The 144,179-nt window shown below is 36.3% G+C and overlaps 1 protein-coding gene and 1 non-coding gene across 2 annotated transcripts; one reads left to right on the top strand and one right to left on the bottom strand.

The window, feature by feature from the left end:
• Positions 1–24,728: 24,728 nt before the first annotated feature.
• On the top strand, positions 24,729–136,122 carry CD2AP (CD2 associated protein). Its single transcript, XM_059938542.1, has 18 exons — positions 24,729–25,031; positions 60,049–60,209; positions 73,364–73,517; positions 80,583–80,683; positions 83,769–83,889; positions 101,680–101,867; positions 104,028–104,106; positions 104,500–104,594; positions 106,037–106,141; positions 107,572–107,608; positions 108,757–108,819; positions 116,482–116,647; positions 117,233–117,375; positions 124,004–124,116; positions 124,853–124,954; positions 126,057–126,226; positions 128,790–128,853; positions 133,155–136,122. The coding sequence occupies exons 1-18, from the start codon at positions 25,028–25,030 to the stop codon at positions 133,194–133,196; spliced, it is 1,908 nt and encodes a 635-aa protein (XP_059794525.1). The 5' UTR covers positions 24,729–25,027; the 3' UTR covers positions 133,197–136,122.
• TRNAG-CCC (transfer RNA glycine (anticodon CCC)) lies at positions 35,860–35,932 on the bottom strand. The gene has a single exon. It is a non-coding gene; the product is annotated as a tRNA-Gly (tRNA).
• Positions 136,123–144,179: the final 8,057 nt, after the last annotated feature.

Below are 144,179 nucleotides of genomic sequence, written 5' to 3'. Positions count from 1 at the left end.
TCTTTTCTGTGAGCTTTTCCTTATCACCTGCCATTTGTATACCTATCTTTCTTCATTGGTGTTTGTTTATATATAACCACAACTTTCACAGCTTCACAAAACCGAATGATGTTTCAGAGAGAGGTGTGTTTTTAGATAGGAGACAGATGGATTGGGGGTAGGCATGAGTCTTTGTTGTTGTTGATGATGGCATTTCATGCTTGCCAGGTAGATACAGAGTCTGGGGACTGAAATGAGACAAGGAGCCAGATAGATTATATTAATATAGTGTGTGGCCTGTGTTTGGGGCTTTACAGTTTTCCCATATATTTTACCTCATTGAACAAAGTTCAATTTCATTGCTATTTAGCATTCTCCTGCCAGCTCTGGAGAGGGTCTTGGAGTCCCTTGTGGCTGGACCAGCAGCAACAGCATCACCTGGAAACTTGTTAGAAATCCAGAATCTCAGCTGCCCCCTCCCCAACTACTGAATCAGAATCTGCATCTTCAATAACACCCCTATGTGATTTGGGTGTACAGTACAGTTTGAGAAGCTCTGACCTAGGGAACACATAAGTCTTTAACTCATCAGTTGCCTAGGATACCTGTCTCTCTCTCGAGATGTCTCAATTTAATTGAGATGTTAGTCAAGACCACAATGTTCAGAATAGGTTTACTACATCTTCTTGGTGGTGTACCATGTTAGTTACCTAGCAGCTGATTTTCAGTTGAAAAGGTAGGGTTGAATCATAGACTGAATTCTACTTGGCAAGGATACCTCAAGGACCAGATAGGCAATTGGGACTCACTGCCTTTTATGCCCTCTTTTAGCAGTAAAACTCTGTGCTTACACTTTTCTATTACAGAATTACAGGGATAGTTAAAATACTAGAAATAGTTAAAATAATCAGAAGTAGAGGGCGACAGCAGAAGCAAGAAGAAGTACAATCCTGCAGCCTGTGGAACAAAAACCACATTCACAGAAAGATAGACAAGATGAAAAGGCAGAGAGCTATGTACCAGATGAAGGAACAAGATAAAACCCCAGAAAAACAACTAAATGAAGTGGAGATAGGCAACCTTCCAGAAAGAGAATTCAGAATAATGACAGTGAAGATGATCCAGTACCTCGGAAAATGAATGGAGGCAAAGATCAAGAAGATGCAAGAAATGTTTCACAAAGACCTAGAAGAATTAAAGAACAAACAAACAGAGATGAACAATACAATAACTGAAATGAAAACTACACTAGAAGGAATCAATAGCAGAATAGCTGAGGCAGAAGAACGGATAAGTGACCTGGAAGACAGAATGGTGGAATTCACTGCTGCAGAACAGAATAAAAAAAAAAGAATGGGAAGAAATGAAGACAGTCTAAGAGACCTCTGGGACAACCTTAAACGCAACAACATTTGCATTATAGGGGTCCCAGAAGGAAGAAGAGAGAGAGAAAGGACCCTAGAAAATATTTGAAGAGATTATAGTTGAAAACTTCCCTAACATGGGAAAGGAAATAGCCACCCAAGCCCAGGAAGTGCAGAGAGTTCCATACAGGATAAACCCAAGGAGAAACACACTGAGACACATAGTAATCAAATTGTGAAAAATTATTGAAAGTAGCAAGGGAAAAATGACAAATAACATACGAGGAAACTCCCATAAGGGTAACAGCTGATTTCTCAACAGAAACTCTACAAGCCAGAAGGGAGTGGCATGATATACTTAAAGAGATGAAAGGGAAGAACCTACAACCAAGATTACCCTACCCAGTAAGGATCTCATTCAGATTCGATGGAGAAATCAAAAGCTTTACAGACAAGCAAAAGCTAAGAGAATTCAGCACCACCAAACCAGCTCTACAACAAATGCTAAAGGAACTTCTCTAAGTGGGAAACACAAGAGAAGAAAAAGACCTACAAAAGCAAACCCAAAACATATTAAGAAAATGGTCATAGGAACATACATATCGATAATTACCTTAAACGTGAATGGATTAAATGCTCCAACCAAAAGACACAGGCTTGCTGAATGGATACAAAAACAAGACCCATATATATGCTGTCTACAAGAGACCCACTTCAGACCTAGGGACACATACAGACTGAAAGTGAGGGGATGGAAAAAGATATTCCATGCAAATGGAAGTCAAAAGAAAGCTGGAGTAGCAATACTCATATCAGATAAGGTAGACTTTAAAATAAAGAATGTTACAAGAGACAAGGAAGGACGCTACATGATGATCAAGGGATCAATCCAAGAAGAAGATATAACAATTATAAATATATATGCACCCAACATAGGAGCACCTCAGTACATAAGGCAACTGCTAACAGCTATAAAAGAGGAAATCGACAGTAACACAATAATAGTGGGGGACTTTAACACCTCACTTACACCAGAGGACAGATCATCCAAAATGAAAACAAATAAGGAAACAGAAGCTTTAAATGACACAATAGACCAGATAGATTTAATTGATATTTATAGGACATTCCATCCAGAAACAGCAGATTACACTTTCTTCTCAAGTGCACATGGAACATTCTCCAGGATGGATCACATCCTGGGTCACAAATCAAGCCTCAGTAAACTTAAGAAAATTGAAATCATATCAAGCATCTTTTCTGACCACAGCGCTATGAGATTAGAAATGAATTACAGTGGAAAAAACGTTAAAAACACAAACACATGGAGGCTAAGCAATACATTACTAAATAGGCAAGAGATCACTGAAGAAATCAAAGAGGAAATCAAAAAATACCTAGAGACAAATGACAATGAAAACACGATGATCCAAAACCTATGGGATGCAGCAAAAGCTGTTCTAAGAGGGAAGTTTGTAGCCATACAAGCCTACCTCAAAAAACAAGAAAAATCTCAAATAAACAATCTAACCTTACACCTAAAGGAACTAGAGAAAGAAGAACAAACAAAACCCAAAGTTAGCAGAAGGAAAGAAATCATAAAGATCAGAGCAGAAATAAATGAAATAGAAACAAAGAAAACAATAGCAAAGATCAATAAAACTAAAAGCTGGTTCTATAAGAAGATAAACAAAATTGATAAACAATTAGCCAGACTCATCAAGAAAAAGAGGGAGAGGACTCAAATCAATAAAATTAGAAATGAAAAAGAAGTTACAACAGACACCACAGAAATACAAAGCATCCTAAGAGACTACTACAAGCAACTCTATGCCAATAAAATGGACAACCTGGAAGAAATGGACAAATTCTTAGAAAGGTATAACCTTCCAAGACTGAACCAGGAAGAAACAGAAAATATGAACAGACCAATCACAAGTAATGAAATTGAAACTGTGATTAAAGATCTTCCAACAAACAAAAGTCCAGGACCAGATGGCTTCACAGGTGAATTCTATCAAAGATTTAGAGAAGAGCTAACACCCATCCTTCTCAAACTCTTCCAAAAAATTGCAGAGGAAGGAACACTCCCAAACTCATTCTATGAGGCCACCATCACCCTGATACCAAAACCAGACAAAGATACTACAAAAAAAGAAAATTACAGACCAACATCACTGATGAATATAGATGCAAAAATCCTCAACAAAATACTAGCAAGCAGAATCCAACAACACATTAAAAGGATCATACACCATGATCAAGTGGGATTTATCCCAGGGATGCAAGGATTCTTCAATATATGCAAATCAATCAATGTGATACACCATATTAACAAATTGAAGAATAAAAACCATATGATCATCTCTATAGATGCAGAAAAAGCTTTTGACAAAATTCAGCACCAATTTATGATAAAAGCTCTCCAGAAAGTGGGCATAGAGGGAACCTATCTCAACATAATAAAGGCCATATACAACAAACCCACAGCAAACATCATTCTCAATGGTGAAAAACTGAAAGCATTTCCTCTAAGATCAGGGACAAGACAAGGATGTCCATTCTCACCACTATTATTCAACATAGTTTTGAAGTCCTAGCCACGGCAATCAGAGAAGAAAAAGAAATAAAAGGAATACAAATTGGAAAAGAACAAGTAAAACTGTCACTGTTTGCAGATGACATGATACTATGCATAGAGAATCCTAAAGATGCCACCAGAAAACTACTAGAGCTAATCAATAAATTTGATAAAGTTGCAGGATACAAAATCAATGCACAGAAATCTCTTGCATTCCTATACACTAATGATGAAAAATCTGAAAGAGGAATTAAGGAAACACTCCCATTTACCATTGCAACAAAAAGAATAAAATACCTAGGAATAAACCTACCTAGGGAGACAAAAGACCTGTATGCAGAAAACTATAAGACACTGATGAAAGAAATTAAGATGATACCAACAGATGGAGAGATATACCATGTTTCTCGATTGGAAGAATCAATATTGTGAAAATGACTATACTACCAAAAGCAATCTACAGATTCAATGCAATCCCTATCAAATTACCAATGGCATATTTTACAGAACTAAAACAAAAAATCTTAAAATTTGTATGGAGACACAAAAGACCCCAAATAGCCAAAGCAGTCTTGAGGGAAAAAAACAGAGCTGGAGGAATCAGACTCCCTGAATTCAGACTATACTACAAAGCTACAGTAATCAAGACAATATGGTACTGGCACAAAAACAGAAACATAGATCAATGGAAAAAGATAGAAAGCCCAGAGATAATCCCACGCACCTATGGTCAACTAATCTATGACAAAGGAGGCCAGGATATACAATGGAGAAAAGACAGTCTCTTCAATAATTGATGCTGGGAAACCTGGACAGCTACATGCAAAAGAATGAAATTGGAACACTCCCTAACACCATATAGAAAAATAAACTCAGAATGGATTAAAGATCTAAATGTAAGACTGGACATGATAAAACTCTTAGAGGAAAAAATAAGCAGAACACTCTTTGATATAAATCACAGCAAGATCTCTTTTGACCCACCTCCTACAGTAATGGAAATAAAAACAAAAATAAGCAAATGGGACCTAATGAAACTTAAAAGTTTTGCACAGCAAAGGAAGCTATAAACAAGACAAAAAAACAACCCTCAGAATGGGAGAAAATATCTGCAAACGAATCAACGGACAAAGGCTTAATCTCCAAAATATATAAACAGCTCATGCAGCTCAATATTAAAAAAACAAACAACTCAATTCAAAAATGGGCAGAAGACCTCAACAGACATTTCTCCAAAGAAGACATACAGATGGCCAAGAAGCACATGAAAAGCTGCTCAACATCACTAATTATTAGAGAAATGCAAATCAAAACTACAATGAGGTATCACCTCACACCAGTTAGAATGGGCATCATCAGAAAATCTACAAACAACAAATGCTGGAGAGGGTGTGGAGAAAAGGGAACCCTCTTGCACTGCTGGTGGGAATGTAAATTGTTACAGCCACTAAGGAGAACAGTATGGAGGTTCCTTAAAAAACTAAAAATAGAATTACCATATGATCCAGCAATCCCACTACTGGGCATATACCCAGAGAAAACCATAATTCAAAAAAACACATGCACCCCAATATTCACTGCAGCACTATTTATAATAGCCAGGTCATAGAAGCAACCTAAATGCCCATCGACAGACAACTGGATAAAGAATTATGTGGTACATATATACAATGGAATATTACTCAGCCATAAAAAGGAACGAAATTGGGTCATTTGTTGAGACATGGATGGATCTAGAGACTGTCATACAAAGTGAAGTAAGTCAGAAAGAGAAAAAGAAATATCGTATATTAAAGCAGATACGTGGAACCTAGAAAAATGGTACAGATGAACCAGTTTGCAGGGCAGAAATTGAGACACAGATGTAGAGAACAAACATATGGACACCAAGGGAGGAAAGCGGCAGGGGGTGGGGATGGTGGTGTGATGAATTGGGCGATTGGGATTGACATGTATACACTGATGTGTATAAAATTGATGACTAATAAGAACCTGCTGTATAAAAAAAATAAATAAAATAAAATTCAAAAAAAAAGAAGAAAAAATAAATAAAGCCCCAGGGGAGGCTGCCCCACTGCCCACCTCCATGGGAGGGCTCTGGGCTGCTGCCCCCATGGCTGGCCTGCAAATAAAATAACCAGAAGTAGTGAGTTTACACAGCATCTCTGAATCTTAGGTCCCTTTCCCGATCACTGGAACAATACTCTGATGTTTATCTGTAAAATCATTTTCTATTTCCAGAACATCTGACAAAGTTTTGCTTCATTTTGGCAACTAGATACACTTGATCATTCTTTGCACTAGGATACTTTTTTTTTTTTTTCAGGCCACGCTGTGTGGCTTGGGGGATCTTAGTTCCCCGACCAGGGATCAAGCCCAGCCCGGCAGTGAAAGCCCTGAGTCCTAATCACTGGACCGCCAGGGCAGTCCCAGGATTATTCTATTTGATACCTGGTCCCAACAGCCACATTTCCCCGTGTCTTGGCTTCAAAGATTGTTGAGAAAGCAAAACTTTTATGCTGGGCATCCCCGGAACAGGAAAGTCACCTGTCACGTCTGTGCCTAATCCCACAGCAGCTTTCCTCCGGTTCCCCTTAGCAAAGGCCTGAGACCTCTGGGGGCCTGGACACCTCTCTCAGCCCCCGGCAAGGTGGCCCTTCATCCTCCCGCAGTTCTTCCTGCTAAACGGCTAAGATTGCATCTGACTGAGTGTCTGCAGCGTTGTCCTTCGATGAAGTCAGATTTCTGGTCACGGGTCAGATCACTGCTTGAAGCAGTTTCTTCCGCCCCACCCAGTGAATTCTCCAGGGAATCGTGCGGGTTTACGCAGATTTCTACAGGCACTTGTAGGTAGTATTGGGAGCAGCCGAGAATGGTCCTCCTGGTCCTAGTTAGTGATTAACTTTTGAAGGCGATTCTTCTACAGCTAGTTTGATTGTGTGCATGTGTGCGTGTGTGTGTGTGACACAGAGGACCTGTTTTGAGTGATTCCACACAAAGTTACACGCTGCTTTTCCTGATCAAGCAACAGCCCAATTCCTAAGGGTTGTGACCTGTACTGAGTCTGTTGTAATTAACATGAGTATGTTCCAGAGGTCTGCTGTATGACACAGTGCCAATAGTTAACAATAAGGTATTATGTACTTAAAAATGTGTTGAGAAGGTAGATCTCATGTGACCACAAGAAAAAAAGGTGGGGAGGGGCCACGCAAGGAAGCTTTTGGAGGTGATGGATATGTTTATTATCTGGACTATAGTGATGGTAACCAGAATATAATCATATGTCCAAAATCCCCAAATAGTGTACATGTGTTAAGTCCAGTTTTTTGCATAGCAATTATACCTCCATAAAGCTGGGGGGAAAAAAGAATAAAGTCTTATTCTCTTAGAAATCTCTCAACTGCCATAGAAGGAAAATCAGCATGCTTTCTCCCAGATGCTGCTCTCTGGTCACCTATGGGCTGACTAAACTCTTTTCCATTTAAGTCCTTTAGTGTCTGGGAGTCCACAGGCCAATTCAGTGGCATGCCCAGAGGAATCAACAACCTGATTACTGTGAGAGCTGTATACACATTTCTCAGAGAGAAAGCCTCAGGTTACCACTTGTACTCAATCCCTACTGATTGATAGGTTTCATTTTATATTACTAAGAGTGAGACTCATTCATTATGTACAGTGGAAGCATCATGGTTTTAGCCTGAGGTAAAGCAGATTTTGTCAAGACCTATATTTATAATCAAGGTTTTATATGTGTTTGATGATTATTAAATGATGATTATTAAATGCATATATCCAGCAGACTTGCCTTCTCTTAAATTTCGGTTCCTCATTTCAACTGACTGCTCAGACTCTGCTATTTGAAAGGACTTGTCCAACTACTCACCAAATGCTGTGTAAATAAACTTATTATCTTCCCCAGCCAAAATACCACTTCCTCTGGATTCCCCATTTCTGTCCCCATTTCTTTAAACAAATCCTTTTTCTAGTCTCTCGAGCCCAGCATTATATTTAATTTACTCATCAAAATATTTTCATGGGTTTGATTTTTGCAAGACTATCTTACAGAACTGTTCCCTTTTTGGAATCATGCCTATAATTTGCAGGTGCCAACAGTGGAATTGTGGCTCCTGGCTATGGAATTCAGTCCAAATGGTTAGCCTGACCCAAGTTATGAATAATTGAAAGTCAGTCTTTTGTGTATCTATTAGTTAACTAGTCACACCAGGAAATGGGGAAGTAGCAAATGAGAGCAAAATGCAAGATTAAGACAATATCTAAGTAATAGTTAATATTATTTTTTACACATAAATGATGTCAAAAATAATAAAAGTAATATGAAACTAAATTCCAACAATTATCAATTAAGTTTCACCTAACTATGCTTTTCCTCACCTAGACCAAATAGAAAACACATTTATTTCAACAAGTATTAACTGACATGGTTACCTTGGTCTGTGGACCAGCTATATCAGAGTCGTTGGAGATCTTTTTATATTGATTTTAGTTTACTTGGTTTTGTTTTGCCCTATCCTATTTAAAAAATTATTTAGTTGTGAATAACCAATACGTGTGCAAAGTACCAATTTAAATAGTTACAAAGGATAGTGCAATGAAAATAAACTGTCCTTCCCATCCCATCCTCCAACCATTCAGGTCCCTTCCGCAGCTGCATCCACTGTACCAGTTTCTTGTATTTCCTTCCAGAACCATACCATGTGTGTTTCTAGCAGACATCTTGCTTAATTTGTTTAATATCCATTCTCAACCTCCTGCTAGTAATCCTTCCTGTGTTGCAGAGGCTAGAAGGCTAAAAATAAAATCTCCCAGCCTCCATTATAACCAGAGTTCTTGATGTGATTTACGTTCCTCTGATCAGATGCACTTGTATGACACTTGATTTTGAAACTGAGCTAAGTGAGGAGAGAGACAGGGCAGGGCATTCATTTTGCTGTGCGGATCCAGGCAGAGGCTGCATGATTCAGCAGTGGAGTACTGGATTCCCAATTTAGCAGAGGCAGCTTTCTGATTGTAGTGGAGGTGAGGTAGCTTTACAGACAACAGCCCTACCCACGGCTTCCAGATTCCATAGGCACATACCTGATTATATCAGAATTGTCAGCTCTCTGGTGGCCTCAGTCTGCACTGTATTCTTTGGAAATGACTCCTAGAAGCTTAACTGAAGTCTAGTTAGTTAATCAGCCAACTTTTCTGAGGCTATTGAAATAGATTCTTTCTGCTTAAACTAGCTGGAGTAGATTATATTTTCTGCAACTGAATCTTGATTTATAAAATGTATGTAACTACACATATGACAGTAGGCAGAATAATGGCCCTCCAAAATTTCCATGTCTTAATCCTTGGAACCTATGAATAGGCTTAATTCCAAAGGAAATTAAGATGGAATTAATGTTGCTAATCAACCGTTTTTAAAATAGGGAGAGTATCTTAGATTATTCAATGTAATTATAAGGCTCTTTAAAAGTGGAAGAGAGAGGAAAAAAAAGAGTCAGTCAGAGGAGGCTGTGACTTCTGATCAGAGAGATGCAAAGTGTCTGGCTTTGAGGGGAGAAAAAAGAGCCAGGAGGCAAGGAATGCGAGTGGCTTCTAGAAGCTGGAAAATGCAATGAACTACATTGAGTGTAAAAGTAAACACTGAGAAAGAGTTTGGGAAGGACATTGTATAATTTTTGTGCAGTAAATGTTTATAAAATTTAAAATAATACAATGAAGAAAATTAGAAATTGTTTCTCTCATTGCAATTTTTGTATCGATAGAACCCTTGGTAATGTTGGCATTCATTGCATTAAAGAAAATGATGTTTATGAAGTTTATTTCATTTTTAGTTATTTCTTTCCAGTTAAACAATTGATCTTCAAGAAAAAACATCTTAGGGACTTCCCTGGTGGCACAGTGGTTAAGAATCCGCCTCCCAATGCAGGAGACATGGGTTTGATCCCTGGTCAGGGAACTAGATCCCACATGCATACCGCAGCTAAGAGTTTGCATGCCACAACTAAGGAGCCTGCTGGCTGCAACTAAGGAGCACACGTGCTGCAACTAAAGGAGCTGGCGAGCTGCAACGAAGACCCGGTACAACGAAAAATAAATTTAAAAAAAAGAAAAAACATCTTTTATGGGAATTCTTTCCATTGTGTGATGAGAAATTAAAGGCAGGATGTCAATTCCATTTCGATATTTCATAGAGAGGAAAAACTTCAAAATCACGCACAATGATATCCATTGAAATCATCTTCATTCAGACAGAGTAAAGACTGAAGAAATGAAAAACAGAAAAGAGAAAAAAAATGAGAAACAACAACCAATTTTCTCACCAATCAAAGAACAAAGCAGGGTTTAAAAAGAATGCTGTGATAATTCCATATAATTGTGACTCCACAGAGACATTTCTCTAGTCAATTACCATTGGAGAAGTAGGGAGGTGTGAAAATTTGGTGGCAATATTACAGCAGCATCCTATGTGGACAAGGCTAGTCTAAAAGTCTATTGCTCACCACTGTCTACTGTTTAAGATTTACAAAATATGCATAACGATGACCATAGGAGCAACTGAACAGACAAGAGTGCTAAGAAATTTTTGTTCCTGCTCTGTAATACCAAACAAAAATTCAACCTCTAAAATTTTAAATAAAATCGGAATAATACTTTTTAATGAAAAGTTCAGATTTATTCTTGTATGCCAGAATTTCAACCTACGATGGCGAGATCTAGCTCTGATCATGAGTTTTTTTTTGTTTGTTTTTAATGAATTTATTTTTTATTTATTTTTGGCTGTGTTGGGTCTTCGTTGCTGTGCGCGGGCTTTCTCTAGCTGTGGCGAGCGGGGGCCACTCTTCCTTGCTGTGTGCAGGCTTCTCATTGCGGTGGCTTCTCTTGCTGTGGAGCACAGGCTCCAGGCACGTGGGCTTCAGTAATTGTGGCTCACGGGCTTAGTTGTCCCTCGGCACATGGGATCTTCCCGGACCAGGGATCGAACCCGTGTCCCCTGCATTGGCAGGCGGATTCTTAACCACTGCACCACCAGGGAAGTGCCTGATCATGAGTTCTGATGGAGATTAATTTTTAATACTCAATCAGTTGGAATTTAGTCAAAATGTGTGCTTGACATACTTTTAATGCTCAGTCAGGAACCACTTATTTACTGAATATTACATGTGCCAGGTCCTGGCTAAACTGGCAGCAGAAAGATAAATATCTACTCATGCTTACACAAGACAATTTATTGACTATGCTTTCTGGTCTAGAGCTTTTTTTATTATTATTATTTTTATTTTTGGCTGCATTGGGTCTTCGTTGTTGTGCGCGGGCTTTCTCTAGTTGCTGCAAGTGGGGGCTACTCTTCGTTGCGGTGCACGTGCTTCTCATTGCGGTGACTTCTCTTGTGGAGCACAGGCTCTAGGCGCGTGGATTTCAGTAGTTGTGGCAGGAGGGCTCAGTAGTTGTGGCTTGCGGGCTCTAGAGTGCAGGCTCAGTAGTTGTGGCACATGGGCTTAGTTGCTCTGCGGCATGTGGGATCTTCCCGGACCAGGGCTCGAACCCGTGTCTCCCGCATTGGCAGGCAGATTCTTAACCACTGCACCACCAGGGAATCCTCTAGAGCTTATTTTTGATACTGAATCACTCTTTCTTGAAGAGGCAGGGTCGTTTTGTAATTCTAAACATTTAGAAGAGTTTATATTCTGAGGATGAGTAATTAGGATAAGGGGGAGTGTTTTGCACAATTTTATATTAAAACATTAAGAAATATCAAAATAAAAACATGGGAATAGCTCAGACTCCAAATACTGATCAGGTACATACAGGATTAAGCATATGATAAAGTTGGCATTTCAAATCTGTAGAAGTACAGATTACTGCTCTCAAACATTATGATAACTACTCACTGAAGGAAAAACAAACCTGAATTCCAATCTTACTTCATCAACCCTAAATCAAATCCAAATATATCACTTTAAATGCAAAAAGTGAAATTATAATATGACCAGAAGTTCTTAGTTTGTGAAAATTTAGCAAGCTGTACACTTATGATACATATACTTTGTGATTATATATTATCAACAAACATTTCAAAACTAGATAAAGTGATAGGTTATTTTTATATATATGTAAATTTATTTTATTTATTTATTTATTTTTGGCTGCGTTGGGTCCTTGTTGCTGCGTGGGCTTTCTCTAGTTGCAGTGAGCGGGGGCTACTCTTCGTTGCAGTGCATGTGCTTCTCATTGCGGTGACTTCTCTTGTTGCGGAGCACAAGCTCTAGGCGCGTGGACTTCAGTAGTTGTGGCAGGAGGGCTCAGTAGTTGTGGCTCGCAGGCTCTAGAGCACAGGCTCAGTAGTTGTGTCGCACGGGCTTAGTTGCTTCATGGCATGTGGGATCTTCCCAGACCAGGGATCGAACCCATGTCCCCTGTATTGGCAGGCGGATTCTTAACCACTGCGCCACCAGGGAAGTCCCAGGTAGGTTATTTATTTTTCTAATTTTGGAGGAGAAAAGGCCTTTCAATGGTAACATAAAACTCAAATGTCATTACAAAAGATTGATGTTTAACTGCATGCAAGTTTAAACACTATTAAAACATTATCAGACATGAAATAAACACTATCAAAAGTATAAAACAAACATCAGATTGGGAAAACATATTTGCAACACTTTGGACAGACTCTATCAGGCAGGGTCCACCCAGGAAAAGATATCCCTAAACATTGTAAACAGAAACTAATACAAGACGACTTGTCTTCATTGGTGATGGAAGGGGTGAGAAACCAAAAAGAGGTTGGCAAGAACAAATGCTGGAGAAGATGTGGAGAAAAAGGAACCCTCCTACACTGTTGGTGGGAATGTAAAGTGGTGCAGCCACTATGGAAAACAGTATGGAAGTTCCTCAGAAAACTAAAAATAGAATTACCATATGATCCAGCAATCCCAGTCCTGGGCACATATCCAGACAAAACTTTAATTCAGAAAGATACATGCACCCCTGTGTTCATAGCAGCACTATTCACAATAGCCAAGGCATGGAAACAATCTAAATGTCCATGAAACAGATGAATGGGTAAAGAAGATGTGATACATATATACAATGGAATACTACTCAGCCATAAAAAAGAATGAAAAATGCCATTTGTAGCAACATGGATGCAATTAGAGATTATCATACTAAGTGAAGTAACTCAGAAAATGAAAGACAAATACCATATGATATCACTTATAGGTGGAATCTAAAATATGACACAAATGAACCTATCTACAAAACAGAAACAGACTCACAGACATAGAGAGCAGACTTGTGGTTGCCAAGGGGGAGGGGGTTGGGGGAGGAATGGAGTGAGAGGTTGGGATTAACAGATGTAAGTTTTTATATATAGAATGTGCATATATATACAATAAGGTCCTACTGTATAGCACAGAGAACTATATTCAATATCCTATAATAAACCATAGTGGAAAAGAATATTAAAAATGTATATAGGGACTTCTCTGGTGGTCCAGTGGTTAAGAATCCGCCTGCCAATGCAGGGGACACGGGCTCGAGCCCTGGTCCAGGAAGATCCCACATACCACAGAGCAACTAAGCCTGTGCGCCACAACGACTGAGCCTGCTCTCTAGAGCCCGCAAGCCACAACTACTGAGCCCTCGTGCCACAACTACTAAAGCCCACACACCTAGAGCCCATGCTCCGCAACAAGAGAAGCCACCGCAATGAGAAGCCCATGCACTGCAACAAAGAGTAGCCCCTGCTCGTCGCAACTAGAGAAAGCCCGCAGGCAGCAACGAAGACCCAACACAGCCAAAAAATATATAAATAAATAAATTTTTTAAAATGTATATATATATGTATAACTGAATCACTTTTCTGTACAGCAGAAATTAACAAAACATTATAAATCAACTATACTTCTATTTTAAAAAGTTAAAGAAAAAAAAGAGGATGGTAAACACCTTGGAAGTTATCAACAGCAGGTAGCCTCCTAGCCCCTAAACTGGAGAGGGAAAGGGAAGATGTGGTGGTCCCAGAGCTCAGGGGCCAAGATCAACTAGCTGAAGCCAAAACCATGCCAGCGGACAGTAGTGGATGCTGGAGATGCTGCTTGAAGCAGGTGGTGGGGGTGGATTATCCCTTTCTCTGGCCCTCTGTATTAGTTTCCCATTGACGCTATAACAAATCACTGCAAATTATGTGGCTTAAAACAGCACAAACTTATAATTTTACAGTTCTGATGTTCAGAAGTCTGAAACGGGTCTCAGTGGGCTAAAAACAACTGTCAGCAGGGCTGTATTTCTTTCTGGAGGCTCTAGAAGAGAATCTGTTTCCTTGGCTTTTCTAGCTTCTAGAGGCTAGAAGCCTTGGGTATGGCCCCTTTCTCATCTTCAAAGCCAGCAATGACTCCTCAAGTCCTTATACTACCGTCTCTCTGGTTCTCCTGCTCTGGCTCCCTCTTCCACTTTTAAGGATCCTTATGACTACATTGAACCCACCTGGATAACGCAGGATGCTCGCCTTATTTTAGGGTCAGCTGATTTTGCAAACATAATGCTGTCTGCAACTCAATTCCCTTTTGCCATGTAACATCACATGTTCATAGGTTCCAGGGATTAGGACCTAGGCATCTTCGAAGGGCCATTATTCTGCCTTCCACACCTTCCAACCACCCATCAGTGCCTCTCATTGTCCAAACTCAGCTGGAAGACAGTTGACTGGGAAAGCCGTATGCAGGGATCAGCACTCCATGCCTTTCCTTACCCCACACACACCTAGGGGAAAAAGACAAGTAGATCTAAGAGCAAATGGATACCCAGAAAAATGACAAACGTCTCTAGAATAAAGAACTTTTATAAAGCACTGAGAAAATAATAAATAAAAATAGGAAGATGAGCCAAGAATATGGGCTGGAGGGCTGGCAATTTTATTTTATTTATTTAGTTTTGGCTGTGCAGCTTGAGGGATCTTAGTTCCCTGACCAGGGATCGAACCCGTGGCCGCTGCAGTGGAAGCCTGGAGTTCTAACCACTGGACCACCGGGGAAGTCCCCGGGCTAGCAATTTTAGACAAAGAAATAAAAGTAGTCAATCTACAGAGATTCTCAGCCTCCCAAATATAAGTTGAAACAACGAGCTATAATATTTCTCCTACCATATGGACTAAATTCAAAAGATCGTTAAATACTCAGTTTTGGTGATAGTGTAAACTGTTGAAAATGAGTCATTGGCACAACATTTTTGGATGACTTTTGATCTAGCAATTGCACGTCTATGAAAAATTTCACACTAGTGTACAAAGATCTATATACACAGATGTTCACTGAGGCAGATTTATGGTACCAAAAAATACAAAAACCTGGAAGTAATTCAAATACTCATTAATATAAAATTGGTCATGAATCAGTAAAACAATGGAATGCACCATTTGAAGCAATGACTTGATATGGAAATAAATGCATTGGCATGGAGATCCGTCCATTGATTAGATAGGAAAAGTACAGTTGCAGAGCAATATGTATAGTGTAATTACAAGCAATTTACATGTAAGAAAATGAATAAAACTACTGGTTAATATAAACCGAACTGTTAATAGAGGTTGTTCTGAGACATGGGCTTCTTTGGGACTTTCCCCTTTCACTTTACACATTTCTGTATTGTTTGAATTTTGTACAGCAGGCATTTTTTACATAATCAGAAGAAAAGCATAAAAATGTGCATGTGATTAATATATGGATTTAAGAATAGGCCAAGTTTTTATTTGTACTGGATAAATTTGATTTCAATTTATCACTTCATAAAAAAAAAAAAAAGCTCATCCTGAGTCATGATTAAAACATTCTCCTCCGAAAATGAATGGATGAATGAATGAAGGAATGAAAAATTAAGAGAGATTTTCTCTCAGGCCTTTCAACGTCTGATATTTCTGTCTCTGTCTCTGTCTCTCAAGAAATTTGTTTAAAGAGTTCCTCTTTCTCAGGCTTCTTCCCCTACAAATGAAACTGTCCTCACTGGCTTTCAATTCCTGTCTCTACAAGGTGTCTGCCATGAAGATCCTTTTCCTTTCACTATGGTTTAAGTAATATTCAAATAGACCCACTAACTAACTCTTTCATTTGGGGAAGAGAGATCCTTAAGTGAACTTAACCAGAAATGGAAATTCCTCTGAGGCTTTTTCTCTCGGCATATCACTTCCCTGGGCCTTGGAAAACTGATGGTCTTTTAACAAAACTCCGCTGTGTGGTGATCGCAACATCCTTCTGTTTTGTCAATGTCTTATTGAATTGTTTAATCGGATTCTGAAACATTGAGCACGTCTCCCAATCCTGGGTTCTCGTTTCCACCTGATGTGAGGTGACATCGCACACCGGTGGTGACTAATTTCTTAATCAGCAGGGCATGACTCTTTAACATGTTTCGAGCACAACCTTGTAGTGTCATAATAGCTCGGATTTCTTCATCCTTTGCATACATTTTAGGGGTGAGAGGTAAGGTTTGAAGAAGAAGGTGATGATTCCATGTGGGAAAGGGAACACCGCATGCGTGTAAACACAAATATGCGTTTGCGCAGAGGCGGGGCTGATGAAACCCAGACTTCACCTGTAAGGAGTGGTTACTCTGATGCAGACCACAGGGTAGATAAGATTTTTCCAGCATTTCCCTCACATTACCAGCATTTATGTCGCTCCTTCCTCCCTCCCCATAATTCTTAGAAAAAACTACGACCTCGTAATAAATAGAACGCATTTATTCTGAATATACATCTTCAGCTTTTTTGAAATAATATTTCTACCAAAATTCTGGTATGTAACAATTAACTGAAAATTATGACAAGTGTTTAACAGGAACTGTCTTCACTACAAAAGATAAGGGACCACTTAGTCAAGCATATACCTAAGTAATCACATCTTGGCTAATCATCTCCAGGAAAAGTTTGCCACAGAATGGCAAATAATCCATTTATAAGACAGCATTCATAAGAAGAATCTGACCAAATCAATGAAGTCATAATTCCTTGATTTGAAATCTTCAGGATGTAGAGACATAATTTTATGGTGTCTTTCTATTGTTGAATTTAGTACACAATTATTGAGAGCCTCCTTTGGGTTAGTGGTTGGCAAGAATGCAAAGATAGGGAGGACAGGGTCCCAGTCTCAAGGCCATCACCATCATAACAGGAAATGCAAGTTGTAGGACAATAGCTGTACTACAAAAGAAAATATACCAAATGTTCCAGGAGAGGTATAAGTACAGGGTTTCTGAGGAAGGAGAGAACACATTTAAGAAAGAAGGGGTCATGTGGGAGGTGGCACGTGAGATATAATATAGATGATTTACATTGTGTACTTGGGAAATGCAACTTCTTCCCTTAGACCACAAGTTCCATGAGGGTAGGGCCCACGTCTCCTTTATCACTTCTCTACACCCATCTACACAAGCACCTTGTATACCTCCTGACACAGAGTAGGTCCTCAATGAATGCGTAAAGATGGGAAAAGAGATTAGCATCAAGTGCCTACTCTGTCCCAGGCCCTTTCCTGATTGATCTTTATAACAAACCATGGAAGAAGAATTCCTTTATATCCTCTTCCTACCCCTTTCTCTCTTTCCTCCTCTTTCTCTTTATTTTATTTTATTTTTTTTCTCCTCTCTTTAAGCAAAAAAAGAAATCATGGCTTAAGGAGCAAATTGACTTGAGATAAACTGAAACATTAGCTGTGGAGTTAGCTCTGCATTCAAGCGTAGGCTCTGCCATTTAATAGTTATGTGATCTTAGGCAAGGTAATTACTGGTCTCAGTTTCCTGCTCTTTAAAATGGGGATGATAATACTATGATTCATAGCATTGTAGTGAGGACCGTACGAGGTGAGGGATATGAAGTGTGTAGGTCAGTGCCCAAGACTTAAAAATGGTCAGATGCTGTTAGCTGTTATTAATGGTACTTTTGTTGCTAATATTGCAAAACAAGAAATAGCATCACCTAGTTCACTGATTTGTTTTAAGGAATAAGTTGAGATTACGTGCTATTAATGTGTAAAAACTTTGTTACCTTAAAACTGTAACAGTAAGGTCTCAATAAGGTCTAAGATTATTCTGTGAAAAGATATTTGGTGGCCAGGGAGGGTGAGGAGATCAGAAAGGCTACTATGTAGAGTTTACTAGACTGGACAAACTGGACTGGCAATCAAAGGTCAGTATTAAGAGAGATATGGTATAAGATAGAAAGGGCGGGGAAGGAAGAGTGAAAAAGGAGGGGGATTCCGTCTAGGAAATTAAGGGTAAAGAAAAGGTAGCTCAGATATAAAATTATGCGTGGCCACATCAGAGATACAACTGTTGAGTGAAAAAAAGGGGACAGAGTCCTGTTAAAGCATCAATTCTAGAATGAAGAAGGTAGGCATGGTGTGCAGGAGATCATTTAGAAAGACTCGGGTTCCCTGCTTATAAACTGGAGGTATTGATATAAGCCTCAGGAGTAAGGAGGTTGAGGTGTAGTATGTGTCACTGGAATTTACCCTCAGATATTTAAGTAGATGTGAGAAAAGGCAAATTCTGGGTGAGGAGGAGTGGCCTGACCAGGAGATGGAGGAGATCTGCTTAGGAGCCATATGCAGCATGTGGTGCAGTTGTGGGAGTCGTGACGCGGCTCAGAAACCGGCAGAACGGTATGTGAATTCTCAGGAATATGCAGAGAGGAACGTATTGGTTTATGAGCTTCTTTTGCTTTGGCAGGTATTTAATCCTGGGTTTCAAAAGAATGTCAGAGCAGGCAGTTTAAACACTCCCGTCTCAGATGGGACATAACCCTCGTTGTCATCTGTGCCCTTAAGGAAGTTAAGTAGGGATTTGAAATAAAGTTTCCACTTCTTGTTTCAGAAACAATTCATGGTTAGATAAGCAGAAGCATAGACATATAATAGTTTGATGAGTGCCTTTTAGGGTCACATTAGGCAGACACAGAAATGGTATTGCCCAAGGGGTAATGATTATAGATGGAGTCTTCTTCTGGATGTTCCTTTGGGTTATTTAAAAAAAAAAAAATTCATTCTTTGTCATTTATAAAAGCTCACAAGTGAAGAAAACATAGATCACTAATATTTTTGTTTTCAAAAATCTACTCCTTTTTGAAACTTGTGGTACAGTAACTTGTGATACGTATAAATATCTTCTGATTTGGCACATACTAAATTCATGTGCCCAGTTTATTGGTTTGTGTCATGTCTGCAAAAAAGGCAAATTTTATTTAAATAAGTGTAAGTTCAAAGCAGTTAAGCATATCTTAGCTGGAAATCACAGTTCTTAAAAGCAGAGCTGCTGTTTTCACAGCACCCAGCATACATAGTGTCTTGTCTATTATGTTAGTTTAAATGTTTTTTTTAATATTAGTGAAAAACATATTTATTAATTGGTTGAGGGTAGTGGGGCTTAATCAATGCTTATAGAACAAGTTTTTGGTACCTAATTTTTTGAGACATGTGAATTTTTTTCTGTGGCTGAAAGAGCAAAGAAATTGCCACTTAAAACCCTTCATTAACTACCTATAACTTCTAGGATAAGACCTCAAATCATTTCCACAACACATGAACTCTCTGTGTTTGACTATGGTTCTCCCAGCCTGACCCCCCACCAAAGGTATCCCAGGCTTTCAATAGTATACCTGCCTGTTGTTCTGGCTGTCTAAATACACTTCCTTGTCCTTATTGGGCAACTCCAATGTACCCCCCAAAGCTCCCCAATACTTGCTCTTTTAAGAGCAGGGACTATTGTGGGATGGGGGTGGTGGGATGAATTGGGAGATTGGGATTGACATATATACACTAATATGTATAAAAAAGATAACTAATAAGAACCTGCTGTATAAAAAATAAATTAAATTAAATTTAAAAAAAGATATGGAAGCAACCTAAGTGTAAAAAAAAAAAGCAGGGACTATATTTTCTTTTCCTTTTTAAAAAGTATTTATTTATTTATTTATTTAGGCTGCACTGGGTCTTAGTTGCTGCATGTGGGATCTTCGTTGCGGCATGTTTTCTTTAATTTAAAAAAATTTTTTTTAGTTGCGGCATGCAGGCTCTTAGTTGCGGCATGCATGTGGGATCTAGTTCCCCCACCAGGGATCGAACCTGGGCCCCCTGCATTGGGAGCATGCATTCTTACCCACTGGCCCACCAGGGAAGTCCCTATATTTTCTATCTCTATATTTATGACAGAGCAGGTGCTGATCTGTAATGGGTGATCAGTAAATATCTGTTGAGTTGAATGAATGTGTACTCACGGCCAGAAGTTCTTCACATGACATTGTGTGTATAATTGAATTGCCTGATATTTGAAAAATGCAAATGTATTTGTCATTTAGAATTGCTTAAAATATCTGACCCTTCAAAGGAGACTAGCTTTAACATTTTGAAAAAGTAATGCTTCTTGAAAGAGACTCTCTTTGAGGACTTAGAACAAGACTCTATGACTTATCTACCAACCACCAGCTCTGTAATGACACTACCAACCGAATAAAGTACAAATAACATTATTAAAAAGGTCCTTTCAGTTTGCAAAGTAGTGATTCATTTGGATGGGCTCATCATGTTTTTATTTTTATTTATTTATTTATTTAATGATAATAGTGCCTATTTTTTAAATTAATTAATTAATTTATTTTTGGCTGCATTGGGTCTTTGTTGCTGTGCACGGGCTTTTTCTAGTTGCGGTGAGCGGGGGCTACTCTTCGTTGCGGGGCGCGGGCTTCTCATTGCAGTGGCTTCTCTTGTTGCAGAGCATGGGCTCTAGGCGCATGGGCTTCAGTAGTTGTGGCAGACGGGCTCAATAGTTGTGGCTCACGGGCTCTAGAGTGCGGGATCAGTAGTTGTGGTGCACGGGCTTAGTTGCTCCACGGCACGTGGGATCTTCCTGGACCAGGGCTCGAACCCGTGTCCCCTGCACTGGCAGGCGGATTCTTAACCACTGCCACCAGGGAAGTCCCTCATCATGTTTTTAACTAAATTTTTTCTTAATGTGCAATAATGAAAAGTGCTTAGAGAGACCTATGTTTGAGCACATGACCCAAATTGCTAACAGAGTAGCAGGATTTTGTTAGAAGCTGATGGGTCCAGTTTGAGCAGGGACATTTTCTAGCTTCACTAACCTCACAGTATGGGCATTGTGTTTGAGAGTATTATTTCCTTCAATTATTTTCTAAAGAATGATTTTTAAAAATTCAGGTTATACATTGATGTAATTTGTGCTTAAGTATATAACAAACTAGCCAAGGCAAAACAAAATAACAATAAGAATGCTGGCTAGAAAATCTAGCTCTGTGGAACTGAGAATAAAGAAAAGAATTAGTTGCCTCTAAGATTTGAGCTAAATCAGTGTTTTAAAAAATAACACAATTAAGTTAATATTTAATTTTCTTTAGAATAATCTTCCTGGTTAGAATAGTTTTCACCAGAAGGAAAGAAGGTAGATGGTTTTTTCAATATAGATATCTTCTGATAAATTCCTAAGAAAACATTAGGAAGACATGATGGCAGTTTAGAATGAATTAGATTGGTGGAAAGTATGTCATTCTCACAGAAATTGTAATATTCTCTTTCATACCAGATCAATATTCAGCAGAAAAAAAAAGAAAGTGAGTGATTAGAATGGTATTAGTTCAGGACTTCCCTGGCGGTCCAGTGGTTAGGACTCAGCACTCTCACTGCCAAGGGCCTGGGTTCGATCCCTGGTCAGGGAACTAAAATCCCACAAGCCACATGGCGTGGCCAAAAAAAAATAAAAGAAAAAAAGAATGGTATTAGTTCATTTGTCTTAGAATACAAAGAAGGGTGAGGATAGATGGATAAATAAAACCTAATTCATTATAAGATAAAGGAAATAAAGACTAAAAGAAAAGGTAATTTGTTCTTAGCTGAAAGGAATTTGAGGTTAAATCTAAATATATGATGAGATTATCATCTCACCATATTTTTTATCATCCAACTAATAGTTACTACTGAGGAAAGCAGTGTTTTGAGCTGAGCAATGTGCTAGTTACATAAAAATGTATAAAACATAGTGCCACACTTTGAAGGCCTCATTGAGGGGGTAAGACTTATAAGATGAAATGAGCTCCATGGAGTATTTAATAGCTAACATTTGCTCAGTACTCACAAATTTAGAACATAGTTTCACATACCATTTTGTAAGTTTAAAAAATACATTTCTAGATTTCATTCTTCCACTGGGATTTCCTTTGTCTTCACCTCTGGAAGACAGCATTAACTCCGGGATTGTGATTACTTCCTAGCTTTAGTTCAGTTTTCTCAACCTTTCTTATTGTCCTATTCCCTGATCTTTCCAATTTCTTTTATGATCCAGTATGTCAACGTTACCTCAATGGGGTATCGCCCTCTGAATTTGCAAAGTGATTTTGCTTATTTTAATTTTCAAACTTTTAAAATACATGGTTTATGGTGGAAATAATACAGATCCTGAGATTTCTAGGCTATAACTGATTGTACTGATAGATACTTTATCTTGTCAGATTATGTGACCTGACTTCGGGTTAAAATAATATGTTCACCTTATCTACTTGTGGCCTCACTTCTTTATCGCTCATTTAGTCACTGAAACCTTTAACTAACTTTTAACTTTTCTATTCTATATATTCTGAATATATGCAGCTATATATATTACACATTCTGTCACGTATATTCTGAAATTTTACTTTCAAAGGTAACCTTATTGTCAAATCCAGAGTTCTTTTTTCCCTCCTTCTGTTTGTTTTCCTTACCCTCTCTTCATTTCTATTCATTGGCCTTTCTTCTTAAAATATCTAGGATCCTAGAGACCAAGGTATTTAGTTCTCTTCCAATATCTTATATTTTTCTTTATCTCCTTCCATGAATCCTCTTTTGCCTCCCATCAGCCTCATTCCTTCAAAGTTTAAATTGTTTGCTTTCTTCTGGGTTGCAGGAGCCAGACAGATTTCAGGGATATTCTGTTTGCATTTCCACTTTCACTCCTTACTTCTAGGACTCCTCCAGGTTGAAATTAGTGCCTTCCTCCACGCTTTAGTTCAATTTATAGCTTCCCCCTGAAGCTTGCCTTGCCCATAGTAATTTTCCGGAATTTGACTCTCTCTACCTCATACTGTTAATAAACTATCTGTTCATGTGTCACTTCCTGGTTAGAATTCAAAATCTTTGAGGGTAAGGGCTGGACTTCAGCTTTTTTGGTTTGTTTATTTGTTTGCTTGGAAGGGGACAATTAACATAATACACAATAAATATTTGTTGACTGAAAAAAGTCACAATATGTTTTATGGTTTCAGTACAACACAGCCAATATGTACATGTTTTTGGGTGTGCATATTAAATTTTTTTCTTTTTTCCTTTTTGGTCGCTGATTGTAACTGACAATTCTTGTTAAAAAGGTACCCTATGTAATCTTTTTAGAAATAAAAGATTAAAGGATGGCAAATGCAGGCCTACAGGAGATAGTGGAAATGGATATTTACAAAGTTGCTACTATGTGCCAGACACTGTGCTTTGCACTATAAAGATTTCTTTCGACAGACTCAAGAAAGTGAAATCCAGTGAGGTTAATTTATCCAAAGTCCCACAAAAACTAAATGGCTGTGCTCAGTTTCAGAAACCCGGGTTTGCCTGGATGATTGTGAGAATTAAATGACAAAATTGCTTTAAAAAGCACCAACAAATGTTGCTCTCACACGCATCTGTCCAGGAACTGGGTTTGCTTCAACAGTAGAGGAAAAAAGTTGGCTGAACTTTTTTTTTTTTTTTTTTCTTTTTGAGCTGTTTGGCATGTGGGTTATTAGTTCCCCTACCGGGGATGGAACCCATGCCCCCTGCAATGGAAGCACAGAGTCTTAACCACTGGACCGCCAGGGAAGTCCCTGGCTGAATTAATTATATATATTTCTAACTCTAAGAAAGTGTCATGTGTGATTACAATAATCCTATGCTCTTTTTCATATTCAGGCTAGAAAAAAATGCCAGGCAATCTCTCAAATCATGACTATCCCGACCTGCTCCCCCCTCCCCATCAGGTAACAATTTAAACTATACTTTCGAAAGAGAAAAGGGATTCAGAAAGTGGTCTTCAGCGGACAGAGACTAAAGGAACCCAATAATTTAATCCTGTAAAATAGAATTTACTCTGTGCCTAGGATTTTTTTCCGACTAAGAAATGCTTCTGATTCATGCGGAACTTTGCAAGGTAAACCGCGGGTTCTGGTTGCAGCTGGACCTCTATGCAAGGTAAACCGCGGGTTCTGGTTGCAGCTGGACCTCTAAAGTTCGAAAGCAAGCGGTTTTTCTCTCTACTTCTGTCCTCTTGCATCTCTCTCTCGCGGCGTCTTTTCTTTTAGGTCCCCCAAAGCCTGCTGCAGCAACACTGCAAAGTGGGGCAACCCAAGCTCAATTTGCCTATCAGCAAAAACTCTCTGTATCCATCTGAAGCGACAAACCACACAACACGCCTGTCCCAGCAGCTTCGAACTTCAGGGCGGAGGACTGGTCGCAGCTGTGCTGCACGGCTCCCCGATCCGCTCCGCGCACCTGGACGCGGGCGGCGAGCGACCCCTGGCCATGACGTCACCGCACCTGGCAGCCGCCGGGGGGCAGGCGGTGAGCCGGAACGCGGCGGGGGCGGGGCAGGGAGGACCGGGGATTCTCGCGAGATTTTCCTGCTCCCGGCCCAGCTCCCGGCACCTTCCCGGCCTCTGTCCCGGTCTCCACCTCAGTCTTTGGCGTCACGTTAAAGGACTGTAGGCGCCGAGGGAGCGGCGGGGGGGCGGGCTCCGGGGCTGGGCTGGCGCTCCGGGTTGGAGCCGGCGGCCACGACGAACCAGCAGGTCCCACCCCGTGGCGGGAGCGACCGGGGGTGGGGAAGCCGCCGGCTGGGCGGGCGGGGGAGGGCGCTCCAGCCGGCGCGGACGGGACTGGCCGGGGAACGCCGCGGGCGGATGGAGGCGCCTTCTTGCCCCGCCTGAGCTCAGCCGGGCTAGAGCCGACCGGAGGGCCCGCCTCCTGCCGCCGGAGCGGCCGCGCGAGCAGCCGGAGGAGGAGCGGCGGGCGCCGGGCTGCTCCCCGCGGGAGCCCCCAGCATGGGTAAGGGACTCGAGGACGCTCCCGATTCGGGGAGGCGGTTCCCCTTCTCGATCTCGGCGGGGAGGGGCCGGGGGTCGGTCCCTGCGCGGCCACACGGCTAGCTCCCCGCCGCCCCTCCTCGCCCTGCCTTCCACCTTGCTCTTCTGGCGGAGAGGTGCTCCATCTCGTGCTTTCCTCTCTGCCTCTTTTCCTGGTCCCGGGAAAGGTGAGGGGATGGGGGGGGGGGCGCCCGATCACCTCGCCCCGCGCCTAGCTCCGCTCAGCCCCGAACCTCCCTTCTTCCTTAGCCCCTTCTTTCCTCCCCGATCCTGGTGGGATGGGGGAGGGTGATCGAAAAACTTGACAAACTAGCACTTTCAACTTCTTTATCTTCTGCGAACCTTTGTATAGATTGGCCTTTTAAAGCATTTTGTAGTTTGTTCGTTAGAAAAGGCAATTTTTTTTTCCCTGCTAAAACTTCCAAGGGGTGCCTCAAGGGCAGGGAAGCTTGAGTATTTACCCCGTTTCTACCTGGGCAAGTGTGTTGGCACTTAAATATTAAATCTCTTCCTGAGAACTGGATTGGCGTTTTGTAGGATTTCTGCGTTGAATCCTTTGAGAAGCAGTTTCCTGTTTGGAGTTAGACTTCCTCGCTAGAAGGGGAGAAAAGTACAAGGCCTTATATGTTATTTACTATGTGCTTTAAAGTTTTTGTTTGGAGCTCTGGCTCCAAAGAAAGAATGTGTTGCAGCCTCGTTTGAAAGGGAGTTTTTTTGAGTGTAACAATTTTTTTGATAACAAAGTTCGGTGTGGGCTAGTCACTATCTCCCTGAATCCTTTAAAAATGAAAAGCAGTTTAAAAGAGAACTTTTTTTTTTTTTTTTAAATCAAATGTGTGCCCCCGTAAGGCATATGCATGCTCTGTAAGAGTAATCCCAGTGTTGGTTTTGTAGAGCAACCAGAAGGACGCTATCACTTCTTGCAGTTGAGGAAAGAGTTGGTACTGCTTCATCTCAACAGACTATTAAATGAAATTAATAATTCATGAAACTAACAAATGATTTAGGAGCAGGACAAATACAGAGTACTGCTGATGTGGCACCTACTGCCCACACATTGTTTTGTGTGAAATGCCTTAAAGATAGCGTTTATAGACAGTCGCCTAGCTCTTCTGTGTTTTCTTAGACTTTCTACTTCTGTGCTCTCCTGTCTCCCTTTTGCTTTCAGGTTAACTTTTGTACACATAGTGCTCTTAAACTTAGAAACAGTGAAACCTTTGCTATTTGGAACTTTCCAATTAATTTCTTTCTAATTTATTAGTTGAGCTTACTGGGTAATTGAGGGTTTGTCCTCTAAGCTTCAAATTATAAAACGACTTTGAGTGAAAATCATACTAAAATTAAATATGGTATTCTTTTCTGTTTTAAGTAGGATGCAGAATATAATTAAATCTTTTGATGACCCAGGGTCATCATTTGTGACCATCAGTTAACTGTGGTGCCGTGAGGATCTGTTGGATTGTATATAGGACTGTAGATCAGATTTCTTTGCATTTTGAAGTTATTAACTAAGCATTTTTCTGCTTCTCTATTGGATGTGCTTGTCACTGTGATCAGTGTCCCCCCCTTCACCTTCCCACTGGTCATTTTTCTACGCCATTTTTTCCTCCGGAAATCAAATTTGTAATTCTGCCTAAGGGTAAAAATGAGTTGACCCTTATTTAGTTGTGAGATCCTCTTTTGAGAAAAGTGAGTATCAATACATGGACATTGGAGTATTTATTTTGATGGTTCGGAGGCCTTTTCTCAGTGACTTTGCTGTGTTCTAGTTAGGTGAGTTGCCGGATTATCTCGGTAAAGTGTGATGTTTGTACACTCTCAACTTGACTACCCAGAAATGTGTTTTAAAGGTTGATTACTTGGGTGCATTTGCAATTAATTTTTGTGAGGTATTTGTCAGATATTGTCATATGAATGTGTACTTTAAATTTATTGGTCATGTATTCATAATAAAATTATCAAAATCATTTAAAGGGAGTTTTTTCTTTAATATTAATCTAACATACTTGGTTTTGCTGTCAGAAGTCTTTATTTCTTATGATTTAAGACGATAGCTTAAAATATTTACATGGTATTTTATCTAGTTCATCACGAAATGAAAAATCTTTAATTTCTTTGTTTCGAAATAACTTGGATACCTATTAAGTGATGGTTCTTAACATTTAGGTGGTACAGCTAGAGAGTTAAGAGCGTGCTTGGGCTCTGAACTGGGACAGTTTAAGGTCAGATCCTGGCTCTTCTACCTACTAGCTGTTGTGACTGAGCTTCAGTTTCTTAATCTATAAATGGGATAAAACTATCAACCTTATAGGTTGTTAGGAGGATTGAATGAGTTAATACTTGTAAAGTGCTTAGAACAGTGCCAATGTTGGTTGCTATTATTTTCATTTTCAAATGAATTTCCCTAAATCTTGCACCAACTTGAAAAAACAATTCTCAATGTTTGACCTTTGTTAGAAGCATGATATTGTCTTTGAGGGACCAGCGGGATGAGATGATTTTGTACCAATGCAAAAACAGGAAGATAACTTTCAAAATTCGGTATACTGTGAGAAAGTTCATTATTGGTAGTAAGTTTAGGAAAAACTAAGTGGGATGAGTGTTAGTAGAGACTTATTTGAATTTTATCTTAAACTAAAGCACTGTTTTTAGTTTCTGCATTTATTAAATGTGGAAGAATGCTTATCATAAGGAAATTTGAGGCCTTCCGTGTGGAAGAATTGGGGAGAGCTTGAAAAAGATGGAAAGGCAATACTTATATTTCTTATTCCAAAAGTACAGATCTACATTTTGGAGTGGAATAAGACAGAAAGCAAATGGCACGAAGTGTTACTATATATAAATTTTTATTTCTGAAAAAGTAAGCAGATTTTAAGGATTGAATTTCTCTTAATTTTAGATAAGGTTATGAACTTTTTAGTTTAAATTATTTTTTACCACCTCACATATAATAAATCAACATGTTTAAATTATGAGGCAGTTAATGGGCAGAAATATATACTTGGTTTAGATATAATATGTGTACTTCTGTAATACAGTGATTTATTTCTTTTCTTTGATTCACTCTTTGGATAAAATTGTGATTCATACAAATAAGTAGTGGCAACTGGAAATTGCCTCCTGGCAGCTTACCTTTCAATTTCAGGATTTACTTCAATTAAACTAATCCTGAGCATGAAAGAGGAATATTAGGAAATTTTTGTTTCAAAGTTGGATTGGACTTCCCTGGTGGCGCAGTGGTTAAGAATCCATCTGCCAATGCAGGGGACACAGGTTTGAGCCCTGGTCCAGGAAGATCCCACATGCCGCGGAGCAACTAAGCCTGTGCACCACAACTACTGAGCCTGCGCTCTGGAGCCTGTGTGCCACAACTACTGAGCCTGCATGCCACGACTACCGAAGCCCGCGAGCCTAGAGTCTGTGTCTTCACAACAAGAGAGGACACCGCAATGAGAAACCCCCACTCACTGCAACTAGAGAAAGTCCATGCACAGCAACGAAGACCCAACGCAGCCAAAAAATAAATTAATTTAAAAAAGAAACAAAGTTGGATCACTAGCAAATCTAATAATCAGTTGTATTCCTTAATTAGTAAACACTCGTGATCAGATTTTTCTAAGTGTTTCAAATTTTGAATAGTTATAATTCCATAAAATCACATTTAGGGTGAAAATTCACATTCTTAATATTTTATATTTTCCTATAGAAATTAGCCTGAAGTTTGCCATATATCTCTCTTAAATGAGGGGTTAGCAAAGTAAAATGATGTCTTATTCACTTAATAAGATGATCTAAATTTTAAGGCATTTAAGATAAGAAAGTTAAAAAAAAGCATGAAGTGCCTTCGGTTCATTCCATATTGCCAATTGAAAATACCTTCAAATTTTTATTTATAAGTCATCCAGTCTGTCATTTTTTTCCCTCCTCTCCTGTGTCATGGAATATTCTCCTCTATTAAGTGTATTTTAAGTATGATACCATTTTCTAATGTATTTAAAAAGTGGTGTCATGTCAAGAGGTTGAAGATAGGCAAAGAAAGGTGTAATGATTCTTGATTTGTGTGAGAATAGGACAGCTGCAGAAGCAGTTCCTAGGTAAACTGGTGCAAGTTGTGAAAGATCTGAGAGTTTTCAGAGTTTGTGTTCAGAAAGGAAAGAGGGAATAAAACCTAATATGATGTGATTGAAATTTAGGTAAATTGGTAATCATCATGATGGATCTGTGACTTGGTAGAATTTGATATCCAACTACTAGGCAGGTTTACCTCAAGCAGGATTAGTTCTTTGTAGATGGAGAGGCCAGAACACTGGCCTGGGAAATCTGGATGGAGGTACTATAGTTAGCCTCTCAGCATGAGGGTTAAGAGTAGCAAAAGACAGTGTGCAGACAGGTGGAGTTGGCCAGGTTGGTGTGGGAGTGGGATGGTGGTGGGTAGCAGGTACTAGGTAGAGGTTCAGGCTGGCATCTTGGAAAAGGGAGGAAATGGGTTTTAGCAGTAGGCCTTGAAGACCTAGGAACCGGGAAGCAGAACCAGACAGGGTCCAGATTTCTTATGAGAGATACAAGGTAGCTATTTGTTCCCAGGAACAAAAGTGAGCTTGGTTATTGGAATTGTTTAGGATGTGGCAAGCAGTAATATTGACAAGATACTGAGCTCCTAAGCTGTAGATCTTATATATTTTCTGCTTGGCACTGCATCGGTAGCTGGATCTATATGTGTGTTACAAGTGGTCCTGGGTAACTGGAGTGAAAGGAGATTCTCTGTCTCAATGCTTGAGGATATTTCTTGCTTACAGTCTAGCGCTCCCTCTGTTTATTTGGTCTCAGGGATTTGATACATCTGCTCTTTGCAGCTATTTCTTTTTCACCTGTTCTTCTTTCACACCCAAGGCAAAGCAGATTACAAAGTTTCAGCATACCCTTCTGTTTCAGAAACATTCGCACCATCCTTAACAGTGTTAAATAGTCATAACTGCCAATATAATAATAAATGGGCAAGTAAGGCATAAGAAACTTGAAAGTACTACTAATTGTTGATCCCTGAACAATTTCACTGAAGTGGTGTTAGGCTAGTTATTAGGCTGGTTATTAGAGAGAGCTTTCTTTGTTGTTTTTTGTAGAGTATACCTGCCCTTTTCAGTCCTCCCTCATACTCCCCCCACACCATACTACCCACAGCTTTTAGATTTATGTTAGATAGATGTTCAGACTAGTTGTTCCCTGCCTCCCTGCCTCCCTGCCTCCTTGCGTCTTCGTTGCTGCTCGCTTTGTTTTGATGCACAGGCTTCTCATTGCGGTGGCTTCTCTTGTTGCGGAGCACGGGCTCTAGAGTACACGGGCTTCAGTAGCTGTGGTGCATGGGTGCACGGGCTTCAGTTGCTCTGTGGCATGTGGGATCTTCCTGGACCAGGGCTCGAACCCCTGTCCCCTGCATTGGCAGGTGGATTCTTAACCACTGCGCCACCAGGGAAGTCCCTGTGCTGTACTTTCACTTTTCAGTTCTAACCTTGGTTTTAGCCCAAGTGAGTTACCAAGTGAGTTAGGTATTTTCTTTCTGGGCTCCTAAATGTTTCCTCCTTTGGACTAAATTTGACTTTACCTCTTTTTTGTTTTTTGGTTTTTGTTTGATAGTTTCTGAAGACCTCAGTTGCCTGTATGTTCTATCCTCATACTTACTCTTTTCTTTCAACTGAAAGTGTATTTATTGGTCGTTTGTACTTAAAGGAGCTTTTATTCTAATAAGAAACTCTGCTTTTTAAAAATTCATTATTCTAAATTGATATCTAGCCTAAAATGTTGATCTAGTGTCACATGTGGCCATGTTATGGACTCTTTCTTTCCTAGAACCTCTTTATACCACATCATTCCTTTCAGTGCCTCCAGTAGAGTTGCATTTTTAATCTTTAAAATTTTGTATACTTTATTCAACTTTCCATCATGATCACATACTGTTTCTCCACTAATTTGCAAACCAGAGATGACTAACATGGGATCCTGAATTCCCGTATCTATTTTAGTGGCACGTAGCTCAGGTTCTTTTTAAATTTTATTTATTTTTGGCTGCGTTGGGTCTTCGTTCCTGCGCGTGGGCTTTCTCTAGTTACGGCGAGCAGGGGCTACTCTTTGTTGCCGTGCGCGGGCTTCTCACTGAGGTGGCTTCTCTTGTTACAGAGCACAGGCTCTAGGTGCACGGGCTTCAGTAGTTGTGGCGTGTAGGCTCAGTAGTTGTGGCGCATGGGCTTAGTTGCTCTGCGGCATGTGGGATCTTCCTGGACCAGGGCTCAAACCCATGTCCCCTGCATTGGCAGGTGTATTATTAACCACTGCGCCATCAGGGAAGGTCCCTCAGGTTCTTTTTAATGATTCAGTGTCCAGGTAATTCTCAGAGGGTGACTGTGTGGCATCTAATCACTAGGAGTTTCTAGGAGAAAAATACTTTAAGTATGGTAACAATAACAGTTACCACCAACATGAAGAGAAAGGTTCTATCACAAGGTCACATTGTCAAGGAAAGGAGCTTCGGATGAGAGATTAATCAAGAAGTATTTGCCTTAATGTGAGGAATGTGATTAATGCCATGCTAGGTGCTAGGAGAATTAGGACAAATATTAGTTTTGGTGCCTCAGGTAGTTTACAACAGTGTTGGGGGTTGGGCATATTATTAGAATCATCTAGATTTTTAAAAATTTCACACAGGAGATTCTGATGTAAATGCTCCCATGTCTCCTTACCTACAGTTGTTGATGAGTGTCATCGGAGTGTTGGGCTGGCTAAGAGTGTTGTGATAGGAATAAGAATTAACATGATAGGAATAAAACTTAACATGTGAGTCATTAGAAATCCAAATAAGAAAGGGACCATAGTACATTAAGAAAATATATTCCAGTGTCAGAAATGTTAAAATGTAATAAGAGAAGTATAAGGAAGATCAGGATATAGATTCCTGCGTTGGAAGGCAAATAGGATTTGTTCATCTCTAAGTTTGACCAGTGACATAGTGAGTACTTGGCAGTAGCCAAGATATTTTTTTCTCTACTCCTGGTACTGTCTTTAGAGTAAAACACACCTTCATTTGAACTGGTATCTTCAAGATCCTTTTACCTGAAATATTAAAAGTGTCCTAACCTTCTTAGTGTCTATCAGTGCCCCAGTACTGAGGAGGCCAGAACTTTACCTAACATCTAGACTGACTTTATTAACTATAAGAGTACCATTCCTAGAGTATATGTATTTATCATGATTATCCTAATAATCAAGTACCAAATTGTTTGTTTTGGATTATAAGTATAGAAGTTCATATATTTGTAAAATTGAGACCATACAGTCTTGGCTAAAGTAGCGTGTAATGTTTTTAGGAAACATATTTAAAGTTGGTCTTTCAAATGTATATTCTTCTGCATGTTTTTTAATTCTAATTCTTTGTTACACTTTAATTAGTTAGAAATGTGTTTTACTATCAAAGTTTTTTATTAGACTTTAATTAAAACTCCTGCTCTGCTGCAGCAGAATGTACCCTGTTGAGTATTTTGCCTTGCTCTTTTGGGGTGTGTGTATGTGTGTGCATATGTATGTGTGTGTGCAAGCTATTTAAGATGAAGACTCTATTTTTACTTACTTACTAATTAGACCATTCTTATCAAACACATTTTATGAAGCAGTTAAAAAAATTACCTTAGTACAGCAGAAACTAACACAACTTTGTAAATCAACTATACTCCAATAAAAATTTTAAAAATTACCTTTAATGATGAAAATAAATCTGTTGAGAGTTCAGAATTTTCAGAATGAATGTCAAATGGAAACGTAAAGGCTATACTTTAAATTTCAAGATAACCTCTTTCCCACAAAAATTTCCTAAATTTCTTGTATTCTTTGTATTCTATACAACCCGACTGAACTTATGATTAAATCTCAGTTTAAAGCCTAAATAAAAATTCCTTTGTTATTCTTTTTTTTCATGTGTAATAACCTTACTTGCCCTGAGCTTATGGATGCCACAGACCCCATCACTTATTTTCTTCTATTAAAAGAATTTAACACTCTTCGTAACTAGCAGAAAATTGGGAGCTTGCTGTGTGTCCACTAAGTCTGTGATTCAGTAATGTTTTAATTTGGAGTAATTCTGGTGGATGAGGTCTAACTTTCTTTTTACAAGTACAGTTGACCATTGGATAACACAGGTTTGAACTTCGCAGGTCCACTTATATGTGGATTTTTTTCAGTAGTAAATACCATAGTACTATAGTATCTGTGGTTGGTTGAATTTGCGAATGCAGAACCGCCCGTCCGAACGGCCGGCTGTAAATTATATTTGAATTTTCAACTGTGAGGAGGGTTGGCGCCCCTAACCCCCACGTTGTTCAAGGGTCAACTGTGAACTCTTTAACCCTTTCTGTATGACTCATTGAGACTCTTAAGTCCCTTTAGTAGAGAATCAGTAATCTGGGATATTAAACATCTTGCCAGGTGGATCTGCAGATTGACTACTCTGTGTATGTTACATTGATGTTACATACTTCTAATAAATAAAGGGGAAATTACTTATTTTGCATGTGAGACAGATCTTTATGATTCTCCAATTTATCCTGTTAAATAAATTTAGGCATAAAGACTTAATTTGCTCCAGAAAGTTTGTTTAAAATAACTTGAACAATGTTGTTGAACTGTAAAATTATACGATATTAAATGGGTATCATGAAGCAAGTATACATATGGTCTTTGAGGCATACTAAATTGATAAATTACATATATAATTAAAATTTTTCTATAGCCATGTTGAAAAATACAGCAAAGGTGAAATTAATTTTAATATTATGGGTATGTTGTTTTAAAGAAAATACATTATTTCAACATGTTCAGTATAAAAACTTATTAATTAGTATACATTTTTTTCTGTTTTTGGAATCTGGTGTGTATTTTACATATATAAAAAACATCTTAGTTTGGACTAGCCATAATTCACATGCTCTGTAGTCACCTGTGGCTGGTGGTTACCAGCTGGGAAATGCAATTTTAGAATGTAAATATTAAGGGTTTTTGTGAATCTGACGAGAGTATATATGAAAATATTTTTAAAGTATTATGCAGTTAAAATTGTTATGTAAGGAATTGAACTATTTTAGGGTTTTTTAATGGTAAATAAACCATTTTTGGCCTTATCTGATTAGTTTTGTATTAGATATTTAATTAGCGATAATTTACTGTAATTAAATAACAAGTATATTTTCTCATGGAAAAAAATGCTCAGTTTAATAGATTGCATGTAATAAGCTTGAAGTTTAGTTCTTCTTCTAAATAAACTGTGATTTTTTGGCAGTCGGCCTGTTGGTGTATTGGAGAATTTGAAGCTTTTGAATGACATTTGGTTTGACATTTGAATGACTTGAGTGTATAATTTGGCCTTAGTAATAAGAGACCTGTTCTTTCAGTTTATAATGCTTAACTTCAGAGATAAGTAAGATTTAAGTGTGATATTTCACAAAGACATGAATGCTGTTGGTAAGAGCTCAAAAGAAAAACACAGACATAATTATTGGGGAATAAGTTTTCAGAAATGACATGGGAAAAATATTTCAGAAACCTGTCAGTTTTAAACATGTAAAATTTTGCATGGACCTGTGTGATGACATTGTTCTGGGTAAAGTGTCTATATCTTTTGTTGGATTTTCAGTGAGGTCTCTAATCAGAAAAAAGTTCTGAAGGACTGTTAAATAGCTATTATGTGATTTTTTTTACCCCCCTACGTTCTAACGTTTCTAGTTTTTAAATCATATTCCACACTGTTTTTTCCATAATAATAATAATTATAATTCTATCTTGTCAGTAAATACTTTGGTTTAAATTTGACAATGTTTCTTGAGACGTTTGTATCTATCAGCACAGACAGAAGCACTCAATAAGAAGGTGGGCAAGATCCTTGCACTCCTGTTGCTTAATCGTTAGTGGGGAGATTGTAGTATATTATGACAGGTGTTAATATTTAGTGAATATTTATTAGGTACTTCTGTTTAAGGCACAGTTTTAGGCACTTTATAAGCATCGTCTCATTTAATTCTCACAACAAATCTATATACATTTTTGTGTACTGTTATTTTTCTCATTTTACAGATTAGAAAGCAAGCACAGAAGTAGAAAGTAATAAATACTGAATCCAGGTACTCTTAATCACGATAAAATGTAGAATGAATTCCTAACTGTTCCTCTGAGAGATGTCCTTTGGGTTATGGAAAATAGGTATTTCTGATCCTCCTTAACCTGCCCTGCTGTTTTTTTGGTTGTATCCAGGTCCTAGAACAAGTGCCTTTTAGTAGCAGCCACTCCAATATTTGCTGAATGAATTTTTTTTTTTTTTTTTTTTTGGCTGCGTTGGGTCTTCATTGCTGTGCACAGGCTTTCTCTAGTTGCGGCGAGCGGGGGCTACTCTTCATTGCGGTGCGCGGGCTTCTCATTGCAGTGGCTTCTCTTGTTGCGGAGCATGGGTGCCAGGCACGCGGGCTTTAGTAGTTGCAGCACGTGGGCTCAGTAGTTGTGGCTCGCAGGCTTCAGAGTGCAGGCTCAGTAGTTGTGGCACACGGGCTTAGTTGCTCTGCGGCATGTGGGATCTTCCCAGACCAGGGCTCGAACCCGTGTCCCCTGCATTGGCAGCCGGATTCTTAACCACTGCGCCACCAGGGAAGTCCTGAATGAATGTTGAGTATGATTATACTTGTGCCTAAATAAGAGGTTGTTTTTTGAATATTTATTTGTTTATTTGGGTGCACCAGGTCTTAGTTGCAGCATGCAGGATCTAGTTCCCTGACCAGGGATCGAACCTGGGCCCCCTGCATTGGGAGTGCAGAGTCTTAACCACTGGACCACCAGGGAAGTCCCTAAATAAGAGTTTAAAATTTTAGACAGTGTAATATCTTTCATTTCAATGCTCCAAATAGCTGTTGAGTACATACTATATGTCAGGCATTGTGATGGGGTTTGGGAATACAAAGATGAGTAAAACATAATCCCCTGCTCTCAATCCTGGCCAGATAGTGTTGTGGGATCATTTGCATTTAACACTTCTTTGACTCTAAGAATTTAAATTATTGTTTTTTGTATGCATGCATTTATTTTTGGTGAATGCTTAGAAACATAAGATGCTTAGAGATTTTGGTGGATGCTTAGAGAAATTCAAATAATTACTTCAGATTTTTTCTTGATTCTGATTATTCTTATAGGTTCTTGCAGTTGTCTGTATAACTTCATTATATTTTTTAAGTCTGCTTAGAAAGTGAGTAAAATTGTCTTTTATAGCAACTTCCCACTTTTTGGTAAGCTTAAAATTTCTTTTTAGCTGATATTTTGCGAGTTATTATCATTTAGGAAATGCTTCCAATGCTAGACATTTTATTGAACATTTAATCCCACAAGAGCATTCTGGGTTAAAATATCATTGTTCCCATTCTTCAGATTCAGAAATTAAAGTTAAAGAGATTGTTACTCACCCAAGGTCAGACAGGATATGGAGAAGGCAGAATCAAACTTGCATTGATCAAAGCATTTCCTCTTAATTATTTTTTAAAACATTTTGGGAAAGGAGAAAAATGTTGAGCTAGACAGAGCAAGTAACATAAATTGAAATGATTATGTCCTGGTGTGGTTTAAAAATGAACCTTAAATATTTATTACCTGAAAATTGTGAGTTGGTGTTACACATTGTTCATGTATTTGGGTAACTATTTTCTCTTAGACAACAAATTTTAACTGTGTGTTACACATTGGTCTTTTACTCATTTATCTAGTAGGGTATCATAGAATTTTTTCTTTTTTTTTTTTTTGGTGGGTTCTGTAAAACTTCATGACAAATATTCATTGGTATTTAAAAAAAATCTGGCTTGAAATGTGATTAAAACTAATTTCTAGTGTTTTTTTAGAGTTAATAGTGGATTAAAAATCTGAGGAATATTTAACTGAGTTTTCCAACTTATTTGCTTTTTAGATAGATTTTGTATATTTGTTGTTTTTAGGATTTATTATTTTGGGAGGAGACATTAATCACATGTATATGGTAATTTCTTTGTTTTGGGCTAATTCTTAATCAGTTTTTTGTGAGATTAAAATCCTTTTTCATTTTTGAACTTTGCTTAAGGTATTTTTGTGGATATCTGTCACCTATTGATCTGATTTAGTAATGTTTAAAGGAATGTAATACTGTGTAAAAACTTCCTCATGCCACATTTGCTTTTCTCCTCTTGAATATGTGGTAAGAGTATATGGTACTTTGCAAACTTTCACACTCTATTTGAAACACAGAAAGGAGGGGTGGGTTTTCTATGTGATATCTTAAGAATGACTAGATTTACTTATCTCTGCTGAAAAACATAAGAAACTTTATGCTTGTCAGTTCTGTGTTTAACAAGCTTGAGGAAGTAAATGACAAATTATAATATTATACCTATAGTTAAAAGAACTTTAGGGATGATACTGTGCTTGTAATTAGCGTTTTGACTAATAGCCCTGGGTAACTGTAGGGGACCTAAATAATGAAATGTCATTGGTTAATGGCATTAAGCAATGCTCATCAGTTTTTCATTTCTCCATTTATGGTAAAGATAGTCCTGGAAATAAATTTCTGGTAAAAATTTTTGGTTTATGGTAAAAAAAAATTTAATCCTGAAAATAAAAACTAAAAATATTAAAAAAAATTTTTTTTAAATAAGAAAGAAGAGGTGGAAGCATTAAAGTGTTTTTTATCATATAACTACTTCTTTGGCAATAAAGCTTATATTGGAGTATATTTTTGTTAATTTTTGTATAACTTTCTATATTTTGACCTTTGCTATAATAAGCAATGGTTAATTCTCAGTGGTCTAATGTAACCAGTGCTATAATAGAAATAAGGTTAATTTGACACACCCAATTAGATGCCATTGTGCTATTTATCTGTACTGTATTGACCCAAACCAAAGTAAACATTCCCTAGTGACTGCTCATACAACTCAAACCTATTTGGAATTTGTGTAAATTGTTTACATTATTTTTTCATTAGGTGATATTTCGTTATCCAAAAAATATGTGTTTATGAGGGCAGAACAGTCAAAACTTTTATAGTACTGCCATTAATATTTTTGTGCATAATCTTTTTAAAAAATTCTGAATTTTAAGAGTTTTAAGCCTGGTTTTCAGACATTTTTATTTTTAAAAAGATCACTATTTTTAAATTAAGTGTTTAACCATAATTCAAAAAGAGTCACGTACCACAATGTTCATTGCAGCACTATTTACAATAGCCAGCACATGGAAGCAACCTAAGTGTCCATCGACAGATGAATGGATAAAGAAGATGTGGCGCATATATACAATGGAATATTACTCAGCCATAAAAAGAAATGAAATTGAGTTACTTGTAGTGAGGTGGATGGACCTAGAGTCTGTCATACAGAATGAAGTAAGTCAGAAAGAGAAAAACAAATACCGTATGCTGACACGTATATATGGAATAAAAAAAAAAAAGGTTCTGATGAACCTAGGGGCAGGACAGGAATAAAGATGCAGACATAGAGAATGGACTTGAGGGCACAGGGAGGGGGAAGGGTAAGCTGGGACAAAGTGAGAGAGTAGCATTGACATATATACACTACCAAATGTAAAATAGACAGCTAGTGGGAAGCAGCTGCATAGCACAGGGAGATCAGCTCCATGCTTTGTGACCATCTAGAGGGGTGGGATAGGGAGGGTGGGAGGGAGATGCAAAAGGGAGGGTATATGGGGACATATGTATACGTATAGCTGATTCACTTTGTTATAAAGCAGAAACTAACACACCATTGTAAAGCAATTATATTCCAGTAAAGATGTTAAAAAAAAAATTGTGTTTAAAAAAAATACTCCACCGACACTACCCCCCATCCCTTCCTGCAGCCAAGTTGTTAAGTAAAAATGTTGTTTTGTTTTGTTTTAAAGTGAGGTTTAAGTTCTTAGAGTGGCTTAGTGTACTTTTTAAATACTTCACTTTCTTTTACTTGTTTTTCATTCTAGGTTTTCATATTTTTCTTTTCGGTTCTAACAAATACTCTTAATTCTTTGTCTTGTTTGCTACAAATATTTATTCCCAGTTTTCAACTTGTTTGCTTTAGTTTAGAAATTTCTTTTTTCTCCATAATTTTGATATTCACTTCCATTTCCTTCCCTCCCTCCTGTCCACTTCCTTCCTTTTGTTTGAAAGTGTGTGTGTGTTTGTGTGTGTGTGTGTGTGTGTGTATTGTGTTCTTTTTTATTCAATTAGAATTTGCGGGATATGGTATGAGATGAAAATCTGTATGTAACATGTTCCCCTTTTACACAGCTTTTCAACACTGGCAGTTTTGTGTTGACATTTTGGGCCAGAAATTACTTGTTGTTGAGGGGCTGTCCTGTGTTTTCATCGGTGCTAAGGCAACATCCCTAGCCTCTACCCAGTAGATGCCAGTAGAATTCCCTGAGTTGTAACAACCAAAAATGTCTCCAGACATTCCAGAGTGTCCCCTATGGGGCAGAATTATCTTGGTTGAGAACCATTACCCTAATATAAATTAGTTCTGAATTTACATGTTCTAAATCTAGTTATCCTGAGAGAAACTGAATTGCTATTTTAGCCTCAAAGCTTATGTTTTCTAGGGCAAAGCTTGAGGTTAAGACCTCATGCTATAGGCTTTTTACGGTGACGAGAGGGATCAGGTTCACACAGACACACACACAAAGGCTAATTTTTATTGAATGCTTATTTTAAAATCTGTGGATCATGTGGTTTTTCGTATTACATCTATTTATATGATAAATTAGATTTTCCAAGATTAAATCTATCCCATGATAGACCTTGCTTAGTTGTGGTAGCTAATTATCTAACTATGCATTTGAATTGTTTGTTGACATTTTACTTAGAACCTTATCTATTTGAAAGTACATTTCTGGCTGCAATCTTTGGTCTTGATAACATTCAAATTGTTTCAAATACTGATTATTTTAAAATAGTGAAGGTTTGTGGGCTTGTTTTGTGTTCTATAGTAGTTTTGAAAGAATTAACCTTTAAAACAAACTATTTTTGGTAACTTTTTTGAGGTCATTTTTTTTTAGACCACTTTCTGATTTTATTCCTGGATTATTGATCTGTTGATTTTTTAAAAAATCTCTTGAGTAATTAGTTTTTCTTTAAAATAGAAATTTATCCGTTTCATTGAGATTTTTAGGCTTGGAACTTTATAGTCTCTCCAAGAACCAGCCTAGTTTCATAAGTTCTCACATGCCTCTGGGCTGCTGAGTCTGACCCAACTCTGCAACATCTCTTTTTAGAATGTTGAATTGGCAGATCTCTTTGTGTATTCTGTAATCTCTTGTGGCTCCAGTTGATTTTTCATTGCTCATCCTGATGAGGCTTCTTTGAAGTATTAAATCTTTTGAGACGCTTTGGAAATGGATTGCTGGATGAGTTAACCATGCAAGTGCTAGTGCCATTTGAGATGACTTAGTAGAACTGATCAGTTAAATATATATAATTTCAGTCTTTGGTATTAGGATGGTTATTCATATATTGGCAAAAATAGCCCCAAATATCTAGGATGAATTTATTTTGAAGTTTACTGACTTCAGAAGGATCTGGTTTATTTAGCTCTAATAAATGAGATGTTAGTGTTTTTTAATATAGTTTGATTATCTGAGAAAAATTAAGAATAGAATGCTACTCTAACATGTATATAAAATTAGCTCTTACAACAAACTGATTTTTAATGAATAAGTTAATTTTACTGGAAAAAACATGGACTGCGTTGAAAGTTGGACTTCAGAATAAAGGTTTTGTTAAAATAAAGTGGATAAAATATATGAAAGTTAACTCAGTATAATTCTGCAAGATGAGCAAAATAAAGAGTAATTTAATGTTATTTAAGGAGGAATTCATTGTACTGAACTGACATTTACTGCTGGAACATATTTTTTGCCAAAACCTTTATAACTTACTCTAATATTTTGAGGAACATTTTGTATAATTTATGTAGTATAGTGTATATTGTATATATGCATATAGTATGTGAAGCTATTATAAAATACACTGAAGTACTTAACAATTCTTACATCTGAATATAGACATTATAATTAAATTGATGGCTAGGGGCAGATAGCACTTTTAAGTTGAGCAAATAGTCAGGAACTTGAAAAACAGTGCATTTGTAAGTCAGGATTTCTTGTTCCGTATGACTTGTTTTATGGAATCTGTGGTTTCTAAGATAATAAGGTGATCTTGGAAAATTGGTGTTAACTTTTTTGTATTGAGTTTGGTTTGGTAACAGAATTATAGAATTCTATCAGAGAGTAGGGCGGATGGGATTTATGACTTTTTAATGATTCCTTTATGGTTGAAACATATCCCACATGGCTCTAACTGGCTCTATAACTAGGTGAAATGTTTTGGTGTATATTGTGGGACAAAACATCAGATACCCTCCTGTATCACCTTGGAATGAAACCCTCACTGGGAAAGAGTGACATTACAATAAGGAACACAGTTTTGCATATTTGGGGTTCTGCCACAGTAACATTCTGTATATACAGTCCACTATGGGATACTAACGTTAGTGACATCTTTCTGAATATAAAACTGTTCATCTTAGGAAGTTTAGAAAATACAGGGAGGATAAAGAATGACAAAAATGGCCCATAAACTTGTACAGAGTGAATAGTTATTTTGATGTGTTTTAGGTCTTAGAAAATAAATGTATTTTACAGATTTGGTTCATACTTCACATATACAGTTGACTCTTGAACAGTGCAGGGGTTAGGGGCGCCGACCCCTTGCAAAGTTGAAAATCTGCATATAACTTTTGACTCCCCCCAAACTTTACTAATAGCCTGCTGTTGACTGGGAGGTCTACAAATAACATAAACAGTTTATTTTCACATATTTTGTATGTTATATGTACTACATACTGCATTTTTATAATAAAGGAAGCTAGGGAAAAGAAAATGTTTTTAAGAAAATCATAAAGAAGAGAAAATGCATTTATTAGTACTGTACTGTATTTATTGATATAAATTTATGTCATCGGCTTACAAGATGAATTGTCTATCAGTAGCTACGTCAATATTGTCTTATATGATACAAAACACCATAGATGTTATATGTATTACTAACATTAGACATCAAAAATGAAAAGATAATGTGAAAAATGAATTCGTATTTATTTATAGGTATAATGATTCATACATTGATAACAAAGAAGCAGCAATATTAATGCTTTATGGTAGCCTAGCCTTTACACGAGTGAATAAATTGTTATAAAATTATGGCATACGATATTGCAGTCATATTCACAATACAGTATGTAAATATTGTTATATTAAAAAAAAAACCACCTGTGATGATAGGCTAATATACAGTTTCTCCAATTATGAGAGAGATAGGTGTACTGTATGGTAATGTAATTCTTTGAAAGCCAAGTTATAAAACAGTAAGAAAACTAAGACATTAACTTTATATTAAATATCACCCATGCCTATGTAAGGACTGGCTATCTACTTCAATACAAGACTTGCACACTATGTTCTACATGATGAATACTTAGGTGATGGTGATGATGATGACACAGAAACGTCTCATACATTTCTTGCTGTACAGTTATGAGATTTTTCACGTGAAGACACACACAACAGGTAAGTTTATTAACTGTAAGGCATGATGATTATTTACTGTTCCTTAAGTGGAAGTGGATAATCATAAAGGTCTTTATCCTTCTTTTCACGTTGGGTAGGCTGTGAGGAGGTGGAGGAAGAAGAGCAGTTGGTCTTGCTGTCTTGGGTGGCAGAGACGGAAGAGTTGGAAGGGGATGCAGGAGAGGCAGGAATGCTTGGTATAACATTACGGAAATATGATTTTTGTGTGACTTTTTTTTGCTTTTTCATTTTTCTAAAAATGTTTCTGTAGGTACCAATCCTTCCTCCACAGTTTGCTTTAGTTTCAGTGCCTGTATCCTAGAAGGATCCATCTTGTAAAAGAAGTCAAAAGCATTATTGAATAATCAGAACCCTTCTGCCAGATTATCAATAAACAAATTTGTCAGTTTGTTTCCTGGCACTGCTGTTTTTATGTCATCTTTCTCATTGTTTCGTTTGGAAGCATTCATCTCCTTCAAGTCGTCTTCTGTTAATTCCTCTGGTGTGGTGTCTGTTAGCTCTTGAATTTCTCCAAGATCCATACCTTGAAACCCTTCACCCTCCACCTTTTTTTGCCATATCTATACTCTTTCAGGATTTCCTTGACTGGCTCTGTTGTAGATGCTGTGAAGTCATGTACAACAACTGGACACAGTTTTCTCCAGTGGGAATTTATTGTTTCGGGCTTGATGGCTTTCACGGCTTCTTTTTTTTTTTTTTAAATAACAACAATGGCATCTTCATTGGTGCCATTACAGACTTTCATGATCTCTCTATGGAGGTCCTCTTCGATAAGTATTGGCAATCTTTTCTGTAGAGTACTATGTGCGATGAGCCTTAAAGCTCCTTTGACCCCCTGATCTAGAGGCTGAATTGGAGCCATTGTGTTCAGGGGCATGTAGGTAACTCCGATGCCTTCGTTGTTGAACTCATGGGGTTCTGGGTGGCCAGGGGACATTGTCCAATATCAAAAGAACTTTAAAAAGTAGTCTTTGCTTGGCACAGGGAGATCAGCTCAGTGCTTTGCCACCACCTAGAGGGGTGGGATAAGGAGGGTGGGAGGGAGACGCATGAGGGGGAGGGGATATGGGGATATACGTATGCATATAGCTGATTCACTTTGTTATACAGCAGAAACTAACACAACACTGTAAAGCAATTATACTCCAATAAAGATGTTAAAAAAAAAAGTAGTCCTTTACTGGCAAGATTTCTTTCTTGCTTGCTTGCTTTCCTGCTTTCTCGCTTTCTCCCTCCCTCCCTTCCTTTCTTTCCTCTTTGTTGCTTCCTGCTGACTTTCTCTAGTTGCGGTGAGCTGGGGCTGCTCTCATTGCGGTGCGCAGGCTTCTCATTGCGGTGGCTTCTCTTGTTGCGGAGCACGGGCTCTAGGCACGCGGGCTTCAGTAGTTGTGGCTCGCGGGCTCTAGAGTGCAGGCTCAGTAGTTGTGGTGCACGGGCTTAGTTGCTCCGCGACATGTGGGATCTTCCCGGACTAGGGCTCGAACCCACGTCCTCTGCATTGGCAGGTGGATTCTTAACCACTGCGCCACCACGGAAGTCCCCAGTCCTTTTTCTGGATTGCATTCTTATCCAGGCCTTCTTGTTTTATAACCAAAAGATTGGCAGCTTGTGTTTAATCTTTTACTGAAGGCTTGGGAGTTAGCAGCTTTATAGATGAGAGCAATCCTGACCATAAACCCGACTGCATTTGCACAAAACAGTAGTGTTAGCCTGTCCCTTCCTGCCTTAAATCTTGGTGGTCGCTTCTCTCTCTCTTTCTCTTTTTTTCACTAATAAATGTCCTTTGTGACTTTTTTTCCCCAGAATAGGGCACCTTTGTCTGCATTAAAAACCTTTTCAGACAGATATCCTTTCTCCTAAATTATTTTCTTAATGGCATTTGGGAACTCTTCTGCTTTCTCTTGGTCAGCAGAAGCTGTTTCTCCTGTTATCTTGGCATTTTTAAAGCCAGACCTCTTTCTAAAATTAACAAACCATCCTTTGTTGGCATTAAATTCTCCAGCTTTTGATCCTTCACCTTCCTCTTGCTTTAAGTTGTCATGTAATGACTTCGCTTTTTTTCTTGAATCATATTAGAGTCTATAGGTATGCCTTTCTTATAGCAATCCTGAATTAAAACTTGTATTTTCAGTATGAAATAAAAAGTGCATGGTTTTCGCTATGCTGGCACAGCTGCAGTGACAGCTTCACAAATTTCCTCTTTTTCTTTCTTTCTTTCTTTTTTTTAATTTAACGATAATTCTTACCCTGGATTCAATTATCTTGAAATGGCAGTCAACTGCAGCTGCAGACCTCAATCGGTGGTATTGATACCTATCAAGCAATTCAGCCTTTTCTCTGTTTCTTGGGAGCATTTCCAGCATTAACCAGAGGCACTTCGTATGGGTAGTATTGCATTGTATGACTGTACCAGTTTTTTTTTTTTTTAAGTCCGTTTGTCCATTGAAGGGCATTGGGATTTTTCTAGTTTGTGGCAGTTGAGAACAGAGCTGCTGTAAACATTTGTGCATAGGTTTTTATGTCGGCGTAAGTTTTACTTCTCCAGAGTATGTGTAGCTAGGAGTCATATGGTAAGTGTATGTTTAACTTTATGTGAAACTGCCGAACTCTTTTCCTGAGTGTCTATACCTTTTTTTTTTTTTATTGTCACCAGCAATATACTAGAGTGTCAGTTGCTTCACATCTTCGTGGTATTTTATCCATTTTAATAGGTGTATAGTAGTATCTCACCGTGTAGAATTGGCAGATTTCTTCTTTAAATGTTTGGTAGAATTTGCCAGGGAAAACATCTGGGCCTTGGGATTTCTGTTTTTGGAAGATTTTTTAACTACAGACTCAATTTAAAAAATAGTTATTCAGATTATATCAAACTACCAAAACTTTGAGGTTTTCTTCATGTGTATCTTTTTTTTTTTTTAATATTTATTTACTTGGTTGCACCAGGTCTTAGTTGCAGCACGTGGGCTCCTTAGTTGTGGCATGTGAACTCTTAGTTGCATCATGCACGTGGGATCTAGTTCCCTGACCAGGGATTGAACCCAGACCCGCTGCATTGGGAGCGTGGAGTCTTATCCACTGCGCCACCAGGGAAGTCCCCTTCATGTGTATCTTGTTTATAGTTTTCCCTTATTATTTTTAAAATTAATGTGAAGTCTCTGGTGATATTCCTTTTTTTATTCTTCATATTGGTAATCTGGGTCTTTTTTTTTTTTTTCCTTCTTGATCAGTCTTCCTAGAGATTTATAAATTTTATTGATCTTTTCAAATAACCAATTTTGATTTCATTGTTTTTTCCCTATTTTTCTGTTTTCTCTGGTTTCAGTTGAACATTTTATATGATTCCATTTTATGTCCTCTCTTTTTATATTAAAAAAATCTTTTAGTAGTTGCCCTAGAGTTTGCTATATACATGTATTACTAATCTAAGTTCACCTTTAAATAACACTGTCCCACTTCATGTGTAAGGCAGGTACCATAGAGTATTCCCAACTCCCCCTTTGTCCTTTATGATATTGCTGTCATTCATTCACTTATCTATATGCTAAAAATCACCCAATACATTGTTACTATTATTATTTTAAACAGTGATCTTTTCGATCAATTAGGAGTAAGAAAAGTGAAAGATTTTGTTCTATCTTCATTTATTCCTTTGCCTTCACTCTTTATATAGGGTCGAGTTTTTGACCTGTATAATTTTCCTTCTATTTGAAGAACTTCTGTTATCATTTCTTTCATGGCAGGTCCGTTGGCAATGAATTTTTGTTTTTTGTTTGTGTGAGAAAGTCTTTATCCTTTACTTTTGAAGGATAATTTCACTGAATATAGACCTTTAAGTTGGTAGTATTTTTCTTTCGATACTTTAAGTAGTTTACTCTATTTCCTTCTTGCTTGATTGTTTCTGAAGAGAAGCCTGCTGTAATGCTTATCCCTGTTCCTCTGTTGGTAAGGTGTTTTTTTCTTATGGCTTAATTCAAGATTTTTTCTGTCTTTGGTTTGAATGTGGTATGCATAGGTGTAGGCTTTCCCACATTCTTTGTGTTTGAGCTTCCTGGATGTGTGGTTTGGTATATGTTACTAATTTTGGAAAATTCTCCACCATTATTACTTCATTTATGTCTTCTGTCTTGTTTCTTCCTTCTTCCTTATCTGATATTCCAATTATGCATATGTTATATCTTTTTTAAAAATAGCTATTTATTTATTTATCTGGTTGCACTGGGTCTTAGTTGTGGCTTGCTGGCTCCTTAGTTGCAGCATGTGGGCTCCCTAGTTGTGGCAGGCGGGCTCCTTAGTTGCGACTTGCGGGATCCTTAGTTGTGGCTTGCCAGCTCTTTAGTTGTGGCACGCAGTCTCCTTAGTTGTGGCATGTGAACTCTTAGTTGTGGCATGTGAACTCTTAGTTGCAGCATGCATGTGGGATCTAGTTACCTGACCAGGGATTGAGCCTGGGCCCCCTGCATTGAGAGCGTAAAGTCTTATCCACTGCACCACCAGGGGAGTCCCTATATCTTTTGAAATTGTTTCACAGTTCTTGGATGTTCTGTTTTGTTTTTTCAAAAATTATTATTTTTTGTATTTTAGTTCGAGAAGTTTCTGTTGACCTATCTTCAAGCTTCTTGAATCTGTCCTTGGTGGTGTCTAGTTGGTAGATGAGCCCACCAATGGCATCCTTTACTTCTGTTACAGTGTTTTTTGATTTCTAGCATTTCCTTTTGATTGTTTATCTTAGAGTCTCTATCTGCTTACCTTATACATCTGTTCTTGCATGTTATCTGTTTTTTTCCATTATCACCCTTAACATATATTATAGTTATGTACAATTCCCTGTTTGATTTCAAAATGCATGTTATACTTGAGTCTGACTCTGATTCCTGCTTTGTCTTTGTGTTTTTCTTGCCTTCTAAAAGCATGACGTGTAATTTTTTGTTGAAAATTGGACATGATGTATTAGGTAAAAGGTGCTGAGATCAATAGGTCTTTAGTGTGAGGTTTTTTTTTTTTTTAATTAATTTATTTGGCTGCATTGGGTCTTAGTTGCAGCATGCGGGATCTCTGTGTGGCATGCGGGCTTCTCTGTAGTTGTGGCGGGCGGGCTCAGTAGTTGCGGTGCGCAGGCCCTCTAGTTGTGGCACACGGGCTCTAGAGCCTGCGGGCTTTGTTGCCCTGCAGCATGTGAGGTCTTAGTTCCCTGACCAGGGATAGAACCTGTGTCCCCTGCATTGGAAGGCAGATTCTTAACCACTGGACCACCCAGGGAAGTCCCTAGTATGAGGTTTTATATTAATCTGGCTAGGAGTGTGCTGTTTTTAATATTTGTTCTAGCTGTAGGTGCCAGAGGCATCAAATTCCTTTAGTGTCCTTGTTTTTGTCTCCCCTGCTGTCTTTGGGTTTACCTAAGAACTCCTTCTCAGATAGAATCTGCATCATGTAACTCTTTCAGTGGTAATTAACTTATTATAATGGAGCCCCATGGGTATGGTTGTAAGGTGCTGGGAAGAGGAAACATCCTATAATCTTACAATTAAATCTCAAACTACTGGTGGGTCTGTGTCCTGGGACTGTGACGTCGTTCTTATTTCCCCGCCCCCCACCTCTCCATGTGAGACAGAAAGGTAAGAGGGGACTGGAATCAGAGAAATGCCCTTATACGCTTTCCGCAGGTGGGGTCAGGACCTGGTGAAGTCTTTTTCCTGGAGAGTAGGTCTTTGTTTTGGTTACTGGTTATTTCACAGTGATTACTTTCCCTTTCCTCTCTGCCAGAACCACAAGGAGATCTTTATAGGCTCTTTACTGTGAGAACCTGGTGGGGCTCCTGGAAGTAAAACTCACAAAAGGGTGGGGGCTCCCCTGAGACTGTGGTCCCCAGGAGTTTTCTACTCTCGTGCTATTCCATACTTAGCCTCCAGCAATTCATCAAAGGTTTTGTTTTCAGTTTTTGTAGTAGATTGACTTTTTGCCCCCAAAATGTTATGTCTGGGTCCTAAGTCCTGGTACGTATGAATGTGACGTTATTTGGAAATAGAGTCTTTGCAGATGTAGCTAAGGATCTTAAGATGATATCCTAGATTTAGGATTGGCCATAAATCCAGTGACTGGTGTACTTATGAAGAGTAAGGAGAAGGAGGTTTGAGACAGAGACACAGAAGGGGAGGGCCATGGAGGCAGAGGTTGGAATTATGCAAGCCAAGGAATGCCAGAGGTTGCTGGCAGCCCCTAGAAGCCAAGATAGAGGTGTGGAGCAATTCTATATCAGTCTTTAGAAAGATCCAACCCTGATGATACCTTGATTTTGTACTCTGGCCACCAAAGCTATAACTATGAGAGAATAAAATAGTTTTATTGTTTTAAGTCACCTAGTTTGTGATAGTTTGTTATGACAGCCCTGGGAAACTAGTACAGTGTTCTTACCAGTTTATGACTCCAGTGGTTTCTACTTGAGATGATCTAGTAGATCTTAGCTGTGACTCTCTGGATATGCCTGTCTCTCCGTATCTTGAGGTGGTGGTTTGCCCTGTGGCCTCAATTCTCTGATGCGTCCAAGGAAAGTCACTGATTTTCCATTTGTTTAACTTTCTTCTTCTAAGGGTGGGAGTGACAGTTTCCAAGCTTTTTCCATGTTGGAGCTGAAACTGCAAGTCAGGTTTGTTTGTTTGTTTGTTTGTTTGGGTCTAGCATTTTTTTTTTTTTTTTTTTTAAATTTATTTATTTATTTAGTTTTGGCTGTGTCGGGTCTTCGTTTCTGTGCGAGGGCTTTCTCCAGTTGCGGCAAGTGGGGTCCACTCTTCATCGCGGTGCGTGGGCCTCTCACTGTCGCGGCCTTTCTTGTTGCGGAGCATAGGCTCCAGACGCGCAGGCTCAGTAATTGTGGCTCACGGGCCTAGTTGCTCCGTGGCATGTGGGATCTTCCCAGACCAGGGCTCGAACCCGTGTCCCCTGCATTGGCAGGCAGACTCTCAACCACTGCGCCACCAGGGAAGCCCCTAGCATTTTTATACTGTATTATTTTAGTGATTACCACATGCCTTTTTCACTTTTAAAAATCTAATATTAATTGCTACCTTTACTCCCCTTCTGTACCATGCAGAGATCTTAGAATACTTTAACTCCTGATTTATATAGCTGTTGTTATTTTAATCTTCCTAATATTTTAAATTTCCACATCCTCCCCCTCCCTCTTCCTCCTCCTCCTTTTTCATCTTCTTATTTATGTTTTTTTGTTGTTGGGGTATAACTGTCATATAACAGTATATTGATTTCAGGTGTACAACATAATGCTTTGATATTTATATGTTCTGAGAAATGATCACCACAGTAAGTCTAGTTAGCAACCGTCACCATACATAGTTACAAATTTTGTTTTCTTGTGATGAGAACTTTTAAAAGATTTACTCTCTCACCAACTTTGCAGTATGCAATATAATTTTATTAACTATAGTCGCCATGCTGTACATTACATCCCCAGGACTTATTTATTTTATAGCTGGAAGTTTTGATTTTCATTTCCCTGATGATTAGTGATATTAAGTATCTTTTCATGTACCAGTTGACTATCCGTATGGCTTCTCTGGAAAAATGTTTATTCTGATTCTCTGTCCATTTTTAAATCAGACTGGTTTTTTTGTTTTTTTCTTTTGCTATTAAGTTGTATGAGTTCTTATTAACCCCTTATAAGATATATGATTTGCAAATATATCCTCCCATTCTGTAGGTCACCTTTTCACTTTGTTGATGGGTTCCTTTCTGTGCAGAAGTTTTAGTTTGATGTAGTTCCACTTGTTTATTTTTCCTTTTGTTGCCTTTCCTTTTGATGTCAAATCCAAAAAATCATCCCCAGACCAGTGACAAGGAGCTTACTTACTGCCTGTGTTTTCTTCTAGGAGTTTTGTGGTTTCAAGTTTTAAGTTTAAGTCTTTAATCCATCTGGAGTTAATTTTTTCTTATTTTACTCAGTGTTTATATACCTATATATTTACCACTCTTTTGCTTTTCTTTCCTTTGTGCATCTCTTTCTCGATATTGGATGTGTTCCCCTTTTCCTGCTGTGCTCAGAAAACACCTTCAGAGTTTCTTTCAGTGTGGCAAACTCCGCTTTTTGCTTGTCTTTTTTTTTTGAATTTTTGAATTTTATTTTATTTATTTATTTTTTATACAGCAGGTTCTTATTAGTTGTCTATTTTATACATGTTAGTGTATACATGTCAGTCCCAATCTCTCAGTTCATCTCACCACCACCAACCCCCCCCCCCCCCCCCATCACTTTCCCCACTTTGTGTCCATATGTTTGTTCTACATCTGTGTCTCTATTTCTGCCTTGCAAACTGGTTCATCTGTACCATTTTTCTAGATTCCACGTATATGCGTTAATATACGATATTTGCTTTTCTCTTTCTGACTTACTTCACTCTGTATGACAGTCTCTAGATCCATCCATGTCTCTACAAATGACCCAATTTCATTCCTTTTTATGGCTGAGTAATATTCCATTGTATATATGTACCACATCTTCTTTACCCAGTCATCTGTCGATGGGCATTTAGGTTGCTTCCATGACCTGGCTATTGTAAATAGTGCTGCAATGAACATTGGGGTGCATGTGTCTTTTTGAATTATGGTTTTCTCTGGGTATATGCCCAGGAGTGGGATTGCTGGATCATATGGTAATTCTATTTTTAGTTTTTTAAGGAACTTCCATACTGTTCTCCATAGAGGCTGTATCAATTTACATTCCCACCAACAGTGCAAGAGGGTTCCCTGTTCTCCGCACCCTCTCTAGCATTTGTTGTTTGTAGATTTTCTGATGATGCCCATGCTTACCTTTTTGCTTTTGTTTTGAAGGATATTTTCTCTGGTACAGACTTCATGATTTGCAGTTACTTTCTTTCTGCATTTTGAAAATACAAAACTGCTGCTTTCTGGCTCCTGCTGTTGCTGCTGAGAAGCCCATTTAAGTGTTGCTTCTTTGGTAACCTTTTAAAAATTTGTCTCTTCTAAGATATTTTTTTTTCCTCTTTGATATTTTGCAATTTTACTATGTTGAGTTGCAGATTTCTTTTTATTTATTCCATTTGGAATTGCTTAGACTTCTTGACTCCATGGATTGATGTCTTTTATCAGTTTGGTGAGTTCATAGCTATTAACTTTTCAGTAGTTTTTATTTTCTCCTTTGGGACTCCAATTAAACATGGTAGACTGTTTTAGTATATCTTCTATGTCTGTTACATTCTCATCTATATTTTCTACATTTTGGTCCCTCTTGACGGCATTTTGGTTAGTTTCTGTTGATATTTACCTGTCTGCCCTTTAGCTAGTTTTCTGAAGCTGTATGTAATATACTTTTAAACTCATCCATTGAGTTTCTATTTTTGGTTATTGTCTTTCTCAGTTCTAGAATACCTATGTGGTTCAAGTTTGTTTTCTCACTATCTGCAGTACTGAGCTTTGTGTCAGTTTTTCAATCTGTAATTTATATCTTTGAACATGGTAAATGTTATTGTTTTAAAGTCTGTGTCTGATAAGTTCAGTATATGGAGTTCATTGAAATGTTTCTGTTGTTTCTTGTTTCTCTAGGTACTTATTTATGATGTTTTTGCATTTTACATGCCTGGTTATGTTTCCTTGTCTCTGGATGTTGTAGACTAAAAATATTTCTTGACATAATTTTATGTCTAGGTTATCTTCTCCCAGAGAGGATTCTGGTTACTTCTCTTTTGTCTTGAACCACTTGAATGGTATGAGGTTTCCTGAGTCATCCACATAACATTAAACTGGGCTACGGTGCTTGGGTGCAGTTATTTAGGGTCATTTCCCAAAGTGTGCATGTAGATTCTCAGAGTTACCACCCTCGATAGTTCCTGAACTCCACTGTCAAATCCTAGAACGGCAAAGCTACTGAAAGTGCCGCTTAGCCTCTGTCATGTCTTTAGAACTGGCAAATACTTTCCAGGGCAAAAGTAGCCCCAGTATCATACTTACTTCTCTGGGTTCCAGTTCTCACTTCAGTTTCACCTGATAACATATATTTTTAGTAATTTAGTCTGTCTAAGAAGGTGATTTTTGTATTTCATCCAGCTTTTTTAGTTGTCTTCTGTGAGGGTTGGTCCAGATTATCTAGTGTTCTTTTATTTTGAGTCTTTTTCGATGCCATATTTTAAAATCTTTATTACCCTGCAGATCACATAAATCCTAAAATGTGATATGTGATTAATTTGGGTTGCTTTCTTCACACTATAAAAATAAACTATTAAGTAGCTAAAGTAATTTAAATTTTACTTTCTCTTTCATTGGTAGTCACATTTGAAATGAAAGAGGAATAATCCACAAACAAAATGTGTAATCTTAAATGATCGGTTTCACAGAGAGTAGGTCAGGTAGAAAGAGCCATTAGCGATAGACAAGGGTCTGTATACCTTATACATCCTAGAGTGTTTTTCAGGATGTACACATTATCTTCTTTTTGGTTTTTTTTTCCTCCCAAATGTTTTTCGTCAACATTTATTTCTTCACTTTAAGCAAGCACTTAAAGTGAAGAAAATTAGTCAGTCAAACACAATTGTTTTAAATGGTGGAAGAGTTTTGTTTAGTTTGAAATATAAAAGTTTAATTGGCTTTGCAATGTACCAGTTTTCAATGAAAGAATGAGCTTTTTGATTTTGCACAATATGGAGGGTGCTGATTCTTGGAATGATGGCCTGCATGCTAGTTTGTATAGCAAACTCATGAATTAAATGAGTTTTTATTTAAACAGTTTTAACTTTTCTATAAATGCAATTGTTACATACTGTCTAGTGAGCATCAGTGTTTTTAGTAACTTATTTTTACCCAATTATTATATGTTTATTGTAGAAAAATGCCAAGGTGTGGGTTATTGTTTGTAAGAATGCCCTCACTTCTGACAACTGCAGATTTGGGGGGTTCCCACGACTGCCCTCATGTTTGACAATTTGCTGGAAGGGCTTGCAGAACTCATTGAAAGCTGTTATACTCTTGGGTATGGTTTATTATAGTAAAAGGATACAGATTAAAATTGGCCAAGGGGAGAGAAGCATGAGACAGAGTCCAGGAAGGTTCCAGGTGTGATATCATTCTCTCTCTCTGAAGTCTTGAACAGCATTAACTCCTGGTGATGATGTATGACAACATGCAGAGTATTGCCAACCAGAGAAGCTCACTTGAGTCTTGGTGTCCAGAGTTTTATAGAGAAGATGTAGTTGACTGCCCATGTGACTGACCTTTAGTGTCTAACCCTTCCAGAGGTAGAACAGATGCTGCATGGTGTGAAGCCCCCAAGATAATGACCTTGTTTGGTAAAGTCCTCAGGTAAACAGAGGTGCCTAAGGAACTCCAGAGTCCTTCAATAAACAAAAACACTCTTCCTAGAGATCAGGATGAGGCCAATTCCTAACCTCTCTTTTGGCTGAGATTAATTCTTTTTTTTTTTAAATATTGGAGTATAGTTGATTAACAGTGTTGTGTTAGTTTCAGGTATACTGCAAAGTGATTCAGTATCTGTTCTTTTTCAAATTCTTATTTAGGTTATTACAGAATACCGAGCAGAGTTCCCTGCCTCTGTGCGGTAGGTCCTTGTTGGTTATCTATTTTAAATATAGCAGTGTATATGTGTCAATCCCAAACTCCCAGTCTACCCGCCCCTTTTAATTCTTTACTAAAGATGAAAGAAAAGGAGATAACAAACAGCATCTTAGATCCCTTCAGGCATCCATTAACATTTTGGAATGTAACTCTTTATATTTTTCTATGCATATTTTTGTTTCTTCCTTTTTTACAAAAATATGTTGTTACTATACCTATGTTTTATAACCTTTCTTATTTAATATTGTATTGCAAGCCTAATTATGAATGTTTAAAAGGGCAAGAATTTAAACTTATTTACCATATGGTGTTTTCTTTAGGAGAAATAAATTATCTTCGACTCAGTAAACTTTTTAATTATAACACATAGAATCATGAGTTATAAACATATTTGCAATAATATTGGACAAGCCACTTTAATACTTAGTGCTTTTTAAAAAAAAATAAAATCTTATCCAAATAATATCTGCATATGCTATAAAAATACAAAAGTATTAAAAGACTTATAATGAAAAAACAGCATTTCCTTGCCTCACTGTTCTCTACTTCTATTCCCATTCTTTTAGAGGGAAGCAACTTTGAACTATCTTATCTTTCAGTTTTAATTTTTTTGGCTTTTGTATTTCTAAATAACAAGTTTCCCAAGTTTCTATAGCTGTTTTTTGATTTGATACTTTCATTTTTTAACTTTCTGATATGATAGGTAACGATTTAGCTTACTTATTGTAATCTCACATCTGTTTTTCATTTATCTCAATATGGTTTTATTTCTCTTTTGGTTACCTTTCTAAATTCTGAGTATATAGTTATACTCTTATTTTTCTTTTCAGCAAGTAAGATAGTATTTCTGGACTTAGCACTTTGTATGGTGAAGATATTAGTACCTCTACCCTTCTCTTTATCAACCTCCCTAATCTTTACTTTATACTATAATGTGAAGGCTTGTTAACATTTATATTTTCTTCTGTAACCATAATTTAGTCTTTTTGTTTTGTTAGAGATTGATTTTCAGTGTTTAACACAGAAACTAGTTATTATTTTTATTATGACCATGTAAATATTTTTTACTGTGCAGCCAAGTAGTATATATGATGATTATATTTTCAACATTGTATAGCTCTTTGCCTTTCCAGGAGTTTGTAATCATCTTTAGTTTTTCCTCTCCTTATCTAGCTGTATTGTCTCTTTGAGTTCCAGATTCTTCAGGATAGTATAAAATTTCACAGTCTGTCTCTCACTTCTTTTTGCCACCAAATACTTCCTAGAACTCTGTCTCTTGCTTAATCTAGACTGTTTGTTCCTTAGATTTGTTGCACAACTGCTGTCTTAGAACTTTTCTCACTTTAAGCCTGGTTCCACTATTTCTTGAATTTTGTATCCTCCTCTGTTTTGGTTCTTATAGATAACATCATGTAATTGCATATGTAGGAGTTAATTTTCTTTGTCCTTGTCTGTGTGAAAATGTTATAACCTATACTTGTCTGTTGATTTGACTGAGTATGAAATTCATTTTCCTTCAGTACTTAAGTGGCTTTGCCTTTTTATTTTTCTTCTTCTAGAATCTGGTATTGCCAATGAGAAGTCTCCTAATATGATTCTCATTCTTTTGTAGATGGAACTCTTTATTTCTTCTCAGAGAGCTTTCTAGGATATGTTTATCTTTGTTGTGAAATTTCACCTAGATATGAGTACTTACTTTTTTACTTGTTCATTGTACTGGACTCTCCACAGACCTCTTTCTATTTGAAGATATGTTTCATATAGCTTTGGAATATTTTCTTGTATTATTTCACTGTCTATTCTCTATTTTTCTCTCCTCCCCCCCCCCAGAACTGTTAATTGGATGTTGGATTGTCTGGAATAATCATCTGTGTCATATTTGCTTTCATATTTTCTTTATGTCTCTTTCCTTTACCTTTTTTTGTAAAGGTTTTTTGGTTTGTCTCCACCTCTGCAAAAAAAAAAAAAAGACATTTTGGAAGATGCATTTCCAAATGCTTTTTATTTTCTCATTTCTTTTTTCACAGCATTCTGTTCTGATTTTATGAACTTTATTACATCTCTTGAAGATAAAAATTTGTACGTGTTTAAATCCTTTTTAATTTTTAAACATTAAGGTGTAGAAATGTTTAAAGTACAGTACAAAGAATTTTTTCCTGACTTATGCCTTTCTCCTGAATATTTTAGTATTTTCTACAAATCAGGATCTTCTCCTACTTAATCATAATTCAGTTATAAAATTTAAGAAGTTAACATTTATTTATGGTTTCTTACTTTATTCAATGGTGTATATTCTATTACAGTCATTATTTACCTTGATGCTCAGATTGTCCTGATTTGGTGAGTAGGAGCCGTTCTGACATCACTTCTCTGTGTCCTTTGGCATCACCTTATCTTTTTTTGAGAACTTCCTTGCTTTCTGCCACAGCACCATGTTTCAGGCTTATTTTGTACTTTTCCTGCCTTAGCCCTGGAATTGCCTATCTTCCCAAGGATTCCTGGTTCCTTTCAGTAGAAAATGGTTTTTAGAAGATCTCGGCATTAGGTTTGCTCATTGCCATTGGAATGTTGCGGTTTCAGGCCCTTTCAGTGGACAGAGCTTGTGTGTGGGGGGTGTGTGTGTGGTGTGTGTGTGTGTTTTATATATATGTGAATGTCTGTGTATTGAAAACCATGAGTTCATGATGGTACTTCTCATTCCCGTTTAATATCACAGGATCAAATGAAGCCTTTTCCCTTTATATTTGTAACTCCCTTTCATAGAGAAACTTGGCTTCCATTATCCTTAATATGTTTACTTATTTGATTAATTCCCCTGTATGTAACCAGTCTTCCATCTCTGCTGTCACCCCACCCTTGTATGGACACTCTCTTCTCCTGTGTGGGCTGTTAGTCCCCACTCTAGGTTGCCTCCACCCTCCCACATCTCTGCATGGAAATCTGGCCCTACCCCCAACACCATTTGGCCTCTGATGTTTCTCATTAAGCTGCCCATCAGCTTGGATGCCCTCACCATTGTGATTGGGTGCTGGCACACCCTATCATGTTGCCTCTGCGTGAATGCCTTCCTCACCCTGCCTTAGAGTTCTGATAGGCTGCACTAGGGGAGCCTCCATAGATGGACACCCTTCTCACCCTACTTTGGCTCTGATAGCATCACTTCCACCCCTCCCCCAGCTTTGGATACCTTCTTTACTCTTTTTGGTCCCTGTCTTCTCACACCTTCTCAGACTCCTTCCCAACCTTGGCCTCCTCTCCCCGCACTATGCTTTTCTACACCTAATAACTTTAAGACTGAATAATTCCAGAAGGGGAGAGGTGGGTGTATATTTCATCCAGGAGTAATTTTTCAATTTATCATGGTCTTTCATGATTAACTATTGTGTACCATTCATATTTATGAATAAACAATAAATAAAAAGCCAATTGGGAACTCTGTTTATGTGGGTAGGACTTAAGTTTTATTTTAGAATTAGTAGGTTGGGAGCTGCCCATTGCTCTGGAGACCTCTAAATTCTGGAAATCAGTAGTCATTTTTCTAAGAAACCATCACTCATCCATAGTAGCTATACTAGTTTCCCCAAACTATTTTGTGTGTGTGTGTGCGTGTCTGAGATGAACCCTTTAGATTTTTACCTTCGAAAAAAATACCTGCCTATATAGCATTATTGTCTCAGAGTTATTGTGGTTGATAATGGGTGTCAGCTCTTCCATACAGATATTAGTTTCCCTGTTTTCAGTTCGGCATTTCCTACGAGCACTCCTTTTCTGAATTTCTAGCCTTTCCGAGGTTCTGGAGAGCAGTTTGATGTCTCAGTTATAGTTTCCTTAAGTTCTCTGGGCTTCTGGCTTTATTAGTTATGGATCCACTTTCACAAATTTAAAAAATTTCTCACTAGTTCCCTTCTCAGGTTGGGATGTTTTCAGCTGCAAATACAATCCCATCTAGAATTTATTTAAAAGTTAAGAAAAAACTACTTCTATAACAAGAAATCTAAAGGTATTGGAGATATAGGGTTGGTTAAATTAGCAGTTTAATGAATCTAGCAAAGATCCAGGCCATTTTCATCTTTCTTCTCTTCCAATCAGATCTGCTGTTTTTCTTGTCTCAACTAGTTGTAGCAGTTTTGTCCATTACATTCTCACTGAAGAACATCCAGAGTCTGCAGGAGGACATTCCTTCCTTGTGTTTTGTTCATAAGGTCAAATGAAACCTTCCCAGAACCCCTGCTTACATTGTATTGGTCAGTCAATCCATCACATGTGTATTTGAAAACCAGTCTGTGTGTGTGTGTGTGTGTGTGTGTGTGTGTGTGTGTGTGTGTGTGTGAGAGAGAGAGAGAGAGAGAGAGAGAGAGAGAGAGGGAGAGGGAGAGGGAGAGGGAGAGGGACTATGAATGGAATTAACTATAAATCAACTATCTTTAGACCTTTGCCTCTTTGACCAGCAGCGTTAGTTATCCTGGGACCTACTCAGTCAGTCTGCATTTAAGCAAGATTCCCAAGTCAACAAGGTGACTTGATTGTAGATTAGTGTTTGAGAAGTGCTGGTCTAGAATAGTTAAGATTTAACCCCCTAGGACTGAGAGAGAAGCCTCATTTGTAAAAGTACAGGGTCTCCATATACCTGAACAAAATCAAGGTTCAGTGAGAAAGGAAGAAGGAAGAGGAGTCAGTGTGGGAATGGCTGTTGGTTTGGCAGCCAACAGTGTCTGCCCATACTCCCTTTCCTTTTTTTTGGTTGTAGTGTGTGTGTGTGTGAGTGTTCTTTTTTCTTATCATTTTTAGAGGAGGAAGAAAAGATGAATGGAGGTATGGCTAGTTAAAATGTTAATGCTATGCGTATATGATGTCCTATAACCTAAAATCTTATACTTAAAAGAGGTGAAATGGATCCTTAAGAGTCTTCATTTCAGGGTGTATTCATTTTCTACTGTTCTGTGAAAAATATTGCCACAAACTTAGCAACTTAAAACAATATACATTTATTATCTCACAGTTTTTGTGATTCACCAGTCTGGGCATGGCTGAGTCCTTCACAAGGCTGCCGTCAGTGTATTGATCAGGGCTGGGTTCTCAACTGGGGAAGGATCTGCTTCCAAGCTCACGTGGTTGTTGGCATCATTCAGTTCCCTGTGGGCTGCTGGACTGAGGGCCTCAGTTTTGTGCTGGCTGTCAGCCAGAGACCTCCTCAGTTGCTTGCATGTGGCCCTCTCCATAGGCCAGCTCAATAAAGCATCTTGCATCTTCAGAGCCAGCAAGTGACAGAGTTTCCTAACAAGGTGGGCATTACAGTCGTATGTAGTCACATACAAATCCATCATCTTTGTCATATTCTGTTGGTTAGAAGTCAGTCATAGGTCATGTCCACACTTAAGGAGAGAGAATTACATAAGGACATGAATATCAAGAGATGGGGATCATGGGAACCACCTTAGAGTTTGTCACAAAGGATCTCTAGCTGACTGGAAAAGTAAGTGACGATGTAAATTGCACGTTGTGTTGAGGTTTCTGCTTAAAACTGGTACTGTGCATTATACTCAGGCAATCAAGAAATTTGCTGATGTAGCCAGATATTTAAAACTGAGGTAAGCTTTGATGGTACCTTTGTAATATTAATTATCATTGCTAAACAGTTTCCTTAGTTGTACGTTTATTAACATGGTGAATAGTATTTCATGAATTAAGCTTTAGATGTTTATTTCTTTTTTTTTTAGTTGACTATATTGTGGAGTATGACTATGATGCTGTGCACGATGATGAGTTAACTATTCGAGTGGGGGAAATCATCAGGGACGTGCGAAAACTACAGGAGGAAGGATGGCTAGAAGGAGAACTCAATGGGAGAAGAGGGATGTTTCCTGATAATTTTGTTAAGGTAAGCATTCTCAGCTAAATTCCTAGCTGTTGCTTCACAGGATTCAATCAATCATTCATTCATTCATTTATCTACCTATCTATCTATTTATTTATTTATGGCTGTGTAGGGTCGTTGAGTCTTCGTTGCTGCGCACGGGCTTTCTCTAGTTGCGGCAAGTGGGGGCTACTCTTTGTTGCGGCACGTGGGCTTCTCATTGCGGTGGCTTCTCTTGTTGCGGAGCACGGGCTCTAGGTGCGTGGGCTTCAGTAGTTGTGGCATGTGGGCTCAGTAGTTGTGGCTCGTGGGCTCCAGAGCGCAGGCTCAGTAGTCGTGGCACACGGGCTTAGTTGCTCCGCGGCATGTGGGATCTTCCTGGACCAGGGCTCGAACCCATGTCCCCTGCACTGGCAGGCGGATTCTTAACCACTGCGCCACCAGGGGAGTCCCAGGATTCAGTCTTAAAGAAATATATAATATATATTTTTTAAACTAAAATGTTTTAGATAAATTTCTAGTCTGCAGAATTTAAAAAAACTAGAGACCCAAGTACCACTGTAATGAATGTCATTGTTACTTGGTGTCCTGGTGGATACTAAAACTATGTGTGTGTGTGTGTGTGTGTATCCGACTACCTGTCTACCTATCATTTGGGTAGGACTTTATAATTTACAAAGAGTTTTGCTGTGTACATTCTCATTTAAGCCTACAAATCTTGTGAAGTAAGTGGGGCAGATGATAACCCCATTTTAAATCAGGTGTGACATGTAGATTGAGAGGTTAAATGTTTTAGCCAGTGTTGGATAGCTAATAAAACAGAATCCGAACTGAAATTTGAGAGAGTTGCCTCTTTACTCAAGTCTTATTGTATCTTGTTGCTTTTCCAGCCCCTTTGAGAATCTTAGATCCTATTTTTAAGTTTCAACATTGCAGCAGTTATCTTTCAGAGTAACAGATACTCTTCAACTACCACCAAACATTCCTTTTTCAGTAAATATTCTAGTCACCTCTGCCAGAAAACAATCAAGATTCTTAAATCTATTACAGACTAATAAAGTTCTCAGTAGTTTAGAGGAGAAAAAAAAAAAGTAAAGGATATCTGTGTATTTACACTTCATTTGTAATTGTCTTATTTTCTATATTTGTTTTCGTACACTCAACCACATCCCTCTTCTCATTAATTGTGACTGTGAGTTCTTCTGGGAAGGCTAGAGTGTACCTCTCATTTGTTGTCCAACTTGCAGAGTAGTTGTTAGAATATCTGTACAATGTGGATATTTAGTAAATATTTGTTCCCTCAATACGTTTGTGTTTATTTCAGTTGTGGTTTTACCTCTAAGTATGAGCACACATACTTTATTCTGTTAATTGGATTTAAAGAAGGTGAACTAACTACCTTTTACCTAATTCCATTTTACCTCTTGAAACAACTGAGAAAAGCTATAGTAGGGAATTGAACTCTTGTTTATTTTTTATTTTATAAATTGACTTCTTTCTTGTAATCTAAAATGGAGTGTAATGCAGATGCCATCGAAGTTGGAATAGAATAACTGCATTTAAACACAGTCAAGTTCAGTTTTGCCTTTGCTGGTGGAATGATGTAGGGCACATCACTTAATTTCTCTGTTTTGTTCCCTTTAAAATGGTCTGTTGTTGGTCTGTATATAGTAAGCCATAACATTGGCCTCTCATCTCTCTCTTTTTTTTAAAGGAAGGTGACTTTTCAAAGAAAATATATTGAAGTAATAGAGCAGTGGTTAAAAAAATAAGTTAAAAAGTTCAGTAAAAGTATTAATATAGTTCTCTTAATTGTGTGCTGATGCAGTCCCTCTGCTGATACGTAGTCCCAGTAGTGGAGATGACCTATCATGGGACTCCATTTTAAAATATATTTTACTTCTTGTTACAGTACAGCTAATACTAGAACTTGAGTTTAACGAACTGCCTGGTAGTAGAGGATGCTGTTTGAGTGTACTGGGAAATGGAGGGAAGCTTAATCTGGGATTAAAATTAACCACAGGGTGGATTAGAGTTGGAGACATCAATATGAACTCATGTTTAGTTTAAAATATAAACAGATACATACAGAAATAATGTTATATGTGTGTGTTTATACTTTGGTTAGTACACACACACATATATATATATCTCAGTTCTTTCACTGAGGGCCTAGAAGCAGTGACACACCAGTACCAGTGAGTATACCCAGTGCCCAGATCTTGGTTTCAAAATATCATTCTCCAGTAAAAGGAAGCAGGGCTCCTGGGAGGAGTGGCTGATTCTATGGAGGGAACAAGGTATTCACAAGATGAGCCTGGAGCATCTAGTAGTGTCAGAAGTAAGGAAGAGCTCAAAAAAACAAAATGATGGGCCCATGTCACAGCAGCATAGGAGCCAACCTGAATGAGCTTCCAGTGTCCAGAGCGGGAACGATTTGAGCAACAAAATAACCTAGTATTTGAAGAATAAATATACATGAGCTTAAATAAATAAATGCTGATATAAATAGATTGTTGAGTAAATAAACGGGAGAGAAAGGATAAATCTTGCAGAATTATTCCGAGTAATATTTGTAGATACTACCCCCACCCCCAAGCATCCCTCAGGTGTGGGCTGGACTAAAGAATAGATGGAAGAGAAAAATAGTAACTTTACAATGGCAAATATTGGCAAATATTGCCTTAACCAGTCTATTTTCAGTGTCCCTTTGCAATGTTAGTTCATCTTTATTTGATTTAGAAAATATTTTATAAAGAATGTAGAACAAGGATCCATGAACTTAATGTAAGAATGTTATCGTTTTGTTATTTTTGCTTGAGTGTTACTTTATAATGAAGAGATAGAACATTACAGGTAAAATTGAGTTCTTTGTTACCCCCTTCTAATTTTCCTCTCTCCCAACCACCTGTATTCTGAAGTTGTATGTATCCTTCTAATACATAGTTTTATATATATTTATCTGTGTGTAAACAAATAATGTTTTGTGTGATTTAGATATTTACATATGTCAGACTACACCTTTTTAAATAAACATGAGATTATGATGTGGATACATAACATAGTCACTTCTTCTAAAATGTGTTTTATAATGCTAGTTAGCTCATAAGTGGTTGGTAAATAGAGGAACAATGTCAGGACAATGGGAAAGTTGTATTTGTTTATTTTCTAGACAAGGTGAGCTGTGATAAAGAGTGTAGAGTTTTAATTTCAGCAAGAAAGGGATAGGCGCTCAACTTGGCTGCTTGCATACTTGCATAGACAGGAATTCTTTTGGCTCTTAAAACCTTTTTTTTTTAAAATTGATCATCTGTACCTGGATATTTTCCTCAAAGTTACACAGTCCTAGCATGATAGTACTTTTAACTTCTGGTGCTTACCTCTGCTTCTATCTGCATTATCTTAGTATCCACAAGCCAGCATTTCTCTTTTATTGTTTTTAGGCATTTTTAATAACTCCTGAGGAATCCATTCATCAGAACTCCTTGGGTAATCTTAAGTTATTGCTCGTCTTCTGAGATTCCAATTATTGTTATTTATTCATTTATTTTCATTTTTAGTGTTCGGTTCCCAAAGTTGCATAGGTGTAGAGTAGTCTATCCCAAATTCTACTTTTTGCATAATTATTGGTATTTTTAGTATTTGATTTAGAAGTTTTCACATAATCAGTGGTATTTTAGTGTGTGTGTGTGTGTGTGTGTGTGTGTGTGTGTGTGTGTTTTCCAGAACTTCAGGTGTTTAGGAATAGACATATAGTGCACATATAGTAGAAATTCCTTTAGCACTAGTTAATTTTTTTAATAGCCATATAGTATTTCATTCTATGTCTTTACCATATTTTATGGTATATTTAGCTATTTTCTAATTTTTAGTTATTAAAAACAGTGCTGCAGTGAACATCCTTTTGTAGGTTATGTGCATAGCTGAGAATTGGCTGCATCCTTGTGTATGCCCATATTCAGCTGTACTAGATATTGTCAGGTTTCTCACTAAATAAATATGCCAGTTTAAACTCCTACCAGTAGTGTAAAGAGTATCTTTCTTTAATATTCTCGTTTGATACCATCAAATTTTCTTTTTTATTCTGTATTCTGTATCTATATAATGTCCAGAATTTAAACAGTGCTTAGTGGGAGAAGTAGGGAAAAGTATATCTATTCCGTCTTTCCACAAGATAATCTAGATGGTGATGCATTTTAATAGAGATTGCAATGCACTTTTTTTTTAAGTCTATTTTTTTTTAAATAAATTTATTTATTTTATTTATTTATTTTTGGCTGTGTTGGGTCTTCGTTGCTGCACACGGGCTTTCTCTAGTTGTGGCGAGCGGGGGCTACTCTTCGTTGCGGTGTGCAGGCTTCTCATTGCGGTGGCTTCTTTTGTTGCGGAGCATGGGTTCTAGGCGTGCGGGCTTCAGTAGTTGTGGCTCACAGGCTCTAGAGAGCAGGCTCAGTAGTTGTGGCACACGGACTTAGTTGCTCCACGGCATGTGGGATCTTCCTGGACCAGGGCTCAAACCCATGTCCCCTGCATTGGCAGGTGGATTCTTAACCACTGCGCCACCAGGGAAGCCCATAATGCACGTTTTTAACAGTCTAAAAACTCACAGTAAAGAAGTTTCTGCTTTTAGAAGTGGTGTAGGAATAGCTGTTTTTTTCTTAAGCTGTGGTTATGAAGCTGCTGTTCAGAAAAATGTAATATTAGTTATCTTTAACACAAGAATAGCTTAGTGTTCAGTAAAAAGGTAATTCGCATATTTGATACCCTTTATTTTCTTTTAAGTTATGCCTTGCTTCTGAAGATGAAAATAACCATGAAAGTAGCTGACAGTGCAGTTGACTAGTTGCAGTCATTTAATAAATGTTAGTGGACTCTTCACTGATGAGTGTCGTATATGGTAAAGGGCATAGTCTGATCCGCCTGAGAGTGAGTCAGAGGAGTTTGGGGAGGAGAATGGGAGGAACGTTAACTATTGAAGGTACATTTGATAGTTTTACAACTATTGAAGCACAGGGAGTATGGAGAAAGCAAGAGAAATACCAGTGAAATTGGATATAAAAGAGGTTAAAAGAAATATTTTTATTAGTTGTACTTGAAGAGTATTAGCAGGACAGTATTTGTGGTAGGGGATGCTAATGTTCGAGCTTTGTATTTATTTATTTTTTATTTATTTATTTTTGGCTGCGTTGGGTCTTCGTTGCTGCGTGCAGGCCCTCTCTAGTTGCGGTGAGCAGGGGCTGCTCTTCATTGCGGTACGCGGGCTTCTCATTGTGGTGACTTCTCTTGTTGCAGAGCACGGGCTCTAGGCACAGGGGCTTCAGTAGTTGCAGCATGCGGGCTCAGTAGTTGTGGCTTGCAGGCTGTAGAGCACAGGCTCAGTAGTTGTGGTGCACGGGCTTACTTATTCCGCGGCATGTGGAATCTTCCTGGACCAGGGCTCGAACCTGTGTCTCCCGCATTGGCAGGCAGATTCTTAACCACTGTGCCACCAGGGAAGCCCAATGTTTGAGCTTTGAAGCAGCTTTTTTATGAGCTTTATACTGATTCTGAAGGTGCTACAGGTTATTATATGATCTGTTATTGTTACAGTGTTTTTACTTTAGTGCTTTAAAAAATAAGTGAATATGTTTACAGAAGCTGTCTCAGGTGCTGGTAAGTGAATTGCTGTTCCTTATATTTTTACATTTAAAGTGGAATTTTGGTCCCTTTTGAAGAGTTCTCATAGCTTGATAATGTGTTTTAGGCTTTTTGATATAATAAGGAACAAGGAAACAAAAGTTATCACACTTTATCTGATAAGTGAATAAAAATTATTCAGTTGTTTTTTTCTTTGTTTTGACTTAAATTTCTAGCAATTTTTTTACTCGTTTAGAAAAAAAAGATTTAAATCATTGCACCTCCTTTTTTCTTAAATATTATGCAGTTTGACAACTTATCTTGCATTCAAAAAAGTTTGTTTTCATTTTATTTCTAGATTTCATAGGTTAAATGGCTAAGTAGACATTAAATCTTTAAACTTATTTAACATCTTTTTAAAAGGTACTTTTAAAGAAAATTTAAGTAGTAATATGGGGAATAAGATGATGATGACATGGCTACTTTGGAAGGGTCTCAGTGATTCTTTTTTGTTTGTTTTTTAAATATCACATTCTGATTAGTTTTAAAATCTTATTCCACTATCTCCGTAGAAAGAATATTATTTGAACGAAGGAAATGACAATTTGATTTTATGTGACCTTTATTTTTTTAAATTCCTTACTTTATGAAAACTGTTAGTTTGCTTAGATAAACCTCAGTGATGTTTTCAAGTATTAGGAGGTGTATTGGTGACTCTAGTAGAACAGTTCAGGAAGCTAACTTTATATCAGAAGAACGTTTGGTGCTTGATTTACTTTCATTAATTGGAAACACATTAGAGGAGAAACAACTCTTGTTGATATCAGAATACTAAATGGAAGATAACTTATTGGAAATTACAACAAAAACAATATATGAAACGTCAAAGTTGTCTATAGTTATTTATGATTCATCTTAGTACCTTTTTTGTTACATACTGTCAGACATTAACTATACACACTGATTAACAGCAGTTCGTTCTGAGGTTTGGGTTATTTTTGATAATATTTTGAATCCCATGTAGACTATATTGATTGAGTTAGAGAAATAGTTCAATACAGGTAATGCTAGAAAAGACATGTAAGGATTTAGATTTAGTGTGTACTCACACAACTAACACCTTTCTCTAAATGCCCTAGGACAATTTGTGGGCGCATCAAATTCTTTATTAAAAAAAAAAAATCAGTGAAGTAATACAGGTTGAAACAAAATTCAAACAGTATAGAAAGTATCTACTGTGAAAAGTACATTTCTTTCCTATAACTCTTTCCTAACTGCCTTCCACTTTTAGGGATTTGGTAGATATTTTAAAGACTGTTTTCTATAGAAAATGTTTTAAACTGAATTATTTGTACCCCCTCCTCCCTTTACATCCTGTCTTTCATACCACAAATTTAAATTCGAGGCATTAGTGTATACATCATGTTAATGTTTACCTTGGACGTACCTGGAAAGTTAAATTTTAATTTTTGCCCTTTAAAGAGTTAATAAATTTCTTTCTGCTAAGATATTTTAAGTTGTAGAAATAATTTAAACCAGGAAAGCTTGAGTGGCAGAAACTAGACTTCTGGGGTATCTCCTGGTTTTGCTTTGTGGATCAGTACTCATTACCTGCTTGTCAGTGTCATCTGTGACCTCAAGGAGTCTAGCAGCTTTGAGAGAAGGGTCGCCATGTAGGCCTGATGTCTTTTGAGTCATACATACTCTAACCCTCATTCCCTGCAGTACTTATCCTAAAACTCTTTCATCCTAGGGCTGAGAGCTCAAATAACATTCTTGAATTACCAAAACTAGTATGAAAAGTATGACCATCATAAACTTTGGGGGCATTTTCAGTCCACTTCAGTAAGTGTTGTGTGTCTGAAAGAATACGGTTAAGAGAAGGGTTCTTTATTTAGTGTTTTTCCCACCCTGCTTCACTTGGCTCTCATTAACATTCTTGTGACAGAAAAAGGAAAGGAGTAGGATGCCATTGACAATGAATGTGCATAACTCCCCCCCTCCTTTCCTATTTTTGCCTTTTCCAAATTGGGGAGGGGCTGTTGAAATAGGGAGGCCCTTTGTTAAAATTAGAGAGACAGCAATTATGTGGAGAATAGCATATTTGAGGGAGAGAATAAGTTGAGAGACTTGCAAAATAGCCCTGGTATATTATATCTGTCATTGTTTTCCTTGCTAATTTTGATATGTTGGCAGTTAGAAGGTATATATTGATTTCACATTATGGAGATTTTCTCCTGTTGGTCATTTTTCTTTAGACTTAAGGATTTTTTGTGGATATCTATTTAATTTAATTGTAATAAAAACGAAAATCTAATGACTCAAGGTAGTTCCTCCGGATCATATCTTATATACTATCACTTATATTCCGAAAAACAAAATGAAAATTTTAGGAATGAGATAAACCACTTTGTTATCTTGGAAACCTAATTTTTCAATTGTGGGTCTAATATTGACTCAGTCAAAGCTAAAACAGTGGACATATATCAAATAAATATTTAATCCTGCTTATTTTTCTTTTCTTTAGCAATATCACTCTTCCGTATCTTCTGATTTATGCTTCTGTAAAATGGAAGCACTAGTTTTATATAGCACTTCTGGAAATCCTGAATGTTAAATTAAAAATAAGTGTAGTCCCCCCCCACCCATCCATGGTTTTGCTTTCCGAAGCCTCAGTTACCCACAGTCAACTGTGGCCCGAAAATATTAAAACAGAAAATTCCAGAAATAAACAATTCATAAGTTTTAAATTGCGTGCCCTTCTGCCTAGGATGTGAATCATCCCTTTGTCCAGCATATCCTACCCATCACTTAGTAGTAGCCCTCTTGATTATCAGATCAACTGTCACAGTATTGCAGTGCTTACATTCAGGTAACCCTTATTTTACTTAATAATGGCCCCAAAGCGTTAAGAGTAGTGATGCTGCCCTTTCAGATATGTGAACGGAGGCCGTAAAGTGCTTCCTTTAAGTGAAAAGATGAAAGCTTCATAAGGAAAGAAAAAAAAAAATCATGTGCTGAGGTTGCTAAGATCTATGGTAAGAATGAATCTTCTATCTGTGAAATTGTGAGGAAGAAAAAAGGAATTCATACTAGTTTTGTTGTCTCACCTCAAACTGGAAAAGTTATGGTCACGGTGTGTGAGAAATCCTTCGTTAAGATGGAAAAGGCATTATATTTGTAAGATTTTTCGAAAGAGAGACAGAAATGTCATTCACATAACTTTTATTATATTGTTATGATTGTTCTATTTTATTATCAGTTGTTAATCTCTTACTGTGTCTAATTTATAAATTAAACGTTATCTTAGGTATGTATATGTAGGAAAAACCATAGTATATGTAAGACTCAGTACTGTCTGCATTTCCAGGCATCCACTGGGGGTCTTGGGACCCTGTGGATAAGGAGGGACTACTGTATCCCTCAGATTTTACTTAGCATAAGCAGGACTGTACCTCTGTTGAGGGATTTGGTGATTAAGATAGCTGTCTATTCCATTTGAGAAGGAAAAGGAAGCTCTTGCTGTCTAATCTGGTTTTTATTATTCTTTGTGACCTTTGCTTCTATGTTGTAGAGGGTAATTGCTTTCTATTTTCAGATCATGGTCATGTACTGGCCATGATCAGATAACCAAATTGTAAAATAGATATATTTCAACATGAAGGAGTGGTTTGTGAATCTTGTTGATTAACCTTTTATCTGTTTTTGGTTAGTGTAATCAGAATTAAGTATATTTGATTACCTTAGTAGATGGAGAGTAACTATATCTTCTCCAGGCTTTTTAAAGCTCCCCCTCATTTGCTTATATTTCTCGTCTTTTCCTTTAATTTGCTACTTCATACTCCTTATCCTACTTTCTTATCCTTATGAAACCAAGCAAATCAATATAGTACATTCTTATCTATATGGAGATTATCCACATTGTATTTTTTTCTTGGCGAATTTTGTATTGACATTACCTGTTGCGTAGGAGGCTTCCCTCATTTGTAGAATGAGATTTAGTTTTTTTGAGTCTGCTTTCTCAATACATGATACTTTCTCAAGTGAAGACACCTCTTTTACTGTATCTCCTGGAGTCATTTTCAAAGTCAGTAAAGGAAGCAAAGTTTGTAGGAAAGAGATGCTATAATGTTAATATGTGTTTTATTTACTGGCTGATTAGGTAAAAGGAAACAAAGGGCAGAAGAAGGAAGAAACACTGGAAGCCTTACTAACACTTCATAGGTACTCAATATAATTGCTATTTAACATGATAGCCAGAGAGTAATGTGGAGGTACAATGTGTCCAGGAATGAGGGAAGAGAATAGGTTGATGAGACAGAGAGAGAGAAAGAGAGAGGGAGTTCGTGTGTGTGTGTGTGTTTGTGTGTGTGTGTGTGGATCTGGTGGTAGTAGATTGTAGCAGGGAGAGGTTCCAGAGGTGGAGGGGGTGGAGCCTAAAGCAGACTTTACCTTATTTGTAATTTTACTTAGAGCTGAAAGTCGCTTGATACTTTTGATAACATCTTAGTTGGCACTATGTATTTGGAAGGCTGTAAACCTGAGTTTTCCCTATTCAGTGTAGACTGTATGTATTTTTATTTTGTTTTCCTTCCCCTTGTGTGTTTTTTGTCCTCAGAAGATTTATTATACCTAATACTCATGGATTTGATTATGTCTCAGTGAATATTGAAGGTCCTCAAAATGTTTCTAGAGCTTGAGCAATATGTTGTAAATTAATATTTTTAGAAGCGGGAGACATTGTCATTGTCTTACTATATCATACTTGTTTATGTGGTTAATTTTTATTAAAAGATAACACAAATATCTGGTTATTTAGCTAGCGAACAGAATAGAACCAAGATTTATACCCAGGTCATCTGTCTCTTGAACCTGTCTGCTGTCTCACATTTGGTCAGATTGGAATTCTTTTCCTAGAGGAATAAGATTTGAATATCAAGCCAAGTTCTTGGTCTCCTGTACCAACAATAGCTTTCAGCTTTTTTAGTTTTTATTTTATCTTTTTAAAATGTAGGTAGCCCAGTAGTGGGATTGCTGGGCCGTATGGTAGTTCTATTTTTAGTTTTTTAAGGAACCTCCATACTGTTCTCCATGGTGGCTGTATCACTTTACATTCCCACCAACAGTGCAAGAGGGCATATACCCTGAGAAAACCAGAATTCAAAAAGAGTCAAGTACCCCAATATTCATTGAAGCTCTATTTACAGTAGCCAGGACATGGAAGCAACCTAAGTGTCCATCGACAGATGAATGGATAAAGAAGATGTGGCACATATATACAATGGAATATTACTCAGCCATAAAAAGAAATGGAATTGAGTCATTTGTAGTGAGGTGGATGGACCTAGAGTCTGTCATACAGAGTGAAGTAAGTCAGAAAGAGAAAAACAAATACTGTATGCTAACACATATATATGGAATCTAAAAAAAAAAAAAAAAGTTTCTGAAGAACCTAGGGGCAGGACAGGAATAAAGACGCAGACATAGAGAATGGACTTGAGGACACGGGGAGGGGGAAGGGTAAGCTGGGACGAAGTGAGAGAGTGGCATGGACTTATATATACACTACCAAATGTAAAACAGATAGCTAGTGGAAAGCAGCCACATAGCACAGGGAGATCAGCTCGGTGCTTTGTGACCACCTAGAGGGGTGGGATAGGGAGGGTGGGAGACACAAGAGGGAAGGGATTTGGGGATATATGTGTACATATAGCTGATTCACTTTGCTGTACGGCAGAAACTAACACAACATTGTAAAGCAATTATACTCCAATAAAGATGTTTAAAAAAACAAATAAATAAAATGTAGGTGGCTCATGAGATGTTCAGGAGAATACAAAATGAATACTCCTTGGCATGTTGAGGTTGTAACTACCAGTTTTTACATAGATTTCATATTTTCATTAGATTGAAAAATATTTAGTGCAGTCTGAAAACCGTGAGGTTTTCATATGGTGTGTCATGTATTAATAGCAAATTGAAGTGTTTTTCCTTAAGTACATTACCAATAAAAATGAAGCAGTCACTATAGTGTGAAATGTTTTGTGTGTCTTCTATGATTTGTACTTTAATAATTTTCACAGTTTTTCACCAACTTAACAGTTTTCCCAAAATGGAAAACTTTTTTTCTGTTTGCAAAATGATATACCTTGTTAAAAAACACAAACAAAGCAAACATCAAACACTTCTGAACAGTATAAAGAAGTCAAAGTAATCTGAAATCCTACCAGCGGGAGAGTAACAACTAGTTAACATTGCAGTAGACATAAACACCTGGAGATTCAGATTCTTTGTTAACTTTATATGTGAAAAATACCTCCTGGTTAGTGATTTGCTTTATTTTCAGTGGTTACTTTTAATGAACAGAAACTGTTAATTTTAATATCAAATGTGTGAAGTAGGAATCCAGTTTCATTCCCTACTACCTAAATGTGGAGCATTATAAGCACCATGTATTTTAAGATTCAGTTTTTTCCCCTCACTTTTTGCCTGTTGTAAATCAAGTTTGTCTGTTTATGGACTCTTTATTTTGTTTCATTATCAGTATGTCTGTTTTTATGCCAGTACACACTAATTTATAGTATCATGTAGTTTTTCTTTATATCTTAGTTAAAAAAAAAAAAGTCCCCTCACTTTCTTTTCACTGAAGTATTTTGGCTGTTCTTGGTCTTTTGTTCTTCTCTACAAATTTAGAACCAGTTTATTTAATTGCTCTTCCAAATCTGTGATATATTTATTCACTTGCATTGCATCATTGCGTCAGTTTTAGGGGAAAATGCTATCTTTATGATAATGAGTTTTCAGTCACTGAACATGGCATGACTTCTCTTTCATATGTCTTCTTTTATGTCTTCCAATAAAACTTCATACTTCTTTTCATGAAGATTCACCTATCTTCTGTTAGACCTATGACTTAGGGTTTATCAAACTACAGCCCATGGGCCAAATCTAAACACCACCTGTTTTTATAGTGTCCATGAGCTGAGAATGCTAGCTAAGAGTTATACAAATAGTTGGAAAAATTCGAATGAAGAACAGTATTTAATGACATGTAAAAAATTATATGAAATTGAAATTTTAGTGTTCATAAATAAAATTTTGTTGGAGCATAGCTCTGTTCATTCATTTAAGTATATGACTGCTTTTGCACTACAAATGGCAGAGTTCATTGTTGCAACAGAGACTGTATGGCTTGCAAATCCTAAAATATTTTACGATCTGGCCCATTATAGAAAAAGTTTGCCCACCCTGACTTAGAATTATTGTTTGTCTTATTGTTTGTTTATGATTGCAGGGTTTCTTTGTGTGTTGGGATAGAGGTGGTGTTTCAGCCTCACTTTCTTTACCTCTATCTCTAGTTCTGATAAGACTTAAACTCCTAATAAGTCATTGTTACCAAAGTGTGTGATATTCTTTAGATATGTGTGGGCAGAGAAAAAGGTTGAAAACTGTTGATATTATGTTTTATATAATAATCACTGTACCTGGTTTTGGTATTTTACATTTGAGAATTTAATAAAATACAACTTAATTTGCCTATTTGCTGATTTCCCCTTTTGTAGGAAATTAAGAGAGAGACAGAATCCAAGGATGACAATTTGCCCATCAAACGGGAAAGGCAAGGGAATGTAGCAAGTCTTGTACAACGAATAAGCACCTATGGACTTCTAGCCGGAGGAATTCAGCCACATCCACAAACCAAAAACATTAAGAAGAGTATGTAAATAATTTTTTTCCTATTTATTTAAATCAAAATAGAATGTTGTTTTATAACAGTCCATAAGTTATAGTAAGAAAAATTAGCTCAACCTTTTGTAGCAGACTACAAAAACTTCCTGCTTATTCTCATGTTACTAGTTATTGGCCCATGTATTCAGTCTTCATCTGGTAATCCAGCATGAGCTGCTGACAGCTGTCTGTAGGGATTGTAAATTAAGATATAAGACATTGTTTTCTTATTAGTCTTACACACTCTATTAAATAGTTAACACTTTGCCTTAAATTTACTTTAATACCATTTATTTAATGGAATGCTAAAATGTCTACTTATCCTTAAGCAGTATAGATGCAAGCATTTGATAAAACGTTTTCTTTAGTAGTTAGCCATGAGAACATGTACATTCAGTTTTCCAAGGTGGCTGGCCCAGCAGAGTGCTTTTTAAGTATTCAGTGTAAATATGTTAAGAGAACAGTTTAGCATAGAGAGAGAGCACCATGTTTAAAGTCAGACATGATTTTGAGTCTGTCTTACAACCTTAGATCACTTAAACTCTTGAGTTTTATTTTGTTGCTGGTGAGAAAGTTGTAAGAAAAAAAGACTGGTAATATTGCTGTTCTCAAAAACTTAGTCTTGGAAAGACTTACTCAAAAAAGCATTAAACATATACAAAGAAGTACTACATTTATGGGAGTGGAAAGTGTTTTAACATAGTAAACCTGAAGCCCTTTGAGAGACTGAATACTGACTACTATGTTCAATTTGATTTAATAAGTTATAAATGAGTATTTAACCACATTTATCTTCGATCAGTGTCTTTGATGTTGTGGTCCCTTGTGCTTGATGTTGGTACTAAAATGCCTTATGTACCAAATAGTCTATAACATAAAGAAATTTTGTTTATATACATTTCACAAATGTAAGACTATTTATGATTTTTATAGTTTCCTCATATCTCAACCTGTTACTTTCTATGCTACTGTCTATGAATTTGGCGAAATGTCTACTTTCTGGGTTATATCACCCTTTGATTATTTTCATAAAATGAAAACAGATTTTCATAAAAAACAGGTTTCATGTCACTGAGACAGACCAATAAAGGGTTATACGTGTTCTTTGTTTCCCAGTAAATGCAATGTACAAACAGTATTTAGATATTACCCATACTGCTTTCAGCCTGCTGCCCGAAGGTGGACAGTTTACTAGTTCTAGTTGCCCTCGACTCTTTAACTCTGTTTGGAGATTGGGGGATAGATAACAGTATTTCCACATCCTACAGGTGAACCTCTATAGAGAATTTCTATGCACAAGGAGAATTTTAGACCCACAAAAGGGTTATTTATGACCTCTGTTATAAAACTTATTTACTACTTTCTTTAGCTTTACTGAGCTATAAAGGGACAAATTTCATCTTAAGTAGAGGCTGGACAAAGGACGTCAAGGTTATTTTGTCTCCTAATGGGAAAGGACTCTAAATTTACCTTCCTTGAGAACCCTGGTCATAATTCATTTTCCTGTAAGAAGGAGAAACCATTATATAGTTGGTGCCAGGAGGCTTAGGCTTTTTCCTAAGGATCCTCCATAATTTGTTTTTAAGTACATGTGCTGCAAAGGCTAAATTGGTCATTTGGTGCTAGCTAGCATTTAAAACAGGATGCAGGTTGTTTTTGCTTTCAGATTACTTTTCCAGGAAAAGCAGCTAATGTTTTTTTTTTTTTTTTTATCAGATTTTTTTTTGTCGTTGTTACTGTTAGTTTGAATCATATCCTTAATTTATGGAATAGATCAGTTATTCAGAAGCTGTTCATTGTAATGTTAAATAGTAGTATATACCCTTTTAATCAATACCATTAATATTAGAAAAAAAAAAACCAAACCATTTTAAACGTTGGTAATGATAAAGCCTGCATTGTGAAGGTTCAGTTCAAATCTTTGTGTGCCAAGACAGGTGCATCTGCATGTGTGTTGAATTTTGTCTAAGCAACTAAAAGGAGAAGTTCAAATAGATAGTATGATAGATATCTGGAGACTGGAATTGTTAGCTATTTTTCTCTAGTCTCCAAAGCCAAAAAGTGTTGGCCTTTTTGCAAAGTCTAGTCACAAAACCATTGAAACTTTTGCTATTGTGTGTAAGTTAAGCATGTGTCTAGTTAAGCTAGAGTGAGCACAGAATATTTTCCAGGACAAAGTTGATTGCAATAAGTTGCTAAAGTTACAGAAAAGAACCAATTTACGCTTCTCATAGCAAAAACATGTACAAATGACATTACTGTTGAGACCCTTGTAAAATCAGGCACAAAAGTAATGGTGTAGAGTAGTTTACTTGCACTAAAGAAATGACATCTTTCAACATCACAATTCTATATAACATACAGTGTGGAATATTAGTAGATATTTCACTTTACATTTGGAAAAAAATTGATGCCAGTTATGAATCTACTCATGGCATGTGTGAGGGAAGGCATCAGTGCTTGTAACTTTGTATTCCTTGTTAGTGGGAACTCATGCTACAGAAGTGATTTTTCATCTAGTTAATAATTATTTTGAATGTAAAAGATACATTTAGATTGATACTGATAGATCACTAGTAGTTATACAGAAAGAAATGATACATGAAAAATTAGTTGACTAAAATGCTAATCTACACAGTGTTTCATTCTCAGAGAACAGTTGATAGCATGCCTCCCAATTTTGAGTCATTTTTGAAGAAGATAATGAAAGTTCTGAATATCATCAAAATATGGTCACTGACTATACATCTTTACAGCAGACATTAAAAAAGGGGGGGGGACATATTATTTCAGGCTCTGCTCTTTGACATTAAAATATTCTGACTTATAAGGGGAAACGACTCACTCAACTGACTCCTCCCCAGCTGTGGCCTCTCAAATGAATGGGGTAGGGTGTTTTGATTTTGTATTTTATTTTGAAAAACTTAAAATCTTACAGAAAAGTTGAAATAATAATTGTACACTAAACATGGTATATTCTTCACCTAAGCTGGCTGTTAACATTTCGTTACATTGGCTTTATCTCTATATACATGTATAAATACATTTTTAAACTAAATCAGTTGAAAGTATGTTGTAGACATGATACCTCATCGCTAAGCACATGAGTATTTTTTATTCGTGATGGTGACGATAATGTTTTCTAAGATTTTGATTATCTTAAGTAGTATATCTCAGCAGTATAGCTAGAATCTTGAATAGCTTGAATTTTTCACTTAATGGCCTAAGTAATATGATTTTTTTATTGCTGAGGATAAGAAAAAAATTTTAAAGAAGATTCAACCATGTAGCAAATGGTTCAGTCTTAATGTTTCTTAACTCTTGATGATTATCTTTGCTTACTGGAGAACAAAATTGATTAAAAAAATTTTTTTTGTATTAGAAAATTTTAAATGCTATAATAAAATCTGAAGATATACTTTCCAGAACCAAATGGAACCAAAAATGGATCAGAAATCTTTTTGTTGCTATCTCTGAAATTTCAGCATTCAACCTCCCAGCTTCTGAGTGTGGTATGCTTTTTATTTTAGCATTTGCTGGAAAAATTAAAACAATATTCTTCAATAAGAAATAGTTCCACAATTTAAGAACTCTGTTTGATCTGAATATTTAGATCTATTTTTTAGAACCGTGAAATACTTGCCATTTTTGATGACCTACATTTGAAAATACAGGATTTTCTGTTTTAATAGAAACAACAAGGAAGGTCACTTTAGTGTGTAATTTCACACAATTTGGTTTTGTTTTTCAAAAAATATAAAATATTTCTAAAAGGTTTTTCTGAAGTTATTTGACATTTATGTGTTGAATACCATAATACCTGTGGGTATGAAGACCATAAGAGCAATGTTAGTGTGGACAGTCAAATCTGCCAAATAAAGCTGGGTATGGATAATTATTCAAAACTCACAGTTTAACAGAGGAAAACATCAAGTTACTGTAACACAGGGGTGATAGTAATTATACCTCATAGAGTTTTAGAGGTATTAACACGTGAAGTAAATATTATAAGGCGTGCTCAATAAATGTTTGTAATTATTATTACAGTGTTTTATACTATTAAGAACCATACTAGAGATATATATATAATGTGCAGTTAAGATTCAAATGAAAGGGCAGTTCTATACTGGAGTCATTGAGCAAGGTGTATTTAAGCTCTTCTTTAGGTAGGACATATCATTTACGTAAAGATTGGGGAGTATGGCATTCTATTCTAGTTAGAATTTCAGCCCTTGGAAGACCCATGGAGATAAGTAAGTCCATGGTATTTTCAGGGAGTAAGGATCCAATGTGACTAGAGTGCATGAGCTTTGTTAAAGCACTCTAATCTGTAAAGGAGACAGCCTGATACAGTGGGAAGATAAAAGGCTTAGGAGTCAGAAGTGGGTGTCTTCTAGTTTTGCCTCTTTCTTGCAGTCTTGGACAATTACTGCTGAGTTCCTGTTTCTCACTGGTAAAATGATATGTATAACAAGTTTTTATGACCTTTTGTGTGGGAGATGTTTGCGAAGGACTTGGAGTGGTACTGGTACATAAAAGACGAAAATATGTCCCTGTCTTTGTTGTACTTTCTTTATCCTCTTCCTTGTTAATGGCTTTACTTATAAAATACTGATTAAAAAAAAAAACTTTATCATTAATTTCTTTGTAGATCCGAAAAGCTATATGGAGGTTACTTAAGAAAAAATACTCGTTATAGTTATTTTTAAAAATTGAATTTCGCGTATCCTTTTATTGACAGTTCTACTCTTACATGCACTTTCTTTTCTGCTTAGTAAAGGTTCTGATACATTTTAGAAATTCAGTAAATATTTATTGACCAATATGTATGGGTAGACATTGTATGTGCCATTTGAAATGTGAAGAATCTCCAAATTCCTTTAATTGTGCTGCCAGTTAATAGATAAGTTTAATATAGGCACTCACCTTAACTTATGAGTGAACCATATAAAAATATGGAATCATATGAAAACTTTTTCTTTTTTAAATAAATGACTCACATTTTGTAGCAATAGTAGGGGCTGTTTAGATGTTTTCATCCAATGTGGATTTTCCTTTGAAAAATGAAAAACTCCTTTGCAGATAATTTTGCACACTATTTTGGAAGAAGACACTCTGGAGAATTATGCTAGTGTGAAAGGAAAAACAACAAAAACAAAGCTTTTGATTAAACTATAACTAGGTTAAGTGGAAAAGAGCATTGATAGGACATGACTGTTGGGACTGCCCCCAAGATCTTTATTCTTTTTATACATCAGAAAGCACAGGTGCCCAAGTTTGTGTATGTCCCAGGTGTAAACTGCCACCTAAATGAGAGGTAAACTCTGTTGTCAACTGTCGTGTCCCGTGAGCAGGCGTGGATCACCCTCTGGCTCTCAGTTTCCTCATCTGTAAGATAAGACGTTCGGCTCCTTGTGGGGCCTCACCTGGCCTCAGGGGCCCCGAGTGCTGCTGGGCGGGGTCAGGCCGCTGTCCTCTGTGGGAGGTCGCGGCATCCAGCCGGGACAGCTGCCAGGAGCGCATCCTTGCTGCCGCCGTGACTCCCGTGGGTTAACTGGCAGGTGTCCGATTGGCACATGAAGTGTACGGGGAGTGATTTTCCTTTTTCTTGGCTAAATAGGGCAGGCTGTTTGGGAAGTGTGAAGTTCTGGTGTCTTTGCTGGCAAAGGTTCTGATTCTGCAAAGCTCTTTTAATGTCCTCATCCGGTGTCCATTTCTGTAGATACAGCTTTTGCTTCCACTGGGGAGGGCTTTGGCTCGGCGGCCAGGCCTCCTGAGCTGCACTGGCTTTCCCTGAGATTGTTGGCCACCTGCAGTGTGTGCTCGGTTGTATTGTCTCTTTCATAAAACATAGCACATAATAATAGCAAGCAAAAGAGCTGCACAAATGTGTGTTGCCCACGTACAAATGGCGGGGGACCTGCTCTCAGAGAAGATATAATACTGATTCTCTCGTGTGGTTCACTAACAGCTTAAATGAAAGTATTGGGCAGAGGAGGGTGCATGTTTAAATTTCAATTTCTTTTTTCAGACATTTACATTTACTATTATTTGAAGTTCTGAATAGCATTTTGTAAGACATGGGACACTGGCTTGTGAAATGTAAACAATTACGAATTACTTTTTTTGTTCTGTACTATTAATATGTACTGATTTCACGTTTTGGGGAAATTTCTGAAATGCATGGTAAAAGTACTTTCGTCTCTATGCTTCTAAAATTGCTCACATACTTAGTAAATTTTGGTGTGAATGTCTTTTGCAGTATATCAATAAAATTTCAGTGTTTTCACAGAAAACATATATAACTAGGTTGCTCAAAGCTAATTGATATATATGCTTGGGGGCGGGAGGGCTAATTAATACTCTTTCTTCACTTTAAATCATTTAAAAAGATACTCATACTCATTAAAAAGAATCGTTACATTTTTTAAAGGCCTACATTTCCTGAACACTACTTGTCTGAATAAATAAAGCTTGTTTGAAAAGCTAAAGTAAAATTATTTTTACCTTCACCTGAGTTTGATTTTTATGTCAGAAAATAGAGCTTAAAGAAGATAAAATACATTTTAGATTTGTGCATTTTGTCTTTTTTTTTTTTTTTTTTTTTGACACAGCTACTCTTAAATTAGTGCATTTTAAGTATCCGTAGCTTTGATCAGGAAGTATCCTGAAAATCACTGGCTTGGAGGATTTGGCTGTGATAAATTTGTTGTGCCAACAGTGTCTTTTATTGTCGCTGTTTCCAGTCTCAAAATTAGCAGTGGATATTTTACTTTTGTATAATCAGTGGGATCAGATACATAAATAGATTTCACTGCTGGGAGCCCACCTTATTTGTAGTTGGTGTGAATTTATTTTGGGATGAAGAGATTGTAGCGTGGGGACAAGGTGGAAAGCCAGCCAGAGTAGACTGTGGTTAGCTGTTGAGAGTGTTTCCACGTACTGTTTTTATTCATACATGCAAATCCTATGACGATAAGCATAGTATGTAAATAAATGTGCTACTGTTTGTTTTCATGATTTTTCTTAATTTTTGTATGTTACCTCCTTTAGAGACCAAGAAGCGTCAGTGTAAAGTTCTCTTTGAATACATTCCACAAAATGAGGATGAACTGGAGCTGAAAGTGGGAGATACTATTGATATTAGCGAAGAGGTAAGGCAAAAATGTGTTTTAGAGATAAAGCAGCAATTGGAATTGATGCTCTGGGGATTAGAAAAATGCTTTGTAAGAATACTAATTTGTTAAATTTATTTTTCCAGTTTCATTTTTTTTTTTTAATTTTAAGATACAGACTTTAAAATGGATCTTTAATGACTTAAAGTAAGGCTGTCTTATCTGTAGAAATAAAGCTTTATTCATCCTTGCTATGCCTAATATTTGTGTACTGAATTTGTATCTGTTGACTTTAAGAATAAAATAAGCTTTTTTTAGCTAAAATTAATGTAATCTAAGTAGCTAAGAATATAAACCTTTTCTTTGATTCTTAATTCACTTTAGGCACAAGCCATAAAAATAGAAGGATTTTTACCTTTTGCACAGCAAAGGTATACAAAAGCAGAATGTTTTAAAAAACTTTGTCTTGTTTGAATTATCACATTCAAATATTAACCCAAAAGCACTTTCCCTCATCTTAATATCTTAGAATGAGATTTTAAAATATTTAAAAAAATAACTTTTCATATCTCTGCTTTAACCGTTAAAGAAATATTAAAGTTTTATTTAGCGGCTAAAGATGCCATTTTCAAAGTATATGTTTTGATATCATGTATTGCCACTGAGATTGATTTTGTGTGCTAATATGTAATTTACCTCTTGTTTATGTTAAACTCCAATGTGTTTAGACAAAAGGCAGTTCTGGTTTATTTCTACCAGGTGGCAATAATAATAGTGTTTATCGAGCCTATATTATGTCTGAAGCACCATTCTAAGTGTCTCACACTTATTATTTCCTTTAAGTTTCTAAACAACCTAAGGAGATAGGAATTTTTACTCCTATTTTACAAACAAGAGATTGAATCACAGAGATAAGTGATTGGCTTATCTACTGTTGCTGCATGACACGCCATTCTAAATTTTGTGGCAAAGAACAACTGTTTCATTAGGTTTGTTGGTTGTGTGGGTCCAGAATTCAGATAGGGCACAGAGGGATGGCTTGTCTCTGTTCTGTGATGTCTGGGGGCCTCAACTGGAAAGGTTCAAAGTTGGGTACTGGTAGAATCATAGGAAGGCTCCTTCACTGACATGTCTAGTGTCTAGAAGCCTCAAAGACCAGGACTCCCTATGGAAAGCCATTATGTACCCTCTCCATTCGGCTTGGCTTTCTCACTGTATTGGGCTCCCAGGTGTCTCAGGATAGTAGGACTTATGACATGGCAGTTCAGGGCTCTAAGTGTAAGCATTTCAGTGAACACAGTGATAGCCTTTTATAATCCAACCTTGGAAGTGATAGTATCACTTTCACCACATTCTGTTGGTTAAAAGAAAGTCATAAGCCAGCAAGATTGAAGGGGGTGGGGACAAAGCCTGCCACTTAATCGGTGGGAGGACTGTCCAGATTACATGTAGATGAGCATGTGGGTTAGGTGATCTTGTTTCAGGTATTTTTGCGCAAGTTCATATGCCTGGCGTGCAGAGCACCAGAATCCGAACTCACACAATTTGTTTTTGAGTCGGTGCTCTTTACCACTATACTACCCTGCCTTTTAAGAATTCCTTAATTAATAGGAATTTTATAGAGTTATTTACCCTAACTACCCAATTGCTGTCAATTTGGGATTCCAGGTGTAGTTAACAGTTTGACGTTCTCTTTGTTGTACCTGTTCCAGTTTGGTCTACGTATTTCCATCACACCTGGTTTGAAGAACTCTCTATCCTTTGGTGCCTCCTTAAGTCTGCTAAAACTTCTAAACTCTTCATATTTACTGCCTTCTATTTCTCTCTTAAATAGCATGTATTCTAGGCACCTCGCATTTCAGCTATATATTCCATTAATAAGTCCTTCATTTTTATGGTACCACATTTTTCACATGCTTTGTGTCTGGTAAACTCTCATTTAGCCTTAACTGTCCAGCTCTTTTGTTATTTCCTTTTAGGGGAGCATTTTTTGATTCGTATATGCCTTTCCTTTGTGCTCCTACAGCATTTTGTTCACACTTTTGTTATAACACCTCTCACATTGTATTGTAACTATCTGCTTATTGTTTGTTTTCTTCTTTAGATTGTTTTATTCAAGGACAGAGATGTCTCATGTGCAAATTTGAATATTTTCCTATCAGTTAACACCATGACTTGTACATAGTGCCTGTTGGATGAATAACTTATTAAAGTTTCCTTTGTGACTGTGATGAGATGAAAAAAATTTTTTAAATATTTTAAACAGAAAAAAGAGCTTTTTCTAGCTATGATATTGCATGTACTGCTGTCAAGTGAATTTTGATAGTAAATAGTTTACTCTTTAAAAAATTATTTTTACTTATTAAGACCTCTTAGCATCCTTAGAAGAAATTATACATTTTTAAAGTTATTAATATTATTAAATAACTTCATAAATAACTTATTATTATTAAATAATAATAAGCCTCATTATTTGTGAATGTAAACATTTTTCTGAGGAGTTTGGTTCCTGAGAAATATTTCTGGTTGGGGTTGGGAGGGAGTGTTCAGTAGAGCCTGGCATCTGGACTTTTAAAAATAAGTGATTCTTTTCCATACTTGGGTTAAGACTCACTGTTCAAGTAAAATAGATAAATTACTTAGTAATTTTTTATGCCATTTAGGAAGTTATATTCTTATATTCATAAAACTTTTTCCAAATCAGATATTTCCAAATGCTTAAATAATGTATGTCATAACTACAGACGGAGGCTCCATAGTGTTTAAAACAGTGACATTCCAGAAGAGAGCTATCTCCTTGTTGCTGTTAATACATTATTCTTGGTTATCTGATACTTTCATGAAAATTACTTGCTTCATAGATTACAGTTGATCATAAATTCTCGTTGTTAAGTGTTGCAAAGTGCTATTGATATATGACTAATCCCATATATGATTAATCCAATCCACACAGATTTAATCTACTCAAAATATATTTTTTCCCTTTGTGTTTTCTTGTAGATTTAAAGGGGTTATTTTGCATCACTAACTTTGTTCTCATTCACTTCTATGGCTCAGTTTTTCTTTGGGGGAAGTGAAAACTTAAGAGAAATTTTTATTATCTTTGAGTTGTGAACTCTTTCAGGTAGAAGAAGGCTGGTGGAGTGGAACCCTGAACAACAAGTTGGGACTGTTTCCCTCAAATTTTGTGAAAGAATTAGAGGTAACAGATGATGGTGAAACTCATGAAGCCCAGGATGATTCAGGTAGACTATTTTAAAAATTTGAATAAATTTAAATAAACTTTATATTTGATCTAGTGTTTATTTTGTATTTTTTAAAACTCTAGTCTTACTTTTGAACTAAGAGCTTAATTTTATCTACCTTAAAAAAGCACTTTATGACAGGGACTTAAAGTGAATATTTGCCTAAATGTCTAGGCAAATAATTTACTATTTTTCCTTCCGATGTCTGCTTCAACCTGAAGTAAATGTATAGTCGTTGTTGAGATAATTCCCGCCTCCCTGCCTCCCTCCCTCCCTGCCTCCCTCCCTTATTATGAAATAATACTACTTATGTTATCTGATTTCTTTCCACTTAAGACCTACTTATATACAATTTTGCCCAGAGTTTGCAAATGGCCGAACTACTTCAGAAATAGTAGAAGTTTAAAACAAATCTTCCTTTGGTTGTTTTCTATATTCACATAATAGATTTTGTTTTCCATGTGCAGCCAGAATGTCATTTAATTATTTTGTGATCTCTGTCATTTAGAGACTCACCTATAAATTAATCTTAAATTTGTTCACTATTCAAAAGTACGATTGAAAAATATTTTATCCCAAAGCTAGATGTAATTTTTTTTTACGTCTGTGAATTGCTGTGGGATTTAGGAGAATTTTTTTTTTTAAGAGAAACTAAATTCATAAGTGGTAGTGTAGGGATAAGTAGATCTTTTTCTTTATGGAAAAGTATGTGTAGTGAGAATGTTCAGGGTTTTGTGCTTGCATTAACTAGTATTATTTGGCAGTTTTATAATGGTTAGATAGACTCAGATACTGAGGTGTAGACATACAACCTTAAGGTTGCCAGTATCGCTGTTTTTTTTCAAAGGCAGTGTAATGTCAAGACACGAAGACTATTGTTTTAGTCCATTAGGGCTGCTGTAACAAAACACCACAGACTGGGTAGCATAAACAACAGAAATTTATTTCTCACAGTTCTGGAGGCTGGGAAGTCCAAGATCAAGGCGAGCCAGCATAGTTGAGTTCTAGTGAGGCCCTCTTCCTGGTGCATGGGTGGTGACTTCTCACTTTGTCCTCACATGGTGGAAGAGGCAAGGGATCTCCTGGAGCCTCTTTTGTAAGGCACTAATCCCATTCCTGAGGGTTCTGCCCTCATGACCTAATCACCTCTCAAAAGCCCCACCTCTTAATTTGTGGGGTTAGGATTTCAACATAAGAATTTTGCAGGGACACAAATTTGCAGACCATAGCAACTATATATCATTCAAAACAATGAGATGAAGTCTTAAGGTTGTCCAGACTGCTTCTGTACCTAGTACTTCATATTGCATTCCAGTGGACACTTCTGTTTTTTAATCTATCTAGGATGTTGGGCTCCATGATGGCAGGGACTGTGGTTTGGTCATCTTTGCTTAACTGTAGTTACTTAGTGTGCAAAATGGGAATAATAATTTTTACCTAAGAGGACTGTTCTGTGAACTAGCAAGATAGTTTCTAAGCATAATGCTTGTAACATTGCAGATTGTTTTGAACCTAGTTTCTTTTGCTTCTTTTTGTCAGTACCTTCAATATTTTGAAATTAAGTAGGAAAGCATTATAAGGTTGTTATGTGTAGCAAATGCATTTGTAAGCCTCACTGTCCTCAATGGTAAGGGAATAAATTTTAGAGAAAAAAATTAAATAATTTTACATTTAATAGATGGTAATGTTAAACATAATTTATAAAAGGTATCTAGAAATCATTGTTGAGATAATTCCTAAAGTTTTTGTGATGCATTTTTAGTTCTACCATTTTAAACCTCATTAAGAAAGTTCTCTGAAACTTTTATCCTCATCCATAATTATGGTTTGTTTGCACATGAAAGATTTATGCAGTTTTTTCTCCTTCTTCTCAAGAAAGTGTTGAGCTTTGAAAAAAGTCAAGTAATGAAATGGTAGAATAGGGCATGAAATGATAGAGCAAGCTCACAGACATCTAGGTTTAGAGCTACGAAGTCCTAGTACCACCCCCTCATTCTGTAACAGAGAAACCTAAAACTTTTAGAAATTACCACTTAATATTATTCTACATACATATTCTTAGAAGACTCAAGACTTCTAAGAATTTTCTGTTTCTGATCTCATTCCTGTGTACTTTTGCTCACTACCTCTCACTTTATGGGTCCATCCTTTAAACTGCAGTACAGTGATTTTTTTTTTCTTCTTGAAACTTTTTTTTTTAACTTGGAGCAACATTGCAAAAATAGAGAGGTCCCATATACCCTTTATCCAGATTCACCACCAATTGTTAACATTTTGCCTCATTTGCTAATTTATTACTCAATTTCTATTTAAAAATCTGGGGGTCTTTTTTTCCTTTACCTAAGTACTTCAGCATGTATTTCCTAAGAACAAGGACAGTCTCTTATAACTACAGTATAGTTATCAAAATCAAGATATTTAATATTACCAATACTGTTTAATTCACAGTCCATATACAGAATTCTTAATTGTTCTAGTATACTTTACATAGCTATTTTTTTCTCCTAGACAAGACCATGCAGAGAATTTAAGTTTCTTTTGTTTAGAATAGATCCCCAACCTTTCTCTGTTTTTCTTGACCTTGACCTTTTAAATTTTTATTTATTTATTTATTTATGGCTGTGTTGGGTCTTCGTTTCTGTGCGAGGGCTTTCTCTAGTTGTGGCAAGCGGGGGCCACTCTTCATCGCAGTGCACGGATCTCTCACTATCGCGGCCTCTCTTGTTGCGGAGCACAGGCTCCAGACGCGCAGGCTCAGTAATTGCGGCTCACGGGCCTAGCTGCTCTGCGGCATGTGGGATCTTCCCAGACCAGGGCTCGAACCCGTGTCCCCTGCATTAGCAGGCAGATTCTTAACCACTGCGCCACCAGGGAAGCCCAACCTTGACATTTTTAAAGAGTTTAGGCTGGTTATTTTGTATAATGGATCCCAGTTTAGATTTTTCTTCTGATTCTTCATGTTTAGTTTCAGGTTATATTTTACTGATAGGGCTACAGGATGATGATGTCTCATTGTATTGTATGGAGGACACGTGTACTTTGTGTCTTTTATTATTGGTGATGTTAAATTTGATTACTTGGTTAAAGCTGTGCTGCTACTGTAAGTTTACTGTTTTTTTCCCTCTAATTGATAAGTGTCTTGTGGGGAGGTACTTTGAGACTATGTAAATATCTCATTCCTCATCAAGCTTTCACTCAGCAGTTAAAGCATCCACAGATAAATTTTGCCTGAATCAGTTATTACTGTGATAGTTGCAGAATGATGATTTTCTAATTCCATCATCCCATCTGTTTATTATTTGACATTCTTCTATAGAGAAGTATTTTGCTTTCTCCCCAGTTGTTTTTTTTTTTTTTTTTTAAATCAGCGTGGACTCATCAGTTGTTTCTTTTTTATTCACTAGGTATTAATCTATTATTGCCATTATTATTTATTTTGATACTGCCAGGTTTGGCCAGTGAGAGAGCCTTCAAACTAGTTTCTGTGACATTTAAAAAAATTAACCTTATTGGAAATATAACTTACATACAGTAAACTGTGTATATGTAAAATACACAATTTGATGATTTTGACAACTGTATATACATCCATGAAAACCACTACCACAATAAATGTGCAGGACATTTCCATCATCTTTATGATGCCTTGTAAACTGAGCCCTTAAAGTATGTACAAAATTTAAAGTCCATGTGGAACCAGTAGCAAAAGACAAATTTAAATTTGGATGTAGTTCATTACTTTCATAATTATAAATACTTTGGGCATTCCTTGCAGTATTCAGCCTTCTTAGAATTTTAGTAACCTTGCAGAATCATATCTGTTAAAAATGTACTTCCTTGCTTGCTTAACCCCTTGCCAATAGCAGTGCATTCTAAATGTGGAGCTTTGTGATTATGGGGTGGGAAGTCAGTGGTTGAAGTACACTGTAATTCCTTTTTTTTTTTAACTCTAAGTTTTAGGCAGAAAGTTTTTGCATATTGATATAAATGCCAGGAAGTGAGTGCTTTATAAGGTCTTTAGAACTTTAGTGATAAAGGCATAGAGTCCTTTAAGTTTTAATTTAAGAGTTTGATATCTTATGCATTATGACTTAGAGAATTCATGTCCACTATTCCTGTGTCCTAACAAAATATAACATCTTCTATGTATAACTGGTGTTTTGATAGTCTTTTTTAGTCAGTAAAATGGTGTATGTTTCTGGTAACTGTTACAAGAATTACCAACTGTACATTATAAATTTTTTAATTTGTTTTTTGCTTACAGTATTAGAATGCCATATCCACTGCATTTGTTTATTTTACAGTTTCTTCTTACACTCCTTTACATTTAGTAGAGCTCTTCTCTTCTCCTCTTTTAATAAATAAACTGAAGTATATGGGATGATGTTCATGGTTTGACTAGTTAAATTCTAGCTATTACTGCTAAGAAGATAATTCTGACTCTAGACAGTAGGTAGACAGTATTACCTGAGCCTTAGGGTAGTTTATTTTTATGCCCTCAGTTTTCATTGAAGAACCGTGGTATAAAAGCTATAAAAAAAAGCCCCTATTATATTTAGGAATGTGGTAAACTTATAATCTATTCTATTACTCAGTGGTTTCTATATAAAATCTCAAGATTAGTATCTTTTTAGTAGTCAATTTCAGGAAAAGCTTTGCTTCTCTAGGGAAGTGTGATGTTTCAGTTTTTATAATGAAATGACTGCCCTTTCATTTTGTCAAATATTCTTAGCCTTTCTTGTTTAGAGTGTCTTTTTGTCACCTTTCAAATTCCACTTATTTCCTAAGTAGGACTTGCTTTCAATTTTCCTTCTTTTTAATAAAGCCAGTGACTGTATCTACTGGTATTTTATCCCTTGTTAAGTCTTCTCCCCACATCAAGCCTATAAAAATCTCCATTTTGAGACTTACCTGGTGGTACAGTGGTTAAGAATCCACCTGCCAATGCAGGGGACATGGGTTCGAGCCCTGGTCTAGGAAGATCCCACATGCCACGGAGCAACTAAGCCGGTGCGCCACAACTACTGAGCCTGCGTGCCACAACTACTAAAGCCTGTGCGCCTAGAGCCCGTGCTCCGCAACAAAGAGAAACCATCACAATGAGAAGCCCGCGCACCACATCGAAGAGTAGCCCCCGCTCACCGCAAACAGAGAAACCTGCTTGCAGCAACGAAGACCCAATGCGGCCAAAAATAAATAAATAAATTTATTTTAAAAAAAAAATCTCCATTTTGATGTCTAAATAGGCATCTTGAACTAAGATGGTCAAAACTGATCTTCTTTTCTCTGTACCCAAATTTGGTCTGTACAGTCTTCTTCATCTGCGCTAATGGCAACTCCATCCTTCTTTTACTTAGACCAAAGAATTGGATTCACCTTTACTCTTCTTTATAATACCATACTCTATACTTGATTCAGTAACAGACTTTGTCACCTACTAAATAAATGTACAGAATCTGTTTTCTTTTACCACCTCAACAGCTGCTACCCTGGTGTAAGTTATCTTTTCCTGTATAATTGCAATAGTCTGTTATTTGCCGTTACCTCCGTACTGAATGTTAAAGTGCTTACCCTCCGGTAGCTGTCCATTTTACTTAGAGTAAAAGCCAAAGTCTTCTTAAATTGGCTATAGAACCCTCCAAGATCTGGCACCCCCAAATGTCTCCCCCCGCCTCTCTGACTTTATTTCCTACTTAACCATCCCCTTTGTTCTCATTAGTCTTCTTACTGTTTTTAAAGATGTCAGGAACATTTCTGTCTCACAGCCTTTGTACTTGCTGTATACATTTGCCCAGAATGTCCTTTGAGATATCCGTAATGGCTTTCAGTTTGATTTCAGGATTCTCCTCAGAAATCACCTTTTCAGTGAGGCCTTTCCTAATAGCTCTGTATAAAACAGCAAAAAGCTTCTATCTTCCATTCTTTAATTCCCTTATCTTCTTTGATACATTTGTTATTATTTCTTATTTACTTTCTTATTGTCTGTCTGCCCCCACATTAGGTTATATATTTTGTTTTGCTCACTGCTGCACACCTAGTTTCTAAAGCAGTGTCACAGTGTTGCTCAGTGGATGCATGAATGCATAGTGGGTTTTGGTGTACAGAGAACTTTTCAAATACTTTGTCATGTTAAATCCTCATAATTTTTGAAGTTAGTGTCACCTCCACTTTAAAGGTAAAGAAATTATAACTCAGATTATTTAACCACCGAGTGGTAAAATCACAACTGGAATTCTCTTCTGGTCTTTTTACTTTACTATTTTATGTAACATATGGGGGTGAGGCTGTTAGGTAATTCTCACTGATTTAGCTCATTTGTTTGCATGTCAGTCATGTACTTTCACCCCTGTGAGAAATATGAGCAGTAATATGTGGGTTCGATGGCATTTCCCATGGACTCAGTGCATCCCCAAATCTGAAATTTAAAAGTTGAAGTGAGTGAAGGGAAATTCTAAATATAAATGCTGTTATTTAGTTAATTCAACATTCATATGTTTGTTCATTCAGTATATTGAGTGCTTATTGTTGAGCATAGTGTGCATGTTTATGGGAATACAGTGATGAGCAACATAGTCACGATTATTCCCCATATTTGAAGCTTTTGGTCCGTGGAGAAAGAAAAGAATATTAGACAAGTGATTATAATTCAGCATGAGAAATATTTGTGGCAGGAAGATTCAGGGTGCTATATATGTGTAAAGAGCTAGCTCAGACTGGGAAGGATGTAAGGGAATGCGCCCCATAGGAAGTTAAAGATTGAGATCTCAGAATGGGTAGGAGATCCCTAGGCAGGTTTGTGGCAGAGGGTAAAGAATGAGCAGAGCAGTTTCAAGATCCTGAAAGAGATTCAATTCAGAGGGATTATAGAGTGTATGGTTGGATGTGGTAAGTTTTGAGGCTAGAGAAATTGTTGGGTCAGGCTTAAGAAGGCATTACAGAACTGGTAGTCAAGTCACAGAGAAGCCTTAGAGGGGAGAGAAATGATCAGATTACTTTATTTATTTATATAAATTTAATTTATTTATTTATTTTTGACTGCTTTGGGTCTTTGTTGCTGTACATGGGCTTTTCTCTAGTTGTGGCGAGCGGGGGCTACTCTTCGTTGCAGTGCGCGGGCTTCTCATTGCAGTGGCTTCTCTTTTTGTGGAGCATGGGCTCTAGGCATGTGGGCTCAGTAGTTGTGGCTCATGGGCTCTGGAGCGCAGGCTCAGTAGTTGTGGCACACAGGCTTAGTTGCTCTGCAGCATGTGGCATCTTCTCGGACCAGGGCTCGAATCCATGTCCTCTGCATTGGCAGGCGGATTCTCAACCACTGTGCCATCAGGGAAGCCCCAGATTACCTTTTAGATAGAGTGGTTTGGTTGCAGTGTCAAGAGTGGATTGGAGGAGAATAAGATTGGGGTAGCGAGACCAGTTGAGAATGTTTTGATAATTTAGGTAGAAATAGTGTTAACCTAAACTAGAGGAGTGATCATGGGAATGGAGAAACCTGGGTAGCATTCCTGTGCTAAATAGGTGGTATAAAGAACTGCACCTTGGGATGATGAGATGATGGGGAATGACTGAGAAAGAAGAGTCAATGGCTACCAGATCTTTGGTCAGTAAGCTGGGTAGATGATGTCATTTGCAGAGAAGGGATAAGTTTTGGGAGAAGATGATGAATTCACTTTTGGAGATGTTGACTTTGAGTCCTGTGGGGGTGTCAGGGCATCCAAGTGAAGATATTTGATAGTCAGCTGTATGTGTGTGTCTGAAACCTTGAAAAGAAATTTGGGGTGGATGTCCAAAATTGAGGCTTGAAAGTATGTTAGGTGGTACAAGAAACCATGGAGTTGGATGAGATTACCTAGGGAGAATGTCTAGGATGGAAAAGGAATACAGCCTAAGATAGAATCCTATGTAGCAACATTTATGGTCTAGGCCAAGACAGAGTAACTAAAAAGAAGACCAAGAAGGCACAGAGAGAGAGCCAGGAGGCAACCTGTGAGTGAGTGGTCATCATTGGAAGGGAGTATTTCAGGGAGGACATGGACAGTAGTGTCAGGTGCTGCTGCAAAGTTAAATAAGATAAGTAAGGTAAGAAATAAAATGTAATCCTGATTTAGGGTTGAAGAAGTCATTAGTGACCTGGACAAAAGCAGTGAAGAGAGGTGATTGGTAAGTGTAAAGCAGTGTAGCAACTTATACTCCAGAATGTTTTCCTTCTTTTCTTAAGAAGGAAAAGTCTTGATCATTTTCAAGTGCTAATGGCAGAGGACAAGTAGAGAGGGAGAAGCTGAAGATGCAAATTCAGAAGAATGGGATTTATCAGCAGAACAGGATTTACCCAGGAGGTGGGAGGAAATGAGATTTACATTATAGGTATCATGATTAGTTTCAATTTATTGGAGGTACTTCAGAGTTAGTGCCCAGAAGCTGAGGGCAAGATAATCTGACTTTTAATTTCTTCTACAAGAAAGGAGAGAAGCGAAGAATGAGGTGCAGAGTGAAGAGGTCAGAATTTTGAGGAGACTAAAAAGGTCCCAACAGGGATGGTTAAATGTTTTGAGCCATGTATCCCTCTGGGCTTTACCGGGCTACTAGAGGGATGCATTGCACACAATGTTTAAGAAACTCTGATAGATTGTTCTTCAGGAGTTCTCGTGTCTTATGTTCATTCTCTTCGGAGGAGTCAATCTGAGGTTTCATTTCATTATTCAGGCTCTGAAAAGGAAGATGATGCTTATTGCTAGTGGGGCACAGGATCCTTGTAGAATGGTGATGCACCCTGGGTGTGCCAAAGGTGGTGGATAGAAATTTGGTGATCTGCAGCCTAGTCTCCAGGAGTTAAGATGGTGCACAATTTACTTTGGTGTCTAATCTCACATTAGCTTTCACCTTGAACTCTTTCTCCTGGTGAGCAGCTTTGTAAGGAAGAATGTTTTGGGGCTTCAGTGCTTTTACTGGTAATATGTTATATGAGTCTTTACAAGTTGTTGTTAGAGCCAGATGCTCTTTCTAAATGATTCTTTTTAGGAACTAAGGAATACAGATTTTAAGTCCATAACACACAAACGCAACATTTTCTTAGGAAATGTAGGAGTATCATAAAAATCTTTGAATGATGGTGAAAGATGTTCTTCTTGGAGTAAAAAGAGGGAGAATTTATGCCAGCAACTAAAGTAGATTCCAAGTTCTTCTACTTGGTTTACATGTTTTACCTTAATGTAAGACCCATTCACTTTAATAGTGAACTTGGATTGCTTCCATTAAGTGCTTTGTATTTTCATCAGGTTTCTTACTTTATATTATTTTTCTTTAGCACTCAGTGCAGTTCACATAATGAATCTTGTTTGTTTTTCAAAAAGTAGTTGTATTTTGGGGCTCTTGGTGGTTTTAAGTCATTTTATATGGAGGTGCAAGTCATCAAGTAGTTTTTGCTGTAGAGATTTCATGAGAAAGGGAGGAAGGGAGAGTTTTAGGTTTAATAGGAAGATTCGCTGTTAGGTTTTATGACTGACAGTGCCATACATAAAATGGAAATATAATTTTTTTTAAAGCTTAGCAATGCAAGGACAGTCTCTGATGGATAAAACATAGACATAAAAATATTAGAAATACCATATAGGGTAAGATTTCTGTTTTGTCTGATTATGAGACCTTCTGTTTACCCTTTCTCTCCATTCTTTTGCTCTTTTCTCCTCCTTTGTCCCTGCCTTCTCCCCCGACCCGCTGCTTTCTTCCTTCTAGTGTCTACGTTGCCCTTTTATTTTTTGCTCCTTCTATGTGATCATGCTCTTTCCTACTTGAATAGTTTTCAATAATACATCTTTAAACTTGTTAAAAGTAATAGGCCCTGAGCCAGGCACTGTTTTAAGTGCTTTACAGGAATCAACTGATTTAATTCTCATAACAATTCTATGAAGTATCCCATTTTGCAGGTGAAGAAACTGGGCATATACAGTGGAAGAGGTGAGATATGGATCAAGAAGATTTAACTCTAGAGTTCAAAAGCAATTAGCCTATCCATTAGTACTAGATAATTGAAATATCTATGCATTTATTTTAATGATATATGCTTTAATGACTGTAGTAAAGTTTAGAATCACTAAATCTAAAAGAAACTGTTTATTTTATGGCTATAATCAAATACTCAAACTGATAATTGCACCTTAGAATCATCTGCTGATTCATAATTGAATTCATTATCAAAAATCTTCACACAGGAGGTGTAGTCAAGATGGCATACTAGGAGGACGCGGAATTCGCGTCTCCTCACAACTAAGGCACCTAGCAGGCACCCTTGGGAGACCACAGACACCTAAGGGGATGGGAGGAAACCCTAGCGACCGGTGATCTCTCCTTTTGGCTTGTTCTCCCCTCCCCCCCTTTTTTTCTTTTTTCTGCTGTGGTTTTATTTTACCTTTTTGCAGTTGTTTCATCTTATTTACCTTTTGCAGTTGTTTCAATTATAGTTTTATTTTTCCTAATATATTTTTTATCTTTCTAATTTTATTTTGTTTTTTATTCTTTAATATTGTACTGCTCCTTTTTTTCTTACTTCCTTTTTTTTTTTTTTTCTAACGGCACAACAAAGCTTGCAGGATCTTGGTTCCCAGGCCAGAGGTCGGGCCCGAGCTCCTGTGGTGGGAGCTCCGAGTCCAAACCACTGGACTAACAGAGAACCTCAGATCCCAGGGAATACCAATTGGAGTGAGGTCTCCCAGAGGTCCTCATCTCAGCACCAAGACCCAGCTCTATCTAACTGCCTGCAAACTCCAGTGCTGGACGTCTCAGGCCAAACAACCAGTAAGACAGAAATACAGCACCACCCATCAAAAAAAAAAAAAATGACAAAAAAATATGTTACAGACGAAGGAGCAAGGTAAAAACCTACAAGACCAAATAAATGAAGACGAAATAGGCAACCTACCTGAAAAAGAATTCAGAGTAATGATAGTAAAGATGATCCAAAATCTCAGAAAGAGAATGGAGAAAATACAAGAAACATTTAACAAGGATCTAGAAGAACTAAAGAGCAAACAAACAGTGGTGAACAACACAATTACTGAAATTAAAAATACTCTAGAAGGAATCAATAACAGAATAACTGAAGCAGAAGAAAGGATAAGTGAGTTGGAAGATAAAATGATAGAAATAACTACCAGGGAGCAGAATAAAGAAAAAAAGAATGAAAAGAATTGAGGACAGTTTCAGAGACCTCTGGGAAAACAAACGCACCAACATTCGAATTATAGGGGTCCCAGAAGAATAAGACAAAAAAAAGGGTCTGAGAAAATATTTGAAGGGATTATAGTCGAAAACTTCCCTAACATGGGAAGGGAAATAATCAAGTCCAGGAAGCACAAAGAGTACCATAAAGGATAAACCCAAAGAGAAACATGTCGAGACACATAGTAATCAAACTACCAAAAATTAAATACAAAGAAAAAATATTAAAAGCAGCAAGGGAAAAGCAACAAATAGCATACAAGGGAATCCCCATAAGGTTAACAGCTGATTTTTCAGCAGAAACTCTGCAAGCCAGAAGGGAGTGGCAGGACATATTTAAAGTGATGAAATGGAAAAACCTACAACCAAGATTACTCTACCCAGCAAGGATCTTGTTCAGATTCAATGGAGAAATTTACAGATAAGCAAAAGTTAAGAGAATTCAGTACCACCAAACCAGCTTTACAGCAAATAGTAAAGGAACTTCTCTAGGCAGGAAACACAAGAGAAGGAAAAGACCTACAAAAACAAACCCAAAACAATTAAGAAAATGGTAATAGGAACATACATATTGATAATTACCTTAAATGTAAATGGATCAAGTGCTCCAACCAAGAGACATAGACTGGCTGAATGGATACAAAAACAAGACCCGTACAAATGCTGTCTACAAGAGACCCACTTCAGACCTAGGGACACATACAGACTGAAAGTGAGGGGATGGAAAAAGATATTCCATGCAAATGGAAATCAAAAGAAAGCTGGAGTAGCAATTCTCATATCAGACAAAATAGACTTTAAAATAAAGAATATTACAAGAGACAAAGAAGGACACTACATAATGATCAAGGGGTCAATCCAAGAAGAAGATATAACAATTGTAAATACTTATGCACCCAACATAGGAGCACCTCCATACATAAGGCAAATGCTAACAGCCATAAAAGGGGAAATCGACAGTAACACAATAATAGTAGGGGACTTTAACACCCCACTTTCACCAATGGACAGATCATCCAAAATGAAAATAAATAAGGAAACACAAGCTTTAAAAGACACATTAAACAAATGGACTTAATTGATATTTATAGGACATTCCATCCAAAAACAACAGAATACACTTTCTTCTCAAGTGCTCATGGAACATTCTCCAGCATAGATCATATCTTGGGTCACAAATTAAGCCTTGGTAAATTTAAGAAAATTGAAATCGTATCAAGTATCTTTTCCGACCACAATGCTATGAGACTAGATATCAATTACAGGAAAAAATCTGTAAAAAATACACATGGAGGCTAAACAATACACTACTAAATAACCAAGAGATCACTGAAGAAATCAAAGAAGAAATCAAAAAATACCTAGAAACAAATGACAATGAAAACACGACGACTCAAAACCTGTGGGATGCAGCAAAAGCAGTTCTAAGAGGGAAGTTTACAGCAATACAATCCTACCTCAAGAAACAAGAAACATCTCAAATAAATAACCTAACCTTACACCTAAAGCAATTAGAGAAAGAAGAACAAAAAAAAACCCCAAAGTTAGCAGAAGGAAAGAAATCATAAAGATCAGATCAGAAATAAATGAAAAAGAAATGAAGGAAACAGTAGCAAAGATCAATAAAACTAAAAGCTGGTTCTTTGAGAAGATAAACAAAATTGATAAACCATTAGCCAGACTCACCAAGAAAAAAAGCGAGAAGTCAAATCAATAGAATTAGAAATGAAAAAGGAGAAGTAACAACTGACACTGCAGAAATACAAAGGATAATGAGAGATTACTACAAGCAATTATATGCTAATAAAATGGACAACCTGGTATAAATGGACAAATTCTTAGAAAAGCACAACCTTCTGAGACTGAACCAGGAAGAAATAGAAAATATAAACAGACCAATCACAAGCACTGAAATTGAAACTGTGATTAAAAATCTTCCAACAAACCAAAGCCCAGGACACGATGGCTTCACAGGCGAATTCTATCAAACGTTTAGAGAAGAGCTAACACCTATCCTTCTCAAACTCTTCCAAAATATAGCAGAGGGAGGAACACTCCCAAACTCATTCTACGAGGCCACCATCACCCTGATACCAAAACCAGACAGAGATGTCACAAAAAAAGAAGACTACAGGCCAATATCTCTGATGAACATAGATGAAAAATCCTCAACAGAATACTAGCAAACAGAATCCAACAGCACATTAAAAGGATCATACACCATGATCAAGTTGGGTTTATCCCAGGAATGCAAGGATTCTTCAATATACATAAATCAATCAATGTGATACACCATATTAACAAATTGAAGGAGAAAAACCATATGATCATCTCAACAGATGCAGAAAAGCTTTTGACAAAATTCAACACTCATTTATGGTAAAAACCCTCCAGAAAGTAGGCATAGAGGGAACTTATCTCAACATAATAAAGGTCATTATGAGAAACCCACAGCCAACATCATTCTCAATGGTGAAAAACTGAAACCATTTCCACTAAGATCAGGAACAAGACAAGGTTGCCCACTCTCACCACTATTATTCATCATAGTTTTAGAAGTTTTAGCCGCAGCAATCAGAGAAGAAAAAGAAAGAAAAGGAATCCAAATTGGAAAAAAAGTAAAGCTGTCATTGTTTGCAGATGACATGATACTATACATAGAGAATCCTATCGATGCCACCAGAAAACTACTAGAGCTAATCAATGAATTTGGTAGAGTAGCAGGATACAAAATTAATGCACAGAAATCTCTTGCATTCCTATACACTAATGATGAAAAATCTGAAAGAGAAATTAAGGAAACACTCCCATTTACCATTGCAACAAAAAGAATAAAATACCTAGGAATAAACCTACCTAAGGAGACAAAAGACCTGTATGCAGAAAACTATAAGACACTGATGAAAGAAATTGAAGATGATAGAAACAGATGGAGAGATATACCTTGTTCTTGGATTGGAAGAATCAACATTGTAAAAATGACTATACTAACCAAAGCAATCTACAGATTCAATGCAATCCCTATCAAATTACCAATGGCATTTTTCACAGAACTAGAACAAAAATTTTCGCAATTTGTATGGATACACAAAAGACACCTAATAGCCAAAACAATCTTGAGAAAGAAAAACGGAACTGAAGGAATCAGGCTCCTGGACTTCAGACTATACCACAAAGCTACAGTAATCAAGACACAGAAACAGAAATATAGATCAGTGGAACAGGATAGAAAGCCCAGAGATAACCCCATGCACATATGGTCACCTTATTTTTGATAAAGGAGGCAAGAATATACAATGGAGAAAAGGCAGCCTCTTCAGTAAGTGGTGCTGGGAAAACTGGACAGCTACATGTAAAAGAATGAAATTACAACACTCCCTAACACCATACACAAAAATAAACTCAAAATGGATTAAAGACCTAAATGTACAGCCAGACACTATAAAACTCTTAGGGGAAAGCATAGGCAGAACACTCTATGACATAAATCACAGCAAGATCCTTTTTGACCCACCTCCTAGAGAAATGGAAATAAAAACAAAAATAAGCAAATGGGACCTAATGAAACTTAAAAGCTTTTGCACAGCAAAGGGCACCATAAAAAGACAAAAAAACCCCTCAGAATGGGAGAAAATATTTGCAAACAAAGCAACTGACAAAGGATTAATCTCCAAAATAAACAAGCAGCTCATGCAGCTCAATATCAAAAAAACAATACAATGCAAAAATGGGCAGAAGACCTAAATAGACATTTCTCTAAAGAAGATATACAGATTGCCAATAAACACATGGAAAGATGCTCAATATCACTAATCATAAGAGAAATGCAAATCAAAACTACAATGAGGCATCACCTCACAGTGGTCAGAATGGCCATCATCAAAAAATCTACAAACAGTAAATGTTGGAGAGGGTGTGGAGAAAAGGGAACCCTCTTGCACTGTTGGTGGGAATGTAAATTGATACAGCCACTATGGAGAACAGTAGGGAGGCTCCTTAAAAAACTAAAAATAGAACTACCGTATGACCCTGCAATCCCACTACTGGGCATATACGCTGAGAAAACCATAATTCAAAAGAGTCATGTACCACAATGTTCTTTGCAGCACTATTTACAGTAGCCAGCACATGGAAGCAACCTAAGTGCCTGTCGACAGATGAATGGATAAAAAATATGTGGTACATATATACAGTGGACTATTACTCAGCCATAAAAAGAAACGAAATTTAGTTATTTGTAGGGAGGTGGATGGACCTAGAGTCTGTCATATAGAGTGTAGTAAGTTCAGAAAGAGAAAAACAAATAACCGTATGCTAACATACATACGGAATCTTAAAAAAATAAATGGTTCTGATGAATCTAGGGGCAGGATAGGAATAAAGACACAGACGTAGTAGAGAATGAACTTGAGGACACAGGGAGGCAGAAGGGTAAGCTGTGACGAAGTGAGAGAGTAGCACTGACACATATACACTACCAAATGTAAAATAGATAGCTAGTGGGAAGCAGCTGCATGGCACAGGGAGATAAGCTCAGTGCTTTGGGACCACCTAGAGGGGTGGGATAAGGAGGATTTGAGGTTGGGGATATGGGGATATACGTATGCATATGGCTGATTCACTTTGTTATACAGCAGAAACTAACACAACACTGTAAAGCAATTATACTCCAATAATTTAAAAAAAAAAAAAAAAAAAAGAAAAAACTTCACACAAAGAAAATTCCCTACGTGGTTTCACTCGTGAATTCTGTCAAGCATTTTATCTTCCACAAATTCTTTCAGATTTCTTAGGTCTGTATGACTTTAGGAATTATAACACTTTATCTCATGAAGATAAACACAGACATCCTCAACAAAATATTAGCACATCAAATCTAGCAAAATATGTAAATGTTAATACATTATGACTAATGCGGTTTATTCTATGCATTCAATAGTTGATATAATCTAACATATGAAAAAGTTTAAAGGAGAAAAACCATATGGTCATCTCAGTAGATGCAGAAAGATTTTTACGTATTCAACACTTATGATAAAAACTCTTCATGATAGCAAGAGAAGGGAACTTTCTAAATTGGATAAAGTTCATCTATGAAGAACCAGCTAACGTTCTTAATGGTAGGTCAATAGTGATATACCTGTCTGATGGAATACCTATTAGTGATCAAAAGGAATGAAGTGTGGATGCATGGAGCACATCTTACACTTAGCAAAAGAAGGAGACACAGAAGACTTACGTGCTGTATGTTTAATTTACATGGAACTTTTGAAAAGGACATACCTATACTGACAGAATGAAGATCGGAAGTTTCTTGCAACTTGAGGGTAGGAAGAATTGACTGGGACCGTGTGTAAGTGTCGTCTTCAGGGTGACAGGGATATTCTGTATCTGGGTTATTGTGGTTACATGGTGCATACATTTGTCAAAAATTATTGTAATATCCATTTAAAATGGGTTCATTTTACTGTATGTAAGCTTTCTTTGAGTAAAATTTATTTAAAAATATATCACCAAAAATACATGTGGCTTGGGCTAACGTTGCAAGTGGTTAGGGTAGATCACTGTACTTGTTAGCATTACATTTCTTAAGTTCATAAAAGTTGTTTCTGTTAACTTCTTCTCAGATAGTTTCAAATGTGTGATTAGAGGCTTTTGTTGTCTGAGTCATTATGTTAAAATATTTAGGACTGGTTTTGGGGTCATCTGGAATTCAGTTCAAATGTTGGCTTTGTTACTACTTGTATGGCCTCGGGAAAGTTCTGAATAACTGCCCATTTTACTTATTTTGAAAATGAGGAATAATAGTGCTTAATGTTAAGCCTGTGGGTGATTATGTAAATTAGATATAATTCATGTATAGTGCTCAACAAATAGCTGGCACAGATTAAGCCCTGAATAAGTGGTAACTACCATTTTTATTATTACCCCTGTTGTTCTTAACCATTAAACTTCAACAGACTGCTTAATTAAATGAACTGAAATCATGTATTTTTCCCTACCCCTCAGCCCTCATTCTGAAATGTTTCTGGAATCTTCTTGGATGATTACTGTAGAACTTTTTTCTTAGATTATTAATTACTTCATCCCTGAGTTAAAATGACAGGCCTTGAACTGTGGACTTTTTAAAATAAAAACTTCCTAATATTTCCAGTTTTTATATTCAGAAAATCACCCTAATTTTGATCAGTTTGGGTCATGTAACTTTTTTAAATGATTAACTTTATCTCTTTAATGTTTCTGTCTTACATTATTTCATCTTTGTGCAAGAGCTGTAAATTTTGATATGCTCTTCTTAAGGACCTGGTATACCATGCTTTCCTGGATTTCCGATTAGCATTTTACTAATTAGGAATACCTAAAATTGTTTTAAACAACATTTTAAAAAAAATCAGTATAAAGTACATCTTATTCTTTGGGATATTTTAATACTCATTTTATTATATTTATACCATTTTATACCATATTATTTTATACCATTTTTTATTAGGAGGTATAGAATATAAATACTGTGGAAGGGGAATGTCAAGGTTTTTGTGATTTTAGGTGTCATTCTTTAAAAACAAATTTTCCTTTCAGAAACTGTTTTGACTGGGTCTACCTCACCTTTACCTTCTCCGGGAAATGGGAACGAAACTGCACCTGGATCAGTTACCCAGCCAAAGAAAATCCGAGGAGTTGGATTTGGAGATATATTTAAAGAAGGCTCTGTGAAACTTAGGACAAGAATGTCCAGTAGTGAAACAGAAGAGAAAAAACCAGAGAAGGTAGTAATGATGAGCTTTCCTTAGATTAACCCCATTCATTCTCTCATTAAGCTTTTTTTAAAAAAGTTAGTTTGCAACTGTGTTACCTTTTCTTTTTTGAGATTGCCAATAATAGATTATGAATGAGAAGACTGTGAGAAACTGTCTTCAAGTTTAAGTGACTTACTTTAATGTTTACGTTTGATTCTTATAAAATTGGATTTTTGGGGGTAAATTTAACACAAACTTTTCTTAGTGGAAACTTTAGAGTTTTTAGTTATCAGAGTGTAAAAATAGAAAAGGCAAGTTTTTGTTTTCCTTTTAAAGCTAAAATTATATGTTTTCTTTCAATTTGAAGTAGGCTTAAAATGGGCCATTTTAAAGGGAATTCTCAGTGAGATATTAAGTTAATTAGGCACTGCTTAACTTTACTCTGGGTTATCAGCAATGGTGAAATCTAATTGCTAGCCCTAGTTGTATGGAGGACTTCATTTTTTGTTAGCGTTTCACTGGCATTGTGAAGTAAATCAAAGTGAACGTACCATACTAATAAGAGATTTTAAAATAAACTGTTAAGTTTCTATTTTGTGGGGGAAATAGCTATAATCCTTAGAATATAGTCTTCCCTGGTGTTAACACCTTGGAGATTAGATTGAGTACTTCACATAGGTGGCTTGTCCCTTGACTTTTAAAGCATTGTTTCCCTTGTAGTGCTCATTTGTATGTCTTATTTAACTCTGTAAGATTTTAAAATATTTTAGTATTTACTTGCCTTTTTTAGTTACATTTCACTTAGAAGACGGTTTTGGTTGGTGAAATATATTCTGATGTTTTCTCCTAAAATGGTTAGTTTCAACATTTTTTTTTTCCTTTCCCAGCTTGTTACATATTTTCTCATGTAATAATAATTGGGTTCAGGAAAGAGAACTTGTACTTTCTGTCCTGCCCTCTCCTAGCTCTGTGACTGTCTGGCATTAAGATTATGGGCCTAATTAATTCTTGGTTTTAAAGGTAAAGATTAGAGTTCTTGTTGTTGGAATAGTGCTGTATAGTCATGTAATAGCTAGGAATGTCTAGAAGCAATGTCTGCATTATGAGGGACATTAAGCTAGATGATCTGGGGTCGCTTTCTAACTCTGAAGCTTATGATTATATTGAATAACTTTATTTGATTAATGATTACACTGGTTATCTTTCATTTGCCATTTTTAATGTCCACTAAAGAGTTGTTGTTAATGAGAGTAGTCTCAGGGTTACCGTATAGGATGACCTTGGAAGGCTTTCTTTGATCACTGATCTAGGAATTGATAAAGTAGGGAGCACATTTGCTATGTTTGTAAGACCAGATTGGAAGATATGATGGTTAAAATTAGGAGAAATTAAAGTGAGCATCGTAAAAGATAACTAGAACACACAATGATAGGTAAATTAGCAGTATGTTCAGATTTTTAACTAATGAAATCCAGGGTCAAATGTAGTGTTACTTCTGAGGACAGAACTCAAGGAAACACTAGTACAAGATGAAGGACTTACTGTAGTCAATTACAGTGGAAAATTGCCTCCTAGACTATATATTGTTACAAAGGGTTTCAACATTACCTAAATGTTTTCATTCTCATAGCAGCAGTAAGTATAAAGACTTTATTTTATACTCTGTCTCATTGTAAGGAAGTTTAATGCAGTTGTTTAAGAGCCCACCTTCTGGAGTCAGACTTTCTAGGTTCAAGTCTGAGCTCCACTACTAAATTATTTTTATTATGGGCAAATTACCTAACTGCCTCCTAACCCATGAAAGGAGTGGATGATAGTGCCTACTTTATGCAGATTGTTCTAAGGATTAAGTTACAATGTATGTTAAGTGCTTATTAGCTCAGAGATTGGTACATGGTAAATTTTCAAATGATATTTTTATTTATTTTAGAGGTTCTAAAATCACAGTATTATGGGTATCAGAGTATGTTTATTATCCTTAAGATAGGGAGTTTTAAAAACTAGACGTTCTGGGCTATCATTTAAGTAGCTTTTCAATTATTTATCTTTTTCATGGCAGTTTTCAGTCACATTACTAACCTGGCTATAAGTACCATTAGGGAGAGCTAGATAACTGTTAATGGAAATTTTGTTTAACATTATTAGCTTTGTTCTAACTTAAAATAATTGACACCATCCTTTCTATTCTAGCCCTTAATCACACAGTCACTAGGATCCAAAACTCAGAGTGTGGAGATAACAAAAACAGGCACTGAAAGTAAAACTAAAGGTAAGTGTTTGAATGAAATTTTCCTATTAGGAATGAAGCATGCTCAAATATATTATTAGATTTGTTGAAGACGTTTGTTACATTGTACTACTTCATTGGAGTGTTAAATCCTCCTAGATGTAAGCACCATGAGGTCAAGGATTTTTGTATGTTTTGTACACTGATGTATCTGATACAGTTAGAACTGTGCCTAGAATGTAGTAGGCATGTAGTAACTATTTGAATGAATGATTAATGAAATTGTTACTTAATTCAACATATAGTATTGGCCAAAATTATTGAAATCATCTCTAGAAGCTTCTAATGTACATTTCTTTAGACAAAATAGAGGCTTAAGTATTTGTTGAAAGAACCAATTTGTAGAAGCTTCATTATTTACATTTTTCATTTTAGCTAAAGAATATTGTAGAACGTTGTTTGCCTATGAAGGTACTAATGAAGATGAACTTACTTTTAAAGAAGGGGAGATAATACAGTTGATAAGTAAGGTAAGACTTTTCTCAGTTTTCAGTGAATCACTTAATTTATTCATAGAAATATTTTTCAGTAGTCTTGCATTCCCACTAGAATGTAAGTTCTAGAAGGGCTGTGACTTTGTCTTGTTTATTTCTGTGACCTGAGAACCTAGCACGTAGTAAGTGATCAGAAAGGTTTTTTAAGCAAATGTTTATTGTCTGTCTTTGTTATAATTGATGTATTGGAAATTATTTTTACCATCAAGTTGTGTTTTTTCTCTAACCACCCCCCCCCACCCCCCCAGGGTTCTGTTCCTATTTTACCTCATTGCATTTTTTGCCCCACCTAATGTTTGTTGTAGTGTTTGTAATATAAAAAGAAAAAGAAGAAAAATAGGGAAACAAATGTCCATCCATATGTAAATGGTTATGAAATGTCATACTATGGAAAATGATGCAGCTATTTCAAAGAATGAGGTAGTTTTATAACTTGGAATGAATTAAGGAAAAAGAAAACCCTACAGTATTGGGGTGTGGGCAGAGTCCTGTAATAACTGTAATAGAGAAATATTAAAGTATTTGTTTTTGCTATATCCCTTTAAATTAATTTTTGAAATTTCTCCCGTTGTTTCAGATTGACTTAACAGATTGTTTAGTGTATGTAATTAAAAGAAGTTTTTTCATTGAAGTATAATTGACTTACCACACTATGTTAGTTCCAAGTGTACAACATAGTGGTTTGATATTTCTATACATCTGTTATTTCTAGTTACCATCTGTCACCAGACAAAGTTATTGCAATATTATTGACTATGCTCCCAATGTTGTACATTTCATCCCTGTGACTCATTAACTTTGTAACTGGAAATTTGTACCTCTTAAGCTCCCTCACCTCATTTACTCATCCCTCCCAACCTCTTCCCCTCCCTCTCTTTTTTATCCTTGTAAACTGAATTTTTTAAAAAATTATTTTTTTGTTTATTTATTTATTTATTTATGGCTGCCCTGGGTCTTAGTTGTGGCACACAGGATCTTTGTTGCAGCTTGCAGGATCTTCATTGCGGCACGTGGGATCTTTAGTTGTGGCATGCAGGCTTCTTAGTTGCGACATGAGGATTTCTTAGTTGAGGCATGCAGACTCTTAGTTGCAGCATGCTTGCGGGATCTAGTTCCCTGACCAGGGATTGAACCCAGGCCCCCTGCATTGGGAGCGCGGAGTCTTACCGACTGAACCACTGGGGAAGTCCCCTGAATTTTTAAATTATTTGACTAATTAAGAAATTAAATTTAATTTTATAACTGCTGCTTGAAGTAATGTGTGGGCAATATATTTTTTTAGGAGGACCTCAAAGTCTGTTAGGTCTTTATGTTTCCTTGTAGAAACAATGGAATTCAGTATTTTCCTATTTTGTTGCTAAATTTTTTCTTATTTAGAGATAACCCCTATTATCTTTATTCTTCATTTTGCGGTTTAGGAGACTGGAGAAGCTGGCTGGTGGAAGGGTGAACTTAATGGTAAAGAAGGAGTATTTCCAGACAATTTTGCTGTTCAGATAAATGAACTGGATAAGGACTTTCCTGTAAGCTTTTCTTTTTCAGTGATGATAATAATTTTAAAAACCTTGTGCCAATATTTCTTAAAAAACAAGTTTTTTACATAGTAACTGAATAATTTTCTGAGGGGATTTCAGATTTATATAATCAGGTAAAAGTTATCTGAATTATTGTAAAACAAAACAGTGTATCAGTTCTGTGCTTTATTCCTGTTTTTCTTTCCCCCTAACTAAAAATTAACTTAGACTTTATTACTTTATTATAATTAGAAGAAAAAAGGCTGCCCATACTATTTAGACAAATTAGCACTTGACTGTACGAAAAATTATATTTTTATTTAATTTTGTTGAAAGTTTTTATTTTAAGGTACTATTGATTACTATTACTCTGTCACTGCATTTTTGGGAGAGTGAGAAAAAGGCTTTGCCTCCTTACAGGATTTAATGTATCTATCTCACATCTCACAGTGAATAAAGTGAGACTGAGTCATTCATCAGTGATCTTTTGCTTTTCTACAGCTTGATCACCTATGGAGGGATGAATCTAATTGAGTTTTTAAATTAGAGGGAAAGAGTTTTACAGAGAACAGACACACCCCAGCAAGACAGTCTACTGTATTTGATTTAAGTCAATGCAGAAATCTCTAACCTTTGCAGTCTTTCATTTAAAGTAAATTACAAGAGGATAATGTATGAAGGCTTACAGTGTCTGAGATTCTTCCTTTGCTAGATTTCATTCAGTATTAATTCAACAGCCTTCGGGTTTGCTTTATTTTTATACTCTTGTTAATGAACACATTTTCTTTTTTTGGCTTTTATTAGGTGTTTATGCAATATTGATTATCAGTTATTTTTTAATTTGGAAAAACCAAATTCACATACTTAGAAATGTCTCAAGTTTTTTAAGGCAAAAATGAGTGCATGTTTATAAACCCAAGAGAATTTTAATAAACTGAAAAACAGACCTTTGCCTTTAATCTTCTTTTTTAGAGTTCTGAATGAATAACCAAGAGTGAAAACTAGATATATTTATTAGCTACTCCTATTCTTTTTAAACACAGTCTCTTTCTCTCTCCCTTTCCCTGCCACCCCTCCTTCCCCCACAAAAAAAAATTAGCTGTTAAAGAGTGGTAAAATGGTGCATAGGAATCTTAAAATAGGGGAGGCAGGAGAGAATACTTTTGCTCATCATTAAGATTTTTTTAAATTTATCTAACTCAGTGATATTTTTGAAATATTTGAATTTTGATCAAAGAGGCATTTGTTCTAATAGAATATATTTTTCATCTGTGACCTTTTGTGGAGTTGTTTGAATCTTATGATTTTATAATTTTTGACAGGGATGGGATGAGGAGAGATGTTTATGTAACTTAGATCATTTATGATCAGAGTTTACTTTAACTATAAATATTTAATATGTAAGTGTTTTATTGTTTTCACAATTATTATTTTAATAGAAACCAAAGAAACCACCACCACCTGCGAAGGGTCCAGGTAAGTACGAAACAGATTATTCAGATGGCTATTTTTCATATTTTTAAGTTCTAAAATGGTGAAATTGCATCTCCTCTAAATCATTTATTTTCTTTTAGCAAAAATTAAATATTATGGTGCTATATATAATTTTTTAAAATATATAAAAATTGAATGTTCACGTGTATTAATATCTGTCAGTATTTTTTTTAAAGTACAAACTGTATAAAATAGGAATCTTGAAAATAATTTGGATATTTTTGTTATATGGCATTTTGAGTTAAGAAAATTGACTAAGCTTAAATCTATAGAAAACAATATATTAAAAAAGAAGACAATATATTTACCTAGTTAATAAGTTATTCTACCTTTTCAGATGCAATCCAGTTTTTAATGCCGCAAACAAATACTGATTTTTTATATACTCTTCCTTCAGAGAGTGTGATAAGGCTTAAGCAAACTAGAAGAGTTTAGTTTTTCCTTTTTAAACAGTGGAATAAATGATGGAGTACCTAGAAGAGTTTTCCAGAGTTAGAGTTTTGTAATCTGACTCTATTTCTATAAGTTCTAGCCCTTAATTTCTGATTTTTAAATGTGCTGTCCAATTTTTTTTTCTTTGAAAGATTTGCTCTTTTTTTGAATAATGCAAGTCCTTCCCTCCTCCATAGTTTCAGCTTTGTGTTTGCTAACCTTATCTGAGAGCAAGGATAAGTTAAAAGTAATTTTTATGGAAGTTGGTATTGGAGCCTTTTTAGCCACTAGTCATACTGGGCTCTTAAAATTAATTAAAATTAAATAAAATAAAAAAGTTAATTCTGTAGTTGCAGTAGCAGCATTTCAAGTCTCAATGGACAGTATTGAACCACACAAAAACAGAATATTTCCATCATCCCAGAAAGTTCGACTGGACAGCGGTATTGTAGAGGACGTGAACTCCTTCATTGATAAGGAAGGAACTGAGACCACAGAGCTATCACTTACTCAAGGTGATCATGGCAGGTGCAGGATTATATATTGAGCTCAGTGATTCTGGTATATTGTTCATTCTTTTAAACCATATTTTCATCTGATGTTATTTTTTAAACCTTTGCTTTTTAGGAGTATAATTATCTTTGTGCTCTAAAACTTTTTTTTTTTTTTTTAATGTATTAACTTTTTTTTCCCCTCAGCTCCAAAGCCTGAGCTGACAGGTGCAGAGAAGAAGTATTTTCCTACAAAGCCTGAAGAAAAAGGTGAGGCAAATTCTTCTACTTTCAGAAAAATAATTCCTTTCATTGTCAGTATAAAGAAAAACATAGCTCCACACTGAGTCATTCACACTGACTTTTAACAAGTGTTCATTATTTACTATGTAATGCTTGGGGATTTCGAAGAGGGAGTTTGTCAAGATCAATAGGAAATTAAGATTTTTACTCAAACTGATACCAGTTTAGATTCATGAAAAAGTTACACCATCACCTCAGTAAGGATGTAGTATTTAATGTTATTTCAAATAATGTGTAAGAAAACTAAGCATTAAACAGTTATACTCTTATTATTTTCATAGTGTCCCAGTTGAAATACATTTAAAATTTTTTTCTTAGGTATAAGAGTGAGTTCTTACTTAAAACATGTAAGTGATTTATTATGTATTATTTAATTTTCACTGCATATATTTGTCATATAAACTTGGAAAGGTATTCCAACATACCATATGTATTTTGTTTAAAAACATTACTTGTTATTGTTAACACCTCTTTGTACACAAAGATCTGCAGTGGCTGTATCTAGTAGATTAGGTTATATACTCTTGCCAAAACTTGAATACTGTTGCAGAATACTTTTGTTTCTACTGCCTGTGTTGTTTCTACTTCCTATCCTTGTCTCTTGCTTAAAGTGTTACTGTATTCTCTTAACTGATTTCTCTCATTTTAGTTCCTTGTCTGGCTTCTATTTCAGATTCATTTTTTAAAAACTGTTTTTCAGAAGTTTCAAATTCACAGCAAAACTGAGCAGAAAGTACAGAGTTCCCGTATTCTCGCTGCCCCCACACATGCACAGCCTCCCCCACCATCAGCATCCTGCACGATAGTGGTGCACTTGTTACAGTCAGCGCACCTCCATTGACACATCATTACCATTCAGAGTCCATAGTGTACATTAGGGGTCACTTCTGGGGTTGTACATTTCATGAATTTGGACAAATGTATAATTGTAATATCATACAGAAGAGTCTCATCTCTTTAAAATTCCTCTGTGTTCTGTGCTTTCATCCCTCTCTTCCCCCAACCCCTGACAGCCACTGATCTTTTTATTTTCTCCATAGTTTTGCTTTTTCAGAATGTCATAGAGTTGGAGTCATACACTATGTAGCTTTTTCACATTGTCTTCTTTCACTTTGTAATACGCATTTAAGGTTTATCCATGTATTTTCATGGCTTAATAGCTCATTTCTTTTCAGTGTTGATTAATATTCCAGTGTCCGGGTGTATCACAGTTTATCCATTCACTTACTGAAGGACATCTTGGTTGCTTTCAGGCTTTGGCAGTTATGAATAATGCTGCTATAAACCTTGCATACTTTTTGTGTGTACATAAGTTTTCAGTTCACTTGGGTAAATACCAAGGAATGTAATTGCTTGTTCATATGGTAAGAGTGTGTTTAGTTTTGTGAGAAATTGCTAAATTGTCTTCCAAAGTGTCTGCGCCATTTTGCATTCCCACCAGCAATGAATGAGAGTTCCTGTTGCTCCACGTCCTGGTCAGCATTTGGTGTTGTTAGGAACTGATCCCAAATTATTCAGTACATTTTTGGTATCATCTTCTACTCTTTTCATTCACTAAATGTAGCAACCACACTCTTGACTCTGAATATCATAAACCTTCATAGCTTTATCTCTTTCTCATGATCTGTGCTCAGCATGGAAAGTTTTTATATCCCCAACTCCCCTTGTTTTTGCATTTGAGATTTTTAAATTTAGATGCAAAAACAATTTATATTTAATAAAGGTATTTTTTAATCTCAGATTAGTCCTTTGTGATATAGCTGTTGTTAGGTCCAAGTCTTGGATCAGTTTATTTTGGTACTTGGTTATAATATCTCCTACATGAAAAACTCATCATATAAACATACATAGAACCAAATGTAAGAAGTATGTTACTGGCTTTATTATCTTCATTATGATATTTCTTTTATAGTCCCCTTCATCAAGTAGGTAAGGGTTTTGTTAAAATTAAGAATATGACTTCTTATATTCCCTGAAATCAGTCAGTTGATCTTATAAATAAAATGGAAGGTAATGCATTTGTATTACATTTATTTGCTCAAAATCCTGGCCATGATGAAGTGTCAGGGACTGAATTTGTCCCCCTGAGTTAGACAGCTAGAAAACTGGACAAAATACATACAACAGTGGTTTTAGACATCGGACAACAGGTAGCATAGGACTGTTATCACTGAAACCAAAGAGGCAAACCCTAAAATTACCCCTAGCTTATTGTCTAGAAGCAGTTTTCAGGCAGCAGAGAGGAGAAAGCCAAACAGAGCCCAGTATTCATAGAGAGTTGAGGTAATAGGAGTTTAGGGAGGCTGAGGCAGCTATAGTTTGTGGGACAGAGTGCCAGAATGGAAGGAACTGCATAGAGTACTGAGAGAGCTCTACAGGGCTTACCATGAGGCTTTGGCCGAGTACTGAATTACATACATGTGAAAGGAAAATTTCCATAGCTGGAGAAATAACTACTGGAAGACATTTGATGAAACAGTTTCTGGAACTCACAAATAGTTCATGTTCCCATGAGCCACAAGACCTCATAAGGCATTGAAGTCCATAAAAGGGTATATCAGCTTAGACTAAAGGCCTACCTTGGAAACAGATCAATCTAATTCCAGAATGTTTTACATTATAATATAACAAAATCTAGCACCCAAGAGGATAGAATTCACAATGCCCAATATTTGATCAAAAATTATCAGACATGGAAAGAAGCAAGAAAATAGCAACCAAAAGAGAAGTCAGTCAATTTAAACAGACCCAGAAATATCAAGAGATGATGGAAATAGCAGCAAGAACATTAAAATAGCTATTATAAATGTAGCCCATGTGTTCAGTAAAGTAGAAGAAAACACAAACATGATGGTGAGAGAAATGGAAAATATAAAGAAGACCCAAATTGAAATTTTGCAGACAAAGAATACAGCATCTGAAATGAAAGACACTGGATGGAATTACCAGCAGTTTGGAGACTATAGAAGGAAATATTAGTGAACTGGAAGACATAGCAGTAGAAGCTATCTAAAATATACAGAAAAAAGACTAGAAGAAAATGAACAACGCATCAGTGACCTCAGTGACAATATCAAGCAGTTTTGCTTATGTGTAAATGGAGTCCCTGAGGAAATGAAGAGAGGGGACAGAAAAAAATATGTGAAGAAATAATGGTTGAAAAATCTTTAGGTTTGGTGCAAATTTTAAGCCCACAGATCCAAGGAGCTCAGTGAACTCCAAGTAGAAAAAGCGTAAAGGAAATCACCTTAAGGCACATCATCATAAATTCTATGAAAAGCAGTGATAAAGAGAAAAACATAAAGTCTGCAAGAAAATAATTGTCAACCTTGAATTCTCTACCTGGCAAAAATACTTTTCAGGCAATGGAGGCAAAACTAAAACTTTCAGATAAAATCTGAGAGAATTCTTTGCTAGTAGACCTGTATGTACTACACAGGGAATGTTAACAGAGGTTCTTTTTGGCAGAAGGAAAATGATGCTGTATTGGCATTTGGATGTACACAAAGTAATGAAGAATGCCAGAAGTGATAAATATGTGAGTAAATAGAAAAGACCTTTTTCCCCTTATTTCTAAATCTTAACACCACCACCAAAACTCTTCACTGGAAAGATTTTAAAACTTACTATAAAGTGTTGATTTCGAAGTTTAGGTGTGCAAATGTAAGCATTTTTTAAATAAGAGAAACAAGACAAATATAACAAGGGGAACAATTCTTAATATTGTCAAAATGTTCTCATTAACCTGACATGGCTGTAGTAGATCTGGTGCAAGAAATAAGAAAAGTTTCAGGCATTGCCTATTAACGGGCATTGGGGGAGAGAGCCACTGTCAGTTCAGAGGGTCTGAATATTATTGACATAGATTAAATTATTTCTTTAAAAATAAACATCAGTTTATCTCTCTCTTGTTCCAGAGTCAACAGAGAGAGCTTTTTCAAACCATGGCTAGGGCCACTTTGAGGAGCCTTAATTAAGCCTTCTTACAGGAGAAACGGTGTATGCCACCAGTGTGTGCGTTCATTACTTTTATCTCTCTTTTGATCTCAGTTTCACAGAGTATGTCCTTTGAAATGCCCTGCCATATTGAGGAGGATTAAAAAAGAGCTAGTAGAAAACATGAAACGAATCACCCTATTGCCCTTGATTCTTAGGTGACACCCCATTATTTCATGGGATACTTTCCCAAATCATAAGAATGGAGTGTAAATCCTCACTGTCTACTCCCTGCCCAAGCCACCACATGGGTTTTCTCAAATCTGCTTAGCAGAGGTACCTCGAGTGCTTGCCATGCATGTTGCCCCTCAGGAGAGTAATGATAGCAACAGTTTGGAGCACAAGTTTTTCTCCTGCTTTTGGGGAAGACTTTCTTGGACATACCTTTCAGTAGCTTGCTTCATTCTTATCAATGTATGAAAAAGTTATTCAGATTCATTACTCAGCAAGGGAATATAATTTTAAACCAAAGGAAGATTCTCACCAAAATGGGTGAAATTTTTAAAAAGACTAACAATACTAAATGTTGGTGAGGATACAGATTCTCAGAACTCTTATACACTGTAGGTGGGAATGTAAACTGTTATATCTACTCTTGAGAACTAAAGTTGAATAAATCTATATACCCTGTTACCCACTTTTACTCCTAATTATATACTCACAAGAAATGTGTGCTCCAAATGTACACCAAATGACTCAAATAAGAAAGTTTATCACAGCATTATTTACACTGACCATCAGTTGGAAACAACAGAAACGTCCATCAGTAGTTGAATGGATACAAAAATTGAGGTATATTTATATGCCAGGATACTATATATATAGCATAGCAACAAATGAATGAGATAGAGTTTCACACAGCAGCATATTATGATTTCAGTGGTGTAAAATTAAAATATTCAAAAGTGATCTATGGTGTTAGAAGATAACTTTGGATGGGAGCATTGAGGTAGTGATTGGGAAGAGGCATGAGGGGAAGGAACTTAATGTGGCTAAGGTAATCTGAATATCTGAAGTATGAAAAGGGTCCAGTATCTGGAATATATAAAGAACTATTATAGCTCACCAACAGAAAGATGAACAGTCCAATCAAAAAATGTGCAAAGAACTGAAATAGAATTTTTCTAAGTGAGATATACAAATGACTAACAAGCATATGGCAAGATGTTCATCATTAGTCATTAGAAATGCAAACCAGGACAACATTGAGCTTCCACTTCACACCCACTAGGATGTCTGTAATAATAATAAAAACTGAAAATAACAAGTATTGGCAAAGATGTGGAGAAATTGGACCCCTCGTGGCCCTGGTAGAGGAGGGAATGGGGAGTAGCTGATTAATGGGAACAGAATTTTCTCTCGGGGTCATGAAAGGGTTTTGGAACTAGATAGAGGTGGTGGTTGCATAACATTGTGAATGTACTAAATGGCACTGAGTTGTTCACTTTAAAATGGTTAATTTTATGTTAGGTAAATGTAACCTCAATAAAAATAAATAAATCTAGTACTCAAACACATTGCCATCATATATTAGTTATATAATAAATAAACATATAGTAGTAGTTGGTTTAGTTATGGATATACCTGGAATGGTGAATCTTATTTTTGTCACCTTTGATTTCCAGCAATATTGAATGTGTTCTTTTGTTTTAGACTAACCTTTAGGAATTGAATTGATTTCAAGCTGTTATTTATTGATTTATTTGGCTGCGACTCACAATATGCCAGATCTTAGTTCCCAGACCAGGGATCGAACCCTTGCCCTCTGCAGTGGAAAACAGAGTCCTAACCATTGGCCCACCAGGGAATTCCACAAGCTGTTATTTACATATGTGTTAAAAGAAGTTATTCATTTAATCAGTGAACTTCTATTTAATTTATCATTTAACATTTTCCCTGATGTTTTATCTAAAATATCTTTCTTTTAATATTTTCTAAAAATAAGTTTGGCTGACTGTTATAACTCTGATAATGATGGCTCTATCAGCTATAGTTAGAATTGGGGAGTTGGCTTTCACTTCTGGTGGTGTAATTACATGATGTGCTTGTACACCTTGAAGCCATATAGAGATGGATTTTTGTACCAAATGATGACGAGGGTTTAAACGACTAAGGTATATTTTCAAACGATCCAAGGAAGCTATACATAAATGATAAAACTGAAACAGCAGCATTTTGTATTTTCATTGTTGTTAGATGAAATCAGATATTTTTAACAAGGGGTTTACCCCTGGCCTTCAGTGGGGTTTTTTTTGTTGTTGTTGTTGTTTTAAATTTGGCCTTTATCAGTTTTGACTGCTGTTTGGTTTTTGCCAACTACTTTCTTTTTTTAAAATTTATTTTATTTATTTATTTATTTGGCTGCCGTTGGGTCTTCGTTGGCTGCGTGCGGGCTTTCTCTAGTTGCAGCAAGCAGGGGCTACTCTTTGTTGCGATGCTCAGGCTTCTCACTGTGGTGGCTTCTCTTGTTGTGGAGCACGGGCTCTAGACTCGTGGGCTTCATTAGTTGCAGCACGCAAGCTCAGTAGTTGTGGCTCACGGGCTCTAGAGCCCAGGCTCAGTAGTTGTGGCGCATGGGCTTAGTTGCTCCGTGGCATGTGAGATCTTCCCAGACCAGGGCTCGAACCCGTGTCCCCTGCATTGGCAGGCGGATTCTTAACCACTGTGCCACCAGGGAAGCCCCCGGCCTTCAGTGTTTGTTCAAGATTCATAATTACTGGTTTCTGATTGATAAGAAATCTCATGAAATTGTGTGTGGTCCTGTGATAGACATTCTTTTCAAAGACCTAGTAAATCTTGAAAAGTACTCAGTATTGCTCTTGGGAGCTTTCTTATTTTTGCATATATGCCTTATAATATATTTATGCTGACTGCTGTATCATGAATATCTCATATGTGTGCACACGTGTCAAATTTAATACCCATTCTTAGTACCTGAAAGATCAGGAACTAAGTATGTCATTATGTATAGAACTATGCCTTTTTGGTGATAAAATTGTTTCTATTAACATGGCATGACATTGTCCTTAATGTTTTTTTCCCAGCATATTTTCTTATCTATTTCATAGAATTATTAAATGAAATGATACTAATAAAATTCCTAATACAATGATAAGAGTTATAAATATAAGCCTGTACTTTTCTCATCTGTGACTAATCAATCTAGCCTCAGTTTCTCTTAAAATTTTTTTTTGTCATCATGATTAAATATGTACATTAAATGGCACTAGAGTTCCCACTCATTTTTAGTTCTCTATACTTCAGTTTCAGAAAGTAATCTAGATATAAGTCTAGATAATATTGTTCTCTGCTTAGAGTAAAATCATACATGATTATATTTGAGTAGAATACCAGCCCTAAAAGCAAAGGGTGGTGGGAAGACAGTAAGAAGCAGGCATTATTTGTTGATCAGAAGCTTATTAGTGGTCCTCCTTCCCACCAAAGTAGAGTTTTTTTTAAAGGATAGTTAGGATTATTAAGTTATAATTTTAAAACAGGTAAAACAGTGCACACATACACGAATAGTGTCTCTTTCTGTTTCACACCTTTCCAGCCTGACATTAGCTTTAAGAAATAGGAAAACCTAAATAGTTCTGGTTGTTAGTAACCTACTGAATATTTTTAAATAATCAGATGAGAAGTCAGTGCCGGAACAGAAGCCTTGTAAACCAGCTGCCCCACAAGTCCCACCCAAGAAGCCTGCTCCGCCCGCCAAAGCCAATAATTTACTGAGATCTCCTGGAACAGTGTACCCAAAGCGACCTGAAAAACCGGTTCCTCCGCCACCTCCTGCAGCCAAGTAAGTGTTATCTAATTTGGAGTTAGCTTATTGATTTACCTGCCTTTGACATAATTGGCTCTACTGCCTTTCTAAATGTTAAAGTAATTTTTAAAGTATTTGCTTTTCATATTTTTTGTAGAGACTGTAATCTGTGTTAAATGTTAATCTTATATTCATACTAGGTGAATATACTCATGTTGAGCTGTTTTACATTTCTCATTTTATTATGATTGGTCTTAGGGTAGAGGTTTATGTTTATGGAAATAATTTTATAGACAAGAAAGAAAATCAGCATTATGGTATAACGTCTTTAGTGTCATTATTACTTTTTTAAAAAAATTATTTATTCATTTGGCCGTGCCAGGTCTTAGTTGCGGCATGTGGGATCTTTTAGTGGCGGCATGCGGGCTCTTAGTTGCAGCATGCGGGATCTAGTTCCCTGACCAGGGATCGAACCCGGGCCCCCTGCATTGGGAGTGTGGAGTCTTAACCACTGGACCACCAGGGAAGTCCCTCTTTAGTGTCATTAAATCACAGTGTTAAAAGATGGTCATGCTTTACATACAAATGATTTTTGCATGTGTCTGATTTTTCTCATTTTAGGATTAATGGAGACGTTTCTACCATTTTATCAAAATTTGAAACTGAGCCAGTATCAAAACCAAAGCTAGATTCTGAACAGTTACCACTTAGACCAAAATCAGTAGACCTAGATACATTTACAGTTAGAAGCCCTAAAGAAACAGGTAAGTTAACATGTGGAAAGGTGGTGCATAAAAAGAAGTTGCAAATGTAGTTTTCAGAAACTATTTAAAATAAGAAATTTGTGTATGTAATTTGTGTGTGGATAGATAACAGTGGAAATTTATTAAACATTTTAAAAATCTCTGAAGTCAAAATAGAAAAATGAAACTGAAAGAATATAAATGGGCAAGGTATTTATGGTTCACATAAGCTTTCTCACTGGTCAGAAAACTGAGATGGATATTAAAAGATCACTCATTTATCATTCTATCCCTTTATAATGGAATGACCATACCATCTAACTTAAGCAGATGTGAGTGACATAGACTTCCAGTGCCCACACTAGATTATATTTAAGAAGACTATTTTTATTTTTCCACTTAAATCTCAAGATACTTTTGTTTCCAATTCTGGAAAATAGGCTTTCTTAAGTCTCTCTCTCTCACCCTCTCTCTCTCTATATATATATATATATCTATCTATCTCAGCAGGCTTTACTTCTTTAGCTAAATATTATTCCTTAAGTTTTAGGACTGATTTTTCAGCCCATTAATCATCTTTGTCTCCTGGTTTTTTATACTTCTCAGTTGTAAAATGGAATACTTGAAACAGAAAAGTCTTTTTTTTTTTTTGCTTCAGAGAAGTCTTGATACAAGGTCTCACTGTTAAAGGCACTGCACCATCATTACTTTGTGGTAATGGTTACTTTATAGCACTTTGCATTCGTTTTTAGTTTTTTAACATTTTAAAAGCATTTTCTCATATATATTCTTATTTTATCTTAACACTGACTCTAAGAGGTAGATGCCATTTTCCCCTATTTTGCATCTAAATGAAGTAAGCTAAGGACACAGCAAGTGTTCAAGATCATGTAAACCAGAAGAGAACTCTTTAAATCCCCTTTATATAAAGTTCTCTGTGATTTTCTTTAAAAAAAATTAATGTCAACGTATTTTTTAGCTTCAAGTTAACATTTCTTTACATTTAAACTTGAAGGCCAGTTACACTAAGATTTTTTTTGTCACTCTATTGTAAAATGCGCTACCTATTACCTTTCAAATTTTTTAGGTGATTTTATTTTTCTTCATTCTCTTTAGTTTGTCAGTACAAAAGCTCTAACCTAAGCATAGTCTCCTTCAGATTTTTAATTGGAATGTCTTATAGATCTTTCATCATGTATTTGGAGCCTACCTGATCTGGATGAAACCATATTCATCAATAATTTCTGGAAATTGAGACATTGATTGTATTTTAGAGACAGTCACTCAAATATATTCAGTATGTTTTTGGTGAAAATTGTTCTAATTTTCTGTTAGTTAAATAAAAAACAAAAAAAACTTCGTGTTTTTTAAAGATATCCTTTAATTTTTTTAAAATTGAGGTTAGTGGTAAAAAATGCAATTCTATTAGTTCTTACTGTTTTCTGTTAATTTAAAATGTAGCTAGAAATGTGTTTTCAAAAGTAATAGAGAAAAAAAATTTAAGCACACACTTTTAACTCTGGATATCAAAAATCTGTAGGTATTATCTTTTGAATTTCCACAATTTTCTGCAATCTTTCTTTATCAGAAGTCTAAAATTTTGATGAGTCTCTTTGGGAGCTGAAAGAGTAATATTTAGAGCTTATTATTTTTTTTCTGTGTTTTTTGTTACTTTGTATCATTCTTCAACATTTGCTTTATTTAGTTTTCTCAAAGTCGTGGAAATTACCAAAAAAATTTAAGTCAGTTAAAACAAATTTTCACTTTTTTTCCAAGCTTTATCTATATGTGATTACCAGCAAGCTTTATTTCCTTTGGTACATTTCTAAATACCATGTAACAATGTCAGGCTATTGGTGGTTGAAAAGTTCTATTTTTTCCTTTGTTTTTTAGTCCCATTTCTTGTCTTATATCCATAGCTATTATTTATTCTTCATTAAAAATGAGAGGCTTTGTGGAACAGAGTTTGAAAATTTCTAACTTCTAGTTTGCTTTTTTGTTGAAATAAATAAGGAAGTAATTTAGAGGTGCCAAGACACATATACGGTCAAAAAACTAACAGCTGACTTGCAAGCTGCAGTCTTTATATCTTCCACTATCACACTGCCTTTGGTGTACTGCACTTACACCCTATAAAGTTCAGAAAATATAAATTTTGGAAATTGAGTTCATATTAAGTAGCAAATATTTACTGAGCAGCTGTGTATTTGCAGTAGTGTTTTGGGCACAAATAGTATGCTAAGATAAAAGGCATAACTGCTGACAGCAAGTAGCTTATGTCTCCAACCTCAACTCAGACTATTCCTTATTTCCTTTTTTTAAAATTAGAATATCATGTCCTTAGTACTTGTAGTATAAAAGTGTTTTACCTCTTCTTTGAGTTGTTGGCACCTTATAAAAAAAACTGTGTTCTGTATTAGATACAGCCTCAAATTTGGCATTAGATTGAGGCATGTTTTAATTTACATAAATGGCTCAGTTTGAGGTTTTAAATTTTTTAAATGACATGAAACTAGCCCTTTAACGTAAGTTTCAGAAAGTTTAAAACATACATGAAAATCTCCTTAGAGTTTAATTATTTTGTAAAAGAATAATTTGAGGCAAAATGATATAGTAGAATCTGCTGTTAAAAAAAATGTGAGTTTTAAATTATTGGCTAGTTGGTCATTGGCATGTTTCTTCTCTTATTTTCTCACTTAACTAACAATTGAATGATCCATTATATCTATGATACCTATTAGAAAACCTGACATGGAAGTTGTTATAAAATGTAATTTCCCTTCTTCTTCCCCTCCTCCACTGTTAATCACTTCTTATTCTGTTTCTGCTCTTATCTATTAAGGATGTAAATTCCTTTTGTTACTTTCTGATATGGCTGTATACAAACCCATATATAAACATATATATTCATGTATATAAATACAGTCTTTTTGTTCATATAAGAAAAACATTCCTAGAATACTCAATTTGTTTCATTTTTTTTAAAGATTTTTCATAAATATTCTCATATATGATACAAGATAGTACTACAAATTGCAGAGCTATCAGACCATGTTTAAATTTTTTTCTCTTTTTCCAACACTTCATCAAAAATTGGTTTAGGATAGTCTCATTGCTACTACAGGTTAATTGTAAAGTTCACATAGTCTAAGTATTTCTAAAATAGTAAATTTTCCAGGTAGTAAAATTGGTTTACAGTTAGTTTTAAACTACAAGATAGAAAACTTAGTGGAAACATAGCTATTTCGTTAAGAAAGCACAGTTGATGAAGTATTCTTAGAGTGTAGTATTTTATCCTTTTTCATTATCTTTTGTGATAAATTCTTCTTGGATTAAAGGAAATTTTAGAGATACATACATTATTTGATCTGAAAACCTTCATTGTTAAATAGGGCAACATTCTTTCTCTTCAGTTCTATTTAATAATTGATCTATTTTGTTTGAATTAATTTCCCAATATTTATTCATTTATTTCTTCCAGAAAGAATTTATGGTGAGATTTTTTGAATACAGTGTTTACCTGTTGAGTGGTAGACACTATAAAAAGCGAGCCTGTATCTAAACTAGTATTAAAACAAAACAAAACACCATACCCCAAAATGTAGAATTTACCTGGGAAATAAGAGCAGTAATTAAAATTTTTATTTTCTAATAATAATTTCCTTGATAATATCATTATAGAGAGTATCACTTAAGGCACTACTGTATTTTTATAGTGGGATATTTAAAAATAATATTTGGCATATTTTTTTCCTATTATACCATACCAGAATTAAAATTGCCTCTTTTATTGTAACTACTATCATGTGCTGAGGACCAAAACTTTGACTAAAAGGTGGTTTAATTTCAGTTATAACTATATCAATGAGTTGTTAATATGTTGATTTATTACTCTGACCTCTAATTTTAGTACTAAAACATTCTTTTAAAAGTTGTCTTGGTGTTCAGTGAGTAATTTAAAAAAGACTTCTTTCTAGTTTAATGTATATTGAAATTAATACTAATCATAGTTTTTCCTTTTGAAAGACAAAAGAATAAATCTAAAATCTAATACACATCTTAATGTAAGTTTAGATAAACTGCAATATCTGCTAAACAATAAAATGGTTCTATTCATTCTACAACTGTTCCTTTTTCCTGCTTTGTAAAATAATTTTTTTGGTTTAGTCTTTTTTCTAGACATTCCTATCCTTGACTTTTCTTTCCAGATTTTGTTTCCTAGCCTGTTTGCCATGTTTCCCTTCTTACGTGTCAGGAAATTATCCTACCTTTCTCCATTTTGGTAAGATGACAATTTATAAAAGAAAAATAATATAGTCAATATGAATAGGTGGTGCACATTGATTTTTCTTTGTAATTTTACTAAAGTGTACGTGTTTGTCTGTCTATTCTAACCCTTTTGGTTTTCCATTTTAAAATAAAATGAAATTCGTATTGGAAATTTTTTCTTGATAGTTTAAAATATTCTTTTGATAAAAGTTTTTTTTAGTTGACAACCATAAAAGTCAGTTTTTTTCTCCCAAAATTTTATATTTATTTTGATATTTTAAAATTCCATGTCTTAGGCTGTGTAGACATGTAAATGGCTGGCAGAGTGACAATGTGATGGCAAGACTTAAGTAATTGTCATGCCTTTTATGCCATGTGTAAAATATAAATCCACTGATACCACTCTTAGGTAAATTTAAAAGCATTCAAGTATATCATGAGTCAGAAATGTGCACTATTTCATTTTACTAACCTAATGACTTAAATGGAGGACCTGAGAGAGTTTTAGAATAGTAAAATTACTTGTCTTGGTGTTGTGGCCCAAAACTGGACATATAGAAGACATTTTTACATGAGCATGGTGTATAATTTTGTAAATCTTCCTTTTATTTACCCTTTTAATTTATCTTTATCTCCTCCTTTGTTTGTTTCTTTTTCTTTTTAAAAGTTGCTTAAATATGCATTTGAAAATAATCTCCACAGGCCAAAATGGATTGTACTTTTCAAGGTTTTTTTTGTAGGTTGTCAATACATATTTATCGATGTAAAAACAATTTTTAACCCTTCAAACTACAGCATATTTTTAACATCTTTTAAAATATTGTTTTCTTTGTTTATGAAATTAACAAATGAGATATTTAAATATATGTTTAAGCTCAAGGTCTTTCACATTATATAATCATTCTCCATTAAAGCCACTGTGTTTCTTATTGTGGTTTGTTGTATATTATAATTATTTATAGACAATTATTGAACTCAACACAAAAATTAATCCAAGCCCATTAGATTGCCTGTTGTGATATATTAGCCTAGTGACTAGATCCAAGATAGAACGTACAAAGTAATCCCAGAATGTGAAGATGGAAAAGAATTAACAGAGGTCAACAAATACTTAGAGTTGTTACAAAATGTATATTGCCAATTAGTGGTAACCTCTTCCTGTTTTACCTTTGTGTCCTCCATCCCTTTAAAAAAAACTCTCTAAATAAATTACTTTGAATATGAAATTTGATGAGTAAGCTTTAAGGGCAGTAATGATACGTATCTTTAGATTTCTTTTAAGAAATAACAATTCTCTGAGTTTGGACATCTAAATATTTGACAGAAAGCATTATAAACTTCCAGGCAATGGCAACGTGAAGAATGATTCCATACCTGGAAGACAAGGCAAAAGATACCTGCTGCCATAATGAGTGACGGCATATTGACTGTGATTAATATTCTTAGTTTGGAATCTGGGCCAAAGGAAAATTATAATGATAGTGGAAGTGCCAGGAATTAACCTTAGGGTTCTTATTATCACTTATAGATATCTGGGCTTCAAAATTAAAGATCAACTCCGTCAGCAAGGTTTTCTGGACCATCTAGAAAAAGGGAAGGTATTATATACCATTGTTTCAGAGATACAAATTACCTAGATTTGTCCTTAAACTCAAGTTATTGGATCAGAGGTCAACCAGCCTTTGGTGGTAGGGAAGCAAATGGATGATTTATGTAGCATTTTCTCTTGGTATCTGATTTGCCTTAGATTTATAACTATCGTCTGATTCCTACACATGATAATGTCTAAGCAGAAGTACAGTGAACTATAAACAGGTCGAGTCCCAGCTACAGTATACTATGCACAGACATATATGAAGACACATTAAATTACACTTTCAGTTTACATTAAGAAATGCAATTGGAAAGCAGCAGGGTCCCAGATAAAATTGAGTTTAAAAAATTTTAATATTAGGATATTACTTGAACTTTAAAGCACATTTCATAAGTAAGTTTTTTGATATATTGTAATTAATTCTGAGTTGAAGAAGTAGATCATGTTTTTTTTTTATAAGCAAGAACTTAAGATGACTGCTTTTTCATACAACTACAACTTGTGGTACAGATTTATATCTTTCAGTAAGAACTTTTGTTGAGGTCTAAGTCTCTATTAGAAACATGAACTTTATATTGTTAATATATAAAATGTATCAGGTAAAGAGGATGTTAGTTTTTGAGGGTGAATGTTGTTTTCCAAATGCATATGAAAAGCATAGGTCAACTTGTGAGTCTTGCTGGTATTCTTTTTAATTTTAGTTTGTTAAAAATCCAGAGACGTTCTTTTTTGCCTTTTAATATGTGCAGTTATCTCTTAATAAATATGTTTACTTTTATTCTCCAGATCTTGTAAATTTTGATGACATAGCTTCCTCAGAAAACTTGCTACATCTCACTGCAAATAGACCGAAGATGCCGGGAAGAAGATTGCCTGGCCGCTTCAATGGTGGACATTCTGTGAGTTACATTTAGTATTATAAAGCACAGAGAATTTAGTAAATCCAGAGTCCTTCTGAAGATAAGAACGAGGGAGGATTTATAGCTCCACTGAAGTTTAAAAATCAGGAAGATAGCTATACTCAAGTGGCCAAGGGTTGTATTTAAGAGATATGGGGGAAGAGACCTGTTCATTTCCACAGGACGTGGAATGGAAGGTTACAGAATCAGAAGCAGAGTTGTCCTAAGACCATAACCACAGAGCACAGTGTTGAGAGGGGACAGGGGACCTGTGCAATATACTTGTCCAAAAGCAGTAATTAGAATTGAGTGGTACATATTCACTTCAGGAAAGAATGAGAACATTTTTTTTCCTCCTGAAATAGTCAGTGTTTTTTGTAGTACTAATCCTGGTCTCTAAACGTGTAACTTCTTTTTATGCTCTCAGTATATTGCCTGGGATACTGGTAGTACTTTAGTGTTAATACATTAGCTCTTAAGTACTATTGTGCTTTTAAATTACCTAAGTAGGGAAAATTTTTGTTGCTAATAGGCAAGCTGTTTTTCCACCCTCAAGATACGCAAGTGTGTTATTCAGCATGAAATTATATAAAATCCTGTTAACAATAATGGAATATCTGGAACAGTATCTGCTGAAAACAGTGATAAAAGTTACTTACTTTATTATCCAGATGCTTACTGCCTTTTCTTTCTTTGGTGTTTTCTGTTTCTTGATTTAAAAAAAAAAATCATTCAGCCAACTCAAAGCCCAGAAAAAATCCTGAAGTTACCAAAAGAAGATGATAGTGCCAAGCTAAAGCCATCTGAATTTAAGAAGGATTCATGCTACTCTCCAAAGGTAAGGTGCCTTGTGGTCTAAGATTTGTATAATTTGTAGGGTTCTTTGTGAACATCAAAATTGTGGAATTTAAAGTGTCCTTCAGGAAGAATTATTTCTTCTGCCAGGAAATAAAATAATTCCTACTAAAACTAAATAAAATAAAATAATTACTGTTAAACTTAAGTTACATTATTCTCTGTAGATCTTTTTTAGGAGAGTCACATTATTTTAAATGAGTAATACAAATGTTACATGTTTCATATTTTTTTAAGGCATAGATCTATATACATTTGTTTCATTTCCCATTAAACATTCACTCCTTAGGCAGAAGCCATCACTCTTTTACTCCTTATGTAACTTGGTGCTTGGCACCATAATAAGCCCTGAATACACACTGGAATGAATGGTAGAATACATGGATTCTTCCGTCTCTTACGTGGTGTTAAGAGTCTTTGCTAAACCCTTGCCATTTTAATTTAAGATAGTATTACCACAACTGACACACAGCTTATATTTGAGAAGATCATGCCTGTTCCTCAAATTTATTTCAAGACATTTGACTGCTATTCAGTTTATCAGATACACTTAATCTGAATTCTCTCAGCTGTTAGCAGTCTATTGAAATTTTACTTGCTGTTACCTAAGTGAAATGGTAAAAGAATGTCAGGCCATGGATCCATTTTAATGCCTCTTCTATGGACTTACTAAATCCTTCATAATTGCTTTTAATTGGAGCTTTCTGGATATTCTAAATAATAACTATTTAATATGAAGGATCAAAGCAGTACCTTAATAATGCTTTTATATTCTTGCTTCTAGATGTTCCACTAGGTAAACCATAAGATAAATCTAACGGATCTTCTTTTCTCTCTTTTTTTTTTAAAATAAAGCCTTGACATTTCTCACAAAAACCCTTAGTAATTACAAGTTTATTCTTTGGCCATTCAGTGGTTTTTCCAGTTATGAACATCAAACTGCTTTTTGGATTGTCAAGTTTTTTATTTATCTTGGAAGTATTACTTCAGTTATTTATCTCCTTGCAGTAAAAATCTTTTGAATTTATAACATAATATTAAATGTAAGTACAAATAAAAATTTTCTGTTTATTACACGTTTTCAGCCATCTGTTTACCTTTCAACACCTTCAAGTGCTTCTAAACCAAATACAGCTGCTTTTCTAACTCCGTTAGAAATCAAAGCTAAGCTAGAAACAGAAAATTCCTTGGATGAACTTAAAGCTCAGATTGTTGAATTGCTGTGTGTTGTGGAAGCACTAAGAAAGGATCATGGGTAAGTAGCCCTTATTTTCTTCTTTGAGCACTACTTAACACATGTATAAAGAATTCTTTCAAATTATATCAAGTAAAGAAGTAATCTGCCAAGTTTCTAGTATGAGCAAGTTTGTTTTCAGAGAAATTTTTATTGATAGTGTCTCTCTAGGCAAAAAAGCTTGAATTAGAAAACATAATAATTAGAAACTCTATTAATTCTAGTTATTCTAATTAGGAATTGGAAAGCTTGAGTAAGAAAACCTAGCCCAATTATGAAAAAGGCAAACCAGTTAAAACAGAAAGTAGTAGCTTGATTATAGAGTTGGTTCTAGTAGCTTGATTATAAAAAAATGGCCAATAGGCACATGAAAAGATGTTCAACATCATTAGTCATTAGCACATGCAAATCAAAACCACAATGAAATACTACTTTGCACCCACTAGGATGGCTATAATAAAAAATATGAACAATACAAGTGTTGGCAAGGATGTGAGAAATTGGAACCTCGTGTAAAATGGTACAGCTACTCTGGAAAACAGTCTGGCAGTTACTCCAAAAGTTAAATTTCATGTTCCCATATGACCCAGCAGTTCCTCACCAAGGTATAGTATTGTCCAAGAGAATTGAAAACAAGTGTTCAAACGAAACTTGTATACAGATGTTTATAGTATTATTCATAATAGCCAAAAAGTGCAAACAACCCAACTGTCCATCAGCTGATGAATAGATAAACAAGATGTGGTACATCCATACAATGGAATGTTATTCAGCCGTAAAAAGAGATGAAGTACTAATACATGTTATATCATAGATGAACCTTAAACACATAATTTGAGGCTAGAAATGTCAAACACGGGTTAATTAGTCTTAAAAGTATTAGGAAAAGCCATTTTATTTTGGATCTGTGGTGTATCTGTATATACATTTGGTTTTCTTCTCAGAGGACTTTGATCACTGTTTCTGCTGGGGTTGAGTTGGATATTTATAAAACAAATGGGTTGGGATAGGTGATCTGTAAGGCCTTTCTCTTAACTCTGAAAGTTTTTGATAATGGTATATGGTGAGGCATGCCTAAGTAAAAGTTAGAGACTTTTTAGAGCTAAAATAAATTTAAAAGATCACCTGCTATAGTCCCCTCCCTTCTTTTAAATGAAGAAATAAAGGTTTAGAGAGGTAAAGCTAATTATGTAAGATCACACAGCTCTTAAGTGGCAGAGCTAGAACTCAAACTTGGATCTTCTATTGATTTAGAGATCTTTTCTTATAAACATTATTATTAGAATTTTAAAATGTGTTAACATTTTAAACATACTTCTGCAAAAGCCCAGTAGGTAAAATAGATCAAAGATCAGCTAATCTAACTGAACTGAGGGTGAGGGTTCAGGTGCTCCTCCCCTATTCCAGCTTCTTCTCTGGCCTCTAAGAGTATCTCATGGAATCTGGAATCTGGTATAATAGTCATCGCCAGAGACCGTGTTACCACTGATTTTGAACTCACTGTTTCTCCTCCATTTCTTTGTTGACATTGGATTATTTATTTTAAAAAATATTGAGATTAACAACATGATGTATTTGTAGTTGGCAAGCACTTCTACAAACATCTCTTAGATAGAAACATAAAGTTATCTTGAAAGCCTACTTAAAAAACTATATTGTGCACATTTATATCATATATAGAGAGAAAATTTGATACATGATATTTCTTGAATTCTTCAGTTTATCTTGGTTTAAGTTTGGCAAGTTTATCCACAGTTTCTGCAATAAGCACATTATAAACTGTAAGTTCATTTATCTAGTAAATATTTATTGAGCACCTCTCAGGTACCAATTAGAGAACAATCTGATTTGTTAATTTTGACATTTTACATTTTTGATACCAAGTGTGCTATAATGAAATAATAAATCCACGTACAAATTGCCCATAGGTGCTCCTAAATAAGCTGTAGAATGAAGAAAAATATTAATGAATTACATATATTATTTATCAGATATTTTAGAAGTCTTTCCAAAGAGTATTTTAAAAGTCTTGAGTTCCTCTTGGAAAATGAAATGGAGGGGAAAATGACTATATAAAAGTATACAAGGGAACCTAGAAAAATGAAAACATGAGTTACAGAAGAGGGATTGTTGGCTGCATTTTTTTGTTTATTGGTTTGGATTTTGGATTTTAATGTAATAGTTAATTTTAAAAAAATTAAAGAAAGAGATATGTAAAGTACAGGTTATTGTATTAAAAATTATAATTTGCCTTGCACTGTGACGTATTTTCACATTCATTTTCCCAAATTATTTGGGCTGTGTGTCCTGCCTTGGAAATGGATGATAACTGAATATGGAAAATTACCTGTATTCACTTAAAAATTTCTTTATCTCAGGTTTGCCATGATTTTGCTGTGTTTTTAACTGTTGTATTGAATCATTTCAACTAGAGAATTTGAATTTTTTCTCAGTCAATATGGCTGTTTCCTTTAAAAGTTTTCCCTATGTTCTGGGATATCAGGCAACAGAGATCCTATTAACTTTAGTCAAATATATATTGTTTAATCAAAAGACTTAACAGTAATAAATACTTTGTTTTTAGGAAAGAACTGGAAAAACTACGAAAAGATTTGGAAGAAGAGAAGGCAATGAGAAGTAATCTAGAGGTAATTCATTTCTTCCAGCATTGAGATTGTAGTCAGCATAAACTAGGCATGTTTTTTCCAACCCAACTGGGTGATTGGTTCCACCACAGAGTATGCTATCCTGCTTTAGTTGGACACTCCCTACAGCTTGGTCGACATTTAATTAATCTCTTGTTGACTCCCTGCCACATTCCATTCATTCATTCGGCAAATGTTTTTTGAGCACTCACTCTCATAGACACGAGGCACAAGGTATACACTCATGAATAAAGCAAACATGGTTCTTGCCTCTTAAAAGTGTCTAGTTCTAGATCTCTTGCACTCAACACTCCTTCTTTCTTGAGCTGTAGTTCTCTTTTCTTCACAGTTAAACTTTTTTTTTCTTTTTTTTGCCTGGGGGCAGGGGTGGTGATGGTAACGGGATGGCTATAGATTTGCTGACTTTAATTTCTCACTGAATTGAGTTTACTTTGTAGCTAATGTCATCATCTTCACTCTCTGCTGATGACAGACAGTTTCACTTATTTTCTTTATCTTCCTTACTTTTTTCCATCCTCACTGACTTTGGTCTTCATTTGTATTTTTTTTTTATTTGTATTTTTTTCTGCATACCTCAGAGAAAGTGTTTCCTGCCTTTTTTAAGAGGCTCTTCCCATTCTGTGTTTAAGTATTGCATACTCCTCCCTATTTTTACCTTGCTTCAGTACTTAACCTGTTTCTTTTGTTAGCACTGTGAAACAGAGAACGTAGGGCTTGCCGTTAAAAAACTTGAGCTCCTCTTCTGACTTACCCTCCTGACTTTCAGTTCAGAACTACATATTTGTCAGGCTTAGCACTTTCTGAACATTGTCTCATTGGATACATAACAACTTGTAAGCATTATTGTTCCTATTTTAAGAGTGAGGAAACCAGGGTTTAGAATGATTAAATTAGCAGTGGAGCTAACATTTTTAATAGAAGCAGCCAGACTCCAGAACCTTTGCTCTCAGGGATTAAGTTACGCCATTTGAACGAAGAAGTCACTTACCTCGTTCAGCTTTAGTTGTTGAGATAATATATGTGAAGGTATTTGGCAGATTATCAAAACTCCATTTTTACTCTTATATCTGACACATAACCTTTATTGGCAGTCTCCTTTCTTTCCCTGAAAATACTCAATTTTCCTCTTTATTCAAAAAATAAAAAGCCCCCTTTTAGGTCTAGCTGCCCTCTTGATCTGTATTCTCTTTTCATTTGCAGTTCATTTGTTGCAAAAAAGAAAAAAAAACAAAACAAAAAACAAGAAAAGCATACATTTGCAGTCACTAATTCTTCACTTTTAGTTCAGTCCTTAACCCCTTGCATTTGTGTTTACTGATGGCAACTCCTATGTCTCTTCGGTTTCTACAGCACTTCACATTTTTACCATCACCACCTTTTCAAAGTATGTCTTGGTTTACGTGGCCGTGCATTCTTCTGTCTGACTTCTCCATCTCTCCTCACCTAAGTGAGGTGTTCCTTCCGTGTTGTGCTTAGCCCCCTTCTCTGTGCATCTACTCTTTGCTCGCCTGTGTCCAGGAGTATCATAATTAGCTCTGGTGCATCTGCCATTGAAATCTAGTTCTTCTTTTCCCAGCTTCTATCCTGAGTTTCCAGCTATTAGACTCCCTGGATGTTCCACTGTGAACTTAGACTTAGCATGTCCCCTGTCACACGTAGCACCTTCTTTTCAGATTCTGATTTTCCGTGTGTTGAAATTTTGTTGCGCTTCTAGTCACGCAGATGTGGGACTTCTGTCTCTTCTAATTCCACTAACTTTTAGGCCTACTGGCTGTACACCCTAACCTTTTTCTCTTTATTCCCACTGTTTCTGTCCTTTTCTCATGCTGTTATCTTCTGTTTAGCTTGTTTGTTTCTCTCATTCTTATCTTGTCTTCCCTTGCTCAGTATTTTCAAAAACTTTCTATTACTTGCTGAATGAAGTTCAAACTTCTTGACTTGGCAAATGAGGTCTCTTATGTCCTGGTCCTAGTTTATCTTTCTTTCCTCACTTGCTAATCCTCAATTGTCCCTTACAGTTAATTTGTCTGAATTTTTACTCTGACTGTATTTTCATGGATTTTCCTTTTGTCTCACTTATCATGCCCAAGTTCTGTAGATTCTGAAGGCCCTGCTCAGTCACATTCACTAAGTTGGCCATCAGTCTTCTGACTAAAAGCAGTTTTTCTTATTTCAAATTCATGTTGTTTAGTTTTGTAAGAGATGAATAAGTAATAATTTTCTGTCTTATCACTATTCACATTATGTACTTATTTTGCCCATCTTCTGTACTGTTGGAGGTGGGATCTTTTTCTGTTTCATCTTTGCCCATAGCTCCTAGCACAGTGCTATATACATATTAGATTGCTAACAAATTTTTGTCAAACTAATAAATGTTAGAAGATAGATATTAAAAATACATCTTCTAAATATATGTTAAATTCCCAGTGTGCAACATGGTAGAAATTGAAAAATTAAAAACAAATGTTTCTTGACTTTCATTCCTTATATTTTATACATAACACATATTCATATATGAAAATAAAGTAATAAGGTTAGCAAGAGGAACTAATACAATACTAAATTTGTATATATGACTTAATTTGTCATAAAAATCATGGAAAGAGTCAAATGAATTATTTGTTTCTTTTTTGAAGAATTTCATTTGATTATATTTTCCCAGCAAAATCAGCTGTTACTTAGCCTCTCACTGACCTGTATTATAAATTTGGTTTTTTTTTGTGGGAAAAGTTTGATACTTAATACACTTAATAAGACATTAGAGTCTTAGGATCATACGTTTAAAAGAGAAATTATATTTCCCCCCAAATTAAAAGTAATACTTTGAACTACTATAACATTAACATTATATAGTATTAAATTATACTGAGGAGTGGTACAAAGGACTAATGATGAACAATGAACATAAACATGCTAGAAGAGAAACTCCAGCAATGCAAGTATTTGCCGGATACCTAAATTTATGTGACTGGCAGCAGTCTGTGAGGAGTATTACTGACTGCGTGCAGGGCTCTTCTCCACCCTGACCCTCACCCCACCCACACTCCCTCTTCTACCAATTTCTTTTTCTTTCTGTTTTCTATACATCCTCGCGCATTAAAATTCATACAGTGGTTAATGTATCTTTGGAATAGAGATGATAATAGCGCATCAGGCTGAAGATTGAAGGTATTTTGTCTCAATCCAATGCTACTAACATGTTTGGCTAATAATCATATTAGTCAAAGAATAACATCAGGAAAGATCCTGGAATTAGCAAACCATTCTTGAATGGTTAGGATCCCTTAGGAGATTGTGAGCTTATTGAAATTATACTTTTTGACTGTAGCAAAATGCTCATCATTTAGTAATGATCTATTTGTCAGAAGTTAGCCATAACATGTATTATTTGTATGCATTGTTGGGGAGAGGGATGATGCTATCAGGAGAAGGTAAGGCCTAAATGTTTCTACATGTAATGCAAGGTCAGAGATGATCAAAATACCATATAATTGGGAAGGGAGTACAAAAACTGTGGCCTTTAAAGCCTTAGACCTTACCAGTACAAGTTCTGCATGGAACCACTGGCATGGTGTTTAATCTCTTTGATCCTCAACTTAGTTATTTGTAATATGTCAAAATTAAATAACTCTCTGTAGTTATTGTGAAAATTTAATGAATTTTTCTAATTTTCTTCTAACGTTTCTTAAATTGTGAACTTCTATTAAGTGAAGAATGTCTTCTACCTAACAGTGGAACTATTTTTAACACATTGACTGCATTTTATATATATTCCTGGGCTTTAAAGGCAATTTAATCTAGAACATACTGTTTACAGTTGAGGAAGTTGAGACCAAGTGAGGTTAAGTGGTTTACCGATATCACCTAAGGAGTAAGTGAAAAACATAGAACTAAACTGGTCCTTTAAAAAAAAAAAAAAAAATTCTATATTGCCCCCTTTGTTTAATTATAGGTACGGGTATGTTTCTTAGTTTGGTTTCAAGGATACTCTTGTTTTTTGTAGGGCTGATTTTCTTACAGATCTTTCAAATGCTCACATTATTTAACATTGTTCTGGGTGAAACAACTGTAGCTGCTTTTTTGTTGTTGTCACCTGTCATTTAGGAACTTGCATTGTGATATTTTCATCTGTTGAACTTTTTAAATATTTATTACACCATTGGAAATTGGATTTTAGAATGGAAATCAAAATCTGGAGGCTTGAAATTATGATCAGATCTTCATGACATAGGATAAAATAAATAAACTTTTTTAAAGTAAAGATATTATCTGTTGCCATTTAGGTGGAAATAGAGAAACTGAAAAAAGCAATCATGTCTCCTTGAAGTGACGTGCACCCAGTGTTCTCAGCGTTCCAGGGATTCAGAAGCAACACTATGAACTTCAACTGACTTGTTACTTAAAAATAACAAATGCTGATGTCGTGATAAAGAAATATGCGTATATGAACTATTATATCTATAGAAAAATGTAGGGGGAGGGTGAATTGTTTTTATATATTTTGTTTTGCCAATATGAAAAAAAAGAGGCCTTATTTCTTATGTGCTGGGATTGCAAACTCTTTTGTTTAGTTTGCTTGAAAATACTACTGAATCTGTATAAAAAGGAAAGAAAATTCACAATAGTTTTTTTTTATTGAAACTTGTAGTATTATTTTTAAAGAGATCTATACTATAAATATGGTGATATCTTTACGAATAATCTGTAAAATATACCATTTGAGAGGGACAGTTTAGCTTTATAGTAACTATAGTCACTACTTTTCCCATAAAACATAAGGGATATAAACTTTGTATATATATATTTTTTATGTTTAGCTTCTTACCCAGGATTACACTGTTGTGCCTGTTTGTTTGCAGTTTGTGATACTCTGGGTGATGAAATAGGAGTTTCCTAGCTACAAACCAGATTACTCACCCATGCATATAGTAATAACTGTAATGAACTAATCAAAATAATTTCTTCAACTTTTGGAATATTTTTTTATTGCTTGCACTATAGGATTCATAAAGGAATTTAGTTAAAATGTATTGGATTGTTAAATATATTGGGGAAAATATGAGCTATATTTTAAATTCATTAGGTCTAAGGAACTAAAAATGTCAATTTAACCCTTAACTTGTTGTGCCTAGAAACTACAGCACATATAATATGCAAACACCAGCCTTATTGCCGTACTTTTCTGCTTATTTTACAGGCTCAAATATTACTCATTTCATAATCTTGTGATTTAATTCTTCATGCCCCTCCATTTGATTTTTAATAACGGTAATGTTAGAAAAACAAAACTCCAGAACTTTCAGAACTTCAGTGTGCAGTTTCATACTTTGACAAGTTATCATTATGTAAATACTCAGGTTTTACATTGTGTAGTTTACCTACTAGACTAAACTAACTGATGGAGATATTTGGGGCTGTCATTTAGGTAACCAACTTTATAAAGAGTGTTTAGTAGGTCATAAAACGTAACATCACAGCTTATTTAAAACCAAATAGTTGGCCATATTCAAAATGCATTTTCACCAAGTGGGTGAATAGCAGTTTCTTCACAGTCACTTATGAACACTTGAACTTTTAAAAATGTTATCTACAGATAATATGTCTCAAAATATGTGGGTTTATATGGAAAGTAGAAATTTTGATTTTTTTTTTGCAAAAAAAATTAGATTTTAAGCTTTATTATAGCAAATGACTTTCAGATTTTGAGTACCATCTATCATGCTTCTATTTTGTGTTCTTTAAACCCCCAAACCAATATTTTTCCTTTAAGTTTTAGTTTTATAATACTGAAATCTTGTGTTAATGAAATTTTGTCATATTGTTTCAAATAAAAGTGAAATAGAAAATAATAGAAACTCCAATACATAATTACTTAAATTCACAACTTAAATTAGTGCTTTTGGGGAAATCTGTGCGTTAAGTATGTACATTGTAACTTCTTAAAGTCCTTGGGGCTCTTCTGATGAGGTCACTGCTGAACACAATTGTTTATTCCTGTTCTAGTGTTTTTAAATGACTTGTCAAATGAATGATTTCCTTCTTCTTAAATAAATTAGGTCTTATTTTCTTTTAATATGAAAGTCTTCAGGTAGAAATAAAAACAATGTACCCTGGAAATCACCCTCCAGCTTTATGACTGGAAGATCTGATTACGTGCTCCCTCCTTCCCCACCCTAATAATGGGGTAGGGGAAGTTACCAGCAGATTTCAGGCTGTTCTTAAAGTTTTTGTTGGTCATTTTCTCACCAGTGCATAAAATCAAGATGGTCATGAGTACTGAGAGACATTTAAAGTGTTTGCTTGTATACTCCTCAGTCAGAATTGAAAAGTAATTCAAGTACTGTGTCTCTATTTTCTTGCCCTTGACCAAATAGTAAAGAAAAGAAAACCAAAATCAAAGGGAAAAACGATTACTTTAATCTAGCAATTTACCAGTATTTGCTCTTGATATAGGAATTTTATTAATTCCTGTTTATAAAGTTAATATCATAAAATGCTATGTAATAATATAGCTTTTACTTGGGGGTAAATCTTTTTTTTTTTTTTTAATGAGTGAGTATAAATTATAGAGTAGAGGTGAACAGCATGGCATCTGTCATTGCCAAATTGGTAGTGAATGTTTGCTATTCTTTGAAAAACATAATATTACTAATTTTCCTAATTATATTTCAATATTAGGAGTATTGTGTGTGTGTGCGACCACCAAGCTTTGGTCATACTATAAAGCTGTTACCTCTTTACAAAATCTAAGTCTGAAGATAGGAAGAGAGAATGGGCCTGGTGTAACAGAGGATTCTCTTTTTATGCTTCTTACTGTGATCACAGAAAAAAATAAACCCAAGTGCTCTCTAGATGTGTTGGTAAACATTTTATGCTTGCATTTAAACTTGAAATGTATGAACAGAATGAGACAATCAGTTCAAATCAGAAATGAGAAATGTTAAAATTTAATGGCCTTGTTTTGCTGTAGCAATAAAATGACCAAGTGCAATGACTTGATTTAATAAAATCATCTTTTAAAAGTTGCTGCTATGAATATTTTTAGCCATAAAATTTTATCCTTGTTGTAGCCTGACTTGCCTTCAGTAACTGTTATGTAATGCAGTTGGTGTTGTGGTATTCTAACATTCCAAAAAAATAATAATATATATTTATGGAGAAACTCAAAACAGTATATACTTCACTGACTTGTTTACAGGTGCTGTAAAGCATGCTTCTCCCTCAAAAAGAAAATAAAGAATAGTATTGCCAGTTGTGTCAGTCTTTATTGGTTATTTTTCATTAACTTCAGCATATACTGATTGCAGAGTATGATGAAAATTATTTTATATTACTTTGAGTTTTCCAAATAAAAGAAACAATATAAATAGTAAAATAAAAGCATTCAAAGTTCTAGACCTATGTGACATTTACTGAACCTTTGTGAGTCTTTTCTTTCTACCTGGAACTGTGAGATGATAATTCCTACCTCACAGGATTATTGGGAGAATTTGAAATGATTTATATAAAGTACCTTATGAAGTGCTTGCCATAGGGTAGATTTTTTAAAATGGAAGCTGCTGATTTACTCTTCTCAAAAGCATCTTGCAGTGATGGATATGATGTAAATTAGGCAGATAAGATTAAGAGAAAAGGCATAGTATGTCCTCTCCCCTTGTTTTTGAATACAGCATCCCTTTCTTTGGAGGAGATACAGCTTTCATTTGTATGATACTCGAAATGGAGCTGAGAGTACTTTGCCCAAATTGAATTATTGACTCAGAGACTGAGATTTTAAACATTTGAAACAAAGAGCTAGTCTCAGCATGGGAGCTCTCCACAGTTACATTTTTCTGTCATCTGGAAAAAGCTGATTTGGAAGAACTAAATAGAGTATAAAGATATGGAGACAGAATCCAGAAGGATTTTAAGACTGATTACAGTCATTCCTGAAGCCCCACTACCCACCCATTGCTTGGTTCCTTAAGCATAAACTTGCACATAAACTTTTTGGTTTCTGAACTCACGACTGGATGTCCTGGTAAATATAATACAAAAAACAAGATACAGTCATCCCCCCCTTATCCACGGCAGGTACATTCCAAGACCCCCAGAGGATGCCCGGAACCGCAGACAGTACTGAACCTCACGTAATACTATGTTTTCTCCTATACATACCTGTGATAAAGTTTATAAATAAGACACAGAGATTAACAACTAATAATAAAATAGAACAATTATAACAGTATACTCTAATAAAAGTTATGTGAATGTGGTTTCTCTCAAAGTATTTTACAAATATAATGCCTTTTCCATCCTAACTAAGCACTTACCACACACCGTGGCCCTAACTTTTGCAGCTTGAGGTGCGACAGCACAACTAGCCCAAATTTGTTTTCTTCCCAATTTCATGGATAGAAGATTCTTGCCGTAGGTCTTAGCAACCTCAGCATGTGATTTTTTTTCTTATTGTCGAGAGCTTTCACTTTTTCACTTAAAGGAAGCGCTGTTTGTCATACCTGAATTGCCAACATCACTACTCCTGTGCTCTGGGACCATTATTAAGTAAAACAAGCATTACTTAACACAAGCACTGTGATTCTGCTAGTCTCCTAAGTGACTAGTGGGCGGGACGCGCTGGACAAAGGGGTGGTTCACGTCCAGAGCTGGACGGCGTGGGATCATCATGCTACTCCAAACGGCGTGCACTTTAAAGGTTATGAGTTGTTTATTTCTGGAAAATTTCATTTAATACTTTTGGACTGCAATTGACTGCGCGTAACTGAAACTGCAGAAAGCAAAACCGCGCATAAGGGGGCACCACTGTAGAGTCTGGAAGACATCAAGGCCTGTGTACTCTTGCTGAGCACATACATGACTCCAGGCTTTCTAGAAATCTGGAAGATTTGAATCATGGAAAGGAATAAGACACCACTATGAAGCAATATGGAAAATAAGTGTGGCAAGTCGTTTAAGTTAAAAAAAAACGGAGTTTGAAAATTTCTACTTGCTTTTTATTGGCTTTTACAAACACTGGGCATAAATTAAGCCTTGCAGGCAAATGGTGGTAAAGTTTTGGATTGTAGAGTTTTACTGTTTGAAGGGACATCATTAGAGATTGTCTAATGCCTGTGCAGATGGTTTTGTCTGAAGGAACAATTTTCGGATTTAGCCCCATTGTTGGAAGTAAAAGCTGAACTCACATGGGTCTATTCGACTTTATTACTTGCCAATCAAGGTTCAAGAGACTAGACTGTTGGGGTGTGAAAATTTTTTTCTGAATCCTAACAATTATTGCTTTTATTTTTACGACTAACACCTTTATTGTGAATATGCTTGTATAAAAGGAAGATAAATTTAGAAATAGGCAACAATATTTTTTGTATAGAGCCAATAATTTTTTTTAATCACAGAAGGTGTTGTGGTTTTCATTTTGCAACTATTGGGTGGTATTCTTTCCTATCAGCTTATAAGTGGTCTTTATTAGCTACATTTCAGTTCCTAGAAAATTGTGTGAATAAAGTTATGAAAAGTAAAACTATATTTTAAGTGCACTGAGTAACTTAATTCTTTAATAAGGGCAATTGTTAACATTTCATGGTATAGTGCATTTTTAGAAATATTACTAAACATTAACAGAATGCACATACAATCTGACATGACAGTAATGACATTTTTACTCTTATCCTCTCCCTTGAAACTGACTAAAGACAATAAATAGAATGAAAAATCGACTTGATAGATTGAAAGAGATTTAAGGAAATCTGTTTCTCAAATAAGGAAACAACAACAACAATTTATAATAAAAATACCTCCCAAATGCTTTGAGATTTGGAACAAAATGAGGACAGCCTGAAGTCTTGACATAAGGCTCCCCAGACCTCATTCCAGATGCTGATTCTCTGAAATGTCCATCTGATGGTCTTAGACCCGAATCCTCTACAACAGAATGGCTGGAGCTGTGGAACTGAAAGGGAAGCCACACCAGCTGTAAGCCCTACTAACTTGAAGGCTGAAAACCAAGGGGCTCCCAGGAAAGAGAACAGGTTTGATGAGCGGGTGTTTTAGATAACGGTACTGAATGAGTACTGAATGAAAGCTATCGTTATCTCCTGCCGCTCCTTTCTGCTCTAGTCAGCAAATAACTGACACCGGTCAAAGGTGAGCAATCAGGCACCACACACAAGCATCTTTATAGATGCATGTGTGATAGTCAAATGTATTTAAAAAAAATTGTCCTGAAACAAAGGCTTGATTTTGCAAATAGAAATCCCTATGTCCTGGGGGGGCAGGGGGGGGTGTGAGGGAGGATTGACAAGATTTATAACACCAAGACACATTTTTGTTAAGTTATGAAACTTGAGGATAAAGGATGAATATTTGCCCAAAAAGAAATAGAAAATTTAATTGACTAATTCCACCATAAATAGGAAATGTAATTAAGGCTCTACCAAAGACAGCAAGGCCAGAGGGGATCATAGCTGTGTTTTAACTGCTTGATTTAAACTAGTCAAAACTATAGAAAAAGGTGGAAACTTTCCCAATTTATTTTATGAATCTAGTGTAACTTTAATATCTAAACCTGATCACCACAGACCAATCTCACTTGTAAAGATTTGGTGTGAGGAGATTTATCAACCTTAATGCATTACATGAAATGATGAGTTAAAAATGGTCATACTGGGACTTCCCTGGTGGCACAGCGGTTGGGACTCTGTGCTCCCAATGCAGGGGGTCCTGGTCAGGGAAGATCCCACACGCATGCCTCAGCTCGGGAGCCGACGCAACAAAATAAAATTAATTAATTTAAAAAAAAAATGGTCGTACTGACAGAGCAGGGCGGGGTAGGGCCGAGCATATCCTTTGCTGGGAGTGCGGTGCAGGGAATACAAAGATAGTTTTGGTACCACTTCCTTGATCCATGGGACACACCAACAGTTCTACTCACTTATACCATCAGTACAAATGTCAACAGTGAAGAAAAGTAGCTGACATCTTAGTATTATTATGAGAGTGGTTTTGACCCTGTGGAACACATTTAAGAACCACTGACCTGAAATAACCCGGTATGGTCCCTAGGATATAGTAGACAGTGAATATTGAGTGGATGAATCAATAAATGAATGACAAAGAGGATGTGGTCCCTCTTCGTTACCCCTTGTCTTTACCCTCTCCTGCCTTCTCTTTCTTCTTCAACTATTTAAAGATTCAAGTTGAAATCGCTTCCCAGGACTAACCACTATCATGTCAATTATTATAAAATAGCCATGCTTCCAGAGGCTCTGTATTATGCTCTTAAAATGCTTTTAACACATTTGTTATACTGGGCTTTAAGTAGTCAGTTTAATTACCCTAAGGTTTATAATAAACTTATCTTTAGTCTAAAAATAGGCATGTTTGTATTGTGCTTACCATGTACCAAGCACTGTTGCAAGTAATCTCCATCTAAATCTATCTATGTATCTATATATCTAACTATCTCAACAATTTGATATCATAGATACTATTATTATCTTTTGTTACTGAGTCCAAGCTTGTACTGCTCCCCACAAAACAGGCCAATAAATCAGGAGAGATGACGTGTTGGGACAAGGAATACAGACTTTATTCAGAAAGCCAGCAGACAGAGAAGATGGAGGACTAGTGTCCCAAAGAACCATCTTACCTGAGTTAGAATTCAGGCTTCTTTTATACTAAAAGGGGAGGGGGTGTGGCTGGTAGCTGCAAACTTCTTGGTGCTGGAATCCTTTGTTCTTGCAGCTGACCACATACGTCTGGTCACAATGTTCCTATAAACCTCCAACAAGACAAATATTATTCTCTGTTCTGCAAATGTTTAATGGAAAAGTGTTATACCTTTAAAGGTCAGAGCCCCGAGACTAGGCTATCCTGTATATTTCAGGCTATAGGCAACACTCTTTTACAAAAGGTGCAAAGCCAACATGAGTAAGCACAGGCTACGGAGTACAAGGGTTAGAGCTAAAGGAATAGATCCAGTATGGAGTCAGGTTTGTTCTTCTCTGTTACCCTTTCACATATGAGGAAACAGGCTCAGAGAGGTTAAGCAACTTGGCCAAGGCCACCCAGCTAATAAGGGATGGAACTAAACCTAGGCAGGCCAATTCTGAAGCCTGTGCTCTTGATCATATGCTCTCTTTACATAGATAATGTGTAGAGAACATTCTTTGTAATCCTTTATATTTCTCTTGAGTATCAAATTTTCCTATCAGTAAAAGAGTTAGACTAAATAATTTACAAAGTTCATTTTCAGTGATCTCATAGTCTGTTTAGATTTCTCTGTGTGACATAAGTTAAGATTTGGGGGAATATTCTTTGTTTCTTAATGTACATCTTTGCAAATTTAGATGATTTTCATGGCTCTTCAGCAAAGACATGAGAAACAAAAACTCTACTTAGCTTCCCTACAGAGATTAAATGACCACTAGATGGCAGTCAAATGAAGCTCAGCTTCTCATGGGCAGCTTGAGTAAACCTCAAATACAGGTAGAAGCTGCAAATAACAATTGCAGAAGGTTCCAACCCACTGAATTCACCCAGAACTGGGACACAGCCACTGCACTCCCCTAGCTCCCTCCCCGCTAAGTTCCACATGACAGACTGAAAAGAGTTGATGCTTTGGAATCCGACAGATCTGACTTTGAAAACTGGCTCTTAAAGTTAGTAGCCATGTGAACTTGGCAAGTCACTCAAATCCTGTCACTTCCCTTATCTATAAGAGATCTAAAAAAAAAAAAAAAAATCATTGCTACTATTTAAAGCCTTTCCCGGGACTTCCCTGGTGGCGCAGTGGGTAAGACTCCGCACTCCCAACACAGGGGACCCAGGTTCGATCCCTGGTCAGGGAACTAGATCCCACGTGCATACCGCAACTAAGAGTTTGCACGCCATGACTAAGGAGCCCACGTGCTGCAACTAAGGAGCCCACGTGCTGCAACTAAGGAGCCCGCCTGCCACAACTAAGCCCCGGCACAACCAAATAAATACATAAATAAAGCCTTTCCCTCTGATCATGTCCTCAGAGAAGAGAGAGAAAGGGGGAACCAGGTGCTTCACATTTTTTTCCTCTAAGAGAATAATCACATCACAACAGCAGCAACAAAACAATCCTGCTCTGTTTGTCATTCCTTGCTGGATGTCGTGATGCTCCTTTGACCCCAGGTTGCTGCCGTATCCTTGGCCCTTCCTCAAACCTGATTTGCCATTTCCTGCCCTTGGTTCTCTGGGAGCTGCTCCTGTTTCTCCATTTTTTCCTGCAATGTGTTCTGATATCTACCAGATCAACTTCCCTCCAGGGTCACTTATGTAACAAGCTCACAAAATAGTGAGCTTGTGCTGTGGGCTTCTTAAAGACATTATGGTGCAATCTCTCTCATTTTGCCACCTGTCTTCTTCCCAAGGGCCTCGTACAATTCACATAGAGTTGGGGTCCGACACGGCAGCCCAGAGCAGGCGGTCAGTGGGGAGTCCATGGTGCCATGACCCTGACTGCAAAAGCAAATCCAGATTCAGCTCGAATTCTAAGCAGAAAATGACTTTTCTCTTCAAAAGGAGGTCAAAATGTCCATCTTGTGGTTGATGATGTGACTACAGGGTCACAGAAGCAGGGAACAGTACTTCCCCAGAAAGGGCACAGTCATGTGAAGGACCTGAAGATGTAGAGCGTGCGGTGTAGGAGGCCAGCGTGGGACAGCATCACCCAGCTCTTCCCGCCAACCAGTCACAGATCAGCCAGGCCCCTGCAGTGCACTTTCGGGAGAAGCAAAGCGTTCCACGTTGGCTGGTATCCGCTGGGAAAGGCTCAGGGCTTATTTTGAGCAGGTGAGAACTAGTGATTATCTATGATTCTTAATGGCAGCAAAGGTCCTGGATTATGAGAAAAACAACCCCCTGGGGGCCTGAATGGCACTAAATTGAATTAATAAGAATTAAGTCTTCTTTTTCTTATAAAATAAATTTTTGTAAGAGAGGGTTTATAGCCAATGCAAAGGGCAAAGGAAAGTTGCATTTCAGTATTTTTATTCACTATTGAGTAGTTTTTTCCACTCTTGAACTAGGGGAAAGGAGTTGACATTTGGATTCTAACCTGGGCTTGCATTCCCCCTCTCAGGAAACTTGTAAATTTCATCACATCTTTGGGTCTGTTTTTTCAATTGAAAAATTAGGATCTTGAATTTTAACAGCAGTTCTAACGTTCTAGGTACAGATTACAAAAGCAGTGTGTTTAGTGTTATACCTTCTTGTCCTTGGTGCCACGTGCATGAACAGTTGGTAGTTTCTCCTCTTTAGGGGGTTACTATTGTCTAAGCTTGGAGAAGGTTTCCACAGTCAGTGATGTCTACCTACGAGGTCACCAGCTCTTGCAAAGGCAGGGAAGTAGTTGCGTCTAGAGCCCTTCACCTGAGACCAAAAACCACAGGGCTCCAGGAGAACAACAGCATCCACACTGAATAAAGGTGCTGGGACATACATCTGGAAGTGAAATAGAATTGGAGCAGCCAGTAAATTTTTTAAAATTAATTTTATTGGAGTATAGTTGATTTTCAATGTTGTGCTAGTTTCTGGTGTACAGCAAAGTGGATCAGTCATACATATACATATATCCACTCTTTTTTAGATTCTTTTCCCATATAGGTCATTACAGAGTATTGAGTAGAGTTCCCTAGGCTACACAGTAGGTTTTTATTAGTTACCTATTTTATATACAGTAGTGTATATATGTCAATCCCAATCTCCCAATTTATCCCTCCCCCCTCGCCCCGTTGATAACCATAAGTTTGTTGTCTACATCTGTGACTCTATTTGTTTTGTAAATAAGTTCTTTTGTACCATTTTTTAGATTCCACATATAAACGATATCATATGATATTTGTCTTTGTCTGACTTACTTCACTCAGTATGACAATCTCCAGGTCAATCCATGTTGCTGCAAATGGCATTATTTCATTCTTTTTTATGGTCAAGTAATATTCCATTGTATATATGTACCACATCTTCCTTATCCATTCCTCTGTTGATGGACATTTAGGTTGTTTCCATGACCTGGCTATTGTAAATAGTGATGTAATGAACATTGGGGTGCATGTATCTTTTTGAATTATGGTTTTCTTCCAGATACATGCCCAGGAGTGGGATTGCTGAGTTATGTGGTAGTTCTTTTTTTATTTTTTTAAGGAACCTCCATACTGTTCTCCATAGTGGCTGTATCAATTTACATTCCCACCAACAGTGTAGGAGGGTTCCCTTTTCTCCACAGGAGCAGCCAATAAATATTAAACCACACAGTGATGGAAGAAATGTTCACATATTGA

This window comes from Balaenoptera ricei, chromosome 11 (assembly GCF_028023285.1).
Source record: "Balaenoptera ricei isolate mBalRic1 chromosome 11, mBalRic1.hap2, whole genome shotgun sequence".
Classification (NCBI taxonomy): Eukaryota; Metazoa; Chordata; class Mammalia; order Artiodactyla; family Balaenopteridae; genus Balaenoptera; species Balaenoptera ricei.
The sequence above is the reverse complement of the archived record's forward strand: the minus strand, read 5'-3'. Positions and strand labels throughout refer to the sequence as shown.

What these genes read in the sequence shown, in the direction of transcription:
- CD2AP (XM_059938542.1), top strand. An exon ending in CACTGAAAGTAAAACTAAAG is followed by an intron (nt 104,107 to 104,499) that starts GTAAGTGTTTGA and finishes TTTTCATTTTAG; the next exon opens with CTAAAGAATATTGTAGAACG. An exon ending in GCTTCAATGGTGGACATTCT is followed by an intron (nt 124,117 to 124,852) that starts GTGAGTTACATT and finishes AAAATCATTCAG; the next exon opens with CCAACTCAAAGCCCAGAAAA.